Below are 128,499 nucleotides of genomic sequence, written 5' to 3' on the forward strand. Positions count from 1 at the left end.
TTTAAGGGACTAGATCTGATAGATAGAGTGCCTGATGAACTCTGGACGGAGGTTCGTGACACTGTACAGGAGACAGGGACCAAGACCATCCCCATGGAAGAGAAATGCAAAAAAGCAAAATGGCTGTCTGAGGAGGCCTTACAAATAGCTGTGAAAAGAAGAGAAGCGAAAAGCAAAGGAGAAAAGGAAAGATTCAAGCATCTGAATGCAGAGTTCCAAAGAATAGCAAGGAGAGATAAGAAAGCCTTCCTCAGAGATCAATGCAAAGAAATAGAGGAAAATAACAGAATAGGAAAAACAAGAGATCTCTTCAAGAAAATTAGAGATACCTAGGGAACATTTCATGCAAAGATGGGCTCAATAAAGGACAGAAATGGTATGGACCTAACAGAAGCAGAAGATATTAAGAAGAGGTGGCAGGAATACACAGAAGAACTGTACAAAAAAGATCTTCACGACCAAGATAGTCACGATAACGTGATCACTGACCTAGAGCCAGACATCTTGGAATGTGAAGTCAAGTGGGCCTTAGAAAGCATCACTACTAACAAAGCTAGTGGAGGTGATGGAATTCCAGTGGAGCTATTTCAAATCTTGAAAGATGATGCTGTGAAAGTGCTGCACTCAATATGCCAGCAAATTTGGAAAACTCAGCAGTGGCCACAGGACTGGAAGAGGTCAGTCTTCATTCCAATCCCAAAGAAAGGCAATGCCAAAGAATGCTCAAACTACCGCACAATTGCACTCATCTCACACGCTAGTAAAGTCATGCTCAAAATTCTCCAAGCCAGGCTTCAGCAGTATGTGAACCGTGAACTCCCAGATGTTCAAGCAGGTTTTAGAAAAGGCAGAGGCACCAGAGATCAAATTGCCAACATCCGCTGGATCATGGAGAAAGCAAGAGAGTTTCAGAAAAACATCTATTTCTGCTTTATTGACTATGCCAAAGCCTTTGACTGTGTGGATCACAATAAACTGTGGAACATTCTGAAAGAGATGGGAATCCCAGACCACCTGACCTGCCTCTTGAGAAACCTGTATGCAGGTCAGGAAGCAAGAGTCAGAACTGGCTGGTTCCAAACAGGAAAAGGAGTGCGTCAAGGCTGTATATTGTCACCTTGCTTATTTAACTTATATGCAGAGTACATCATGAGGAACACTGGGCTGGAAGAAGCACAAGCTGGAATCAAGATTGCTGGGAGAAATATCAATAACCTCAGATATGCAGATGACACTACCCTTATGGCAGAAAGTGAAGAGGAACTCAAAAGCCTCTTGATGAAAGTGAAAGAGGAGAGTGAAAAGGTTGGCTTGAAGCTCAACATTCAGAAAACAAAGATCATGGCATCTGGTCCCATCACTTCATGGGAAATAGATGGAAAAACAGTGGAAACAGTGTCAGACTTTATTTTTTTGGGCTCCAAAATCACTGCAGATGCTGATTGCAGCCATGAAATTAAAAGACACTTACTCCTTGGAAGGAAAGTTATGACCAACCTTGATAATATATTGAAAAGCAGAGACATTACTTTGCCAACCAAGGTCCGTCTAGTCAAGGCTATGGTTTTTCCCGTGGTCATGTATGGATGTGAGAGTTGGACTGTGAAGAAAGCTGACTGCCGAAGAATTGATGCTTTTGAACTGTGGTGTTGGAGAAGACTCTGGAGAGTCCCTTGTACCGCCAGGAGATCCAACCAGTCCATTCTAAGGGAGATCAATCCTGGGTGTTCATTGGAAGGACTGATGCTAAAGCTGAAGCTGCAATACTTTGGCCACCTCATGTGACGAGTTGACTCACTGGAAAAGACTCTGATGCTGGGAAAGGTTGGGGGCAGGAGGAGAAGGGGACGACGGAGAATGAGATGGCTGGATGGCATCACCGACTCAATGGACATGAGTTTGAGTGAACTCCGGGAGTTGGTGATGGACAGGGAGGCCTGGCGTGCTGTGATTCATGGGGTCACGGAGAGTCGGACACGACTGAGCGACTGAACTGAACTGAACTGTCCCCTTCTCCCAGGGATCTTCCCAACCCGGGGATCAAACCCAGATCTCCTGCATTGCAGGCGGATTCTTTACCATCGGAGCTACCAGGGAAGCCCATGTATATATATTTATTTACATTTATATTTTTTTAATATATGTATCACCTGCCAATGCAGGAGACACAAGAGACACTGTTCAATCCCGGGGTCGGGAAGATCCCCTGGAGGAGGACATGACAACCCACTCCAGTATTCTTGCCTGGAGACTCCCATGGACAGAGGAGCCTGGCAGGCTATAGTCATGGGGTCACAAAGAGTCAGACACAACTGAGCGTGTGTGTGTGTGTGTGTGTGTAATCTTTCTCAGATTCTTTTCCACATGGTTTATCACAGGATATTGAATAGTTGCCAGTGCTATACAGTAGGACCTTGTTGTTTATCCATTCTATATGTAATATATGTATAACATATAATAGTTTGCATCTTATCCTGCAAGGTTTTTGTGACAATGTGGAGATGACCTCAGACTCCTTTACTGCCTGGGCAGTGGTAATCCCATCCCTCTCCCTCTCTCTCTCACACACACACCCCTTAGTGAAGGCGACAAATCACTGCCCCTGTCCCTCTTCCATCCCCAGATCTTCAACCACCCCCAGAATCAGCAATAAAATAACAGCCTGAAAGAGAGTGGGCAGGAACCAGCTGGCACGCAGGGAAGGGGCAGTCCTCGATTCCCTGGAACCAACAGTTCAATAAGATGAGTGTGTCCAAAAGGAAGGGAGCTGCGGGGTCAGGATTCCTGCTGTGATTCCGCCACTGGCTCCTGTGATCTTCGTCAGACCGCTCCTCTCCTGGGCCTCAGTTCCTACAGCTGTTAAATGGGAGGATTGGACTGGGTGGCTGCCTCAAATCCTCACAGATCTAGAGGAGATGTCTTTGTGTTGATTTCAAAGCTTCTAATGCACAGCCAGCTCTGTTCTGGTGTGGAGGGCTGAGTTACAAATCAGTCCTTCCCGAATGAAGGGACTAACTTTCCATCCAGCCGATGAAAGCTCTTGAGAAGGGGAAGAAGGAAGAGGTTGTGTACATTTTGACGTTTCTTATGCAACACTTGTGCTAGGTACATCACAAACGCTACTGCATCAGGCACTCACAACCACCCTCTGGATTGGCGCTACAGTTATCCCCGTTTCACCTACAGATGAGGAGACTGAGGCTGAAAGAGGTAAGAATAACCTTCTTGAGGCCTCCCTGCTGGTGAGTGGTAAAGCTGGGATGTGAGCCCAGTCCCCTCTGAACCCTCCTGAAAGCTCTAATTGTTTCAGGAAGGCTGTCCTCTCTATCTGCTCCTCTCTGCTTCAGAGTCTGGGATTAAGAGGGAAGGTCTACATTTCGATAGTAGTATTTCAGGGATATGTCCACCAGACTCTGCAACTTAGACCCCTGCTTCCAGGTGGCCCCGAGATGAATCCAAGTGTGGGCAACTCAGGACCAGAAGCCTCGGTGCTGGGATCCTGACTCTGGGAGGTCGTCTAACTTATCCTGGGACCTGGGTCTTTCCCTGGCTCCTCCTTGATTTTCCTTTGTGTGAAATGGGAGAGACCATGCTGAGCTCACACAGTTGCGTTAGATGCTTTGGAAACTCTAAGAAGAGCTGGGGAGGTTTCTCCTTATGATGAATCCACTGCCTGCTCAGCGAGTGGCCATATCCCTGGCTTGTATGTGAAACCCGCTAGTGAACCTGGAAGCTGAAAATAGAATCAACTGCACAAGATGGGCCATTTGGAAAGCGGCTTTTCCTGTTTTCATGGTCGGGGACGACGCCCTTTGCCCCATCTCTGTCTCACCACGGCCTTTCTTTCTGCCAAGCCTGGCGGTGACGTCACTGCCACCAGCTGTTTGGGCTCTCTGGCGCCATCTCCTTGACGACAGCCACCCAGCCACAAAGCTGGCATTATTATTTCCTTGGGCAAGGTCATATCGAACGGCTGGGAGGAAGTCGCTTGCAGCCAGATGTTTCTCATTAGGGTAGAACCACCAAGACACAGGCGCTGCCATTACAAGCAGCCAGAATAAGTTTTTATAGCATCAATACATGCACCCTGCTGCTCTGCACTGTTTCATTTTATCCTTGCAACACTGTCGGTAGATGAGGACGACTGTCTTGCTCTTCAGGTTAAGAAAGTAAGGCTCAGGGAAGGGAAGAGGCTTGCCAAGAGCCACACTTTCTTCCTCTCTCTCTCTCTCTCTCTCTCTCTTAGCTTTGAGTTTAGAGATAATTTCAATCTTAGAAAAACTTGCAAACAGAGTACAGAGATTTCCCTGTATAACCTTCACCCAGCTTCCTAAAACACTAACGTTTTACACAACCATAACACAACTGTCAAAAATAAGAAATTACATTGATATGACATGATACACTGCAGACTTTATTTACATTTAATCAGTTTCCCATTAAGGTCATTTTTTTGGCCCAGGAGCCATCCAGGATTCCATGTTGCTCTGTCCATGTCTTTCACGATGCTGACACTTCAGGGAAGTTCCTCCCAGTGATCTGGGATCGTGTGGTGTTTCCGTGATAAAACTGAGGCCGTGCACGTTCGGCAAAAGCACCACACAAATGATGCTGTGCCTTCCTCAGGTTCCAGGAGGTGTGTGTGCCTTAGTCGCTCAGTCGTGTCCGGCTCTTTACGACCCCATGGACTGCAGCCCATCAGGCTCCTCTGTCCATGGGGTTTTCCCAGCAAAAATACTGGAGTGGGTTGCCATTTCCTTCTCCAGGGGGTCTTCCTGACCCAGGGTTGAGCTTGCCTTTCCTGCGTCTTCCTGCATTGGCAGATGGATTCTTTATCATCTGCACCAGTGAAGATGGATTCTTTACCGCACCACCTGGGAAGCCCAGGAGGTGGGTGATGTGAATATGTCTCTTCAGTTGGTGCTGTTAACTCTGTTTTCTCGGGTAAGGTGATATCTGTGAGGATTCTCTGTGATAAAATTGCTACTTTTTATAATTAATAAAAAGCATGGTGATATTTGAAACTATGTAAATACCCCATTTTTCATCAAGTTTTCACCCACTTATTTTCGTACCCATTGATAATTCTTACCCAGAATCTCACAGCGTGCTCTGCCCATTGATGCTGTCCCGTTTTCATCAACCCTTCTCTCTTTATTCATTGGAGTTCTGCTGTGAGGAGAGCTTTCTCTTCTCCTGCATTTATCCAGTTTGTTTATTTAAGTCAGGATGGACTCTGGATATTTGTTTTACCTTGTGGGTTAGAACATATTACATCATTATTTCTTTTGTTACACAAACTGTCCTAGACTTGACCAGGTCGCCCTTTGAACACAGAGGTGTGCCAAGAGTCGAACCCAGGTCTGTCTGGCCCCCAGGTCAGCAGTTCCCCTGGCCCATCACCCGCCCCCTTGCTCACAGCCCTCTTCCCAGCCAGCCCTCACCAGCGGCAGTCCTTGGCCAGTTCCCGGTCAGTGCCTCCATCATCCCCATAGCATGCTGGCTCCCTGTGCCAGTGCTGTCCTCCAGGACAGATGCCTGGCCCCAAGCTGTGCGCTGTGCCCAATGCCAGTCTGTCAAATTAACTCGAGTCGATTTTTTTCTCCATATGGGGAGAGGAGTGAGAAACACTCAGTATCAAGGGAATAGCATGTAATTATTGGGCTCCAGAGGGTAACACATATCAGCATCGTATGGCCCTAGATCTGCCAGCGCAACTCTCTAGGCTTCTTTTCTGTAAATTCAGTGCATTAGATTTAAACATTGAGGATCCCCTCAGCTCTACCCTTCCATAAATGATGAATGTTAATCACCATGCATTGAGCTCTTTGTCTGTGCCAGGCACTGTGTTAAAACTTTACATTCAATCCTCGCAGTAACCACTTGAAACAGGGACCAATTATGGTCCAGTTTCATGGCTGACACAACTGAGGCTTAGAAAGCAGAGGGATTTGTCTGGTCACACGGCAGCTAAGTGGTGGAGCTGGGAGCTGAACCCAAATTTTATTCTACAGCCCAGGCTTTTGAAAACCTTGCCATTGTGCCTTTCCTGAATTCCTGTTATCTGCAGTCACTAAGCTGGCTAAAATGCAGATAAGTACTATATACCCAAGTAAAACATCTTGAATAATTCGTTAGTCTAAGAATAATAAGAGTAAGATTCTAGGGGCACAGAGAGAATCGAGTCATTCTGACTGAGAGGTAGGGGTAAAGGTGTTTTATAAGCAAGATGTACACCCTGCAAAGGCAGAGGAGAAACCTGCGCATGCCAGAAATAAAATGAGACCGCTGTTTGATGCAACACCATTTACAAAGCCCATGTCAATTTCCTTGATGCTGTCTCATAATTCTAATAAGTTTGCTGTCCTTGGAAACTGAGTCTCAAGAGACAAGAACTGATTTTTTCAAAGTCACACGGTAAGCTAGTCACAGAGGAAGAAACTTGGACCTCAAGTTTTCTAGTTGCCAAAAGCTAGTGCTCCTGAAGTGTGTGTGTGTGTGAAACTTACGGAAGGCATCTCAAATCAAGATCTCCCTGCCCAAATTGATCATGCTCAGTACCATGGCCAGATCCCCATGCAGCTAAACCCAGAGTCTGGCTATAGCAGAGTCAAAGACTTCTGGGAAAACTGTCCTAAGGTACCAGGGAGAGCTTCCAAGCATTCTTCCCAGCTGCACACGAATATGTAAAACAGCAACAGCTGTAGGCAAAGATGGATAACTGAGCTAATCAATCTTCTGGACATTTTGCAGATTAAAAGAATCTCGATGTCTTGATCATGATTTGCAGGATGGGGTGGTACACATCAGTTCTGCCTTAAATGTGGTGAATTCCCAATAAGAGAAAAGGCCAGGACCTATGCAGGAGGACCACAAGGAAGTGGCTGTGGGACCTGTTTCCTCAAAGGGATGAAAGTAAAGGACCTTTGTCTCTGCATATGACTTTCCCTCTGTCTGGCGCTATGTTAAAACTTTAACAAGCCCCAGGTCACTGCACAGGTGGCACCCTGTTGAGGACACCCAACCAAGGACAGGCAGAGGCTTGAAATCCAGCCCATGCTCTGCTTGCCAGGGTATAGGCTCCACTTCCCACGCTGAGTCCATTCCAAACAAGGGGTATCTTTTCCTGACTCTCCCAAAGGAACTCTGTGTGCTGGAGCTTCTGAAGAATCTGGAATCCCTTTCCTTCCCCTTCTCGGCCTAGTTCCCAGAGTTTCCCCACCCAGAGTTTAGAGAATGTTCTGGGCCACCATCTCCACAGTCGCTGCACCTCTGAACTTCCAGAGGACCCTGGTCTTACTGATGGCACTAACACAGTTCTATACTCATCCACTAACTTGCCCGTCTCTTCAATTAGACTGAGCTCCTTGAGAATAGGATTTTATTTTAAATCAATGTTCAGTTCAGTTCAGTTCAGTCACTCAGTCGTGTCTGACTCTTTGCGACCCCATGGGCTGCAGCACGCCAGGCCTAGCTGTCCATCACCAACTCCCGGAGTCCACCCAAACCCATGTCCATTGAGTTGGTGATGCCATCTAACCAGCTCATCCTCTGGCGTCCCCTTCTCCTCCTGCCCTCAATCTTTCCCAACATCAGGGTCTTTTCAAATGAGTCAGCTCTTCACATCAGGTGGCCAAAATACTGGAGTTTCAGCTTCAGCATCAGTCCTTCCAATCAACACCCAGGACTGATCTCCTTTAGGATGGACTGGTTGGATCTCCTGGCGGTCAAGGGACTCTCAAGAGTCTTCTCCAACACCAGAGTTCAAAAGCATCAATTCTTCAGTGCTCAGGTTTCTTTATAGTCCAACTCTCACATCCATACATGACCACAGGAAAAACCATAGCCTTGACTAGACAGACCTTTGTTGACAAAGTGATGTCTCTGCTTTTTAATATGCTGTCTAGGTTGGTCATAACTTTCCTTCCAAGGAGTAAGCATCTTTTAATTTCATGGTGGCAATCACCATCGGCAGTGATTTTTGGAGCCCAGAAAAATTAAGTCAGCCACTGTTTCCACTGTTTCCTCATCTATTTGCCATGAAGTGATGGGACCGGATGCCATGATCTTAGTTTTCTGAATGTTGAGCTTTAAGCCAACTTTTTCACTCTCCTCTTTCACTTTCATCAAGAGGCTTTTTAGTTCCTCTTCACTTTATGCCATAAGGGTGGTGTCATCTGCATATCTGAGGTTCTTTAATTCCTCCCGGCAATCTTGATTCCAGCTTGTGCTTCTTCCAGCCCAGCGTTCCTCATGATGTACTCTGCATATAAGTTAAATAAGGAGGGTGACAATATACAGCCTTGACGTACTCCTTTTCCTATTTGGAACCAGTCGGTTGTTCATGTCCAGTTCTAACTGTTGCTTCCTGACCTGCGTACAAGTTTCTCAAGAGGCAGGTCAGGTGGTCTGGGATTCCCATCTCTTTCAGAATTTTCCACAGTTTATTGTGATCCACACAGTCAAAGGCTTTGGCATAGTTGCTAATGTAGTCTTAGCCTAACTTCGCTAGTGTACCTCCTCCTCCTCTTTGGTATACTAAACCGGTCCTTTCATCCTTATTCAGTGGCTTAATGATCTCTGTCTCTTCATACAAAAAGGTGAGGTACAAATTATAAGTAAATGAAGTTCATTCTTTACCCAGGACCAACACCTGTTAATATATCTGCTTCCTTTCCATTTTAACTGGAGGAGATTCAAAACGTAACTGTTAACCAAACTCTGACCCTTACTCTGGATTATAAAACCCTCTCCATTTCAGACAGTTCCTTTGGGGATTCATGGCCCACTGGAGTCTACACAAGTTGCTGCTGCTGCTGCTAAGTCACTTCAGTCGTGTCCGACTTTGTGCGACCCCATACGGCAGCACACCAGGCTCCCCCGTCCCTGGGATTCTCCAGGCAAGAACACTGGAGTGGGTTGCCATTTCCTTCTCCAGTGCATGAAAGTGGAAGTGAAGTCGCTCAGTCGTGTCCAACTCCTAGTGATCCCATGGACTGCAGCCCACCATTCTCCTCCGTCCATGGGATCAGTTCAGTTCAGTTCAGTCGCTCAGTCATGTCCAACTCTCCGCGACCCCATGAATCACAGCACGCCAGGCCTCCCTGTCCATCACCAATTTCCCGAGTTCACTCAAACTCATGTCCATCGAGTCAGTGATGCCATCCAGCCATCTCATTCTCTGTCGTCCCCTTCTCCTCCCGCCCCCAACCTTTCCCAGCATCAGAGTCTTTTCCAGTGAGTCAACTTGTCGCACGAGGTGGCCAAAGTATTGGAGTTTCAGCTTTAGCATGAGTCCTTCCAATGAACACCCAGGATTGATCTCCTTTAGAATGGACTGGTTGGATCTCCTTGCATTCCAAGGGACTCTCAAGAGTCTTCTCCAACACCACAGTTCAAAAGCATCAATTCTTCGGCGATCAGCTTTCTTCACAGTCCAACTCTCACATCCATACATGGGATAACTGCCCCCAAATTATTACCTCAACTAAAATAGAATCTTAACAGACAATCATTAATGTCCCTATCCCTGTCTGGAAGAATCTCATCTCTTGCCAGAAGTAGCTTCTTCAGATGAAACTGGATAATCCCCTGGCCATGGTGATTAGAGATAACAATGACTGATTTGGGAAATATTTGGGGGGAATTAAAAAGGTGAAATATAGCCTGTCAGTTCTGCAAGCTTCTGAAAATAAAGGCAGAAAGGGGAGGACACCAAAAGCATCCGCATAGCAGACTACGCTTGCTTCCTGCCCGTCGGCACATGTGTGAGGGCACACAGCCCTCCGGGCACTGCAGGGGTGAGCTTCATCGGCACCACTCCCCTGGAGGGAATTCAGCGCTGTTCGTTCCAGCGTCTCTCAGAAACATCCCTGTTTACAAGTGACTTGGTGCTGCCCCAAATCACAGTCTATTTGGTTTCTGGTTTAGACTTGCTTTACTTTACAGCCTTCTTTGCAGTTCTTGCGTGCCTTTACCGTATTCACCAGTGTAAGCGCTTCAGTACAGCAGAGTCCCTCATTCATTCGTATTTGTTGAGCACTCTCTGGCGCCAGGACTGGGCTTGTCAATGGCGTTAAAAAATGAAGACAGTCCCAGCCCTCAAACTGAACAGATAATGTGATGATATCCATCATCATTATCTTTATCATCATGTATTCATCATCCCTTTTCTTTATAGTTTTCCTGTATAATGTCTTTTTAAACAACATGTTACATTTTCCATTTTTGGTCATTATATATAAGAAATCGTATGTACTCTATGCCTAGCTTTTTTTGCTTGACATTATGTCTTGAGACTCATCCATATTGATGTAGATAGCTGTAACTCATTCATTTTTGACCACTGTATAAAATTCTGTTCAAAGTATATGGATAGGCCACAATTAATCCATTCTTCTACTGATAGGCAACTGGGATGTTTCCAGTTATTTTGCTACAACAAACGATGCTGCAATGAAGAGTTTGAAACATGGATCCTGGTTCACATACGTAAGTTTCTCTAAACCATATGCCAGGAGTAGAATTGCATGCACATTTTCAAAATATTCTATTTTTTCGCTGTTTTATTTCTGTTTTTAATCATTCTTCCTTATTCTTAATGAGCAAATGTTAAGTGCGCGCACTAAGCCACGTCTGCGGCTGAACGTCTGAAGTTTGTCTTCACTTTTTTAACTTTATATACAACTCGGGGGAAGATTTTTTTTCCACACAAAAATTTCTGCTTTTTAGGTCGTTTTCTTATGAGGGATTTCTGGAAGTGGATTCCTTGAATCAAGGCTGAACTGATTTACATTCAGTGGGCAAGGGGTTTATGGCTGAAATATAGAAAGGAATCCCCATCCTAGTAGCTATCAATCTTTTTAGGATTGTAGATCCTCTAGAGACTATGATTAAGAGCATGGACCTTTTCTCCAGGAAAAAAAAAAAAGCACATACAAACTGTTCCTGTTCACAAGTAAGCATTTCACACTCGTGTTCACAGTTTCAAGAGTTTCTCAGACCCTCCGAATCGTGTATGCTGACATCTCTATTAAACAAGACATACTGTCTTACCCACTGAATACAAAATTTCTTATAGTACTTCACCAAATAAGTTCCGATCAACCATTGCATCTGTCAAGTGCTTTCTGTTTTAAGCCACCATTTACTGAGTGCTTCCAGTATGCCAGCACTGTGCCAGGTACTAGAGACGAAACAGCACGCTCCTGGCTTCAAGGACGCAGGTTACCAAGGAGCACATCACATGACAAGCATTTTTAATAAAATATGTGCAAGAGGAGAGGTCTTCATTAGGCAAACGGGGGTATGTGTTAAGGACTTATCAACCCTCTTTTATCAAGGGGTTGCAAAGAATGAATAAACACTTTCCAGGATGTTATAGATAGAAAAAACAGTACCAGCAAAGGGAAAAAGACATCATATAACCTGGCAAATACAGGAAATTATACATTATTTTAATACGGCTGGTAGTGAGCATAAGGAAGGGTTAAGACGCTTCCTAATCTGGAGCAGAGATTGAAGTGAAGTGAAAGTCACTCAGTCGTGTCTGACTCTGTGATCCCATGGACTATACCGTCCACAGAATTCTCCAGGCCAGAATAGAGTGCATAGCCTTTCCCTTCTCCAGGGGATCTTCCCAACCCAGGGATTGAACCCAGGCCCCCCACATGGCAGGTGGATTCTTTAGCAGCTGAGCCACAAGGGAAACCCAAGAATAGTAGAGTGGGGAGCCCATCCTTTCTCCAGTGGATCTTCCCGACCCAGGAATTGAACTGGAGTCTCCTGCATTGCAGGCGGATTCTTTACCAACTGAGCTATCAGGGATGCCCAATGGATCTCATAGAAAGAAAGAAAGAAAGTGACGTTACTCAGTCGTGTCTGACTCTTTGCAACCCCATGGACTGTAGCCTACCACGCTCCTCCGTCCATGGAATTTTCCAGGCAAGAGTACTGGAGTGCTTTGCCATTTTCTTCTCCAGAGGATCTTCCGGACCCAGGGACTGAACCCAGTCTCCCGTATTGTAGGCAGACACTTTACTGTCTGAGCTACCAGGGAAGTCCAATGGATCTCATAGGGGACAATTATTACACAAGATTATATGTTAATATATGCTTTTTGCTTCAGGGGTGTTTTGTTTGAGAGGGGGAATATTCTTCATGTGGCAGTTTTTTCCCCTAAGTGGAAAACATTCTTTAAAGGAACTTCTTGAAACAGAAATCATGGTCAATAAATGCAGGATACAAAGATTTTCATGAAGCAGTTTGAAAATAAGTGATCTGTGACATATATTAAAAGACTTCCAACAACTGTGACCACATAAAAAAGTAAAACAGCAAATCTACAACAGGTACAAATTATATACATTTATTTTTTTAATAATTTTAAATAACACTCTTGTATAAATTCTTTCTTATATTCAAATCATACACAAATTTAGAAATGCATCATGAAGCCTAGTACAGCATATGTATGAGACATGTTTTTAAGATGTGTGTTAGAATTTTAGTGACATAAATACGGGTTTAATGTTTCAAAAACGCTCCCAGTTGCTTGGGCGGAAATTTAACGTATCACAGAGTGCCTGTGCCCAGCATGAGACGTCGCTTTAAGTCGGTCAGCTCTCAGGCCTGGTCTCACGTTCTAGAGCTGCTGGTGCAGTCACTGCAGATGCACGATAAGAAGGATTCCCAAGGGCCTTTGAAAAAGCCTCATTTGACCACTGACATTCTGGTGACCCATAACCTTTTGAGTTCATGTGGTGTCATTTGACTTCTTCAGGTGAATCAGTGTGTTCTCCCTGCTTCTTCCCTTGGCATAGTCACTGGCTCAAGTTTGAAGGGAAAGCTTATACTAACCTTCTGTCAATCCCCTGCACACACCAAACTCGTTTCAGCTCCCAAACTCTTATCAAGACGATCATAACAGACCAAAGGTTCTTCATCCATGAGGCCAGAGATGCTTCCTTTGCTCTAACGGGTTACCTTGGGTTGCTTTTTACTTTTCAGAAACTTTTGTGGGAACTTTCTTTCCTTGTGATATATAAATTCAACTCCTTCCCACATACCTCAAAATATAAGAACCAGGGAATGTTCATAATCAGAGGTGCTATGTTGACCGTATGTCCTACAAAAAAATACAGGACCAAAGTGAATGATTTAATAACGCAGTCCAAATTAGGGCTGTCAGCAGGAAGGACTGTCGCTTCAGCTCTCTGGCTCCAGAACAGCACAAGAAGAGCTACACGTCCTCCAGGCACTCAGCTGACCACAGTGAGCTGGAGGGTCAGTGAGTGTTGCTTTAACGGTCAAAGTCTCCTGGGAATATTGGGGCTAGAAAGTAGACATACCATGTGATGCTTCCACAAATCCTCTCCCCGCCAAATCTCGCTCCTCCCATTCCATGTCAGCTCTGTTCTCTCTTAAAGTTCAGGTATCCCTACGAGTAACACATTAAGTCCACAGGACCTTAGTATAAATGAGGTTTCGTTTTTCTCATCCTTTTTCTCTATAACTAGAGAAATTCTATTAGTAAGACACCCCTGGGAGCTGGAGGACGGAGGTAGGGAGGGAAGTAAAGGAGGAGAGACATACCTCACAACACTACCGAGGACGCCGGACTGTCAGAAATGCATAAGGGCTTACTACAGTGAGCTAATGAAGATTAAAGTATCATCCAATAGCAGTATCTGCCATTCGTCAATTAGATTCACACTATCTTACCTCATTTGAAAATAAACACATCCCTACTTCTTAGATACTATTAGTCTTTCTAAAGGACGTCTGGGACCCTGGTGCTAAACACCACAGTTCGTGGGGATCACACCTGTAGAGGAATGACTGTTGTGTAATGCATTCCATGCCAGTTTGCTAGTGTGATTTTGGTGGTAGATCACTTCATGATGGATTTCTACTTCAGAGCAAAATTACCTCCACCAGCAGAAGCACAGAGCACTAAAGAATATTATTTAAAATAGATTTTAAGACCTTAATTTATTTCCACCAGGATAAATTAAGAACATGACCTAGGCTCTGTTCATAAATATTTAAAGGTAAACATTCTTTGTGATTCAATTTTTGCAATTCCTTTTAACCTCTGTTTCAAGGAATGTCTACATAGCCAGAATCTGGACTGTTTGGCTTTGGCTCTTAGACCCCAACAAACTGTTTCTTTCTTTATTGTGTTAACTTCTGTCTATTTCCCACTACCTTCAATCCCTGGCTTTGAGGGCGTGATAATCTGGGAAAAAGGCATATGTCACTTTACACAATTCCTTGGAACAGTCTCTATACACATATGTGGCAGCTGCTGGGGAAATCGGGTTTTCTTTCCCTGCTTGGAAAGATCAGTTTCCTAAAAGGAAGCACAGACTGGTATTTTTATTTTCTTATCACCAACACTGGCTTCAGAGAGCAATCCTCCTGTGCTCTTTCTGCAAAGTCCTTTGTGGCTATATAGCCCTGAAGTGTACCCTGTACCTTACAAAAATCAGAAATATTCACAGATGGGATTCTTCCTCCCAGCCTTCCAGTGTCTGCAGATGGGTCATTTCTGCACAAGCATACAACTGAAAAAAACATGTGCTTCTGAGTTAGGAGTCCTGATTCCAAGCCTAATGATAAATGGTTTAACCTTGAACAAGACATTTAACCTCACCGATAAACCGGGAACAACGATTCCGTCCTCAAAGACCCATGGTGAGGAGCAAAGGACAGACGTACAGAAAGACGCCTTGCAAACTGCAAAGGGCTATAGAAACACTACCTAATTTTGATGTGATCTCTACTTTCATGAGCAGTGGCCAGATATCCAGAGCCTCTCCAGTTACTCCAAGTAGATTATCTGCCTGTACACCCTCCAGAGCATCTCCAGCTGCAGAGGGAGGACCAAATTCCAGGGTTTTCTCTGGAGAACTGAGGCAGGGTGATCAACTTGGCAGGGTTTCCTAGGTCTAATTTTTGCTTTTTTTTTCTTCTAACCACTTGACAGTTTGTTCTTCCTCCTAATAAATATCTATATTTGACTTCTGGCTGTTTTTCCTGGCTTTGCTTAATCTACAATCTGTCAATATCATAATTAGAGAAGAGCAAAGGTAGAGATGGCTTCAAAGAAAAACCTGCATCTAAATGCAATGACTAACTACCCACTCAACTACAGAGCTACCCTCTACCCAGAGAAGATACAAGAACTACAGCACTGCAGAGAGATGGCAAACCCCGTGGCGTTTGAGCGGCAGGCTACATTCAAACCTAGGAAGTCTTTGGGTGTGGGGAGAGAGTATAAATATTTCACAGGTGTGATATTTCACAGGGGATCCCAAGTGATATGACAGCTTTTCTTTTGGAGCTGAAACATTTCTTCCTTTGGAAGACTATTTTTACTTAAAAAAAAAAAAAAGCACGTGTTCCACTTTAATCTATGTAAAACACATAGAAGCTAATGTCTAAACAGGTGAGTAGTTTGGAGAATGCAGCCTTGTGTCCCAGCTTAACAATCCTTGTCTTCAAAATCTATTGCTTGAATCTATAGGAAGTCAAAGACGATAGAACTCTACTTTTAGACTGAAGAAGGGAAAAATTAGAAACATCCAACCTCTTATAAATTTCAACAATGTCCAAAGAGGGACTAAAAATGACTGATGCTCACCAGAGTCCCAGCTCTAGCAATATTGCCATCTATTTTACAGTATTTTAACCCCATATTTTCTTTTTACAATGCCATTAACTGCTATACAAATAAATTCTAGATGATAAAATAAGACATGATTTTTTTTACAAATAGATACAAATACAGTGCTGACCAGATATTCTACATTAACTATATACACCTTATTTCTCTAGAGGCAGGAATATTCCTTATTTTTAAACAATTTATCATTTACACTGAGGCCCTAAGGAGAATCATCAGCTTTCTGCTTTCCCAGACATTGCCTTCCTCTCTCTACCATTAGAAGCTTATCCTGTGCTTTAATCTTATTATTGAGCAAAAACTCTGGAAAGAAAAATCAAACCCTTCTAAAGATCTTCTTGGGACTTTACTGTCCCTACTATAGAAGCAATCAAGATTGTGTATTATGACACAGCCCAAATATCAACTTTTCCTCAAGGTTGTCTTTTAGTCCAGTAAAATGAATATCCTTCCTGGCTTTCCTTTATCAGGAATGGAGATAAAGTCTTCTGGCAGTCCCTTCCCCCTCCACATCCATCATCCTGTTTCCAATGATGGTGAACATTCCCCCAGGAATCTGTTTGGAGGTCAAAGTGGATTGGGGCTGCACTGAGAGGCCCAGCCTTCCATCCTCCCATGTGGTTTGGTACAAAAATATACTTTACTTCAAGTCCTTGTTGTCAGTGACTGCTTCGGATCTTCACGGGAAAACGAAGAGGAAGTCTAAGTACATTACACATCTGTACCTGAAAGTTTCCGATGCGCTCTATGCCTTTGCTTTCTCATCTCAGCGACTCTACCCAGGCTATGGCCCAGAGAACGATGCTGTCTTAGTAAGCACTGTGGCCTTAAAGTCCAGGAGGACAGCTCTGGCTCCTCCTCAGGCTTTATAGTTATGCATTGGGGTCGTCAGGGTCAGCTGCCCATTGGGAGCCACTTCATTGCCGTCATCTTCCAACAATCCTGACACATCTGCGTTGGGAATGCTGTCGTGGTAGCTGCTGAAACTGATATTGTCTTCTTTCAGCTCAATGGTCCAGAAGGGGGCATTGAGTTTCCGGTTCTGGTACTCCCGGTACATGTACACGGCCCCCACAAACCCCATCAGCAGCACCACCACAATGATGATGACTGTCAGAATGATGATATTAAACTGGGTCCATGACACGTCAGCTAAGGCTGACGTGCTGTTTTCCGCAGAGCTCACCGAGAAGATAGTCTGCGAGGTTGCAGGGGTAAAGGTACTATTTATAACAGGGGTGGGCACTGATGTGGTCAAAGAGGCATTGGAAACCAAAATGGTAGAACCTTCAGGTGTTGGAACAATAACTTCTGAAAATAAAAACAGAGAATGAAATGTAAAAGACAAAATATCTTGTTTTAAGAAACAATAAAAGAAATACACATGGGAGTGGAAATTGATACGGGATGTTGACATGATACTCTGCTTTAAAGTAATGCAAGTTAAAAAATAATTTTTAAAGAAACATAGTGGAAAGAAGCAGGGCCTAGAGAACTAGATTATTACATCCATGGCTGTTATCCAAAATGTGTGTAACATCCATACTAAAATCTTTGGGAAGATTCTAATGTTGCAGTTTTCCGTCCTCCTGTGCTCTTGAATAGATTCATACAAATTCCTGAAAAGGAAGTAATGTCACCAGGGACTTCTAAATCCCTTTGTTAAAAGTGAAAGGGACAGCTAACACTCGTTTGAACTAAAATAAGTTCAGCATGTCTGATGGCACTTCACAAAGGTAAAATTCTCTTTATTGGGGGCAAAAACAGGAAAAATCGCATTTTTAGTTGCTTCTGAAAAACACAATTTAAATGGCCAGAGTTGACATCAGCTGAGAGAGAAAAGAGCCACTGCCAGCATGGTGATTTTTCCCTTACATAGATTATAGTTATTTTACAACTAAGGTACTACACTTTGTACTTCTAATGCAGCATAGCTCAGTGGAAATAACAAAAGTTTTGGGATTAGAACTGTGTAGCAATAAATAAGTCAGTCAGTCTTCTTAAAACTGAGATTCCTAACCTATGAAACGGGAATAAGGATATCTATTTTACAGAGTCCTTGGGAAGGATTAAATAAAGTGCATAACATTATTACATTTGATGTCCATAGTGCTTGGCACATACTAAGCACTCGATAAAATGATCCCTATTATCATTACAATTCATCACCACAGCCAGGCACATCAATCCACCCTAAAAAGAGGCGCATTTTACATTTCCTAATAGCTAATAAGAAAAGTCATCATAGCCCAGTCAGCTAAATACGGACAAGGTATATGCCTCCAGTGGCAAAGAGAATTGAGTGACAGGTTCTCTGGACTAGGGATAGGGTTCAGTCTGAGGGTTTGAGCCTTGATCACAGCAGGATAAGGGTATCAAGAAAATGGTAGAAGACTAACTCTTGCCACAGGGCAACTGTATCAGCCCAGGATCCGACATCTGTCAGAACATCAGAGGACAGTTTATAGAAGAACATGGTCTGATCTCCATGATCTAAGGACATCTGAATATCCCCAACTCATCCTGAATTTCCAATCAATAATTTTTATCTGAACTCTTACTGAACTTCCCTGTAAGAAACATTTTGCCACATGAGTAACTTTTTTCTTTCAAATTGAAGGAATATTTTTACTATTTCCTCCATCATGTGGGAACACTTAGGCTCAAAGTTAGGACTGAAGCTGGAATAAATTCTTATTTCTCAGCTAACTTCTAGCCAGGTTATAGGTTTCTACTTAAAAAGATCTTTGATAATCACTGGAAGTGATGAGAATACAGGAGGCAAAAGATAAAAGAAATGACAGGACTTTTAAATTATTAAAATGAAAACAGATGAAGAGAAAATGTGAGAACACTGCAAGGACTTCATCATGGTCCTCAAAATTTCTGGAGTTGACTCTGGAGTCTCAGCAGAGCAGCATGAATAGAAGGGAATCTCTTTGGGCAAATCTCTTTCAAAATCTATTGCCCCAAAAACTTCTCTGGTGGGACTGGAAGCTTTTACAAAGCTAAAAGTAGCTGTCCTGAAATTTTCATTGGTAGGTTAAGATACCAAATTTACACCCTGAGGTGAAGTTTTACCTTTCTTGATGCAATTTCCCTCGAGGTCTCGATCGTAACCTTCTAGGCAGTTTTCACACTGAAACCCAGTGGTATTGTGGAGGCAGCTGATGCACTCCCCACTCTCGGGCTTACAAATCTTTGGAGTCTTAACTGGGTCCACGTGGCCATGGCACTGGCACTCCACACAGATGCTGTCAGAATTATAGTAGCCATTGTTACATTCATTGCAGTTCCGGCCTGTGTAACCATCTTTACACTGGACACATTCAGGTTCCGCTTCACCCAGCTCTGAGAGAGAGAGAACACCAACATGGTTTAGTACAATTTCAAGTTGCAATTCAAAATGCAAAACTACTATTAAACCCCCCCCACAAAAAAAACCCAAAACATTTTATACCCCCCACCTATTACCTCCTCTCAAACTTAAGAAACACATGGAATTCAAACTAATAATTTACACCTTATTTATTAATTGTCCAGAAAACCTATTTAGGGCGAGAACAAAAGAAGCATGCTCATCTAAAGAATCTGAGTAATTGAGGCGGAGAGGCACTCACAGCTTTTATTCCTTCCGCCTGCATCACGTAACACAGGGCAAAATGCAGTTTCAACAACAACTTCCTCATCCCTCCTTTGTGTCTCGCGCCACAAATGCATTTACTGCAAACCTTTACTGTTTTTATAACCTCCTTTCACCGACAGCATCTAGAACTTTCTACCTACTGACCACTGACTCACTGATTCCTCCTCTAAAAATGAGTATTTAGAGAAAGGCCTTACGTATGATACAACTGCCTGTAGATGTCACTGCTGAACAAGGGCAGCGAAGACATCCTTTAGAGGCGTCAGGACCCTGATAAAATCCTTCTGCGCATTCTTCACACTGATCCCCTTTGCTGTTATTCTGGCAATTTAAACAAGCACCTAAAAGAAGCAAATCATTTTAAGAAGTTAAAGATTTACTCCAAAAGCACGGTAACTTTAAATAAATAATATGTACCCACAAACCAAAAAAACCTTAAGAGGAAACCAGACAAAGTCACCCAACACAGGTTCCTGAGTTCAGATTCTACGCAATCTTACTTCTACACGGAACAGGCCTACAGTTCTGGTCCCCTACTAGACTGTAAACTCTTTAGGGAAAGGCTGGGTACATGACTAGAGTTGTAATAAGCCCTTGTTGATTGACTGACTACATACCAAAAGCAGGCCAACAATTTGCAAAGGGAAAAAAAAAAACCTAAAGCTCTATTAAAAGAAGAATAGATAAACTGTGCTATTTCCTCAGTTGGGATTCTGTAGCTAAATAAGTAAACTATGCCTATATGTATGAATACACATAAATCCTAAAAACACTGTGCAGAAAAAAGCAAACTGCAGAATAATACATAAAAATGGAGTGCTTAATTATTTTGTACAAATTAACTGATTTAAAAAATTATCATATGTGAACTAGATCGTCAGTCCAGTTTTGATGCATGAGACAGGGTGCTCAGGGCCGGTGCACTGGGATGACCCTGAGGGATGGGATGGGGAGGGAGGCTCAGGATGGGGAACACATGTACGCCCGTGGCGGATTCATGTCAACGTATGGCAAAACCACTACAATACTGTGAAGTAATTAGACTCCAATTAAAATAAATTTTAAAAATAATAAAATAAAAGTGTATAAAATAACCTAAGTCCAAAATTAACCAATAACTTTACCCCCCACAGGAAGAACCTCAAAGCATATGAACTATAATCACTCCTCCCTTGACCTAAATATATGAAAATAGTATATATTAACTCTATCTTTATTTCTCACAATTCCTTCTTATGCCTTGAGTTTTCTTAGTTGCATTTATCTAAAATATACATATTATCCTCATTTAAAAGAGTGATTTATGCTTTGTAATTAATTCTACGTTCAGAGATTTTTCCTCTCAACTCAATAAACATTTTATTACTCTGCAAAAAAAATTAAAAAATAAAAAACTTTTTGGCCAAACTACAAGGAATGTGGGATCTTCGTTCCCCAACCAGGGGTCAGATCTGCATCCCCTGCACTGGCAGCACCGAGTCTGGAGTCTCAACCACTGCACTGCCAGGGAAGGCCCTTGATTAACTGACTGAAGTAAAAATTTAAAAGCCATACTAAACAATACTAAGCAAATGGATACATAATACCCTAGGCAGAGGGATACATTCAAATGCAATAAAAACTAACTACAGACTGAGAGGGTATAGGCAAGTTTTACCCTTTGTTTATCTCTGTAGAGGGACAGAAGAAAATGAGAGTACGGAAGAAAACAAAGAGAAGGTCTCCAGCTGTATTTGAAATTTTCTATTAAGCAAAATACTGAAATGTTAATAATTCTCTAGGTGTGGGTACATGAGTTTTTGTTATACTATGCTCCACGTGGCTTTATATGTTAAAATTCAAAACAAAAATGCAAACAATAAAATAATGAAACGAAAAGGAAGGAGGCAAGCAAAGTTCTGTGTGTCTCAGTAACACCCGTTGGTCCCCTATTAAGAAGGACACGTGATGGGCACTGAAGGAGCATCATGTCTACAAACGGAGTGAAACCAAGCAGCGTAATTTACAGTCAGAGACGCTCAGAGCTACTGCCAGAGAGACGAGCACACTCTGCACAGAGTCTAGGAAGACAGCGAGACGTCTGCGCTGCGCTGACTGAGCTCAGCCAGTCCAGGCGCCCAGTCGTGGCCGACCCTCTGTGACCCCAAGAACCGCAGCACGCCAGGCCTCCCTGTCCATCACCAACCCCCGGAGTTCACTCAAACTCATGTCCAGAGTTGGTGATGCCATCCAGCCATCTTATTCTCTGTCGTCCCCTTCTTCTCCTGCCCCCAGTCCCTCCCAGAATCAGACTCTTTTCCAGTGAGTCAACTCGTCGCATGACGTGGCCAAAGTATTGGAGTTTCAGCTTCAACATCAGTCCTTCCAATAAACACCCAGGACTGATCTCCTTTAGAATGGACTACAGTTCAGTGCTAAAACCATCATAAACAATTTTACTTGATTCCTCTTCCTTACTAGTGAAATATTTACAAAAAAGAAAAGACAGAATGAGATTGTGTAATAAAATGATCTGACAACTGGAATAAGATTTGAAAAACTAAAAGAATGATTAATATACATAAAATTAACACACAGGTCGGAGAGAAGGAACAAGATGGCGGAGGAATAGGACGGTGAGACCACTCTCTCCCCCACAAATTCATCAAAAGAACATTTGAACGCGGAGTAAAGTCCACAAAACAACTTCTGAATGCTGGCGGAGGACATCAGGCACCCAGAAAAGCAGCCCATTGTCTTCGAAAGGAGGTAGGAAAAAACATAAAAAAGAGAGACAAAAGAGGTAAGGACGTAGCTCCGTCCCAGGAAGGGAGGCTTTAAAAAGAGAGACGTTTCCAAACATCAGGAAACACTCTCACTGGCGAATCTGTGGCAAGCCTGGGAACCTCAGAGGGCCACATAACCAGGAGAAAAAAAAAGAAACAATTAAAACCCACAGATTACCCGCCAAACGGTAACTCCCAGCAGAGAAGCAGTGCAGACGCCTGCAGACGCCATTAGCAAGAGGGGGCTGGGCAGGGAGGAGCCGGCTGAACTGTTTAGAGAGAGGACTGGGCTTGAATGCCGCGAGGACAATCTGAGAGAACTGGGGATAGCAAAGCAGACTGGGATAGCTTCCCCACGAAAAGGCGAAAAGCTCTAACCTAAGACTCTGCCAGCCTCACTCACAGAACAAAGGGCTGAACAGAGTGAGCTGGCTGCGGTCGGCCCACCCCCCATCCCCCACCAAGACAGGCAGGGAGGGCAGCCAGAGCCGGAGGGGGCAACCGCAGCCCCAGAAAGGCATCCGATACAAACTGCAGGCAGGCTTCCTTGCTAATCAAGACTTCTTGGGCTCGGGCCGATCAATATCCGCCTGAGAAGGTGTGCCGGTTGTACACCCAGAAAATAAAATCGAGTGGCAGGGACTGGGGAGGCGATAAGTCACAGCAAATGCGCTCACCAAACTCCTGGTCACCTGAGCTGCTCAGACCAGGGAAGGCACAAAACACAGACCCAGCCAAGTCTGCGCCTTTGTGGAGTAACCGAGAACCTGAACTTGAGCCACTCAGACCTGGGAAGTGCATACAACCCAGCGCCGGCCTCGGACAGTTCCTGGCAGAGCAACCTAGAGCCTGTGCAGTGTAGACTGGGAAAACACACGCGCTCTGAGTGGGGACAAACCCATTGTGGCCGAGACGCTGCGAGCACTCCCCACAGACGCCAGAGATATTTGTCTGCAGCGTTCCTTCCTTCCCAGAACAGGACTGAACAAGTGAGCCTTAAAAAGTGTCCACCCGCCCCCTAGTATCAGGGCGGAAATTAGACACTGAAGAGACCAGCAAACAGAAGCTAAAACAGAGGGAACCACCTTGGAAATGACAGATAGAGTAGTCTAGAGGCTACTCCAAGAATAAGACAAAAACCAGAGGCAAGAGGCTTAAGCCCGAATCCTGAGAACACCAGAGAACTCCTGACTCCAGGGAACATTAATCGATAGGAGCTCATCATAAGTCTCCATACCTACACTAAAACCAAGCACCACCCAAGGGTCAACAAGTTCCAGAGCAAGACATACCACGCAAATTCTCCAGCAACACAGGAAAATAGCCCTGAGCTTCAATATACAGGCTGCCCAAAGTCACTCCAAACCCACTGACATCTCATAACTCATTACTGGACACTTCACTGCACTCCAGAGAGAAGAAATCCAGCTCCACCCACCAGAACACCGACAAGCTTCCCTAACCAGGGAACCTTGACAAGTCACCCATCCAACCCCACACACAGCGAGGAAACTACTTAATAAAGAGAACTCCACTAACTGCCAGAAGAGGGAAAGGCCACCCCAAGCAAAGCAATATAAGCAAGATGAAGAGGCAGAGAAATACCCAGCAAGTAAAGGAACAAGATAAATGCCCGCCAACACAAACAAAAGAGGAAGATATAGGGAATCTACCTGATAAAGAATTTCGAATTTTGGTGATGAAAATGATTCAAAATCTTGAAAGCAAAATGGAGTTACAGATAAATAACCTGGAGAAAAGGATTGAGAAGATGGAAGAAAGGTTTAATAAGGAAATAAAGGTTTAGAGGAAATAAAAAAGAGTCAATATACAATGAATAATGCAATAGATGAGATCAGAAACACTCTGGAGGGAACAAACAGTAGAATAACAGAGGCAGAAGACAGGATAAGTGAGCTAGAAGATAGAATTGTAGAAATAAATGAAACAGAGAGGAAAAAAGAAAAACGAATTAAAAGAAATGAGGACAATATTAGAGACCTCTGGGACAATGTTAAACGCTTCAACATTCGAATCATAGGAGTCCCAGAAGAAGAAGACAAAAAGAAAGACCATGAGAGAATACTTAAGGAGATAATAGTTGAAAAATTCCCTAAAATGGGGAAAGAAATAATCACCCAAGTCCAAGAAACCCAGAGAGTCCCCAACAGGATAAACCCAAGGCGAAATACTCCAAGACACATATTAATCAAATTAACAAAGATCAAACACAAAGAACAAATATTAAAAGCAGCAAGGGAAAAGCAGCAAATAACACACAAGGGGATTCCCATAAGGATAACAGCTGATCTTTCAACAGAAACTCTTCAGGCCAGGAGGGAATGGCAAGACATACTTAAACTGATGAAAGAAAATAACCTACAGCCCAGATTACTGCACCCAGCAAGGATCTCATTCAAATAGGAAGGAGAAATCAAAAGCTTTACAGACAAGCAAAAGCTGAGAGAATTCAGAATCACCAAACTAAGCTCTCCAACAAATGCTAAAGGATCTTCTCTAGACAGGAAACACAGAAAGGGTGTATAAACTCGAACCCAAAGCAATAAAGAAAATGGCTAAGGGATCATACTTATCAATAATTACCTTAAACGTAAATGGGTTGAATGCCCCAACCAAAAGACAAAGACTGGCTGAATGGATACAAAAACAAGAACCCCATATATGTTGTCTACAAGAGACCCACCTCAAAACGAGGGACACATACAGACTGAAAGTGAAGGGCTGAAAAAAGATATTCCACGCAAATAGAGACCAAAAGAAAGCAGGAGTAGCAATACTCATATCAGATAAAATAGACTTTAAACAAAGGCTGTGAAAAGAGACAAAGAAGGAAACTACATAATGATCAAAGGATCAATCCAAGAAGAAGATATAACAATTATAAATATTTAAGCACCCAACATAGGAGCACTGCAATATGTAAGACAATTACTAACAAGTATGAAAGGGGAAATTAACAACAATGCAATAATAGTAGGAGATTTTAATACCCCACTTACATCTATGGATAGATCAACTAAACAGAAAATTAACAAGGAAACACAAACTTTAAATGATACAATAGACCAGTTAGACCTAATAGATCTCTATAGGACATTTCACCCCAAAACAATGAATTTCACCTTTTTCTCAAGCACACACGGAACCTTTTCCAGGATAGATCACATCCTGGGCCATAAATCTAGCCTTTGTAAATTAAAAAAATTTGAAATCATTCCAAGCATCTTTTCTGACCACAACGCAGTAAGATTAGATATCAATTACGGGAGAAAACCTATTAAAAATGCCAACATATGGAGGCTGAACAACACGCTGCTGAATAATGAACTAATCATAGAAGAAATCAAAAGAGACATCAAAATATGCATAGAAATGAATGAAAATGAAAACACAACAACCCAAAACCTCTGGGACACTGTAAAAGCAGTGCTAAGGGGGAAGTTCATAGCAATACAGGCACACCTCAAGAAACAAGAAAAAAGTCAACTAAATAACCTAACTCTACCTCTAAAGGAACTAGAAAAGGAAGAAATGAAGAACCCCAGGGTCAGTAGAAGGAAAGAAATCGTAAAAATTAGGGCAGAGATAAATGCAAAAGAAACAAAAGAGACCATAGCAAAAATCAACAAAGCCAAAAGCTGGTTCTTTGAGAAGGTAAATAAAATCGACAAACCACTAGCCAGACTTACCAAGAAACAAAGGGAGAAGAACCAAATAAATAAAATAAGAAATGAAAATGGAGAGATCACAACCGACAACATAGAAATACAAAGGATTATTAGAGAATACTATCAGCAATTATATGGCAATAAAATGAATAACCTGGAAGAAATGGACAAATTCCTAGAAAAGTACAACTTTCCAAAACTGAACCAGGAAGAAATAGAAAATCTGAACAGACCCATCACAAGCACGGAACTAGAGGCTGTAATCAGAAATCTTCCAGCAAACAAAAGCCCAGGTCCAGATGGCTTCACAGCTGAATTCTACCAAAAATTTAGAGAAGAGCTAACACCTATTCTACTCAAACTTTTCCAGAAAATTGCTGAGGAAGGGAAACTTCCAAACTCATTCTATGAGGCCACCATCACCCTAATCCCAAAACCTGGTAAAGACCCCACAAAAAAAGAAAACTACAGGCCAATATCACTGATGAACATAGATGCAAATATCCTTAACAAAATTCTAGGAATCAGAATCCAACAACACATTAAGAAGATCATACATAATGACCAAGTGGGCTTTATCCCTGGAATGCAAGGATTCTTCAATATCCGCAAATCAATCAATGTAATACACCACATTAACAAACTAAAAATAAAAATCATATGATTATCTCAGTAGATGCAGAGAAAGCCTTTGACAAAATTCAACATCCATTTATGATAAAAACCCTCCAGAAAGTGGGAATAGAAGGGACATACCTCAACATAATAAAAGCTATATATGACAAACCCACAGCAAACATTATCCTCAATGGTGAAAAACTGAAAGCATTTCCCCTAAAGTCAGGAACAAGACAAGGGTGCCCACTCTCACCACTACTATTCAACATAGTTCTGGAAGTTTTGGCTACAGCAATCAGAGCAGAAAAAGACATAAAAGGAATACAAATTGGAAAAGAAGTAAAACGTTCACTGTTCGCTGATGACATGATCCTCTACACAGAAAACCCTAAAAACTGTACCAGAAAACTATTAGAGCTAATCAACAGTAAAGTTGCAGGATATAAAATCAACATGCAGAAATCCCTTGCATTCCTATACACTAATAATGAGAAAATAGAAAGAGAAATTAAGGAAACTATTCCATTCACTGTTGCAACGAAAAGAATTAAATACTTAGGAAGATATCTACCTAAGGAAACAAAAGACTTGTACATAGAAAACTATAAAACACTAGTGAAAGTAATCAAAGAGGACACTAATAGATGGAGAAATATACCGTGTTCGTGGATTGGAAGAATAAATATTGTGAAAATGAGTATACTACCCAAAGTAATTTATACATTCAATGCAATCCCTATCAAGCTACCAACGATATTTTTCACAGAACTAGAACAAATAATCTCACAATTTGTATGGAAATACAAAAAACCTCGAATAGCCAAAGCAATCTTGAGGAAGAAGAATGGAACTGGGGGAATCAGCCTGCCGGACTTCAGGCTCTACTACAAAGCCACAGTCATCAAGACAGTATGGTACTGGCATAAAAACAGAAATATAGATCAGTGGAACAAAATAGAAAGCCCAGAGATAAATCCACGCACCTATGGACACCTTATCTTCGACAGAGGAGGCAAGAATATAAAATGGAGAAAAGACAGTCTCTTTAACAAGTGGTGCTGGGAAAACTGGTCAGCCACTTGTAAAAGAATGAAACTAGAACACTTCCTAACACCATACACCAAAATAAACTCAAAATGGATTAGAGAGCTAAATGTAAGACAGATTCTATAAACCTCCTAGAGGAGAACGTAGGCAAAACACTCTCCGACATAAATCACAGCAGGATCCTCCAAGACCCACCTCCCAGAATATTGGAAATAAAAGCAAAAATAAACAAATGGGACCTAATTAAAATCAAAAGCTTCTGCACAGCAAAGGAAACTATAAGCAAGGTGAAAAGACAGCCTTCAGAATGGGAGAAAATAATAGCAAATGAAGCAACTGATAAAGGATTAATCTCCAAAATATACAAGCAGCTCCTGTAGCTCAATTCCAGAAAAATAAATGACCCAATCAAAAAATGGGCCAAAGAACTAAACAGACATTTCTCCAAAGAAGACATAAAGATGGCTAACAAACACATGAAAAAATGCTCAACATCCCTCATAATCAGAGAAATGCAAATCAAAACCACAATGAGATACCATTTCACACCAGTCAGAATGGCTGCTATCCAAAAGTCCACATGCAATAAATGCTGGGGAGGGTGTGGAGAAAAGGGAACCCTCTTACACTGTTGGTGGGAATGCAAACTAGTACAGCCACTATGGAGAACAGTGTGGAGATTCCTCAAAAAACTGGAAATAGAACTGCCATATGATCCAGCAATCGCACTCCTGGGCATACACACCGAGGAAACCAGAATTGAAAGAGACACATGTACTCCAATGTTCATTGCAGCACTGCTTATAATAGCCAGGACATGGAAGCAACCTAGATGTCCATCTGCAGACAAATGGATAAGAAAGCTTTGGTACATATACACAATGGAGTACTACTCAGCCATTAAAAAGAATGCATTTGAACCAGTTCTAATGAGGTGGATGAAACTGGAGCCTATTACACAGAGTGAAGTAAGCCAGAAAGAAAAATACCAATACAGTATACTAACGCATATATATGGAATTTAGAAAGATGAAAATGATAACCCTGTATACGAGACAGCAAAAGAGACACAGATATCTGTGGGAGAGGGTGAGGGTGGGATGATTTGGGAGAATGACATTGAAACATGTATGTTGTCATATGTGAAATGAATCACCAGTTCAGGGTCAGTGCATGTTACAGGATGTTCGGGGCTGGTGTGCGGGGATGACCCAGAGGGAGGATAAAGGGAGGAGGGAGGTGGAAGGGGGATTCAGGAGGGGGAACTCATGTACACCCGGGGTGGATTCATGTCAATGTATGGCAAAACCAAGCAATATAATATTGTAAAATAATTAGCCTCCAACAAAAAAAAAAAAAGAATCTAAAAAGAAAAATAAAGTACAAGTTGATTTGTGTGGAAACAAGGCAAAAAAAAAAACCACACATGTCAAATCTCAATTCTTAAGCAATTACAGCAAAGTTCTTTGAAACTTCAAGAACTTAGAAAGATATTTTAAAAAAATTTATATGAACACTTAACTCTTAAATCACATTTACATGTAAATATCACTTTTAATCATATAATTTTTAAGGTCTGATACTGCGAATGATATATTTCATATATGCAACAAAGCAGTATATCCTCATACAGTGATGGACACTTTAGGTGCTGATCTCTCCTGAATCCTATTATATCCTGATCCCTCTTTAGCTATGTATCTTCATGACAATAAAAATAGCTGAAAAATACACACTAGGAAACTGTACATTCTTGTTGTAAAAATAAAATAATATTAAAGGTAAAAATGTTCTGCAGGTTGGAAAATACAAAACTTACTTTATGTATAAAATCTGTCTAGCTGCTCTCCCCATATTAAAAATGTTCAATGGAAATAATTATATATATATATAATATTTTGCTCCTATAATGTTATTGGACCTACATACTTATTATTTTGGGACTTTCTACTATTCTAGAAATGACCCCAAGCATCTATCTTTCAGTAATATCACAATACAGTTTCACTCTCCTAAACCATTTATTTTAGAGCATTTTACATTTTCTCCAGAAAAATTTTTTATTTTGTTTTATGCCATAAGCTACAATGAGAAGTCAATAAGAAAAAAATAACTCTACACAGTGAGTATATTATCTGAAAAGTAAGGATGAAAACAAGTATAACAATAGAATTCATTGGTTTTTGAAAAATCATCACTCTATGTTGTTTAAAATTAACACGCACCTGGAACACAGCTATAGAAAAAACAAACTTAATAAGGACAGATCAAACCTAAATACACCAGAATGACCTCTACAGATGTGAGGGGCGACTGTCATGGAAGTGGTTTTCCCCTTTAACTTTCAAATTGTTTCTAGTATGCACTTACCACTATTATTTTTACTATCTTCAATTTTTCTGATCATAAAATTAATACATCGTTAAGTATATCACATGCATATTGTAAAATATTTCAAGAACTGAGTTCAATTCAGTCACTCAGTTGTGTCCGACTCTGCAACGCCACGGACTACAGGCCTCCCTGTCCATCACCAACTCCCAGAGCTTGCTCAAACTCAAGTACATCAAGTTGGTGATGCCATCTAACCATCTCATCCTCTGTCATCCCCTTTTCCTCCTGACTTCAATCTTTCCCCAAATCAGGGTCTTTTCCAGTGAGTCAGTTCTTCAAATCAGGTGTCCAAAGTATTGGAGTTTCAGCTTCAGCATCAGTCCTTCCAATGAATATTCAGGACTGATCTCCTTTAGAATGGACTGGTTGGATCTCCTTGCAGTCCAAGGGACTCTCAAGAGTCTTCTCCAGCACCACAGTTCAAAAGCATCAATTATTCAGTGCTCAGCTTTCTTTATGGTCCAACTCTCACATCCATACATGACACTGGAAAAACCATGGCTTTGACTAGACGGACCTTGGTTGGCAAAGTGATGTCTCTGCTTTTTAATACCCTGACTAGGTTGGTCATAGCTTTTCTTCCAAGGAGCAAGTGTCTTTTAATTTCATGGCTGCAATCACCGTCCGCAGTGATTTTGGAGTCCAAGAAAAGAAAGTCTGACACTGTTTCCACTGTTTCCCCATCTATTTGCCATGAAGTGATGGGACCGGATGCCGTGATCTTCATTTTTTGAAAGCTAAGTTTTAGGCCAGCTTTTTCACTCCTCTTTCACTTTCATCAAGAGGCTCTTTAGTTCTTCTTCACTTTCGGCCATAAGAGTGGTGTCATCTGCACATCTCAGGTTACTGGTACTTCTCCTGGCAATTTTGATTCCAGCTTGTACTTCATCCAGCCTGGTATTTTTCATGATTTGCTCTGCATATGTTAAATAAGCAGCCTTGACGTACAGCTTTTCCCAATTTGGAACCAGTCCGTTGTTTCATGTCCGGTTCTAACTGTTGCTTCTCGACCTGCATACAGATTTCTCAGGAGACAGGTAAGGTGGTCTGGTATTCCCATCTCTTGAAGAATTTTCCCATCTCTTGAAGAAGTTTGTTGTGATCCACACAGTCAAAGACTTTAGCATGCAACTTAAAAAACATTTCACATACAAAATTAAAGACTAATTTTTATAATGAAAATAAAGATAACTTTAAAATCCATTTACAGTAGGAACTAATAATATGAATAATATGAACTAATAATATGAATCTGTTTTTCTACCAGCTTACAAATCCTCTTTAGGAAGCAACATAGCATAAGAAAAATGATATGTATTTATCATTATCATGTATTTAATGTCAGATATGAGTTCTATTCTCAGCTGAACCTCTTCAACAAACAGCTTCTCTGAGTGAAATTGAAAGTTGCTCAGTTGTGTCCAACTCTTTGTGACACAATGGACTATACAGTCCATGGAATTCTCCAGGCCAGAATACTGGAGTGGGTAGCTGTTTCCTTCTCCAGGGGATCTTCCCAACGCAGGGATTGAACCCAGGTCTCCTGTATTGCAGGCGGATTCTTTACCAGCTGAGCCACAAGGGAAGCCCAAGAATACTGGAGTGGGTACCCTATCCCTTCTCCAGGGGATCTTCTTGACCCAGCCATTGAACCAGGGTCTCCTGCAGTACAGGTGGATTCTTTACCAGCTACCAGGGAAGCTTCTCTGAGTGACCTTCAGCAAATAGCTTCTCTGAGTTTCACTTTTTCAGTCTGTAAAATGGAATAATGACTCCCTGCCCAATGGTTTAATATAATGCAAATATTTCGGAGGGTGAAAAACTACTCCATAGGAAATAGCTTTTTCTCTTTAAGCTTCAAATTCCTCATCTATAAATTAGGAAAGTTGAACCGGATGAGATCTAAATTCCTTCTAAAACCTGAAATTTGAGAGTCTTTCGATTATGATAAATGATATACTATGATTATTAGCTGAAGTGTAGCAGCAGCAGCACCTTTGTTCATTATGCTTTGCCTGGAACCTCCAAAATATAACAATACTGTCTTAAAATTCACATTTTTTTGCTGAAAGATGGCCAAAGGAGAAAAAAAAAAAAAAGGAATGAGTGTTTCCTGAAGATGACCTCATGCTTCCTGGCTAAGCATCAAAAAGGTCTGGTGGGGGTAACCAAGAAAATAACTGGTCAAAGGAAAGAATGTAGGATTCCTTTCCAACCAAACTCAGTGACAAAGCTTTGGAAACATAAATCACCACCTGTAAAAAGCCTTTTCTTTCTTTATTTCACTATCTCTAGTTCACATATAACCTGTCAGAAATGTAGCAAGTTACTTCGCTATTTTTTTTTTTAATGCCTAATCTTCTCCTGGCGTGCTGTGATTCATGGGGTCGCAAAGAGTCGGACATGACTGAGCGACTGAACTGAACTGAACTGAACTGAATCTTCTCTACTGAGCAGAAGGCAAATTGTAACCTGTTAAACAGAAAGGACCGCCTAAGGAAACAAGGCAGCAGATAACAGAATCACAATACGGTCCTAGAGAAAGCCAGAGGCCAAGAAAACGTAGTTATGGAAGGCAGTTTGACTTTTATTCGAAGAGGGATGGGAAGCCTTTGGAGGGTTTGAGCATGGGAATGACATGATCCGGTTTTACATTTTTAAAAAATCATTCTGGTTGTTAATGTGGCGACTGGACTGTGGTAGAGAGAGGCTCAGAGGATCAGGACAAGAGAAGGGGCAGGATGATCAGACGAGAGACAGTGAAAACAGTTCTGAGAGATGACAGTTGCTTAGACAAGGAGGACAGCAATGAAGGTCACGCTGAATGACAGGCTGAACAGAACTTGCTGACAGGCTGGATATTTACAATGCATGCGTACGTGCTAAGTCGCTTCGGTCATGTTCACTGCTTTGTGATCCCATGGACTGAAGCTCTCCAGGCGCCTCTGTCAATTCTCGAGGCAAGAATACTGCAGTGGGTTGCCATGCCCTCCTCCAGGGGAATCTTCCTGACTCAAGAGACTGAACCCGCATCTCTTATGTCTCCAGCATTGGTAAATAGGTTCTTTACCACCAGTGCCACCTGGGAAGCCCCGGATATTTACAAAAAGGTAAAGCAAATGTGACTCGTGTGGTGCCCGTCACCAAATGAAGAACACTAGGGCGAAGTAGGCTTAGCTATAGAGAAAAATAAAGAGTTGTTTTGGATGCATTAGGGCTACAATGCCACATAGAGTGTTCAAGTGAAGATGTCAATTGCACTGTTAGAGCTGTGAGTGTAGCGATCAAGGGAGAAATGTAAGTCTGCTGATCAGAACATCTGCAGATGGCATTTCAATTCAAAGGACTGAATGGAACCATGTAGGCAAAGTATAAATGCAGAAGACAAATGTGTCAGGACAAGCCTCCGAGGCACTCCAGTGCTTAGAGCTGAAAAGAAGGTCGAGCAGAGCTGATCATGGAAAAAAGGGGAAAAAATGGGTGATAGCCTAAAGTGAAGAAGGTCACTGTGTAATGAAGGCGTGGTCAAGTCCGTCAAGCTGCTGAGGTCAAGGTATTCACCATGTGACATTATGAATACATGACGGCACCTTCAGTTCTCAAAAAGTATATAGTACGTGAACAGAAGTGAAGTGAAAGTCGCTCAGTCGTGTCCAACTCTTTGCGACACCGTGGACTACACAGTCCATGGAATCCTCCAGGCCAGAACACCACAGTGGGTAGCCGTTCCCTTCTCCAGGGGATCTTCCCCACCCAGGGATCAAACCCAGGTCTCCCGCATGGCAGGAGGATTCCCTACCAGCTAAGCCACAGGGAAGCCCACGTGAACATAAAGTTTTAGCTCAAAAATAACAGTCCACCCACCTCCATTTTAAGGGAAATATGTGCTGAAGAAAGAAAATCTATAAAAATACAGGAGAACATAAAGAAGAAAAAAAAATCACCCAAAGAAATCTGTTATTAAGATTGTGAATACTTTTCCTTGAATGTCTGTTTGATATAGAGAAGTGCTGGGTTCTGCTTCTTAGAGAGGCTAAACACATGGCACGGGTACCTGGATGTCCTGCTCCTTTCACTCTCTCATGGTCTTGTCCGACTCTTTGGGACCCCAGGGACTGTGGCCCACCAGGCTCCTCTGTCCATGGGATTCTCCAGGCAAGAATACAGAGTGGATTGCCATTTCCTCCTCCAGGGGATCTTTCCGACCCAGGGACTGAACCCGAGTTTCCTGAATTACAAGCAGGTTCTTTACCACTGAGCCACCTGGGAAGTCCATTTGTTGTTGCCTGCAATGAGCCAGGCTCTGTATAAATTGTACTGTATATTATAAAGTGTATACTGTGTAATATAAAGTGTATATATTGCACTGAATCTTCATAACATACCATTAGGCAGTTACTGCTATAATACCAAACTCCTAAGTGAAAAGACTAAGTAATTAGTCCAAGGTAAGTCAAGATTTCATTGTCTGTGCTCTTATAGCGTATTGCCTAGATAACTTGATTTGCTTCATTTTCTGTTGTTAGAAGTTGTCTAATTTCTTAGAATTATAATTGCCACTGTGGTGAGCATCTTTGAACATAAAGTTTTTTATGAATTTTGAATTATTTCCTAAAAATTGATTCTGGGAAAAATAACGACTTGATCAGGGAAGTTATTTTTAAGACTTCTGATACATATTGCTTTGCAAAATATTTTTCTCAATATATTTCATCACAAAATGGTTACTTTAAAAATTAATTCAATCTAAAATATAAGGAAGAGGTGAGATGACGGGCGTGGGGGGAGTAAGGCCTCTGGAAACGCAATAAGTGGCCACCAGAGGGCAGGCGCGTGTACCAGGACACTGCTGGGGAAGAAGTCTTCAACACTTGAGACAGAAGGCAGGACTGCTTTTGTATTCAAGTGGCAGTGTCATATGGAGTATCTATACTCTTTCATGTTAGATTCCACTTTTATTATACTTCCAAACAGAGAAATCATTTATTTCTTATTACTAGCCTTCAGAAATCATAACCATGAAAAGGATTTCTTTTGCCTTAAATTATCTCCTGAGCAAAAAACAGGCTGGGATTTACGTGACATTTAAGAGAGCTACCCCACTGCCACGAGGCAAGTCAGAAATGAGAACCAGCAGGGTAGACTGCTTCCCGGCACCACAAATGAACCAGGGAGCGACAAGCCAGCCCAACACGATGAGGCGCTTCTGTCGTCCGGGACCGAAGCTCACCTTTCCTCCGTGAGCTTTCCCATTCATTTGTTCGTTCGTCCAACAAAAAGTTAGTAAACATTTACTATGGACTAATTTCCAAGCTAAACGGGAAAAAAGGTGAACAAAACTGGTATGAAACTTACAATGTAGTGAACAAACCATATATGACTCAGTCACAAATAAAGTATAGTATTACAAACTGTGATACGCGCTATGAAAAAACACAAATGTATATGAGAGTGTATAATTGGGAAAACTGTCATTTAGCTTGGAGCATAAACTGCTTTCTAGTGAAAGTAACATTTAACTGAAGGCCTGAAAGAAGGATATGGTTTAATAAGGCACAGGGGCCAGGAGTTGGGGTACAGGTCTGTTAGAAAGACCATTCCAGGCAGAGGAAAGATTATGTGCGAGACCCTTGGGACAGGGGAACATAACATAGTTTAGAAATAGAAGCCAGTGTGACTGGATCACAAACAGCAAAGAGAAAGAACAGCACAAGATATAACTGGCAAGCAGGCGGGGACTAGATCGTGTAATTGAAAAAAATAAAACACAATTTCTTCTAAATCAATTTGTTTTTCCATAGACTAGAGTATTAGAATGAAGAATAAGATTTCAACACAGATTTTTTTCCAGAGTACTTTCTGTTAAAATATTCTGCTACTTTAATCTCATAAAAACACTTGTTACTTGTCAGACTGATATGTTCTGATTTTTGTTGTTGGGGGGAAAAAGATTTCCAAGGAAGTGTCTCTAATCCTTGCATTTAGGAAAACTGAAGGCCAGAGAAGTTAACTGTCTCAAGTCTTTAACAGTTCACGTTTGCCTAGATATGGTTTTCTTTGCTCCTATGCTGCCTAGGATTTGCTGAGTCATTTGAGTCTGTGAGTTGGTCTCTCATTAATTTGGAAACTCCTGGCCATTACCTTTTCAGATATTTGCTCTATCCCAGTGTCTCTCTCCTCTCTTTCTGGCCTCCAAGTGCACTCATGTGAGGCCCTCTGCCGAACCCTATCTGTCTTTCCTGCTCTGCTCTTGCCTTTGCATTTTTTCCCTCTGTGCTGCACTTCGGATATTTCAAACCGAACTGCATTTGAATCTACTAACCTTGTCTTCACGTGTACAATAGTATATGACCATGTCTTCACAGTATATACTGTAGGCTGCTATTAAGTCCATGCACTAAGATATTAATTTCAGATGTTGTATTTTTCAATTCTACATTGTTCTTGTGATTTTTTTTTGGATTCCAAATCTCTTTAAATTTTGCTTCTTTTCACCTATTTTGTCTGTTTTCTCCTCTATTTTCTTAAAAGATTAACTTTGGTTATTTTAAATTCACTTCAGGATAACTCTAATACCTGGGTCATCTGAGGATCTGCTTCCATTGCTTTTCTCTTTATTATTGGCCACATTTTCCTACCTCGGAACTGTCCTCAGTTTTAGTTGCCAGACGCAGTGTACAAAAGAACCACAGATGACTCCTCTTCCCTCTGTTAGGCAGATGTAGTGAGAGGATCACCCCAGTTCAGTCAGAAGTTGAGACAGGTTGAGGATGAACGGCAATTTTATTATGAGTCAGTTCACCTATGGCTCATCACTACTTCTTGGTCACAGCCTTCTAAGGCTTTTGATTGAGAACCCAGCAGGTATGTGTCTCCTCAGCCATGAAAGACTGCAATAGATCCAGAACGTGAGTAATGGATGTGAGCCTAAATCCCACGGAATCTACCTTTTGAATCCAGCAATGTCTTCAGAGAGATGGTCATATGTTGTTGCAGGCCCTTTCTTTCTAAAAAGATTTTGTCTCCTAAGCACCATAAGACTGAGAAATTTCTTCTACCTTTTGGGCCAGCCTTCCATCTCCTGCACAGTCATTTAACATCCTGTGGGAAAACCGGCCTTGTGTTTAGGGCTCCTCTAGTTTCCAATTCACAATGGAAGCCCAAGATGACTGCCAAAAGTTTTTCTTGTATCTTTCCTCAAGAAGAATCCTTTTACTTGGACCAAGCCCACTCCTTAGTCTGTGCCCAGAATCAGCAAATGTCCCTTGAAAGGAAAATGGCTGGTGAACATCAGCTTGCTTAGGAAGAGTTCTACCCTTTCTGGAATTTTAATTCATACAGTTTTCATTGCTGCCATGGATTGCCAACCAGTATGATGTTTGAAATTTATATATATACATATATATAGTTGTTGGAAAAGAAGTTTGGCTTGCTATGACATATTACATCCTACTTAGAAGAGAAAGATCCTTACAAACTCTTTGGGAAGAATTAACTCAGAGAAGAAGGACTTCAAAATGAAAAGCACAATGGTCTAATTACATAAAAAGGTAAGGAAAGTGTGTACCTGTGAGGACATCACAACTGGCAGACCGATTATTGCACTGGCAGGGTAAGCAGCCATTCTTATTAAAGTCATAATATCCATCTTGGCATCTATCACATGAAGAACCAGTGACACCCACTTTGCACTGACATTTCCCAGAGCTGCAAATAAAAGCAAAGACAATGAACAAAATAAGTCAGTTTGAAGGTTTTCTTGCCTAACATTTCATCATAGATGATCTTAATGCAGAAATAGTGTCGGCTAGATTCCAGTTACTCTACATACTGAGTGATTTTTATTTTGAATTATAAGTTGAGCAGCTTCCTGACTATATTAATTCAATCAGCATGGTAATAGCACTAATAATTCCTGACAATGTAATCCTCTGCACTCGGGTAGTTTAGAATAAACTATAAAGGAACCATGGAGAGCTCAAGTGCCTGGCCCTTCAGCATCTCTGTTGACTAAAAGCACTGGGATACAGTTCTGGCACTGCTGCTACATCTCATTCCCAAGTCATCCACAGTTGCCCCAGCACCCAAACTGCCTATCTGAAGAAGAGAAGAAAAACCACCCAGGTCTCACTCAGTGTAGCTTTTGGTTGAAAAATATGAAAATAAGGACTCTAATGAATGTGCTAGAAACTCAATATGAGTTTCTACTTTAGGCTAACGCTGTATTAACACAATTCTGGCAATTAACCGGCATTCACAACTAAGTGAATATGACTGTAATGAGGACCTCTGTTCTTGCCTGGAGAATCCCCGGGACAGGGGCGCCTGGTGGCCTTCCGTCTATGGGTCACACAGAGTCAGACACGACTGAAGTGACTTAGCAGCAGCAGCATTCATTTCCAAATTAAACCCAAATAAACATGCTTGATTGTCAACTCCAAAAAAAGGACTAAAAATCTAAAGTAAGAAAAATATTTTATTTAGTGTCCCGTTTCTTCTTAACCTATTTCCTTTTCTTAGATGTCCATTACATCAGTGATATCAACTCTCTCCAGTCAGTGAAACTAAAACTTTTGTTTTAATTTTCAACTCTTCTCTCCTGACTCCATGCTCTTCCAATCACTCATTCAAATTCAATATATCACCAGTTTTGGTCAGATTTTCTTCCACATTTTCTCTTGTTATTTATTCTATAGTCATCTCGCTTACAGTACTCTTCCTCTTCTTCAACTCAAAAACACACTTGTACTTTTAGGTTCATCTTTTCCCATGACTTTCCTGACCGGTCAGCAGAGCTCTTTTGGCCTCCTGACAGAACATTCTCTCTATACTGTACATTTTATTCCTAATTATGGATTTTTCTACATTATTTCATATATGTAACTCTAGTTAGACTGTTAAAGGCCTAAAGCAAAGGTCGTATCATGCAGCTTCTTTTCAAGTTATCATCAAGATGTAGAGTCGAACAGAACTGAGCAACTAACACTTTCAAGACAAGCATGAGCAGAGGAATAGCGCGCTGTAACGGTCTTCATTCCCTACATCTTACTTGGTATTTCAGGGACCCTATCCCAGCCATCTTGCTATCCTCAGAGTCTAGTATAGCACCTTGCATGTTGTAGACAATTAATATATGCTTGATAAATAAATGCTCAATACACAAACTGAGTTTTAGAGTTAAGCACTAGGAGAGAAAAAGAAAGATGAAAGGCTGCACTAATTACTAGGACTCTCAAAACAGCTAAAGTACTTTTCCCTTTTTTCCAACAGTGTGACTCTTCTTTACATGCTCATTCTGGACATCAAAGTTTAGAATTCATATCAGTAGAGTTCTGGCACCAGTCATATTGGATGGGAGTCAATATAATGTAGAACTGCATCTCAATATAATTATTTTAGAGACTCAGCTCCTAATAAAGAGTCCCTACGGGGATGTTCTGGAGAAGGCAATGGCAAGTCACTCCAGTACTCTTGCCTGGAAAATCCCATGGATGGAGGAGCCTGGTGGGCTGCAGTCCGTGGGGTCGCTAAGGGTCGGGCACGACTAAGTGACTTCACTTTCACTTTTCACTTTCACACATTGGAGAAGGAAATGGCAACCCACTCCAGTGTTCTTGCCTGGAAAATCCCAGGGACGGGGGAGCCTGGTGGGCTTCCGTCTATGGGGTCACACAGAGTCGGACACGACTGAAGTGACTTAGCAGCAGCAGCAGCAGCATGGGGATGTTCATTCTACTTCAGGAGCCCAGGCTAAAATTGTTAATACTTACACAGCTCTTACACATGTCAGTTAAAGTAATCCCCTACTGCTTCCCATACTCCTATTTCTGTAATAAAAATACAAGTTTTAAATTTGAGCATTATTGGAACTTTGGGTCGAAATTTGCAGAATAGGACTAAAGCAACTTTCAGTTGTGTAGATTCTACTTGTAGTATACAAAGCTAAGTTTTTTTTTTTTTAATTCATATGTGCCTCTCTGTTTATCAGCATGCTCTGGGCTAAATAACGAGGCTTTTGCCTTCTATCGTAAAAAAACTATTTTGAGCAGTTATAGTTGAAATTCACTTCTCTCTCCCACTTAACCCATGGTTCTTTGCAATATCCCAGGGTATGCCAAAAAGGAGCAGAAAAATAGTTCTACATGGTATATTTTTAGGGCTTTACTCAAAGCCAGTCAAGAAAGGAAAGAAAGCCATGCTTATGTAAATAATAAATACTTAACATATCTTAAAGCCTTATATCCTGAGAAGTTACCTATCAAACTCTGTATTTCTATCTTAAAGCTGCCTAATATATTGGGTTATGCAATTTCTTGACTAACAATTTTACAGAAAATGTAAAATGGAAACATCTGAAGGAAGTGGTGATGATGATAAAAACAGTAAGCAATCGTTTATTTAGGGCCTATGTCAATAAATACACACTCTTTCTAACCCTCAAAGCAACTCTACACCGCGGCGGTTATAACCCTCATTTTACTACTGAGGGAATTCAAAGGGTTAAAGTTACTGTCCACACCTAATAAAGGCAAATTTACTTATACAAAGCCAGACTTTCACACTATGCTACCTACCCTCTCCTCAGTTTAACTCTAAATTTGTACAATAAATTTGCCTGCCAAATAATCTGATACCCACTTGGGTATCAAGCTTCATTCTGTAGATTCCAAGCACCACAATTCGCCATTTATTTAGGTTCTGACCCCAGTGAGCTGGTTCTGCCTTGCCCAGAATAAACCCAGTCTCTCTTCTCATTGCCAGTAAGTTTCAAATCTCCCTTAGCAAATCTGAGTTTTTCCTGCTTGAAGACACTGCAGCCAAGCAGAGTCCCGAGGTTCTCAGAGACACAGCCGAGATTTTGACGTATTTGTTGTTATTCAGTCATGCAGTCATATCCGACTCTCTGTGACCACACGGACTAGAGCACGTCATTCCCTGTTCTTCACTATCTCCCGGAATTTGCTCAGACTCATGTCCACTGTATCAGTGACACTATCAACCACCTCATCCTCTGTCACCCTCTTCTCCTCTTGCCCTCAGTCTAGCCCAGCATCAGGGTGTTTTCCAAGGAGTCGGCTCTTTGCATCAGGTGTCCAAAGTATTGGAGCTTCAGCTTTAGCATCAGTCCTTCTAATGAACATCCAGGACTAATCTCCTTTAGGATGGACTGGTTGGATCTCCCTGCTGTCCAAGGGACTCTCAAGAGCCTTCTCCAGCACTACAGTTTGAAAGCATCGATTCTTTGGTGCTCAGCCTTCTTTATGGTCCAACTCTCACATCCATACATGACTACTGGAAAAACCATAGCTTTGACTACACAGACCTTTGTCAGCAAAGTAATGTCTCTGCTTTGCAATACACTATCTAGGTTTGTCATAGCTTTTCTTCCAAGGAGCAAGCATCTTTTAATATGGCTGCAGCCAGCGTCCACAGTGATTTTAGTTAATCTTAATTAAAGTCTATATCGATCATACTAGAGAAGATGATTATTCTTTTTAAAACTGCAACAGAAATTTATATTTCCAAGCATGTCTCTCAAGTAATTCTGCAAAAAAGAAAACAACTGGGAAAAAAAAAAACACCCTACCTACATACATATATACAGTCTTATGTAAGAGTACCCTGAGGTACTTAAATATCTAGCAAAGTAAACCTGTATTCATCAATTATGAAGTTCAGGATTATTTTATGACTCAACAAGAAGGAACCAGTCAACTGCTAAGTCTCACTATACTGTCAGAAAATTATAAAGGATATAATGTATCTTTTGGAGATTGGCTAATAATACTTCATTAGCCAGTTTCCAAGCCTTTAAAGTGTTAATCAAAATATGTTTGCTCCCCATTTCTCTATAGGTATTAGATTATTTGGTAAAGAGAAGGATAAACAGCTACTTAATGACAGTGTCTGCCCAATTCACCATCTATAAGAAAAAGGTATTACCTTGGAATACCCAGTCACCTAATAATATCTCATAAGCATAATATAGTCAATGTTTCCAAACTAGTTGCTATTCCTTTAAGTGAACTTTCCCTTCATAATTCTGCTCTAGGCACTCAGAAGGCTGATTTAAGCAGGCATCTTTCTCCCTCGAGTATATACTCCTCAGCTCTTGATTTTTTTTTAAAAAGTGACTTTATGAATCTTGATAAGGCAATTGACTAGTCTAGATACCATGCATCACTTTTCTTAGGTAGATTTTAAAACAGCAAGAGAGGAGATGCTTTTTTCTCTCTCTTTTTTAAAAAATATAGAATAAAGTAGGGAAATTTGGTTGTGAGCCTGCAACTAGCAGTGCCTTTCCATCATGTTACTCATGGCCCATGGCCAACTTCTGCATGTATAAGAATTAAATCACTCAGCAAATATAAAGCTTTCCCTGTATGACTTCTTTTATAGAATAAAGCCTTTACAACACCCCCTTTCATGGTCTCCCTCTGTTAAAGACTGTTGAATGCTTTCTGAAGCAAAGGTCAATGACATAAATGCAATGAAATTTTAAAAAAAGCAAAAGCAAAAAAAAAAAAAAAGGCCTGTTAAAAGACCACTTATGCTTATCCACAGATTTAAAATGAAGGAAGCAGATTCATATCTTCATATCTGGAGCATAAGGGCACAGAACTGGATTTTGAAAAGCTAGAAATCTATACTACTGACATCAGTGAACCAAGAATTTAAGCTGGAGTTTCCTCGTCTGGCATCACTTCTTATAGACATGAGCTGCTTTCTAGGAAAGAACTAATTGGGGTTTCTCAAGTGGTGCTAGTGGTAAAGAACCCGCAGGCCAAAGTAGGAGACGTCAGAGACATGAGTTTGAACCTTGGGTCAGGAAGACCCCCTGGAGGAGAAAATGGCAACCCAATCCAGTATTCTTGTCTGGAGAATTCCATGGACAGAGGCACCTGGTGGGCTACAGTCCACAAGGATGCAGAGTCAGACACAACTAAAGCAACTTAGCACCATCGGCACAAAGAACTAACGAAGTATGGATAGCTGTATCAGATAGGTGAACGTGGACTCATTCATAAAGGAAGCACAAACCCTGTGGAACTAAGCTACACTGAGTATAACTAAGAATATACTGCTGCTGCTGCTGCTGCTAAGTCACTTCAGTCGTGTCCAACTCTGTGCGACCCCATAGACGGCAGCCCACCAGGCTCTGCCATCCCTGGGATTCTCCAGGCAAGAACACTGGAGTGGGTTGCCATTTCCTTCTCCAATGCATGAAAGTGAAAAGTGAAAGTGAAGTCGCTCAGTTGTGTCCGACTCTTCGCAACCCCATAGACAGCAGCCCACCAGGCTCCGCCGTCCCCGAGATTCTCCAGGCAACAGTACTGGAGTGGGGTGCCATCGCCTTCTCCAAAGTATATACTATGCATTCTTAAATTATTCCAGACAGAATGATCAAATTTTCTTATGGTGTCAGTGTTTAGCATACATTTTTATCACATTCACAGGTGTGAACAGCTATTATAAGCACTGAAAAAAACCTCCCTCAAAATGTAAACAAAGAATGCATTTTCCGACATGAAGTGTTCATTTTTTCAAAAGAAAATTCAACGATGCATCATCTCAAGATATAGTACGTATTTATGTCACACAAGTACTAGCCAAAATATCATTTTAGGGGTTCTTTTTGTTTAAGGTGAGTGGGTGGAGAATCTTCAGAATTTCCATTATTTTACTAGGGTGGGAAGGGTGGGACGCAGGAAGGGAGGTATCAGACTCTATGGAAAATTCATAGCCTGAGGAGATAGCGAGAGCTTGGTTCAAATTCCAGCTCTGCTAGTAACTAGCTACGACTGAGTCCTTCTTCTGTCCTGGATTCAGTCTTCTCACTTGTAAAATGAAGATAATTAGACCAAACTCTGTAGAGTTACTGTGAGGATTAAAGATCACGTATGCAGGGTACTTAGCACAGTGTTTGGCGCATAATCAATTCTTTAAAAACTGAACGGATGATGAAGATGAAGACAACAGGTCCTAAATCTCTCATTTGCTTCTGTGAACTGTAGAGAAAATCAGTTAGAATTGCGAGTAGGCAAGGACAGACAAGTTAATTTACTTTTAAAATTCTGTTAACAAACCTAGAAAAATGGCAAGACTCTATGGGTAAATACTAGTTTGGAGCCAAAATGTGGCTCGGAAAAGAGAGGACATTATGAACACATGGTAGAAACAGTTTTGGGAAAGAAAATTTAAAAATTGAGAATCAGCAAAATCCTATATTAGGTGGGACCAAAGCCAGAGAGACCTGATATGCTTTTGTACCAGCCAGCTAAAATGATCTCATTTTTTCTAAATTGCCAAATGTCTTGATGTTTTTTATATTATCAAAAACATTATCTATTTTCTTCCTAAGATTTATAAGTTATAACTTACATGATGGCATACCTTTAGACATCATGTTATCAATAAACAGTCATAGAGTCACTATAAAGATACAGTTCTAATTAGGGAAAATTAATTTATTCAGAAGCCTTGCTTTTTCTCCTTCTTCCTTTTTCAAACAGCTTACATGTTGGCACTCTGACATGGAAAGAACAAGAAACAAAAACAGATAAATAATTAAATGTATTAATTTTCTTCTTCTGCCTCTTTCAATAACTAAAAGCAATCGAGTTTAGAAAGTGACTTAAACTGTTAGTCAAAATAGAATCTGAAATTAAGAGGAAATTTCTTACTGTAAGCTCTCCCAATATATTAAAAGTAGTATTAAAAGGCAGCTAGTGAAAGTTTTTCTAACCGGAAAAAGCTTCTACATGGGAGAAGAAACAAAATGAAAAGTTAATTAACAATCCTTAATTTCATGTTTGACTCCTGGTTTGTAAAGGTAATAAAAAAACAGTCTCTCCTTTTTATGAAAGAAACTCAATAATTTGGCAAAAGACAATTTGCATTTAGTGTTCCTTTGTCTTTCTACAATCATGGAAAAGACTATTATGCAATGACCAAAGCTTCTTTTCTGGAAGAAAGAAAAAAGATAGCTTTATTGTTGAAAACATTGGGCTATTATGCTAAACACTCCTTGTTTTTTTGAGGGCAAATAGTCTAAAATATGTTTAGAGGAAATTCATATTCAGGCAGAAATTCTTAATACTCAAAAAGGGCATTGCCTAAGTGTAAAAATATTTCTGATAGCTGATCTTACCAAAATCAAATTTAAAAGTTTATTTGAAAAGTCAGAAGTAAAACTTAATGGCAAAAAAAATAAAAGTATCATATTTCCAGAGCCACAACTTGGGAAAGCAAACTAAGAAAGTTATTTCTTATTTCCTTCATTTTTTTTTTAATGGAAGAAATACAGCCATAGGAATTCTCAAACCCACACAATTACTCCATTATTTGGTAGAGATTTCTGCATTTCAAAAGCCATTTTGAAAAGAGAAAAAGCATGAAGTCCCAGTGTCACGTTCTTGAAAAGATTATGCTTCTCACATATGTTAACATTTGTAGTCTTTTGTAACCATTGTAAAAGGTTTGCTTAGTAAAAGGACAATTATTAATACTTAATTTGTGTACATGCTGTGTTCTAAAAATTAACTTGTAGTTCTTAGAATTTAGAAGTCATTTTCTCACAGAAATGACAGCATAAGTGGTGGTTTAGTTTCCAGATGAGCAAACAAAAACCTGTTTAGCTCAAAATGTTGATATTAACAGTACTGAGGACCAAGTCCTTCATACCTAACTAAGCCTTTGAGTTCTGAACCCTCTAAGGAGTGGAGTGGTCAGGGGACAATATCAATCTTAATTCCTATTACAGGGTTATAAATAAAGTGCATAGAGCAATATTTATCTATGCATTACTTAATTTTGTTCTTACAATATTATGTTCATTAGCCTCAGTTTTGTCAGTTTCTTGCTGTCTGATTATTGGGCAAGTTAAATTTCCACATCTGAATAATAATAATCCTCATTTCAAAAATTGTCTCAGTTTACGTATTTAAGTGTCTTCCAAATTTTAGTAGCTCCTTATATGGTAAAATAATAATATTCTCAATACCCCCAATTGTTAGAAAATAGTAATATGAATGACTCAATTTTCAAGGTCACACAGCCAGAGGGTAATCAGAATTACAGCCTAAGTCTTCCGCCTACAATGTTTTTCTCTTTTTCTCCTATATTCTAGGTTACTTCTATGTACATATGAAAGCAATTCAGAAGGATTTAATGTGCTCATCTTCATAGACTTGCAAAATTCCTAAAAGAAGCTTTTTATGTTGATCTTCTGCTGGCTCAATCATCAGTCATTTAAATATCTCCAATTGAATGAGACTTTAAAATAATTGCCCAAGAAATGAGATATTGCTTCCAGTCTGTCTCAGTACAATTCCAAGATTTGGGAGCTCCAGTTTCCTACTTGTATCTAGCATTATTTGCAAATGCCCCGATTTCAGCCAGTTTCCTTGCAAAGCTTTCTTTTACCCCCTAGCAAGTTTATTGATATAACTTTGGAAAGTACTTCAATTTTCATTTTTAAAGTATTAAATTTTTTATTCATTCAAAAGTAGACAAATTTAAAAATAATACAACTTAAAGAACAACACATTAAAAACTTTGATAGGGAGACACTTGAAGCCCCTTATGTAGCCCTCCTCAACTGCATCCCCTTCTCTTACCCCAGAAGCAATTAAGTTTTAATCATTCTCTAGCTTTTTAAGAGTTTTAATATCTCTGTGCGTGTGTGCGTGCTAAGTCACTTCAGTCATGTCTGTCTCTTTGTGACCCTTTAGGCTGTAGCCCGCCAGGCTCCTCTGTCCATGGGATTCTCCAGGCAGGAATACTGTAGTGGGCTGCCATGTCCTCCTCCAGGGGATCGAACCCACATCTCTTATGTCTCCTGTATTTGCAGGTGGGTTCTTTACCACTAGGGCCATCTGGGAAACCCTACCATCTCTGTATGTATTACTAAATCATTTATCACATAGTTTTGCCTGCTCTTAAACTTTGTTAATAAAAATAATTATGTACTCTGCAATTCACTTTTTTCTTGATCCATAGACTATTATGTTTTGAAATTCATCACAGTAAACTGGTATAGCTATAGTCATTCATTTTTCTCTGCTGTACTGTATTTCATCACATAAATATAATCCTATTTATTTATTCATTCTTCTAAACATATGGGCTATTTTCATTTATTATGGATACCAAAGGCTTCTGTGAAACTTCTTACATATCCCTTCTGTACACAAGAGCATGCATTTCTCTAGGGTACTTACCAAGGAATGGTACTGCAAGGTCATTGAGTTTGTGCATGATCAACTTTACTAGGCAATACCTGTTTTCCAAAAATAAGTACTAGCTCTCAACGGAAATGCTATTTTGCTTAACCTCAATATTCTGACTCTGCTAAAAAGGCCTCTTTAATGGACACAGTCTTCATATAAACAAAGAATAGAGGTTAGAATGCCTTGGTTTTCTCCTACATGGGGCTTCCCTGGTGGCTCAGAGGTTAAAGCGTCTACCTGCAATGCAGGAGACCTGGGTTTGATCCCTGGGTTGGGAAGATCCCCTGGAGAAGGAAATGGCAACCCACTTGCCTGGAGAATCCCATGGACGGAGGAGCCTGGTGGGCTACAGTCCACGAGGTCACAAAGACTCGGACACGACTGAGCGACTTCACTTTCTTTCACTTTTCTCCTACATATTAGGTTTTAGGGGGCAATATTGTCCACTAGATCAATGGTGCTCAAATCTAAGCATACATCTGGAAGGCTGCTCGGCCCTATCCCAGGATTTCGGATTCAATAGGTCTAGGGTTGGCCCCAGGAATTTTCATTTCTAATTCCTAAGTTATGCTGATACTGGTCTGGAGACCCTACTTAGAGAACCCCTGCACTAGGTTAATAAGATTATTCTTATTTTACTACCTGTTAATACTTGTAATACTCCTAGCCCTGACTGGTGAAGCTGCGTAATCTCCACTTCTAGGCTTAGTGCTGAACCCTTTATTTGGTATCATTTCCAACAATAAGCAATCAACCTCAGTGATCGGCCTGTCATTAAGTTCCATTCGCTTACTGGTTCAGTTAACCTCAGTCCTCTATATTTTCAATGACTGAATTACAATTATTATCTGAATAGCTGAGTTACAACTAATTTCTCAACGCTTGGCTCCAGGTCCTAGTTGCTCTGTCTGCCTACTTTTCGCCTCAGTGGCTAGGTCCGTGACACTTGTTTTCAGATCTCCAACATGTCAAATGCCTGCCAGCAAGTCAGGTGGACACAGCTTTGATATCCATTAATGTGCTAATTTCTGCCTTTCAAATGAGTCTCTATAGACGTGGATTCTCTACAGATGCTCTCATTATTTCAAATTGTCTCCTTCTATGCAATATCTGGGCTTCCCAGGAGGTGGCTCAGTGGTAAAGAATCAGCCTGTCAGTGCAGGAGACAGATGAGATGTGAGATCCCTGGGTCAGAAAGATCCCCTGGAGTAGGAAATGGCAACCTGCTTTGGTGTTCTTGCCTGGAAAATTCTATGGACAGAGGATCCTGGTGGGCTACAGTCCATGGGGTCTCAAAGACTCAGACACGATTGTGCGACAGAGCACACACGCACACATGAAATATTTATCTTCACAGTGCCCAGATATGACTGCTATTAATAGATTGATGTCTCTATGGGCCAGTTCCTAGGAGGATGAGTCATGCTAAGCCACACCCAGATCTGCACTTATACAGAGACACTGCCATATCTAATCTTGCTCATTCTACTTCAGGGGACATTTCTATACAGTGGGGAAAGCCTTGAAGATAGACAGACCTAGACTCAAATCTAAGCTCTGCCACTTCTTATTAGTTATGCCATACGGCTGAGAAACTTAGCCTCTAAGAGCAAGATAGCTAAACTGTTCTGAGAAATCAGAGACATTACATGTGTAAAGCATCAACACAGAGGTTTAACAGTGTTGGTTAGGTGTTCATTTCCTTCTGATCCTCCTACTGAATTATGTAATTCCTTAGGTGAACAGCTTAGTCAAGAAAGCTAAAACTATTTCCCTGCACAAACCTTTCAAACATCTATAGGATACGTTTTATTGGACATCCTATTTAACTGCAGAACTCTTTTAAAAAAATCAACTCAAGACCAAGAAAAATAAAAATTAAAGAGGTGGCGTTGCAGTGTGGTGCACATGTTAGGAGTGGGCAGAAGAGATGACGGGATTCTGTTGTGGATGACATCAGCCGCATTTTCTTCACTGCTTTTGGCAGTGTGAGAAGGACAGCTATGTTCTTCCTATACAGTATTCAGAAAACTTCTTCAACTTGATGGTATCTCAGACCTCTTCGAGAAACTACTGAATGTTGCCACCCACTTCAGTATTCTCAACTGGGAAATTCCATGGACAGAGGAATCTGGTGGGCTACACACAGTCCATGGGGGCACAAAGAGTTGGACCCGTCTGAGCGACTGAACACAGTAATGTCAGTAGTATTTTCCAAGTTGTGTTGTGTGCGAGTTTCATCTCAGAAAGAAGTCAAAGTACAGCCCAGAAAAATACTACGTGTTTGTAAGACTTTTTAAACTTTTTAAGTGTAGTAAAATGTCCTATCAGAGAGATGTTGAACTAGAGATTAAATACGTGGATTTTTTTTCTTCTTTGCAAGAGAAGTTTGCAACTGCTTTGCCATTTGGGCAGGGGTTATTTGCTCGAAAATAACATTCTAGAGGAGATCAATCCTGGGTGTTCATTGGAGGGACTGATACTAAAGCTGAAACTGCAATACTTTGGCCACCTCACGCGACGAGTTGACTCACTGGAAAAGACTCTGATGCTGGGAAAGGTTGGGGGCGGGAGGAGAAGGGGACGACAGAGAATGAGATGGCTGGATGGCATCACCAACTCTATGGACATGAGTTTGAGTGAACTCCGGGAGTTGGTGATGGAGAGGGAGGCCTGGCGTGCTGTGATTCATGGGGTCGCAGAGAGTCGGACACGACTGAGCGACTGAAATGAACTGAACTGAACTGAACCTTCAAGCAGATCCTACTTGTGGGAGAAGAATCATTTAAGTTACGGTTCCCTTAGTAAGTTTAGAGTGAACAAGTCCCCGTGTCTGAGAGAGGTGTTTAACAAGACCTTTTGATTGGGGAAGGAGGGAGGTTTGGGATTTGTTAGGTAGAAGATGGTACAAAATGTCCTCAACCAGTACGCTTGGAACTGGCTTGTACACTGGATGGAACTACACATATAGACTAAAGGAGTCAATTGTTAAATTTCTGTCACTTTAGAGCCCCAGTTTAGAGCATTGTTGAAGGAACTTGGAACCAAGGGAGTGGGTTCATCTTCCCTCAGAAAACTGTTGCTGCCAGTTATCCTGGACCAGGAGAGCCAACCCCCAGCAGTGATCGAGCATCACCGATCACATCAGGCTGTGCAGGGCCAGGCCTCCAGCCCAACATTCAATATATGAGTGAGAACCAACAGTGTCAGGGAGCTGATCAGAATCACGGCTCCCCGATACTCAGCATTCAAGGAGGACGAACTACTGGAAAGTTTCCCTAGAACTACTGGAAAGTCAGTAATTAATTGTCGGGAAATGGACTGACTCAAAAAGAGGGCACTGGGTTTGTGCTACCGAGGCATGTGAGTGTCAGAGTAATTACCTGGAAGAACAAAAGAGGCATGCCTACATTTGAACCCTGTTTGTGGAAAGCTTGTCAGTTATATAAGCACTTAGCTTCCCCGTGTCTATTATATTTGCTACCGCCACAGGGTTCTCGAAAAAGATGAACAGTTTTTAAAACTCTTCAAAGGTAAAGGGCCCTTGGGTTTATTTTTAGCAACAGAGAAAGAACATGGGTATGGGGACACTGCTTGACACTCCGCAGCAAGGCCTGTGGGGAATAAAACCCCAGGGGATGCGGTGGGTGGTGGCAGCTACGGAAGCAGAGGGCAGCAGACTCAGCTCCGGCAGCGGGCAACAAAGGAAGTGCAGCGAGCACACGGCGAGGGGGTGGGCCAGAGAAGGAGCCCTGGGACTGGGCATGACCCTAAATTCCACTGAGAAACACCAACCGCCTTTCGATTTGTGCACAGGCATTAAAGCAAAAAGTCATAAACTTTCCAGACAGCCACGCACAGAAACATTGCTCTCCTCGGGCAGATCACCACTCTCACTACTCTCCTTTCTCCCGCCAGTCGCCCCAGTCTCCCGAGCTGTCGCTCTGCCTTGGCTCTCCGCCTGCTTATATCCACCCATCCTGGCATGCGCGGCTGACCTTTCATTTGCTTAAAAAGTGCTTTGTGAATAAAATCCAAATCGTGCGTCTGTCCCATCTGGGACCTGACCCCAGAGGGGCTTGCCAGATGTATCACCTCTGCCCCCTCTCCCCCTTCACCTTACATCCTGTGTAAGCACAGCGCTGAGATGTTAATCTTGCTGCTTCCTGCTCTGTAGCACTCTTTTGCACCTTTTCCACTTCCGTATGTCTAAATCCTTTCCTTCCTTCAAAACTGAGGTCAAAAGCTATCTCCTCGATGAAATCATCTCTGATTTTTCCAGCTATAAGTGACAACTCCCAGTTTCTTAATCTCCTTAACATTTTATCTTCCTATTTTATGATGTGGGTCAGTTTTTACTTTGTACTATTAGTCGATAAGTCGTGTCCGACTCTTTGAGACCCCATGGACAGTAACCTGCCAGGTTCCTCTGTCCATGGGATTCTCCAGGCAAGAGTATCAGAGTGGGTTGCCATTACCTTCTCCAAGGAATCTTCCCAACCCAGGGATTGAACCTGCATCTCTTGAGTCTCCTGCCTCGGCAGGCAGATTCTTACCACTGAGCCACCAGGGAAGCCTATGTTTCTTTATAACCTTACAAGGCCAGAAGCTCCTTTTGTTTTCCCATTGTCTTATTTACTTCCCACAAGGTCTATTAAAGTACCCTGTACATAATTTGTAAAACAAATAAACACTTTGGTACCAAATGGTTCATACATTTATATAAACTTGATTATTTGTATTAATATTATTAGCATATATATAAAACTATAGATTTGGGGGAGTTTCTCAGAAGAAGCAAAATAATAGTCTTTTAGTATTATAAATAATAAAACTTAAAGTTTTTCTTTAAAAAATTTCCAAAATTTTTTAAAAATTTTTTAAAAATTTAGGTCACTGACCTAAAAGTGACCTAATAAAATGAAACAAGTAGTAGAGTCTGCAATACGGTTTAGGGAAAATTACACGTTTGATCAACAGCCACTGCATCAATTCACTGTGACACCTTATGTTGATGTTCACAAGGGTCACCAATAGCTGGGAGGAAGAAGCATTTAAAATTTTTTTCCATCTGTTTGACTACAGATGATATTTAGTTAATAATTAGAAGACCAGGAGAGCAGACCATGCTCTGCATTGAAAGGAGGATTTAAGACAAAAATGCACTGAATAGCACACAGCTTTCCAAACTGTAACAGACAAGCATTATTTACACTAAAACCTCAATGCACTCAGTGCCTTCTGAATAAGCCCCTGTCTGGCCATTTATTAACATTCAAATTTTAGTCTTATCTGTTTTACCATGAACTTTACATGATTTATTTTCTAAGACATAAACCATTTGGCACTGTAGAAACATTTACTGAAACAAATGAACCATGACAGGATCAAGGCTGACATCAGTTACCTGCTTCTGACCAAGATGGCTACCTTCTAAAATTCTACCTTCAAGGAAAGAAACACTGAAGTATAACAAAAAAGGTAATGTAAACTAAAGATTGGTATAATTTCAAGAAAAAATAATCGGGGTAAAGAATAAAGTTATTTTTAAATAAAATTAAAGCTATGAAGCTTCGTTTTCCTTACAATACGCTAGTTTATAAGGTCTCTTGAGCTTGGCACACAATATATGCACAACTGTCTACCAGACATCTCTCTCTGAACGTCCCATGGAAAACGAACACGCCAAAGCCCAAGATGAGAAAGAGACACGGGAGTCATCTCTCTCTCTCTCCATAATTAAAATCAGCCACCCAGTTCTGTAGATTCTTCTTTTTACACTGGCTCCCTCCTCTCCAGCACCACTGCCAATGCCGATGGCTTAGATCAGCCTTTTAACTTTTCTTGCTTGAACAGTTACACAATAGCCTTCTCCCAGATCGCTCTGCCTGAGCTCACTCTCTATCCAGCAGACTTCTGAAAGAGTAAACGTTCTAAAGAGCAAATCCAGTGTTACCACACACTCAGTATTCTTCAGTGGACACGCTAATTTACATAGCGTTATCAAGCCCTTCGTGGTCTGGCCCTGTTTCTTCTTCAATTACCCATTCATCACGTACCTACTGTGTCTACTTCGTACCAGGCACTACTCTAGGTACCAGACCTACAATAGTAAACAAACAGACAAAAGTCTCCTCTTTTCAAGCGTTCCTCTCTGCCTCAAGTGTTTCCGGCCTTCAAGAAACAGTGAGCCTCCTGCAGTCTACTCAAGATGGCTTGTTCTTTCACATAAACTTCTACTCATCATTCAAATTTTAATTTAAATGTAATCTCCTCTCTCAAGACCTCCTGAATCTCCTGTGTACTTTATAAATGCTATTTTGTTTATATTTCTATCTTTCCATTTCAAGCTCCATGAGCACAGGAATAATATCTTTTGATATACAGTTGGCAAATGCAATCTCTATTAAGTGAAATGTGTGGATAAAATGACAAAGGTTTCCTCAATTTTAAATTATTTCTGGTGATCAAATAACTTTTCTATGTCCCAGAATATAGGAAAAGTAATAAATAAGAGTTTACACAAGCAACTGTTACTCCTGATTATTACACAACAGGTGATTTTCAGAGCCCCATATGAATATGAGTCTTGGAGATTTTGTCATCTATTTGACATTTATTTCAGCATAAGTTTATCTCATGAGTAAAGTTTTGTCTTCTGCCCTGCGGCATATTCCCATAATTAAAAATGCAAAGTAGTAAATATTTCAACACACACCATACAGCAGCAACCACAGGTTTTATGGAAAAGGATATTACACAACAGAACTTCATTATCTTACAGTTTTAAAGTGATGCACCTTGTACACTAAACTTCTATGGATATATTAAAAAAATCTCAAATCTGTATATGACCATCTACATATAAGTCAACCCTGACAACGTTCTAAGGCTATATTAACAGTCAGGCTCTCACTAGGCATACTCCTTTATTGAGATAAAATGCTATCTGATTTCTCCATTTATGAAATTCAATATATCTAAATGTAAGTCAGGAAAATATTAGAAATGCATTCCAAAAGCAGAAATGAAAAGATATTGTTGACTAACTCTTTCCCAGTTAAACAGGTTGGAACAGCAGTGGTGATGTGAGGGGCGGCCATCTGTCAGTACATAAAGGACCTTGTGTTTGCACACAAAGACATTGCTCAACCCACATCTGGTTCCTGCAGCCAAACTCTACCCTCACTGGGGCAACTCCCAGTGAAATATATGGGCATAAAGAACAGGCGAATGAATTTTTTAAAAGCCAGCTGTTGATTCATGAACACTAGATACATGAGGGAATCAGGACAGAATCGAGTGCACTTTTCTCCTTTCATTTCTTTTTATAAAGAGAACAAGCAGGCCATTGGTATTTGCATTGGTATTGAAAACTTTCCTGGTGGCTCAGACAGTAAAGTGTCTGCCTATAATGTGGGAGACCAGGGTTCAATCCCTGCGTTGGGAAGATCCCCTGGAGGAGGAAATGGCAACCCACTCCAGTATTCTTGCTTGGAGAATCCCATGGATGGAGGATCCTGGTGGGCTACAGTCCGTGGGGTCGCAAAGAGTGGGACATCACTGAGCGACTTCACTTCACTTCTAGGAAATCAGATTTCTCATCCTGTATAACCTTAGGAAATTCTCCTGAATTCACATGTTTTTTTCCTCCTGATAAGGTATTCTCCTGTCTCTTGCCTTCCCAAACCATAACCTGTAAGGCACAACTCAGTTCCTAGCTCAACTGGGAATCCTTTCTCCTTATTATTTCTGCTTGTTTCCTACTTTAATCTGTTCTATTTAGAAATTTATCATATATTTATAAACTTCCCCTAATGTTCTCAATGTCTCCTAAGCTAAAACTGGGATTACTCTTTCCCGACAGAGTTATTTATATAGCATGAATTATAAAATCAGAAGAAATTCCTATAGGGACTTCCCTGGTCATCCAAGGGTTAAGAATTCACCCTGCAATGTGCGGGATGTGGGTTTGATCCGTGATTGGGGAACTAAGATCCCACACACCGCAGAGCAACTAAGCCTGAGCCACAACTGAGCCCACACGCTCCGGAGCCCACGTGCGAAAACTAGGGAGTCTGTGTGCCACAACAAAAGGTCCCACGTGATGCGACAAAGGTCCCACATGCCACAACTGAGACCCAATGCAGCCAAATGAATAAATACGTTTTAAAAAGACATTCCTATAAAACATCAAGTAGTGGGCACGACTTCATCAAAGTTTCTCATACACTCATCCACTGTGCTCAATATTTGAGATTTTGAAAATGGCTGTACCAACATAGTAGATAGGAATATACACTCTAGATTCAGATTGCATACATTTCATTTCCAACTCTTATTTACTGGCTACTATGAAAAATACCCTGATGCTGGGAATGATTGAAGGCAGGAGGAGAAGGGGACGACAGAGGATGAAGATGATTGGATGGCTTCACTGACTCAATGGACATGAGCTTCAGTAAGCTCTGGGAGTTGGTGATGGACAGGGAAGCCTGGCGTGCTGCAGTCCATGGGGTCGCAAGGAGTCTGACATGACTAAGCGACTGAACTGAACTGATGCCATAAGTTAGGCAAAGAACCTAACTCGTAGCTCTTTTCCTGTAGAAATGAGAAGAATAATAATAGTGCCTAACCGATATGGTCGCTGTGAGGATTTCATGAACTACCCATGCAAAGGGCCCAGGATCACACCTAGTGTGTCTGAAATTAATTTTCACTACTATTATTTTAAACTGAAATTTTTAAAAAGCATAATGGGTTTCTTCATGGAAATGGAAGAAGATAAGCTCAACTTCTTTCTCTTTCACAGCGAACAATTTCTTCTTCCGACTGCCAACAGAAACAGATGCTTCAATCCCTGCTCACGTGCAAACTCGGTGACTTAATTCTCCTCTTTTGTGAGCCAACAATTCTATTCCTCACTTAAAAAAAACAAAGCATATTCAACAACTGGAGTGGGACTGAGCTGAATTGATGTGCCAGTTACAGCGTAAATGGATGTACACACACAACTCACAAAAATGCTTCATGTTATACTTATTAGTCCTACTTTACAGATGAAAACACTGAGGTGAGGTGAAATATAAGATTATACAGTTATTAAGTGGCTAAATCAAGAATGGACTCAAAGTCTACCGATTTCAGACTCCATCTCCTTTCTGCCAAATATCACACTGCTTGCCTACAATTCCTTTTCCCCTTCAGTCACCCACATACACCTTACAGCAGATCAGAACACAGAGGTGCTTCCTCAGAGATCACCCATGTGGTCTTGCTGAAGTACACAGTCCTGCAACTTCCTGTTTCTGTTCCTCCAGTCTCATGCCCCTGTAACTTCCTTTCTGGTGGTCAGACATGCGATGCTTAGAGCTGGATTTAGAGCTCCCATGCCTTCCTTCTAATGACTTACAGGTTTTCAAATGACTTCTGTGATGCAGTACTTGCTCTGACAAATTACCTGACATTCTGAAATAATAATGTTTTAAAATTTTAAATCAAGTATTACTCTGCACTAACTCATAGAAAAGAATTATGGATTTATCTAAAAACTTTAATAAGCTTATTCTTGGGGACAAAAACAATCAAGAAATAGGACAAGTAAAAGAAATAAAGATTGGAAGGAGGATGGAGGAAAACTTATTGGAACAGACGTCAAGAAACAGAGAGGCCAGTGCATTTTAAAAATTTATTTATTTATTTTAATTGGAGGATGAATACTTTACAACACTGTGATTCTTTTTGCCATACACTGTCATGACTTGGCCAATGCATCATTAGGATTACCTACAGATACTAGAAAACCATCCAGAACTGTGACAGGTATAGTGTCAGGGAGGTATCAGTGAGCCAGAAGGGACGGCATTCTAGGAGCAGCAGTGAGAGACAAGGAAGACACTCCACCTCCAGGTCTAGAGACAAGAGAAGCAGGAGAGTGAGAACAGCCATTGTTTGTAAGGGCTGCAGGAGAAGCAAGGTCTTTCCTAAGAAGACTAAGGTAAAGGGTATGGAAAATCAACATACTTTGCCATTATGCAGATAATGAAAAATTATGTGCTACTCATTTCTAAAAGACCTATAAGGATGACAGAACCTGTCAAGTACACATAGAAGACAGTTCGCGTAGAAGAGGTAAGAATGATGTCTTCTACCTGCCTAGCATCATCCATCAATGAAAATCAGATATTCTGCATAAATGCTAACAAGGAACCCATTTTCCAATATTTTAAATGAAAAAAATTACAATGCATTACATGTTAACAGAAAACTACCGACCAACTTCCTAAATTGCAATTAAAACACAGAAAAGCACCCATACGGCTTCCCCTGTGGCTCAGTGGTAAAGAAACCGCCTACCAATGCAAGAGACATGGGTTGAAGCCCTGGGTTGGAGAAGGAAATGGCAACCCAATCCAGAATTCTTGCCTGGAGAATTCCATGGACAAGAGAAGCCTGGTGGGCTACAGTCCATAGGGTCACAAAGAGTTGGACATGACTGAGCACCCAACACTCATTTTCACTGGAAGGGCCTAGAAGTTATTGCTTCCAGAAATCAGGCTACATTCTCAATACTTTTGCTCTATGAAATTTAGAGAAACTACTGGTGGCTCAGACAAAGAATCTGCTGGCAATGTGGGAGACCTGGGTTGGATCTGTGGGTCGGGAAGATCCCCTGGAGGAGGCCATGGCAACCCACTCCAGTATTTTTGCCTGGAGAATCCCATGGACAGAGGAGCCTGGTGGGCTGCAGTCCATGGGGTTGCAAAGAGTTGGACACAACTGAGCTCAGTTAAGCACTGCACATTATAAAGCAAAACTGATTACCAAGTACTTTGAAGAACTAAATTAATAAATTAGAAGCTTTTTTAAAAAATAATTCTATTGTAGTATAATTAATTTACAGTGCTGTGTTAGTAGAAGCTTTTAAATCTAGACATTAAATATAATGTGGACCCCCAAGTCAAAATGATAACAAAGAATATGAAATGTCTGATGACTCTATGGCCCCTCTCCCCTTTATTTACACCAGTCTGGTCCCTGAGAGCAGGGGCCGTCTTCTGAGTGTGATAAAATAAAGTTAATTTTACCTTCAACCTCTGCTGCTTACCTGTTGCAGACTGTGCTGAAGGCTCCATGTGGATTACAGTCACAGGGCAGACAGTGCCCGGAAGTACCATTCAGGTAAAAACCCTCCTTGCAGGTTTCACAGTGAAGACCCTGGTAACCTGGCTGACACTCACACTGCCCTGTGGTCTGGTTGCAGAGATTCGCATCCAGGCTTCCGACCACAGAGCAGTTACACACATATTCTGCAAAGAGAAGAGAGAAAAAGATATTATCAATCAAGAGTTAATGCTTTCTTAATAAAATCAACTCTTTTACTTTTCTTGGTAAACATTCATGACAACTTTGTTAGGATGGGTAGAATAAATTCTAGTACAAATTCACTTTTTATCCTATTTAGTTTGTTTAAATCGGGAATTATGGGCTTCCCTGGTGGCTCAGTGGTAAAGAACCTGCCTGCCAATGCAGGAGACACAGGTTTGATCCCTGGGTCAGGAAGATCTCCTGGAGAAGGAAATGGCAATCCGCTCCAGTATTTTTGCCTGGAGAATTCCATGGACAGAGGAGACCAGCAGGCTACAGTTCATGGGGCAGCAAAGAGATGGACACGATCTTGCGACTGAGCACAGCACAAATTGGGAATTATATACAGTAAAGTACTTGGAAGGAAAGTTATGACCAACCTTGATAGTATACTGAAAAGCAGAGACATTACTTTGCCAACAAAGGTCTGTCTAGTCAAGGCTATGGTTTTTCCCGTGGTCGTATATGGATGTGAGAGTTGGACTGTGAAGAAAGCTGATCGCCGAAGAATTGATGCTTTTGAACTGTGGTGTTGGAGAAGACTCTTGAGAGTCCCTTGGACTGCAAGAAGATCCAACCAGTCCATTCTAAAGGAGATCAATCCTGGGTGTTCATTGGAAGCACTGATGCTAAAGCTGAAACTGCAATACTTTGGCCACCTCATGCGACGAGTTGACTCACTGGAAAAGACTCTGATGCTGGGAAAGGTTGGGGGCGGGAGGAGAAGGGGACAGCCGAGAATGAGATGGCTGGATGGCATCACCGACTCTGTGGACATGAGTTTGAGTGAACCCCGGGAGTTGGTGATGGAGAGGGAGGCCTGGCGTGCTGTGATTCATGGGGTCGCGGAGAGTCAGACACGACTGAGCGACTGAACTGAACTGAACTGAAAGTACATAAACTAATTATAAAACTAACATTCTCAATTTCCTTTTCAATACTCTTCATCTTCTAACCCTCCTACCCTATACTCCAAAGTGTGAATGGATCTATATACCATTAGTTTTACTCAATTAGATCTCTCCAAAGGCAGGGCCTATGCTTATCTACATGGAACTGAGATCGCATACTGGAAATGACAACATGTTAAATAATAAACAGTTCCATTGTACGGTAGCAAAAGCCTATGGCTCAGATGGTTGACTAGTAACTTAAACAGGTCAGACAGGATTATGCTACAGCTGGAACCATGAACAAAATATTCTTCCCAGGAAGAAATTAATGGAGAATTTAAACTTTAATATGAGGAAATGATGAACAATAAATCCCAGATGAGAGTGTCTATAGGGGCATCCTGGTCAGTGGGTTAAAATCAAATCACAATTTGAAATATTTTCCAAATTAAAAGATTTAGAAAATAAACACTGTCTTTAGGTATATTTCAAACAGTTTTTGAATGAAAATATTTAGAAGTAGTAGGCTTTAGCTTCTTAATGCAGATTGATTTAAAGGTCAGTTAGGATTTACTTCTGCTCTTACTTATATTCATTGTCTTTGGGATGGTTTTGGTAACTGTTTCCTGTACAATGTTATGGACCTCCATCCACGGAAACAGTGACAGATTCTATTTTCTTGGGCTCCAAAATCACTGCAGATGGTGATTGCAGACATGAAATTAAAGACACTTGCTCCTTGGAAGGAAAGCTATGACAAACCTAGACAGCATATTAGAAAGCAGAGACATCACTTTGCCAACAAAGGTCCATATAGTCAAAGCTATGGTTTTCCAGTAGTCATGTATGGATGTGAGAGTTGGACCATAAGGAAGGTTCAGTGCTGAAGAACTGATCTTTCAAATTGTGGTGCTGGAGAAGCCTCTAGAGAGTCCCTTGGACTGCAAGGAGATCAAACCAGTCAATCCAAAAGGATATGAACAATGAATATTCATTGGAAGGACTGATGCTGAAGCTCCAATACTTTGGCCACCTGATGCAAAGCACTGACTCACTGGAAAAGACTCTGATGCTGGGAAAGATTGAGGGCGAGAGGAGAAGGGGACAACAGAGGATGAGATGGTTCCATGGCATCACCGACTTGATGGACATCAATTTGAGCAAGCACGGGGAATGATGGATAGGGAAGCCTGGCATGCTGCAGTGCATGGGGTCGCAATGAGTCGGACACGACTGAGCAAATGAACTGAACTTAGTTAACCTCCCTGTGCCTTCTTTTTCTCATCTGTAAACAGGGCATAATTAAGTATTTATAACACTCAGACCCAACACATAAACTGGAAGTGGTCTGGAGTGCCGAAATCGTAACTACAATAGCTGGAAGAAATGGATTACTATCGCTGTTCACTCGATCAGTTGTGTCCAGCTCTTTGCAACCTCATGAACTGTACCACGCCAGGCTTCCCTGTCCTGCATTACCTCCTGGAGTTTGCTCAAATTCACGTCCATTGAGTCGACGATGCCATCCAACCATCTCATCCTCTGTCCATATACACAGACTATAGCTTTGTGACGAGATCTGAAAGCTGCGTTTGGGTTTATTACCATGGCAGTTTTGGACAATGTCCATGAAGCAGAATTAGTGTCCTGCCATTGAGGAGTTCAAGTTGTAAGTCAGCAAGATGGGGAAGAAGATGGTATCCTTCATATCCTGGGCTCCACACACTATCAATAAAGATGTTTACAAATACAATGAAAACAGAAGGGCACAGCTCATGGTTTCAGGGAGAAGTAAGGCAGCATTATTGATTATAAACCCTGGTACTGATCATCCTAACAGTAATAAAGTGAGTGAGTAAGTGAAAGTCGCTCAGTCATTTCCAACTCTCTGCGACGCCATGGACTATATAGTCCATGGAACTCTCCAGGCCAGAATACTGGAGTGGGTAGCCTTTCCCTTCTCCAGGGGATCTTCCCAACCCAGGGACTGAACCCAGGTCTGCCGCATTGCAGGTGGATTCTTTACCAGCTGAGCCACCAGGGAAGCCCAGCAGCAGTATGGCGAACTGCAAATATTTCAACGAGAGAGATCACCCTAGTGCCGGTATACAGTTCTATTGCCATGAGGCGGTATTTCAAGACAAAAACACACTATCCCATTAACATTCCTCCCCAAATTTAAAGGGAAGGAAGCTGAAGTGAAGCACCCCAAGTGCCAGAAAAACATATGCATCTTTTCTGTTTGGAGCTCAGAATTCGAGGCCCTTTCTCAATGTTTAATCTCAAATGAAACGACCCAAATTAAATGAATAGTATGATCAATAGTAACAAATACAAAGGACCACAAATATTCACTAAATGGTGTAGGATAACGTGTTAGCTTGTACGTAAACTCTCAGAGCCCTCACAGTTCTAAACATTCATACAGAACCAGATAGGAGCTAATGCAGAAACAATGCAATTTACAGGAGACTGGCAATGTGAAAAAAGAAAAAAAAGGCATGTCAATTGATAAAGCAGTGGGAAGGCCCTATAGTCAAAGATAAGAGATGAAGTGCCGCCTTTTTAGTGAGGCAGACTCTCAGACACTGGAACAGCACAGAGGAGTGTGACTGATGGTGACTCACTAGTGTGTACATTACTGGGAGAGAAAAAACATGAAGGGGACTCTAAAAGCTCATCACAGACAAGTCTGAGTGAATTGCCAAAAGACTCATTTGGCTCCCTGAGAGTATATACGGAGAAATAAACGCAACATCATTTGAATAGCAGGTTTCCTTTCAAAGCCCTATAATTCTTAGCAAAGCTGTACAGAGATAATAAGAGAAGAGTAACATATATATTAGCAGGGAGACATTTTATTTTTGTTGCACTTCTGAATAACAATGAAATATGGTGACTTGAACCCCAAAGAAGAATAAGAAACTCAAATCTGGACTTCAAACTGTTTAAAAATAGAAATAGGAAGAGAGAAGAGACAATAAATGGGCACTTTTCTCTGAGACCTTAAACTTATGGTATGCTTTTGATGTAAAAGTACCCAAAGCAATCATTACATTTAAATTAAACACTGCACTTTTTCAAACATCCCTTATCAAGGCCAAGAGATTAAAATTTTAGCACTAAAGAAAAAATTAAAAATGAGTCATTTTGTTTAGAAGTCCCCTCTTTGTGCACAAACACCTGTCCTGATAAAAGATTATCTCCTTGAACATAATAAAGACTTTTCCAGGCTTTTCATACTCCTGGTAAGCTTCTCTTTGCATCCAACTTTTAACCAACTCATGTCCTTAGCTCAGAAAAAAGTCCATGATATCATCTACAGAATTTTAATAGTGCTTTGATATCTGCAGCCACTTTAATGGGAGTTTTAGACAAATATTAATTGTAATAATATGGCCTAATTAATGTGTCCTCTGCTTCTCTGTGCCTGTTTTTGAAGCCCTTTTTGAGGGCTATTAACTAGGATGTCTGGAGATTAAGGCAGTTTGATACATTAATAATAGTGTGTTAGTCTTTTACAGTTAAAAAAGAACTATAAAAGAAGTGAAAGATTTAAATAAAAAAGTGAAAATACTACATCCTCAGTCAATTCATGATGCAAATCTCATAAAGAAATGTTGATAGCAGCACTGTTGCTGAACTAAAATGATTATAAAACAAGTACTGCACTTAAGCATAGATACTGAAAAAATACTTGAAAAATACAACTAACACAGCGCACTCACAGGAACCCAGTTCAGAAATATACCTGAAATTCTATCTATAGCCTCTTGCAAAACTGTGGAAATATCTTCACCAAACTCAATCTCTAATTCATCCCTTCAACAAGGATTTCACTCTTGCTTTTTAAATCTTCAGATACTGAAAGAATATAAAAAATATACCTATTAAGAATACCAAAGAGAGAAAGAAAGTAAACTGCTTTGGGATATTTCAAAACTTTTCATTTTTCCCCATATTCAGATGATATACCAAATGTACTATAATATTGGCAGCATCTTCCGCTCAATCTCAAAGAAGCAAAAACTAGAAGTATTTAAAACTATTTAAAAAGTATTAAAAAATCAGAACTTAATCTTACAATAAAAATTTAAAACATTAAGACTTCAAGCTTAGTAAGTTTAAAGTTATCTGAAATTTTACACCTAAGTAAAAAATAAATACACTTTTGTGTCTCCTTCAGGAAAATATAATTATTTTGTAAGGCACTATCTGTAGGTCATTTATAATTACGGAGAAATTTAGTGTCTCAGGCTTATTATTAGATGGGAATAAGCTGATTCCAGGACATAAACTACTTGGGGAGCTTTATGAACTGAGGTCATATGACAAGAGTCATGTCAGCATTCATCATCCTGGAGCAATTGTCACCATTTCCTGCTTTGTACCCTAAAGTCAAAGAAAAAACACATCTTCCCAACTTCCCAGGGAATAATCTCCTAGTCCTCCGTCTTCTCATTTTCCTTCTTTTTTCTATTAAGTGTATTCTAATGTTTAAAGGTACTTCTATTCTCTACACACACAATGCAATCGTAACAACATCTACTGAATGGAATCAAAGAGCAAACTGCAAAAAAGTGACAATATCAATTGCTGCGAAGGATGCAGACCAATTGAAACTTTCAAAAATTATTGCTGGGAACACAAAAATAGTACAGAGACCCTGGAAAATAGTTTGATAATTTCTTATAAATTAAATATAGCTTCATCATATGATTCAGCAATTCCACTCCTAGGTATTTATCCAAAAATGAAAACCTATGTTCAACAAAAACTTATATTAAAATCTTTATGATAAATTAATTAAGGTGGTGCAGTAGTAAAGAATCCACCTGCCAATGCAGGAGATGCAAGAGACAAAGGTTGGATCCTGTGGTCAGGAAGATCCCCTGGAGTAGGAAATGGCAACCCACTCCGGCATTCTTGCCTGGAAAATTCCACGGACAGAGGACCCTGGCAGGCTACAGTCCATTGGGTCGCAGAGTCAGACACGACTGAGACTAAGCATAATTACACATTCATCATCACCCAATCTGGAAACAACCCAGTGTCCGTCAGCTACTGAACTGGATAAACTGTGGCGCTTCCTTGTGAGGAATACTACTCAGCAATTGAAAAGGAGGAAGCCTTGACGTGCAAGGATGTGACGGACTTCAATGCATTATGCTAAATGAAGAAAGTCAGACTCAAAAGCTACTTCTTATATGATTCCATTTACAAGATGTTCTGGAAAAGGCAAAACTGCCAACAACAGAGAAAAGATTAGAGGTTTTCCAGGAATGAGAGGTCAGAGGAAGGACTGACTACAAAGGAACAGCTCGAGGCAATTTTGAGGATGTAAGAAATTGTTTTGTACCTTGAGTTTTGCATTTGTCAAAACTAACAGAACTAAGTACCAAATGAGTAAATTTTATTGGATGTAAATTTAAAAAAAAATTTTTTTAAGAGCAACGAGACTTTTGTAGACCAAATTCTTACATCTTTCAAGGGGGAAGCTTTGGTGTACCATAAGCAACGATTTTAGCTGAACTGTGGCACTAAAGTCAACATAGGACCCAACTAATAACTCAGTCTTTTTCAAAGCTAATGTTATAATTAAAACAGCAAGAACTGATTAAAGCTTCAGTTGATTACTACATTAGGAACATTACTGGATTGTGGAACATTTTCTGATTTAAACTGCTGTTTAACTAAAAGAAGGTAGGATTTTCCTTTTTCCTCTCTTTTTCTTTTTTCTTTTGGCTTCATCTTAAGTTTTTATTGTAATTGCTTCTGTGTAGAATGAGGGAGAAGAGAAAAAAATGGAAAGATAAAAATATATAGGATTCCCATCCCCTTTTCATACACAATTGTTTATTTTACTTTGAAATTCATCATTTAAAACCTTAGTCTATTTAAACAAAGACCAGGAAAACAACTCTGAATCTATTCAACAAAAAACTTCACCCTTTTTCACAAACCTACGATAGCATCCACAAAAACAACATCTTTCCTGATTTTTAAACAAAAGAAGAGGAAAAATAATCATCAGAAACAAGAATAAGAATACTTAATTCAAACCTCACCTGCACATTGAAAGAACAGAAAATAACAATAACGAAAACAAATTATAGTGTATTGACTATAGACCTGATTTTCTAAATGTATAGGAAATCATACGATAACTATGTTATTTCAAAATGTAGTTTTTATTAGGCCCATATTTCATCTTTGTAGGTTTAAAGTAATCTCGGAAAGGCCTCGTTCTCAGGAAAAGGAATTATCAACATACAGCTCTTATTTTTATAAAAGGTCTTACTCTAGCATAGCACTGATACTCAAATTACATCTCACATTTATGTTATGCCAGCATAGGGTCACAAATCTTTGCTGGGAAACTTAATATTAAAATTGATGAGTTTTTGAGTTAAACCAGGCTTTGTAGAAATGTGGAAAGTTTTAAAGCCACCACTTTTAAAGAAAGCTTTACCTTTTAAACTAAAAATATATCCGTCAAAATTCCCAATCACAATTCACTATTGCAAAACATCTCTTCCACTTTATGGCAGACATATGAAAAATGAAAGGGTAGTACGATGTAGGTTTTGTAGAAATTTTTCTGTCTCATGCTTTAAGGGCCATGTTGTTAGTGCCTGTCCCTGGCTCACTGCCAGTTTTCCACAATTCAAAGACAATTCATCTAATTAATGAGACAAGACAGCAGGTTCTGGGAAAGGCTGTAACAACTACCTTCTACTATGAATGGTAACAAAGATGATATTAATATTGCCAGTTACTGAGCATGTGCTGCACGTATATCAAACATGCCATCAGGAACTTACACATATGACTTCCTTGAGTCTTCACAATCCTGTGAGGAAGGTTTTTTGAATGAGGAAATTGAGCCTGAGACAGATGAAACAAATCATTACCACTAACCAGTACCGGAGAAAAGACTGGAGCTCAAACTAAATAACTCCAAAGTACACGTCTTTTCACTTTGAGAAGCTTCTGCTATGAAAATGAGTAGCAAAAACACTAGACAGATGCAAGACATCTGAAAACCAGAATCTGCTGCTACTTAACCAGCCCTGTGACCTTCAGTAAGTCTAACTGCTCTGCTTCTCAGTGTCTCAATCTATAAAGTACGGATAATTCTTGCCATCTATATGAAATACTTAGGTACAAAGTAAAATAATGTATGTATGGTTTTGTGTTTTTACTATAAAACACTGGTGAAAGAAACCAAAAAGACCTAAATACATGGAGAGACATACCGTAACAATTAGATCTACAGAGTCAATGAAACCTGATCAAAATCTCAGCAGGATTTTTTGGTTGATGCTCAAAAGCTGACTCTAAATATGATAAAGCAAAGAAACGTGAATAGCCAGAGACAAAGCTGCTGCTGCTGCTGCTGCTGCTAAGTCACTTCAGTCGTGTCCGACTCTGTGTGACCCCATAGACGGAAGCCCACCAGGCTCCCCCTTCCCTGGGATTCTCCAGGCAAGAACACTGGAGTGGGTTGCCATTTCCTTCTCCAATGTGTGAAAGTGAAAAGTGAAAGTGAAGTCGCTCAGTCGTGTCCGACCCTTAGCGACCCCACGGACTGCAGCCTACCAGGCTCCTCCATCCATGGGATTTTCTAGGCAAGAGTACTGGAGTGGCTTGCCATTGCCTTGCTGAGGAGTGTCAATAACTGATCTCAAGACCATCTAAAGCTGCGGTGATCAAGACAATGCGTTATCAGTGAGAGAAACACAGAGACCAATGCAACGGAGCAGAGTCCAACGACAGACCTTCACAAACATCAACTAACTTTTGACAAAGTGCAGAGTCAATTCCATAGAGAACAAAAATAGTGTTTTTCAACAAATGGGGTTGGAACTGTTGGAGAGTCATATGCAAAACACCGAACCCTGAGTTAACCTCACACCTTGTAAAAAGTCAAAACACAGCATAGCTCTACAAGTAAAATGTAAAACTATAATACCTCTAGAAGAAAACGAAAAAATCTGACTCACCTTGGGTTAGGCAAAAACTTTTAGACACACACCAAAAGCAAACATCTTTTCAAGTGCTTATTTGCCACACATATATCTTCTTTGGTGAAGGGTCTGTCCCAACCTTTCCCCTATTTTTAAATCACATTGTTTACTTTTCGAGTTTTGAGAGTTTTTTGTATATTCTTGATTCAAGTCCTTTGACAGAAACGTGATTTGGCAGATATTCTTCCAGTCGATGGCTGAGTTTTCATTCTCTTTAGTAGTATTCCAAAGAGCAAAAGTCTTAAGTCCAATTTATAAATTTTTATGGATTTTTGCTTGGGGTGTGTGTCTAGAGGTTTTATCAATCTGCTTTCCGTATGAGAAAATAACAAGTCAAATGACTGTCAAACAACAGGGTGGAGGGAAACAACTGCTCCAGCTACAAAAATAATTCTCAACTGGTGACTTAGAGTACTGCGTTTGCTTTGGGCTGGAGAGTCAATATACCACTCAAAGTCAAACAAGCATGCTCATGATTTGGTATTTGGGATCTGTTTATTTAAGTGCATTCTCATAGCTAAGAGAATACTGCTAATTTGTATTTCCAGTATCTCTCTAAAAGAGCTGTACTGATTTAGAAGTCAAAGGTCATGGATATGGACCATGCTAAATTGCTACCTAGGCAAAAAATTTTCTTTTTGTGTCACTATTTCCCCATTTGTTTGCATTTTTCAAGGCTTTAAAAAAAATCAGCACTAATTTTGCCATTTAATAAGAGTAAATCATTTACTTTTTAAAAGTGCATTTTATTCCTTCAGGCCACCATCAAATTCAAAATGAAAATGCACTGAAAGAATTAACCAAATACTGCCTATATGGCTTGGAAGAATGACTATTCTATCAAACTCTGAATTTTGGTGAGCTTTATTATTTACAGCATTTTCACAGCTTCCTTGAGTTTAAGGGAAAATGAGGAGCGGGGAAGCAAGCAAACACAGTAAACAAACTTGAACAAACAAACTTGAAATCTAGCTCCAGGCCATAGTAGGAAGAGATCAGTCCGTGAGATGAAGGGATCTGGGTTCAGGTATTATAATCATTGCTTATTAACTATACGATATTAAATTTCATACCCTCTTTGTAAAGACTTTTCATAAAACTGGGATAATGATACCTAACTTACAAGAGTGTTTTAAAATAGATCGCCAGTCCAGGTTCCATGCATGAGACAGGGTATCAGGGCTGATGCACTGGGATGACCCTGAGGCATGGGATGGGGAGGGGGGCGGGAGGGGGGCTCAGGACAGGGAACACACGTACACCCATGGCTGATTCACGTCAATGTATGGCAAAAACCACTACAATATTGTAAAGTAATTAGCCTCCAATTAAAATAAATTAATTAATTTAAAAAATAAAAATAAGAGGAGACAAGGCAAAGAAAATACCTATGACAGGGCCTTCTCTTCCCCATACAATATTTTTTTATAAGTAATCTTTTTAGCAAAACAGCATTCTTAGATGGCTTCTGAGGTTCAGACTAGATTTGTCTGAGTGTTTCTATTTACAGAGCGCAGCCCAGCAACTTAAAGGCTAGGACTGTTTGCTCAGCATAACACTGTAAAATGAGTTCAGAGAGGAGCAGTGCATGGACAGCAAGAGGAAAGAAAGGTCAGCTTACAGTGCTACCCTAAGGTGCCCAGTGATGGCACCTGGGAACTGTTTCCTAAGTTCCGAAAAAGGGAAGGTCGGTCTCACATATTACAGTTTAATATTCACTCTGAGCCAAGTTTCAACCATATTATTAAATAGATGGTTTGTGGATTATTAGAAATATTTGATGATAACATTAGGCCATACCATCCTGAGAAAGCACCTGGGGTACATAGGGAAGCAAGAGTAGAGAGGAAATCTAACTGTGGTTGCAACAGACTAATAGGAAGTAATAGAAGGAGAAAATATATACCGAAAGGGTTTCCTGCAGCTCTGAGCTCCAGACTCAGGAGTTCGCACTGCATCCCACATGGTAGGAGCCTCCCAATAAGGTCCCATGCCACCTGTTTCAGAATCCCACTCATATTCTGATTCCCTGGGTCCCATCCTAGGCCTCCTGACTAGAAATCTCCATTTCTATCTGGGGGAGGCAGGGACTCAGAGATATGCATTTTTTTTTACAGGCTTCAGAAATGGTTCTGATGTCCCCAAAAGGTTTGCTTCGGGTGAAAAAGAATATGGAAAATTCTTGAGCAGAGTAATGATGTGGCCAGAATCAGGCTTCAGAGGTAGAAACAACAGGACTGCCCCGGTGGCACAGTGGGTGGGAGGCCGCCTGCCACAGGGGACACGGCTCCATCCCCAGTCTGGGACGACCTCACTCGCCTCGGGCTCCTGAAGTCCTGCACAGCAACTGCTGAGTCTGCGCTCTGCCCTTCAAACCGCAGCTCCTGAGCCCCTGTGTCCCAGCTCCTGAAGCCCAGGCACCAAGAGCCCACGCTCCACAAGAGAAGCTGCTGCAGTGAGAGACCCAAGCACTGCAAGGAAGAGCAGCCCCTGCTCGCCACAACTGGGGAGAGTCTGACAAAGCCAGCTCAACCAAAAATAAGTAAGTAAAAGACACAAACGATGAAAACAAAATAGCAACAGCAATAAGAACAACAGTAACTATCTCTTCTGCTATCCATTATTTACTTATTTATTTCCTTGTTACATAGCAGGCCCTGATTTGTGTACTTTACACACACTGACATGGAAAACTTTCAAGGAATCAGTAAGTCAGTCCAGGTAATATAAGGGACAAGATAAGGAAATGAAGGGTCCTCGAGGTCAGATGGCCTTAAGGAGTCCAGCTGGGACTAGATTATCCTTAGCAGCAGTGTGAAGGAAGGATTTGAGACGGGAGAGATGATAGATTTACAGATAAATACTGTAACAGTCTAACAGGAAAATCTGAATTCAGGCAGTATCACGAGTAAAACTTGCTTTTGCAAACATACAGATACCTGTATGTATATTATACAGTGAAATTAAGTCTGCTTGCTTTCGGAATCAACAAACATGGCAAGGCAGAAAATATACCTGTCTGCAGCTATCTGCAGGGCTAAAAGTTTAAATGGTTTGGAGTTAAGAGCCAAGTGAAAATAGCTGAGCCTTGAGTTATTCCAAAAGACATTTGAAAGAACTTTTTTCTTTTGAAGCTGGATGTAGGCTATCTTACTCTGTGTTCCCTATCTAATCCTCTTACTCCTCCAAACATGTTGACAAATTCTTCCCACTCTCCTGCCACACTTCACTATTATCAAACACTTATACAGTATAAACATTGTTTCACACTGCAAGCTGTGAAGTTCTTTGCCTTATCATCATGACTAAGCATTTGGGTAACACTTCAGATTCAAAAATAAGGGCACAAGAGAGAAGAAATTCCTGTTGCAATATCACAGCTCACTCCAGCTCTTCCTATACACACCGGTAAGTGGAATCCAATTATCTCTCCTCTTGAAAACACACACATAAACACTCACAGAATCCTCAAAAGAAAACTGAAATGGTCAGCAGTCACAATTCTATCAATAAAACATGGACTGGAAGGCTCCTTTTTCTTTTTTCTTAAATGAGAATCTGGGAGCACCAAGATGTCAAGGACCTTGTTCAACTTTGCAAACAATACAAAACACAACCTTCTAACTTCCTCTAATCATTGCTAAAGCACTGCTGGAAATTAACCACCTCAGAAATTCTCAGGGACCGGTGGTCAATAATAAATCAACAAAGAAATGATTTGGCTTCCTCCTCCACTCCTAAAGTACTAGTCTCAGCGAAGCAAGCAATGTTAGCTAAAATATCTAAGGGAAACAGACACCAGCAAAGTGAAATTTACCTTCACACCGCTGGACTTGACCTATTCTTCCTACTTCACTTCTGATTTCACATATCCCATTTGCTACTTTCTGTGCCATTAGAAGATGTCACCATACTGTTGGTAGAATTGTAAACTGGTGCAACCGCTATGGAAAACAGTATAGACATTCCTCAAAAAATTAAAAGTATCATTATCATATAAGCCAGTAATCCCACTTCTGAGTGTATACCCCAAAAAAGTGAAAGAATTAATTAAAAATTAATTAGAATTAATTAATAATTAAAAATATAGGTGGGTGGAAGCTATCATCATGTAGTGTGTGAACTTCTTAATTTATCATAGAAGCTAGGAAACATCAAGTGCTGGGACTTAAGGATCTGATTATCTGGTCTACTTCCCTTTTTACAGATAACTGAAGCTAAGAGGAGTAAACTAAATTCCCATGTAAACCTTGAAGCCAAACAGATTAGACGAAACATGCACTGTAATACGTAGCTGGGAGCTGGTACAAAAGTGGGGATGAAATGAAACAGGGCAGCACAGTGCCTGACACACAGTTCTGCTTCCCTTGGAGCACCTGGGACAGTTCATCTAATAGCCAGAGCCCTGTCTGTGTTGACAATGGTAAACGGAGTGACAATTTGAAAAGAAACAAGTGGATTTTTAAAAAATTATTTAATTAGGATCTAAATATCTAATTCAGGTCAACTCCTAAGAAATACTGTAGTCAAGCTAACTATCCACTGAAATCATTGTTTTATTCATGTTTTCTGTAGAGAATGGCTACAGATTACATTTCCATACTATTAATAAGGGGCTACTCCTGGAACAACCAAATCTCTCATACACTCCTGATGGGAACATAAACGTGTACAACGTCGTCAGAGAACCATATGGAGATAGCTAGAAAGATAACGATGCACAACCGCCTACTGCTGCCTTGCAACTCCAAGTGTGGTCCCCGGATCTGCATCACCTGGGAACCTGTGAGAAATGCAGGTTCTCAGGCCCACCTCACACTAACTGAGCCAGAACCTACGCTGTAACAAGACACCCAGGTGATTTCCATGCACATTAACTGCAATGCATTGTCCCAGAGAAAGTCTCCTCTTTGTGAAGAGACATGGGCAAAATTCACTGTAGCTTTATTTGAAACAGTAAAGAAACGCATTATTTGAAACAGCTATCAGTAAGAAAATCAATACACTGTGGTATATTCATACAGTAGGAAACTACACAACAACTTAAACAATCTAGAATTACATGAACCAGCAACATAAATCTCAAAAAAAAAAAATGCTGAGTGAAAAAAGCAGGGGAAGATGTCATTATGCAAAGTTTAAACCATAAAACCACACACGGCATTGTGTGTGTGCATGCATGCATGTGCACACACAGGACCAAATTCAGAGTAGCGACTACACTTGAGGGAAAGAAGAAAACTGGATAAAAGAGGAACACTGGAGACTTCAGTCATAGCTAGTATTTTATTTCAAACAAAACAAAAAATTGAAGCAAATGTGGGAGATAGTTCAGATATTACAAAGCCGAAAGGTAGGTACAGAGGGGATGTTCACTGTCTTACTTTCTACACTTTTCGGGAAGCTTGATGTATTTCATAATTTTTTACAAGACACACTCCCCAGTGATTAATATTCCTCATTATTAACACTGTCTTACTCGACCTTGTACTGTAGTTACTAATCTACCTGTCCTATTTGGGTTCTAGAAAAACAGGTTTCTCATCTGATCCATCTCTGAGTGCATAGTCACCCCTCCCCAACACACACATCCATGGCTCTCTGGGCTTCAGACACCAGGTTAGGAGATGCGGACGTCAGATTTAAGGTAAGTCATGGTCACCCAAGGCAATAAACGGATAAGCAGAATCTTTGCCCGGGGTGGCTAAGACTATGGCCTCAAGATAAGAACTAAATGCAAAGTCCTATAAGTCAAAGCAAGCAAGCAGCACGGTACTGGAAGCAGGACTGAGCCAGGTGCACTGAGAGAGCACAAAAGAAAGAGAAGCACATCTAAGGGAGTGAATTTACTACTTCATTCAGCAAATATTAATATATAGTGACTTACTCTGTGCCAGACACAGCATTAAATGCTGGGATGCAACAGTCAATACAACAAAGCAAAACGCATGTCCTTGTGGCCCTCACCTCTTAGCAGGGGGAGACATACAATAAGCAACTTAAATATCTAGTATGTTAGAAGGTAGCTAAATAGTGAGAAGGAAAAGCAATACGGGAAAGAAAAAACACAGCGGCTGTGCACGAGGAGAGGAAGGGCTGTACATGCGAGTACTGAAGAATCCAGGTTTCCATAGGCTGGACAACAGAAGCGCACAGGGTTTTCCTTTTGCCTGTTCTTCCCACATGCTCCGGGCAAGGCATGCAGGTCGAAAAGGTTCAGAGCACTACTCTGTTGAATAATTAAATGAGTAACAAATGAATGTATATGACTAGCAGATGAAAAGAAAAACAGCAAGGACATGAAAACAGACTGATGTGGTTACAGAAAAGATCCTTGGCAAAGCACGTAATTTATTAATTCCATTATCAACAAAGTAGCTTTGAATCAGAAATGAGTAGTGTAATTTCTAGATGCTAAAGACACGACGATGTGGAAAAAGACATGGTTCCTGCTCTCATGAAGCTTAAGGCCTCACAGCAGGGACAAAAACAAAGGAGCGGTATAGTACGGCAAGTACTGAGGTGGACAAGGCCACAGCGGACGCAGACACGTGGTGCGTGTTTTCACAGGGGAACGCGCCCATGTTAGACTTCCCACAGGGAGAAATCGAGACTGGGACACGAGGAATGAGAAGGTATGGCCACGCTAAGCAAGGAAGACCATCCCGAACGGCAATGGGTAGCATGTGTAGTGACCCGGGAGGAAACCAGGGCAGAGCACCAAGAAAAGTTCATTTTAGCCCTGACCCGGAATAGGAAGCAGGCATAGTGATAGGTTAAGGGCTTTCTTAAGGGAACTGGGTAGCCATGGAAAGTTTTATACAAAAAAGCATGTCATGATCATACCTTCATTTTAGAAATATAACTCTGACTGTATGTAGAGAATGGGTTGGGAAAGAATGAAGGCAAAGAGACCTTTTAGTAACCTGCTAAAATAAAATAATCCAGTTGACAGATAGCCAGAAAAGTCAATGCCGAGAGCATGTGCACGCTGTTATAATCAGAGAAAATTTATCACTGCTTGGGCCAGATGGTATGCTCACGTTCTCAAAACCTATTTCTCTATTGCAGCAAAAACAAATCACATGTGCCAATGAATTATCAATGTCCCTTACCCAGAAGGTAGGAAAACGGCATTGAATCCTAGACCCTAATAGAACAGGACTATAAAAATGTGATCAGAGTTGTGCCTGGTAATAACCTTAAAGTCATAATGCTCTTCCCTAAGAGAGCTCGTTCACGGCACACCCTGTCAGTATCTGATAACAATTTGCATCCTTTCCCTTCCCCATTTTTTCACCCATTTTAACAGCTTCTGAGACCTAGAGATTCATGCCTGACTGTATAAGACACAAGCGCAGCTTTTCAGCTGAGTAAACAAAGAGACAATGAGGGCAATGTGGCAAACAAGGCTGCCCACTCAGATATTTTCCAAAGTAGGAGTTCATGCTGGGAATCCCTCAGTTGGAAAGCCCAGGGGAATAAACATTCCAGATCTATAACTGAACCAATATCAAAGACCTGTTTCATCAGCACAACCATTTCTGCTAATTGTTGAGTCGGCAGTTCGTAAAATTTTGGGGAAATTATGAGGTCCAAGGGCTTAAAAATTAAAGAATGGGAATTTAGAGGTTAGTACACTGGGGCATTTTGTAATCAAAATTGGCACCACTCAAAACGGAAGTTATCCATGTGTTAGAGTAAATTCTGAAAGACTAAGGTTTTGTATCACCCATGTAGCAGATGTAAAATGTTTGACTTGAGTGATGCAGTGTTTGGGCAGCTTCTCTATCCTTTTTTCTCATTCAAAATGAGCAGTACATTCCTAACCAGGTCTGCTGAGACACCCAGGGTGCTAGTGAATGGAGCACAGACTCTTCAGTGACCAAGCAACCCATATCCTGGAATTTGAAAAGAACTTTTTATAATGAAATGTTCTTCTTTCAATAGACCGTTTGCTTGAGTTGTTTTCATAGTTGCAACTGACCCTCTGCTGGAGACCAAAACTTCCCCTGTATTAGCCCTCAAGTCACTCCACCAGCTAAAAGTTAGGCTAGGAGAGAGAAGGGGGAAGTTACTTTAAAATTCTAAGTTGACAAAAGATAAATTAGGTGATCGAAAGGAAGAATATCCTTGTACAAAAATAATGTGGGCCACAGACATTTAAAAAGGAATATAAATAGGAAAGTTTCTTGAACTCAGCAGATACTTATGAACTTCCCTGGTGGTACAGTGGATGAGAATCCTCCTGCCAGTGCAGGGTACACAGGTTCTGCCCCTGGCCTGGGAAGATCCCACAGGCCTCAGAGCAACTAAGCCCGTGTGCCACAACTACCCAGCCGGCGCTCTGTAGCGAGAAGCGCATGCTCGGCAGCGAGAAGCGCATGCTCCGCAGTGAAGAGACGTCCTCGCCCTCGGCAGCTAGAGAAAGCCCGTGTGCACAACAAGGACCCAGCAAGACCCAAACTGAAATTTCTGTACCTTTTTCCACCCAATGAAGAGAGTCCTTATACTGTTAGCTTTCAGTTAACAGTTGGGCTATATGAAGTGTTTAGCAATGTCAGAAATGATAACAAAAAATGACCAGTTTTCATTACTACTCCCCCAAACTGATCACGTCTGGAGGTTTAGCTCTAAAATAGGAAAGGCGAGTCCGCTGGCAGTCCAGTGGTTAGGACTGGTGCTTTCACCGCAGGAGGAACTAAGATCCCACAAGCCACGGCAGTATGGCCAAAAAAAGGGGAAGATTCCTCTCCCCAATCATAAAGCATTTTGATGATATTAAAAAATTATTCATATTTTCATTTAGATACTTAAGAAAAATAGAAGTTTTACATTTTAGAAATACTGTCTGAAATATTCATAGACAAAATGATGTGATTGTTAGGATTTGTTTCAAAACAAAATAGGAGAGGGGTAAACGGATGGGGGATGGATGAGGCAGGATTGGCCTGGATGATTCTCCAGGTGTGTGACATAGGTGTGAAAGAGGTCATTACACTGTTCTGTCATCTTTTATTTTCAAAATATGACATAATAAAAGTCTACAGTGTCTTTATAATACTTTCACAGGCATATTTTCTTTGATGTTTGTGATGCCAAGGTCACTCACTGACCCCCTCTTGTTCAAGAGGTCAGATTTCAAACATGCATGCCAGGCGAAAGCTCTTCACCAAGATTAATTTGAGTAAGGTAGATTGATTCAAACACAGTTTAACAAAATTTCCTGAATGTTTGGAAAAATATGAGTTGCTATTCCAAAAACAATTTTAACAACTAACACTTAGGGAATTCTTTCCTTATGCTCCCACTGTTTTAACATTACCTCATAACAGAACTCAATTCTATGAAGCAGGCTGACAGACTGAGGGTAAGTGATAGAACCAGGATTTGAATCCAGACAATATGACTTTAGAGCCTGCATATTTAACTCCTAATGGCTGGATCCTTTGAGGCTCACCTAGTTTGGGTAGTGTTCGAAAGAAAATATGGGAAGAAAACTACTTTCAGGCTTGAAAATATATATGCATTTTGTCAGAGAGGGTTCCCACATGGCTCAGTGGTAAAGAATCCACCTGTCAATGCAAGAGATGCCAGAGACTCAGGGTCGATCCCTGAGTGGGGAAGATTCCCTGCAGAAGGAAATAGCAACCCATTCCAGTATTCTTGCCTGGAGAATCCCACGGACAGAGGAGCCTGACTGGCTAAAGTCTATGAGATCACAAAAAGTCTGACATGACTGAGTGACTCAGCAGGCATGCACACCTTGTCAGAGGAAGCTAAATATATGATGGGGGGATAAAGGAAAAACTGAGGAGCTAGGTAAACAGAATGCTGAATTGTATCTATTTATCATTCATTATTACACAAATACCTCTTAGTAGAACTTTAATATTCCCATCATAACAACAAAATGGTATGAAATATGTTAACTCACCTTATCATGATAAATGTTTTACAGTATAAATGTGCATCAAACCATCACATTCTGTACCTTAAACTTATATGATATTATACATTCAGTTCAGTTCAGTCGCTCAGTCGTGTCCGACTCTTTGCGACCCCATGAATCACAGCACACCAGGCCTCCCTGTCCTTCAGTATCCTATCATTTTGCCTTTTCGTACTGTTCATGGGGTTCTCAAGGCAAGTATACTGAAGTGGTTTGCCATTCCCTTCTCCAGTGGACCACATTCTGTCAGACCTCTCCACCATGACCCGCCCATCTTGGGTGGCCCCACATGGCATGACTTAGTTTCACTGAGTTAGACAAATTAATTATATCTTAATAAATCTGGGGGGGAAATCTCTCTCTTATCCTTGATTTCCTCATGCACACTTTTAAGGTTTGAGATAAGGATAGAAAATGAAAATTTAAGTAAAGGAATCTAATCCCTAAGTCTCCTAGAGCATGTGTGTACAAGTCTATCCCTCCAGCAGACTGTAAACACCCAAGTCATTCACCATTCTGTTCTCAGTGCCACAGTGCCCGGCACACAGGAAACACTTGGGTTTGTGCAGTCTAACACCAGATCCCTTAAGAGGTCGAGCACCAATTGCTGGCTTCATTTGTCAGGGCTCTAATCTCAGTCATCTAAGTCTGTGTGTTATACCAACAAGCAAAACAGCTTTCAAATGTTTGCTTAATGAGAGAGGATAGAAAGCCAATTCATGTCTCCCTCCTATTATTACATTATCTTAGCATTTAAACCCTTTAATCCAAAATTAATGCTGGGAAAGATTTAGAGAAGCAGTCAGTGGCCTCTAATTATCTTTGCTGGGGGTCACTTTCGGGAGTCTCCTGCAGTTTCCAGACTGACGTAAAACTCAAACCCCGCCATGTCACTTCAGGGCTTACGGTTCCTCGTTGCTTTCAGAATCAGCTCTGAGCATGACATATAAAGTACTGCCCGATCTGGCAAGTGCCAGCTGGTCCAGCCTCAGATCCCACCATCCCCTGCTCCAGTCGCACCTGCGCTCCCCTCTCCTATGAGCCACCCAGCATCCCACGTGGCTCAGCAGGCCTCGCACCTGCTTTCTTACTGCCACACTTTTTCCCTCCTCCACCTGGCTAATTCCTATTTGTTCTCAAGACTCCACTCAGAGAAGAGTTCCTCCAGAAAGGACATTGTCTTTCATGCCCACACCCTTCAAGTCTGAGTGAGGAGTCCCGTCTTTGCTCCTGATGTATGTGCATACCACTGTGGGGGAACTCATCCACGGATTGTCTGATTTTCTGGATCAGGACAGAAAACAAACCCATTTCACTTTCTCTGGCATGTATCCAGCCCAGCACTAGGCATACAGCAGGTGACTAACAGTGATCTGATAAATGAATAAAAGAACTTTATTTTGTTGACACAGAGAGTCCAGTGTAAACTTATTGACAAAGCATACCCTTTCCTCTATTACTTAAATAAAAGTGAATGTAAAGTCTTAAGCTGAACCATCTAATGAAACATAGTTGAAAGGCCAGTTTTAGCATGACAAGAACCCCCACCTAGGGGAAAAAAAAAAAAAAAAGGTGAAAAGGATCTGAAATCTTGTCTGATTAACAATAGAAAGAGAGAGAAGGGAGAGAGGAAAGAGAAAGAAAGAAGAGAAAGAAGTAAAGAAAGGAAAGAGGAAGGTGCCACTTCAGACTGATTAAGCAATAAGGAAAAACAAAGTAACAGCTTGTGACACTTGTGGCTTTATTTCCTGAAGACTTCTTAATCACTGACTTTAAGTTGTTTATTTCTAAATGAGTGATCTATTATCAACCAAAAGAAATATAGCAAAGAGAAATGTTTACTTCCCGATCAATTGTTTAAAAAAGGACTACTGTTAACAAGAAAGATCATATGCTAAGAAAAAGAATTCTCTGAAACTAATTTTAAATAAAACTTTTTTTTGCTAAAAATGTCTGGCATCCATCTCTAATTTCTCAATAGAAGTTTAATTCACAAGTGAAACAATGATAAAGGCACAGAAAAGTACTTCACTAGGTTCCAAAGCTTTTGTAGTAACTCAGTATCATTATTTGTTACTTTCTCTATTTCTGACAATCTTGTGTTTCACCTGTCCTACCAGCTGAAATGGCCCTTGGTTGGGTGTATGCTGTTTGTCCTTAAATGCCATCCGGATTAACGTATAATATTACTCATCTGACTCATAACAGATATCTGCGTCTTCTTTTCTGGAAATGATCCACTGTACAGATCAATAAAGCTAACAAAAAAATCAAAGTGAAATTAACATAAACAGTAATAGGTGAGGATGTGCTTTGATCTCTCAAATAAAATACATACTTCCTACTACAAAAAAGAATCCAGAGCACCACCAAAGAGGATGGTACACAGGTCTACGGTGTGCACACAAACAATGACTATAAAGCAGGAAAGAGTGAAGGCGGCGGGAAAAGATGCATTAAAACTAACAGGGGTTATGGGAAATTCCCTGGGGGTCCACGGGTTAGGACGCTGTGCTTCCACTGCAGGAGGCCCAGGGTTTGATCCCCAGTCGGGGGACTAAGATCCTGCCTGCAACGCTGTGGCCAAACAAACAAATAAAAACTAACACGGGTTGGGAGGATGAAATAGAGCATAACCTACTTTTAGCAAATTGTTCTGCCATAATAGAAAGAACTTCCAAAAAAGAGGGATCTGGGCTTGAATTCCAGCTAACTAGTATTTCCGAGCTGTGTGACTATTGAGCAAACAACAACCTCATCTCAGACTCAGGCTCTTTGTAAAATGGGGTATTACTGCTAAACTGGAATTGAAAGGATTAGCAGTAGTGAAGAATTAAAACGATTATAAGCAGTATTCCAGTAAGTAAATAGGTATTCAAAATATAAAAATGAAATGAACAGCAAATATTTAGAAGGTTGACCCCATTCAGTTCCCCATTACTTCATGGCAAAAAAAAAAAAAAAATGGTGGAAGTAGTGACAGATTTCCTCTCCTTGGGCTCTAAGATCACTGCGGATGGTGACTGCAGCCATGAAATCAGAAGACGATTGCTTCTTGGCAGGAAAGCTGTGACAAACCTAGATAGCGTGTTGGAAAGCAGAGACATTACTCTGCCGATAAAGATATGTATAGTCAAGGCTATGGTCTTCCCAGTGGTCACATTCAAGGGTTTTATGACAGTGTCATTTCCAGAAATAAAGAATTTTTATTTAGGAATATTCATTTATTCTTTAAGTATTTTCTGAGGTCCCAACATATATTAGGGATGAATCTAGGTGCTGGGAGACAGTGGTTTAAAAAAAAGAGAGACAGAGAGACAAAGACAAAAATCCCTGCCCTTCTGGAACTTCCATTCTAGCGGTGGTGGGCAAGGAGGATTTATGCCTTAATTCAGCTCAACTCTTTATTGTGTGGATCACAATAAACTGTGGAAAATTCTGAAAGAGATGGGAATACCAGACCACCTGACCTGCCTCTTGAGAAACCTGTATGCAGGTCAGGAAGCAACAGTCAGAACTGTACATGGAACAACAGACTGGTTCCAAATAGGAAAAGGAGTATGTCAAGGCTGTATATTGTCACCTTGCTTATTTAACTTATATGCAGAGTACATCATGAGGAACGCTGGGCTGGAAGAAGCACAAGCCGGAATCAAGATTGCTGGGAGAAATATCAATAACCTCAGATATGCTGATGACACTACCCTTATGGCAGGAAGTGAAGAGGAACTCAAAAGCCTCTTGATGAAAGTGAAAGAGGAGAGTGAAAAGGTTGGCTTGAAGCTCAACATTCAGAAAACAAAGATCATGGCATCTGGTCCCATCACTTCATGGCAAATAGATGGAAAAACAGTGGACACAGTGTCAGACTTTATTTTTTTGGGCTCCAAAATCACTGCAGATGCTGATTGCAGCCATGAAACTAAAAGACGCTTACTCCTTGGAAGGAAAGTTATGACCAACCTTGATAATATATTAAAAAGCAGAGACATTACTTTGCCAACAAAGGTCCGTCTAGTCAAGGCTATGGTTTTTCCCTTGGTCATGTATGGATGTGAGAGTTGGACTGTGAAGAAAGCTGATCGCCGAAGAATTGATGCTTTTGAACTGCGGTGTTGGAGAAGACTCTTGAGAGTCCCTTGTACTGCAAGGAGATCCAACCAGTCCATTCTAAGGGAGATGGATCCTGGGTGTTCATTGGAAGGACTGATGCTAAAGCTGAAACTGCAATACTTTGGCCACCTCATGTGACAGGTTGACTCACTGGAAAAGACTCTGATGCTGGGAAAGGTTGGGGGCGGGAGGAGAAGGGGACAACAGAGAATGAGATGGCTGGATGGCATCACCGACTCTGTGGACATGGGTTTGAGCGAACTCCGGGAGTTGGTGATGGACAGGGAGGCCTGGCGTGCTGTGATTCATGGGGTCGCGGAGAGTCGGACACGACTGAGCGACTGAACTGAATGAACTGAATGCCGAACACTACCTCAGGGGCGTCTTGGAGAGTACAAACATCACTAAGACAGAGCCACTAAGGAATAAGGTGCAGAGGAGTCAATTACATGAGCAAGCAATACTTAAAATAAGACTCCTTAAAAAGCGAGTAATCAAAGCAATACATACAGTAATACTAGGATATATAAGGTAAAACAGTGTAGGAGGTTGCATGCTTCTCAAGGACTAGCAAGTTTACTAAGTGAGAGAAGGGATGGGTGGACCTCTGTCTTTTTTTTTTTTTTTTGGCAGCCTGTGCTTGTGCTTAGTTGCTCAGTCGTGTCCAACTCTCTGCGACCCCCTGGACTGCAGCCCGCCAGGCTCCTCTGTCCATGGGATTCTCCAGGCAAGAACACTGGAGTGGGTTGCCATGCCCTCCTCCAGGCAGCCTAGTATCATAGTATAATTGCTACTAATTCCTTCCTATTTGGGGGAAATTCTCCCATTTCCAGTTTTTAAGGCTTTCTATTCCACCACAAAGGTTCTCAATGCCAGATTATTGTTTTCCCTGGGCATTATCTCTAGCTCCATGTCCTGAATTTGGTTCCCCTGGAGATTCTGTGAACTTAATCTTTACTAAAAGTCCTTTTCTGATTAAATCAACGAGCATGCACTTCTGTTTTAAGGCCTGTATTAAAACTGAAGAGAAGGGCCACTCCAGGCTGGGGGAACAGCAGCAGCAAAGTAACAAGAGGCCAGTTAGCTTGGCGATTAAGAGAGGGGGCTTCGAGGCTGCACAGATCTAAATTCAAATCAAGGCTCTACATTTACCAGCTGTGAGGCCTTGCTCAATGTATTTCAACTCTCAAAGCCGCCACTCTTGCTTAGTAAAATGGAGATAATTAGACAAGGTCATTATAATTCATTTGAAGCTCTTTAGTCCCTGACACAGAGGAGACCCTCCAAAGGTGGCTGTCTTGTTAGTGATGATGAGGACGACAGTAAGCATGGCATTGGGGAAACAGAAGCGACTCGAGTCTGTTGGAGCTCAGAGCACACGGTGAGGGTGGCGGGAGATGAGGCCAGAGACAGACTGTGGAGACGGCTTAAGACACGTTGGGGCCAAGCGTCAACGGGCTGGGGTCACTCAGGCTGAACGCAGAGGAGAGTCACACCGAAGTATGAATATCATCGTAAATTGCTAAGCGGAAGACTGACAGCACCAGGCTTTGCACTGTCTACATGTTCGCCACAACTACATAGTTGGACTTGACCACAGTGTAACACTTGAGCACTCGCAGCATGAAACAACACACGTCATTACTCTTGAGTCCTGATGCCATACAAACTGAAGCTATTTCTTTTCTGGAAGGTAACGGCCCTACAGTGTTGTGTTGGCTTCTGGCGCACGACAGCGTGAATCAGCTGTAAGCGCACATGCATCCCCCCCTCGAGCCTCCTCCCACCCTCCGCAGCCCACCGCTCTGGGGAGTCACGGAGAGCAGATTGAGTTCCGGGTGCCGTACAGCAGCTTCCCACCAGCTAGCTATTTTATGCCCGGTGCTGGATATATGTCAGTGCTGCTCTCTCAGCTCATCCCACCCTTTCCTCCCCCCGCTGTGTCCAGTGTCCGTTCTCTACATCTGTGTCTCCGATCCTGCTCCAGTGCAGCTGGACCATTTTTCTAGATTCCATATATATATACATGTATGCATTACTATGCCATACTGGTTTTTCTCTTTCCCACTTATGAAGCTATTTGATTCTAAATCAAATCCTCCAACACTCTGTACATCATCCATCAATATATTTGCAACTGGTTCAGAAACGGCTGGTTCTAAACTTGAAATAATAGCTTCTCCTTGTCTCATCTGAGAGACAACCTACCCTCCGGCGATGAGGGAAGTTTATAAAATGGGATGGGGGACTGCGGAAGTCACAGTTCGGAGTCTGAGATTCTTCCATGACTTTCATGTCATCAAATATCACCTGCTACTTTCTACAACACATTGTTTGGCATCAGCATCTTGATCTAGAGTCCATATGAAGTTGAAGATAAAAGGTTTCATTGTCAAGCTGACAACAATCAATACTATCATTTTGCAGTGTGTGGTGTGTCTTGCCAAATGCTAATAAGCATTACATTGTCTCTGTCCCAATCCTTCTGGCGCTGAGTAGACCATCTCATAGGTACTGCTCAGGTTTGCTTTACATCCACATTGAGTCTGCCACTTGCTTTCATCTCATTTCTACCATCATCCCCTCGGCTGCCTCCACTCCACACCCATATCTACCTCTGAGAAACATTTTTTGATCTACTTTTGATTCTCACAGCAGTTACTGCAATCAAACCTGAATCAAACTGTGTAACTCAGAACAAGTGCTGAGGGGACAATGCATGGGCGTGCTGGGGGGCCGGGGAGGTGACAAAAATGGAGCCCAGAATGCGCTCTGTAACCAGGGAAGTCTTTATTTCACTTTCTGCTTCTCCCATCTGCTTTGGCAGTGCAGCACAGTTTAGTCGAAAGGGAAAAAAAAACAAACAGACAAGTCAGACAAAGCTGGGTCTGAATTCTAGGTCAGTACTCCAGAACCCTATTAGGTTGGTACTATCATACCCATGTTACAGACAACGGCATAGAAGCCAATGGTGTAGATATGTGACTTACACTGTATTTGTGCATGTAACAGGCTGCATTTTACAGTTAGAGAAACTAAGGCACAGACCCATTTACAAAAAACAAAAACGTGCTCGGGAACTTGCAAAGTGAGTGGAAAGACAGACTGGAATGATCTCTTCTGACTGCTACTCCCGATTAGCTGGACCATTCAGCCCTGCCTTTGTGGACAAGTTGAAGCAACAAACTAACTTAAAAACTAAAACCAGTTGAACAGGATGGGTTTGCAGGCAATACACCCACAATTCAGTATAATAATACCCAACAGCTAGTTTGCTGTGTGGTTTTGGTACACTTTATAACTATTCATTAACCCACACAACATCAAGGAATGGTGGGTCTATGTTGTTAACGCAGTTCATATAGAACAGATAACTCAAAATACACGGTAGACTTATAAGGAATATGAAGTCACACGAGAAATCTACATCAAAAAAAAAAAAAAGCCCAAAGCCTTCCTCTATCCAATCCTCAACACAGATGCAAAACCGAGTAAGTATGTTGGAATACGAAGCATTCTGTCTTTCCCTTCATTGTTATCATTAATAACCCTTCCCAACTGCCATTTCATCTCCGTACACGATGGATAGGACTGAAGAGAATGGAAAAGCTACTCAGTTCATGCAATTTCCTTCAGAGAAGACAACTTTCCCTAGAATGTTTAAAGGCATTTCTAAAGGAATTTCACTTTAAAAGATCATTTCCAAAAAGGAACTAGAGGTAGAGAACATGCTGTTCTCCTTATGATTAACTCCTAACCTCTTCTTTTTGCTCACATACATCAAATAAAAACTATAGATTTTTAAAAATAAAAATCTAATAAGATCTCTGGTAATATGTCAGTTTCTAAGCATGCAAGACTGAAACAAAAGTTTCCAAAATCAGTTATCTAAAGAGTCTAAAATTTACTAAAGAAAGGTTACTGAACATTCTCCAGTCAGGCTGAAAACATACCTACCCCTGATCATTTGCCCTGTGACAGGGCAGGATCCATTCCTTTTTCCAACTGAATAAATTTCCCCTTTCCTCAGTGCTGTCTCCCTGGCAAGGATATCATATAGAGCAGCTGCTGTATTACCAGTATAAAAGCAATCCCATCTGAGCTGACTGAAAAGCATATGCACAGACTGAAACCAAACTTTTGGGAGCTCTGGATCTCTAGAGGAAGAGATAACCGAAGATCTCCTGTTGGGAAAGGCTGTGGACAATGTCATGAATTCAGATTCTGCACAACTTAAACAAGAGCTATTTCCATAAGCTGCTTTAATTAAAGTTTGTGCTTTAAATTTCCTAGACAGAGTGAAATGGATAAAGAATCAGCTGTTTTCAGACTTTGTTAAGATTTCAGCTAAACTCTCCCTGAAGGTACCAAACCTTAGCTGTGTCATCACTACCCGGATTTGTCAGGTGCCAGGAACAGTCTCCTTTCTTCAGAAACACAACTCACTGAGACCAAGTAAACGGCTCTGAGGCAGATCAAAGCCGATGAACCCACCACAGGAGGTACAGTTCAGGGGCCCGGGGTGACGTCTGGACGGAAGACTCATCAAGCGTGTTGTAACTGTTTACTCATTTTTATATTTTATTCATTTATTTCTATTACTATAAAACTGGGTACATGGATTAAAAAAAATAAACCTGGAAAATCCAGAAGAATACAAAGAGCTGAAAATGCCCCACACCCCCATTACTCAGCTTCAGCCACCCAATTACTCTGGTATATTTCTCTCCTCCTATGCCTACTGCTTTTAACATAACATGGATGTGAGAGCTGGACTGTGAAGAAAGCTGACCGCCGAAGAATTGACGCTTTTGAACGCTGGTGCTGGAGAAGACTCTTGAGAGTCCCCTGGACTGCAAGGAGATCCAACCAGTCCATTCTAAAGGAGCTCAATCCTGGGTGTTCATTGGAGGGACTGATGCTAAAGCTGAAACTCCAATACTTTGGCCACCTCATGCAACGAGTTGACTCACTGGAAAAGACTCTGATGCTGGGAAAGGTTGGGGGCGGGAGGAGACGGGGACGACAGAGAATGAGATGGCCGGATGGCATCACCGACTCTATGGACATGAGTTTGAGTGAACTCCAGGAGTTGGTGACGGAGAGGGAGGCCTGGCGTGCTGTGAGTCATAGGGTCGCAAAGAGTCAGACACGACTGAGCGACTGAACTGAACTGAAGCATTTTAATAGATGCATAATGCTTTGGAGATTACCATAACTTATTTATTATAGAATTTTAGAGTAGGAAAATTCCTATTTCAAAAGTTTCTACTGAGAAAACAAATCTAATATATAAATCAGATGAGAGAGGAGCTGATTAATTAATTCTGTCATTCAAAATAATCAAACATTTGTTTCTCAACCAAATTAAACCTTTTACATTGCTATTTAGCCCAAATCCATCTACCTAACAACAACAACTCATATTACTCATAAACAAAATAAGAAATCCACTTCTTATTTAACATACTGGAGGTTTGTTTTTCTTTTGGAGGCAGGTAACTTCTGCTATGATAATTGTCTTTTCTGTATTGTTCCTCAGGAGAAGCGGAGTGAAAGCTGGGCAATAAAGAAGACACAGAACAAAAAGAAAATCTCTTCCTTCACTTTTTGAAAAAAGAATTAATACCATATCCTGAATATTGCATAAACTATGACATTTTCTTACAAGTGGGCTTAATAATCTAAGTTAAACAGACTTTAAAAGCAGATTCATAGGGAAAAAGTCAAAGTCACAGAGAAAGACAGGTTTTGTTCTGAGTGCAAAGTGTTCAACCTTGTGCACCCTGCTACCAGGACATCTTCAAGGACCTTTTGTTTCCTGGCAAAGACTTCTTAGAAGAATTAGGCTTTGAGGAGGCACCGAAGGGGGACAAAGTGGGAATCTGTTCAGTAGAGACGATAATTTGGTTCCTTAAAGAACACGAAAGAATGGACGAGGCTAAGAAGAAGAGACAGGAGAAAGTGGGACGGACAGAGGAGCTTCAAGTGAAAAAAAATATGAGCAAGGAGAACAGAAGAAAGATTTTATCTTAGTGAAGAAAAAGTAACAGGAAAAGATTTTTCTGACAATGATATTTATTGTGGAACAGTGGCATTACTGGAGGGATTACTTTGACACACATTTATCACATGTACTTAAATAGATACAGGTAAAAAGATTTGAGTAAACCTTTACTGTGATCCAAACACATATGTATCCAGACATAATTTTTATCTTTTTCATGACAATTAAAAAAAAAATCTCCCCTCAAAGTTACTAATGCAGTTAGGGTAGTTGTTTTTAGTGAAAAGCAGAGAAACTAAAACACATACTTGAGAAAAATGCTAAAGTGACTACAGAAGAGATACCTGAAACATAATCGCAACATTATTATGGATGTTTATATTATATCTAAAGAGAGCACACAAAAATAAAGATCAAGGCAAAAAGCATGAATTGAAGCTATTTTTAACTAAAACTATCATCTAACACTGTCTTTCTCCCAAACAAGATCTTACACTTCTATTCTCCTCTGATCTATTAAGTGCCCTAGAGCAGTAATCTCTCTACCCATAATTTACCCATCAGTAAAAACAGTACCGTGATATTTTTCTTCCATTCTGTTTATAAGGGTGCCAAGATGTCTGGAAGTTAATATATACATGTTTAGAAATTCTGAGATGAAAAGTAATGCTCACTTTAATTTTATGGGTCTTTAAAAAAAATCAAGATAAAAAGACATAATCAGATTATTTCAGTGTGTAAATTTTCAACTAGCCAGAAGGCTTCCTGGAGACAGAATTCAGTAGATTTGAAACCAATGCTCTAGAGTTTAACCGTGCTGTTCCAGAAACTAATCACGCTAAGGAATTTCTGCAGAAATCTAGGCATTTGGATCAGGAATAAGATATAATAAACTTGAGAAGTTCCTGGGCCTAGCCCTAAAGACTACAGACAATCCTCTCTATCACAGACCATATTAGAATCTAATCAAAGGAAGAACTGGAGCTCCAATTGTAAAACATTGTAAAACAGAAGATTTGAGCTGAATAAATATCACATAAGAGAACGAAGAGAGTAAATGCTGAAGAACATTGGAAAAGTTTTCAGACTAGTATTCAAGGACAAATGTTTTTAGCAAAACGGTTTCCTTCTCTCATCTTCTATGTAACTCTTTCTTTAAATGCCAATAGTATGGATTCTGGAACCAGAAAGGCTGGGTTTGAATGCAGACTCCCTTGCAGCTGGGCTTCTCTGAGCCTCAGTTTCCTTATCTATAAAATGAAGATCATAATAACACCTAACTCGATTCTACCTAACTGTCATGAGGACTGAGTAAAGTAATACATGCAAGGCCCTTCAAACAGTCTCTGCAGCATAGCAAGTACTGTGTGTGTGTGTGAGTACTATTTCAGGGGTCCACAGTCACTCAGAGCTGAGGTAACGACCAGAAGACCCAAAAGCCCACAGTTTTTCTGTTATTCATCTGGCAGCAAAACCTGACCTGAACAAACACAAGGTCATTTATAGCCTTTTTAAAAACCCATTCAGTGTGAATATACACACATTTTTGGGCAAATACCGTGATGTGTTTGATTCACAGGATGCTATCCTAGACTTCACTGGGGTGTACTTATTAACTTCCTAAAATCGGAAAAATTCTAAACTCCGAAACACACTCAGCCCCACAGGTTTTCAATAAAAGGTTATGAACATACATTATCTTTGAAGTCTGAACAATTTCTGTGTCCTTAAAATGAATGGTATCTTCTTGAATAACCGTAAGCAAATTAACACCCTGAACTTAACTGTACAGAATTTCAGGATGAAGAAAACATTTCCCAGTACAGACAGGAGGGCCCTGATTTCTAGAATGTTCCTTTCAAATAAAATCCATCCATAATATTTTATTTACACACCACAGCAGTCAGAGCTTTCAAACTCTAGAGTTTGCTTGGGGAGAAAAAAAGCCTCATCTCTTAACTTAGATCACAAATAAATGATTAAGACTTCTTGGGGGGCAGTCATGTGCCCTGAGTCATGGGTACCAAATCATCACAGAACTGTAGAGCTGGAAGAGACCCTTGAGAACTAATCTAAACCACAATCTCTTCCCTTCCAAACTGTTTTATCATCCCTAAATGTACTCTCTCCTGTGAGGTAAGAACAACCTGCCCTAACGTGCCCTTGGACTCTGTCTATAGGAACGCCCTGCAGGTGACCATGAAGAAACTAGGTGGGGTACACTGACAGACTGCAGATCCAAAATGAGGGCTTGAATCTAACACAGTAAATCTTACATGCTTGGCAACTGTCTCAGTTTATACTTTAGAGGATAACAAAGAGTTTCTAAGTCCAGAATGAAGAAACACTCATCCAGTACGTGTTTAAAAAAAAAAAAAAAAGACTTAAGTATCTTAATGGACTCAATGAGTCAACAACGTAATGTGGCTGCCAGAAAAGCTACTGTGATCAGGAGCTAACTGCATCAACAGTAGTACAGCATCCAGAAAGGAGGAGGCAACTGCCCTCTCTACCACGAGCTGGTCAGAGCACATCGGGGGTGGCATGCTCAGCTCTGTGTGCCACACTCTGGGAGAGACACAGAAAAGCTGAAGAACCCCCTAAGAGGGGCAACCAGCAGAGTCTAAGGGAATCTGAAACCATTTCACATAAAGAACAGTTGAGGGAGCTGAAGTTATTTAGTCCAGACTCCGAGGGAACACGATCACTGCCCGCAGATCCCTGAACTGTCAGGGTACAGAGAGAGCTGACTTGTTCTGCGTGGCCCCAAAGGGCAGAGTCAGAACCGGCTGGTGTTAACCACAGAGAGAAATATTTCAGCCAAGTCTATGGAAGCATTTCTTGCAATGTAGAGCCACATTAGGAGGTACTGGCTTCTAAAGCCCTATCTAGCCCTGAAGGTCCATAATGTTAAAAATCAAACATTTATCATCACTTCGGCAAGCCACTCCAGTACTCTTGCCTAGAAAATCCCATGGATGGAGGAACCTGGTGGGCTGCAGTCCGTGGGGTTGCTCAGGGTCGGACACGACTGAGCGACTTCACTTTCACTTTTCACTTTCACACACTGGAGAAGGAAATGGCAACCCACTCCAGTGTTCTTGCCTGGAGAATCCCAGGGAAGGGGGAGCCTGGTGGGTTTCCGTCTATGGGGTCACACAGAGTCGGACACGACTGACGTGACTTAGCAGCAGCAGCAGCAGTCTCTTACTATCGATAACTATTATACTCTAGTAGCACAGCCTCTCCCTTCACCCTTCCTAAAACGTCCTACTGAGCCAACCAATCAGTCAAATGTTTTGCCAGGACTGTGGGAGGAAAATGCTTGCTTGCTGGGCAATTAGTTTCAGTTTGCAGATCAGTGTCCCTGTAAACAAAAGAGGGCCCTTACTAAGGGGTAGACAAGAGCTCTCAACTAGATCTTCATGGAAGAAATTCTTATTAATTCAAAGAGCAGCCAGAAGACCCATCTAGACACATAATATATTACCAATGGTGTTCAGTTTTATACGAACATTAAAATAAAACACCCTGTACTCATCTTCCCAAAAGCCAGAGGATCCACTTTTGCCAACCTAACTCAACTTCAGTTAGAACCAGGTCTTTCAAATCTCTTTCCTCTGTCAAGGAGATGCATTTACTGTTTAAAGTAGACTAGAATCCATGTTCAGATAGAAAGACCATACTCAATTACACTATTGTAAAGCTAAAATTGCCCAGTAAAGCAGTAAGCCCATAAAGGCAATTCAGCTGCTGAGAACTAGACAGAGGCAGTCCACAGTGAATTCACAGAAAACTACAAGCTACAAAAAATTTAAAACACAGCAGAGCTACCAAAATTGAGCATCTTAAAATTTCTGTTGCCCAAAGACCATCATAGACATAGGTATATGGTAGTCCATGGAAGTTACTAAAGGCCTTGAACAGTTCCAATGGCAAATATTACTCAATCCAGCTTTGCTTTACTTACAATAGATTTGGAGTCTACAAAACTCCAGACAAGGTATTAGAGAATATAATATGATGGACTAATAATATGATGGACTAAACAAGAACACATTCTTCTCTGTGTTTTTTAAAGTTAAGCCAAGACGCAATCTAAGTATCCATAAACAAGAGATTGGTTAAATAGATTATGATATATTCTTATGATGAAAAATGCAACTGCTGAAAAGAATAAGGTACACTTTAGGTACTGAAATGAAAAAAAAGACCATGATACACAGTTAAGCGGATATAGCAAGATGCAAAACACTATGGCTTGCAGTATATATACATAATTAATATATTTAATATATATAACTTATATATTATTTCATCTTGAGCTTTTAAAAACTATTTTTAATAATCCTGTGTTAAGGAACTTCCCTAGTGGTCCAGGGGCTAAGGCTCTGCGCTCCCAATGCAGGGGCCACGGGTTCAATCCCTGGTGAGGGAACTCATCCTGCATGCCACAACTTGCCTCTGAGAAAAGATCAAACTGCTCATAGTAGTAACATTTAAGGACTGACTGGAACTGGGAAGTAGTAAAGTGGGTGGGGGGAACTTTCACTCTTTACTTGTGGACTTCTGGTTCTTTGTAATGTTTGCAGGGAAAGGTTATCTTTTGTGGACAAATGCTATGAGTTCCCCACATGAGGAACCTGGAATAGGCAAATTCACAGAGACAGGAAGTAGAATGGTGGTTGCTAGGAATAAGGTGGATGGCTGGCCATTGAGGAGTTATTGTTTAATGGATACAGTTTCAGTTGGAGAAAATAAAAAGAGAGTCCTGAAGATGGATGGTAGTGATGGTTATACAATTTGAATGTGCTTAATGCCACTAAACTGTACACTTAAAAATGGTTAAAATGGTAAACTTTATGTTATGTATATTTTATCACAAAGAAAAAGCAACAGAAAAGGAAAAAAGGATACCTATGTGATTTTAAAATAACAATGCAAAATTATTAAGGTAAGATAACATCAATTACACAGACTTATGATATACTAACCTTTCAAAAGAAGGAATCTTCCTACATAAACACTGCTGTGTGCTTCAAACTTTGGAAAATCTAATTTATCCTTTTCTATTACATTTTACCTGGAGGAGGAAATGGCAATTCACTCCAGTATTCCTGCCTGAAAAATCCCATGGACAGAGGAGCCTGGCAAGCTACAGCCCATAAGGTCGCAAGGAGTCAGACATGACTGACCACACATACTACCATTACATTTTACTAAAACAAATAAAAATCATCACAAGTCTCTATTAGGTTTCTCAAATGCTTTCTATCCCATTTAAAAAAAAAAAAACTATCATAATGATAGCTAACATACATACAGAGCTAATTTACTCTGCACCCAGAACTATTGTTCTAAGCATTATAAATGCACTAACTTAGTCAATTTTCACAGGATTTCACAGCAAATTTCATAGGATTCACAGCAATCCTATGAGCAAAACACTATTATTATCTTCATTTCTCAGATGAAGAGAGGTTAACTGACCTGCCCAAATTACACAGTTAATAAAAGGTAGCAGAGCTAGGATTCAAACTAAGAATGGACTCGAGTCCGTACTCTAAACCACTATAATTCCTGCCTCTCAATATCATGTCAGTCTCTCTATACAGGAGGCCAAAAAAGGTTACAGTCAAAATCCAGCTAGTTAGCACACTCCTTGAAGCTGGAAGAAATACCAACTTGGCTTTTTATGGGTGAATAATCTGCATTCCTACTTATGTCAATGGCAAGCTCCAATCCAAGACTGGACTGTATTAAGTCTCATAATCATGTGGGAAAACTCTCTACAAATTCAATTATAGTTCAAAGTCCATACCTGACTCTACAGTAAATCGCTGAGCCTAAGAATTAGGTCAGAGATCCATTAATATAAATCCAGCTCAAGGCAAAATGGTTTGGACAAATCAAACCCCAACTAAAAGCAAAAGAATTCAGAAACTTGTCTAACATCTTGACAAGGCAGGTTTTATTTGTTTAGTTCCAGGCCCATTTTAGATCTCTAGAGGAAAAGAACAGAAGTTGTCTCTAACTTTTCTTGAAGACTTTCAATCAGCAGGAAGAAGAGCTTTATTTTTTACCAGGACTCAGACAGAAATTGGCTTTTATCAACATCAGCAAAACTGAACATTCCCCTTAAGGAGGAAAAAATGGGCCTCCCTGCTTAAATTGTGTATTTGCCCAAACATACTGACTTGTAACTGAGGAAGGAAAAAAAAAATGGTGCTAGGAAGCGATTTAACCTAGTTTATAAATGTGCTCAGCCTAGATACATACCTGTCCCAAATGACTACTGAATCCATTCATTTGCAGGGAAAACATGGATTACAATTTCTTTTTTCTTTTGGCCTCAAGTGGTCTGTACTACTGTTTGTAAACAAAATCCTCTCAATATTTTTTCCACCTGTCACATGTACATCTGATATTTACATGAACAAGGAAAGTGGAGCCTTAGGAGGAATCCCTTCAGTTTCTGACCTATTGGTCGCAGGAGGTACTGTGCTGGTTTTCCAACTTCCCCAGATCACCCAGGCGGAGGGGCAGGGTGAGCGAACCGAACCCAAAAGTTTGCGCCCATTCAGCGCGTCTGACAAAGGCCAGAGAGCGCTGTTTGGAAGGAGGTGCGATGCTTTTCACGCAGCAGTCGGTCCCCTCCCAAGGAAGCACAGCCCAAGTGGGGGACAAAAGACTTTCCAGATGGGGGGGTGGGGAGGGGGTGGGGCAGGCTATCTAGAGCTTGGACCTCCCCTTGGAAGTCGAAATCTGGGGAACCTTTGGCAGCCAGAAATGCTCCATTGCAGCCAAGAAGCCCAACGCTCTGAAGGACGGGCAGCCGCGGGGAGGGTCCGGCGGCCGAGGAGGCGCGGGGACTCACCTGGGGGAGGCGGAGAGGGGGCTTCGGTGGCAGGTGGGGAGGGCGGGACGCTGCTGCTGCTGCTGCTGCCGCCGCCGCCGGGGAGAGCCGAGGCCGGGATCCGGGGAGCGGCGGGCGCCCGCACCGTGGTCGCTACAGGGGTGGTCGGCGCCGGGCCAGTGGTCGTCGAGAGCGTGGTCGGCGCGGGTCTGGCTGTCACCCGGGGGGCGGTCGCAGTCCGCTCCGGCGCAGGCGGTGTGACCCGCGAGGGGACGGTCCGGGCGGGCGCGGCGGCGGGGGTCGCGGCGGCGGGAGGAGGGCTGGTCTCCGGGGGCCGGGCTGAGGAAGGCGCAGCCTGGGGCCGGTGGAGGGCGGCGCGCGGGGCGCCGGTCCTCGGGGCCTGGGCGGCGGGAGCCGTGGCCCTAGGGGGCGGGCGGCTGGGCTCGGCCCCCAGCCCCGGGCCCGGCGCCGCGCCCGCCCGCCCCGCGGCCCCGCCGCCGCCGGTGACATTCCCCGCCGAGGCGGCTGCGGCGGCGGCGGCGGCGGCGCACAACAGGGCGAGGCCGCCCAGGCTCGGCAGGCTCCTCATGGCGCGCTCGGCTTCGCCATTCATTCATTCAGTCAGTCAGCCGGCCGGTCAGTCATCTTCCCCTCGCCGCACTCGGACCAGGGGAGCCGCCGCAGCCGCCGCCGCCACCGCGCGCACCATCGCCGCCTCCCTCTGACAGGCGGCCGGCCCCGCGGGCGGGCCCCGGAGCCGAGGGAGCGGCCGGGCCGAGCGCGGACGGCCCGCCCTCCCTGACTGGCAGCCTGGCCGGGCCTATGGGAGGCCACGCCGCCTCACGTGACCTGCCCGCTTCCCGGCCTCTTTGTGGCCCCACGAGCCAATCAGAGGGCGCTGAGGAGAGGGGGCGGTGCGAAGGCGGGAGGTGGGTGGAGCGAGCGCCGCTCCAGCCGGTCAGACTAGCGGCAGCCCCGGCTTTGTCTGCCTTAGAAGCGGGGCGCGGGCCCCGGGCCCCGGGCGCCCGGGAGCAGACAAAGGATGCGCCCGGCGCGGCAGACGCCGGGCCAAGTCGTCTGCTCCACTGGGCGGCGAGCGCGACCCCGGGACGGGGACTCGGCTCTTGGGAGCTTCCCCGCTCTCTTAAACAATGGGGCGCCAGCGCCTCTCCCGGGCTCGGGTGGGGACGGAGCTGGAACCCCGCGATGGGCGAGGGTGGCTGCAGCGAAGATGTAGAGCGCAGCACCTCCTCTGCTGCCCGAGAGCGCCCGACCTCAGCCCTGCGAGGTCTTCGCTGCATTCCCATTTCAGAGATGGGGAAGCTGAGGCCCTTGTTGAGGCCCTTACCGAGCCAAGACCCACGCCCTCACCAGGCACCTGCTTTGGGCCAGGCGCTGTACCTGGCAGGACGGGGGTTCTAGAGACCCGTCAGGAGTCGAAAGTGCAAGCTTCCTGCGTGAGTGTGACAGGTTCACAAGCACACTTCGGAGAGTGAGGTCGGATAGGGTTGACCCTCAGCTTCAAGCTTCCTGCTGAGTGGTTTTGTGGCCTGAGTGTAGTTTTCTCACCTCTAAAATGGGGTTGATGGCAGCTAACATCCCCACCGCCCACCCCTCTCTCACAGAGCTGATGTGAGAATTAAGTAATGCCCTGAAAGGGCTTAACGCAGTGCCTGGCCCACAGTAAACCCTCATTAATGCTCCTACACTCAGCGTACTGTGTTAGGACAAGCCCCACGCCGCAGACCTGCGTGTCCTCAGAGCCACCTGCCTATTGCAGGGCTGGGGGGGGTCTGACCACAGAGCTTGACCCTGGGTGACACTAAACCCTGTGCAAAGCTGGAATTCCGATGCGCAGCCTCGCACTATCACCCAGGATTCAGAGCTCGCTCAGGCGCTGCAGCTGGGCAGGGCGCGTTGTCATCTGACAGGGCTTAATCCCAGCCCCACCGCCAACCCATTCCTGGCCTCCCCTGCGTGATGCTTCCTTTGTGCATGGCTTCCCATTAGTCACCGGCCTCCAACCAGAACTGGGCGATCACATTTGCGTGCGAACCTGTGTATCTGTTATTTGAAAATGCACTTGTTTACCTGAATGAGGAGTGGGTGGGGAGAGGGCATGTATGTGCTTGTATAATGAAATATAAACATGTTTGTGAGTCTGTGTATATGAGTGTATGTTTGTATGATCTTATGAGTATGGGAGCTGGTATCTATTTTTGCATATTGTATGTTTTTAAATATCTGCACGTGGACTGGTGTGTGTTTTCTGTGTATTTTCTGTGTTTTTACATTTGTACCTATGTGTGGTTCAGATGGTAAAGAATCTACCTGCAGTGCAGGAGACCTGGGTTCCATCACCGGGTTGGGAAGACCCCCTGGAGGAGGAAATGGCAACCAACTCCAATATTCTTGCCTGGAGAATTCCATGGACAGGGGAGCCTGGTGGTCTACCATCCATGGGATGACAAAGGGTTGGACTGGACTTAGCAATTAAACAACAGCAACATGAATGTATCTTAATAGGTCCCTCTGTGTATGTAAGGGGAGGGGTGAAATCAGAGGGGTGTGTGTGGGTTCTGGTTTCAGACCAATATTTAGGAAGTGCAAATCAAGATTCTGTTTTTACTTCTCTTGGGGATAAGGGAGGGGATAGGTCAAGCCCCTCTCCCATAGTCTTTTGCTGAATTTTTCTAGCCCTGCAAACCCCAGCCCAAATACCATATCCTCTAAGAGAATTTTCTGGATCTCTGAGTGGGAATGAATCTCTCTCTCCCTATTTTCCCACTGCCCTTTGTTTGTTCATTGATTATAGCCCTGATCTATCAATCTATCTATCCCCTGCCTCTTCCTGGAAGGATTAAGGATGGCTTTCAGAAATGTATACAACAGGATAAACTGACCTGCCCCCGTGGCTTTATTATTTCTCACAGGCCTGCATCAGTGGAAATACTAGAACCTGGGATTTCTGTGTGTTTCTCCTCTATTAGGCTGCTCTCTGTTCTCAGTGCTTAGCAGGGGGAACCCATGTGAGCACTAATCCATGCTGGTTAGTTTGAATTACATCACAAAGAGATGCCCTGGGTGCCCTGGGAAGAGTTTGTATCTTTAAAGTCAGACAGAGCCAGGTCATGACTCTACCAGCTCTGTGACCTTGGAGGAAAAACCTTTGACCTCTCCGAGCCTCAGTTTCCTCATCTATAAAATGGAACCAGTGAATTCTGCCTCAATTAAGCTGAGGCCTGAAGGGAATGTTTTTACAGAGCCTGGCGTGCAGAAGGTGCTCAGTGTCATTTATACCACTGCTAACGTTGAGCCTTGTTGGCTGACTGAAGGACCACAACCAGAAACAACTTATCCATCGGGTGACATGACCTGACAGCCACCCTACCAGATATCCCAAGTGATAGCTGAAAAATTCTGGGTTGGCCCTGAGCTGTGCTATATCAGAGATTCTCTGGCACTACAAGAGAAAAGCTGATACAGCTTCTTTGCCAGGAGAATCACAGAGAAAAGACTAGAAGGCTTTGCCAAAGTAATCCAGGCTAGCTCCCTGCCTCAGACAGGGGTCACCGCCACTGCAGGTTCTAAAATGAGTTAATGACCCTGTTGACATATATAGTAAGTGTTGCACTTTCTGGAAAGGTGATGTAAGTGTCTTGATGTAGATTCACTCCCCACTGAATACTTAAATTTCTTGTTCTGCCTTTATCTCTAAACTGCAAGATGACTTTTTTTGGTTTCTTAGAAATAATATTTTACGTTTGTGTTTAAAAATTAGGAGCATTCCAAATACCAATGTCAGAGACAGGTGTCATATCTCTTTTAATCATAAAAAGTCATTGTAATGGTGGCTATGAAGACATTATAGAAATATTAATAACCGACCATTGAGCTCTTATTGTGTGCTACATGTTATCCTAAAAGCTACATATGTCTTCTTTTGTTTAATCCTAAGAAAGACCCCAGGAAGTAGGTATTAATACCATGGTTGTTTTGTTGTTGTTCAGGCACTAAGTCATCTCTGACTCTTTGCAATGCCACGGAGTGCAGCACGCCAGGCTGCCCTGTCCTTCACTATCTCCTGCAGTTTGCTCAGATTCATGTCCATTGAGTCAGTGATGCTGTCTAACCATCTATTAATATCCCCACTTTACAGATAAGAAAACTAGACCATAGAAATGTTAAACAGCTTGCCCAAGGTTACTTAGTGATAGAGCCAGATATCAAACTAAGGCTGGCTCACTCTAGCCGGCACCCTTAACAACTCTGCTCTAAATGGAAAATACTGATGATATGTTAAGAAAAGAGAAGATAAAAATCATGGCTATGACTCTCTGTGTAACACAATGTTGTTTGGTACTTTTCCTGTGGCTCCAGAACTGCAGCTAAGGCCCAGGGCTCTAAAGTGAGCTAGCTGTCAACCCATCCTTGGCATCCGGGGCCACTGGACTTAATCGGGGGGAGGGATACACAGAGCAGCAGAGGGCAGGGAGAGCTGACCCCTCCTTGGATCCTCAGCACCTAGCACAGTGGCAAATAAAAAGAAATGGCTCAAGAATTTTCTGTTGAGCTAAATGAGGCCTTGTGATGTGGCAGACACCATTCCAGGAGTTTTGCATGTGTAACCCATTTATTCCCCAAAGGTAGGGTTATCACCTGTGCTTGAAAGAAGGCAAAAGAGAGCCACAGGGAGGTTAAGGACTTGCCCAACACCTGTGTGTGCGTGTGTGTGCGTGTATGTGTGTACACGCACTAAGCTGCTTTAGTTGTGTCTGACTGTATGTGACCCCTTGGACTGCAGCCTGCCAGGCTCCTCTGTCCATGGGATTCTCCAGGCAAGAACACTGGAGTGGATTGCCATGCCCTCCTCCAAGGGATCTTCCCGCCCCAGGGATCGAGCCCGCATCCTTATGTTTCCTGCACTGGCAGGCAGGTGCCTTACCATTAGTGCCACCTGGGAAGCCCCTGCCCAACACCTGCCCAGCTCCAAAAACCCTAGACTCCAAAGCCATCCTTGTGTCCACTGACCCTTGCACATAGAAGGTGGTCAGTGAACACATACTGAAAGAAAGAATAGGTATACACTAACTCTAACCTTCCTGCTAGAGCAGCATTTTAGAAAAGAGAAGCTTTGGGAGTAAGAAAAGAAGGCATAATAATACAATCAGCAAAAATAACTTCATCTCTCAGATTCCGATGAAACATAGAAACTTTCCCCTTTCTGGTTTCATTGAAGCAGCAGTGCTGACATGGGCTATTTCTAATCCTGCCAGAGCCTAGGCACCTATCAGATGTGGCCAGATGCAAAGTTCGGCATCATCTGCAGACAACTTTAGTGATTGGGGCAACTATTAACAAAGTCTGCTCAGCAAAGGACCCTAGCAACTCACGGAAAGGAAAATACAAATGGCTGCTGCTGCTGCTAAGTCGCTTCAGTCGTGTCAGACTCTGTGTGACCCCATGGACTGCAGTCTACCAGGCTCCTCCATCCATGGGATCTTCCAGGCAAGAGTACTGGAGTGGGTCGCCATTGCCTTCTCCGATACAAATGGCTAAGATACATGAAATATTGTGTATTCAACTTAAGTAATCAAAGGTTTGTGAACTGAGACAGTAATTTACTTTTTTTTTTAGCCTATCGATTTGGTAAGAATTTTTTAAAAATGGTAATACTTGTTGCTGGCTAGGGAATGCCTCACGGAATTGATGAGAATGTGAAGTGTTTGTCCTCTAACTTGTTACTTTCGCTTTTAAGAATCAGCCCTAGGGAAAATAAACAATGACGTAAATAAAGCTTTATATACAAAAACGTTCATCAGAGTGTTATGGATAATACTGAAAATTAGAAAAGTCTGAACAGATCACAGGGAATTCCCTGGTGATCCAGTAGTTAGGACTCCAAGTTCTCATTGCTAAAGGCCCTGGTTTAATCCCTGGTCAGGGAACCAAGATCCCACAGACCATGTGGCTCAGCCAAAAAATAAACAAACAGATAACAATAGGGAGGGATTAAACGCTTTGTGCTCTGTGCCATCCCTGTGGTGCAACCCTATACGTCTTTAAAAAACAATATTCATGAAGGAAATTCTTGCAATATAAAATTATGGAAAAATAGGTTACATACCTCCTAGAATAGCCAAAAATCCAAAATGCTGACAATATTAAATGTGGGAGAGAATTTGGAGCAAGAGAACTCATTCACTGCTGGTGGGAAGGCAAAATGTAACAGCCATTTTGGAAGACACTTTGGTGGTTTCTTACAAAACTAATCATACTCTTACCATATGATCCAGCAAGCGTGTCCTTTGGTATTTACTCAAAGGAGTTGAACACTTTTGTTTATCCCAAAACCTGCACAAGGATGTTTACAGAAACTTTATTCATAACTGCCAAAACTTGGAAGCAGCCACGATGCCCTTCTGTAGGTGAATGAATAAACCAGGTCCCTATCTGGACAACAGAATATTATTCAGCACTCAAAGGAAATGAGCTGTCAAGTCATGGAAAGACATGGAGGAAACAAATACATATTACAGAGTGGAAGACGCCAGTCCGAAAAGTTCATACACTGTATGATATTCTGGGAAAGGCAAAACTGTGGAGACAGTTAAAAGACTAGTGGTAGCCAGGGTGTGGCCGGGGAACGAGGGATGAGTGGGTGGAGCGCAGAGCATTTTTAGGGCAAACAAAAATGCCCTGAATGATGCTACAATGATGGACGCGCGGCATTATGCGTCTGTCGAAACCCACAGAACGCACACCACCAAGACTGAACCACAACAGGCTGAAGGAGTGTGACATGTCACAGTAGAGCCGTTCAGTGTAACAAGGCACCGCTCTGGTGGGGGAGTTAACAGTGAGGGGGGCTTTGCGTGTGTGTGCCCAGTTCTGTGCGACTCTCTGCAACTCCATGGAACATACCCTGCCAGGTTCCTCTGTCCGAGAAATGTTTCAGGCAAGAATACTGGAGTGGGTTCCCATGCCCTCCGCCAGGGGATCTTCCCAACCCAGGGATCGAACCCGCATCTTGCATTGGCAGGCAGTTTCTTTACCACTGCATGTGCGGGGCAGGGGGTGTACGGGAAATCTCTATACCTTTTGCTCAGTTTCGCTGTGAACCAAAAACTCCAATAAAAAATAGCTTTATTAAATAGTTTACATGATTATTTAGACTATGATTTCAATTACGTAAATATATGAATATATTCTTATATGATTACATTCACATATTGTTTTACATAGTATAAATAATACATGAATATATACTAATTCTATATTCTATCTATATGAATATAACGTTTTATATAGACATAACAGTCTAAAACTGAATTTAAGAAAATATTAACATTTTTAGTCTCTGAATGATTGCATTATGGATATTTACATTGTTTCTTCATCCTTTAACACATTTTTCCTTTTCTTTTTTTAAATACACACATTACTTAAATAATCAGGAATAACCCACAATAGAATTCATTTGGATCTGGGGATATGTCTGCCAGCCATAGCCTAGATCTGCCTTCACGTTATCTCTTTTTAAGTTGATGAGGAGGAGAAAACTTTAAGTTGTAAATTCAGATTAATGGCAAAGTGCCTTCCCCAATGAAATTAAATGCTGAAATCCTGCCTCAAAGTCCTTCTGATGCTAAAATAAGCTCAGAAAAGCACTTGCTGTCCTTCTCAGCGATGCACTGAAGGACGTCATTCACAGTGGGCACCAAGTCAAACCTTCACTCGTCATCACCGCCGGCTGCAGAGCAAAGAATCTGAACCATTTGGGGGAGGAATGGGGTCAGAGCTCCACAAATAAGTCTTCCCCTTAGCCTGCTATGATTACAATGCAGGGGATTACTGACAGGCGCGGAGCACACACAGCTTCCACAGTCATTGTCTCGCCTGAGCTCTGGACCTCTCTGGAGAGAAGGTGGTGGGGACGGTAGTAGTGTATTATACCGCTAATAGTTATCATAGTAGCATACGAATCGTAGTACTAACATTTACTGAACACTTATTATATGCCAGACGTCATGCTGAAACTCTTCATGTACATTTTTCCTTTTAACCTTATACTGTGAGACAGACGTGATTATCCCCACTTTCTAGGTCAATATAGTTACAGTCAAAGTGTCAGTTGCTCAGTTGTGTCTGACTCTTTTCCACCCATGGACTGTGGCCCGCCAGGCTTCTCTGTCCATGAGATTCTCCAGGCAGGAGTACTAGAATCCTGGAGTGGATTGCCATTCCCTTCTCCGAGGGATCTTCAAGACCCACCCCCAGGGATCAAACCTGGGTCTCTCTCATCGTAGGCAGACTCTGTACCATCTAAGCCACCAGGGAAGCCCACAGGTCAGTATACTGCTGCTTAAAAAAGTCAAATGACTTACCCAAGATCACCAAACTAGTAAATGGAAGAAAGTGAAAGTGAAGTTGCTCAGTCGTGTCCGATTCTTTGCGACCCCATGGACTGTAGCCCACCAGGCTCCTCCATCCATGGTATTTTCCAGGCAGGAGTACTGGAGTGGGTTGCTGTTTCCTTCTCCAGGAGATCTTCCCAACCCAGGGATTGAACCCAGGTCTCCCGCACTGTAGACAGATGCTTTACATCTGAGCCACCAAGAAAGTCCAGATAGTAAATGGAAGAACTAGGGTTCATAACCAGTTTCTCAGTCCTCAAGTCCAAAGTGATTTCCACAACAGTTTATTGAGCTTCCTCAACTTTACTTTTGGTTTCTGTTGTTAGGAGAGAAACAAGCGCAGCAGTAAAGGGTGCCAGGCTCAGTTCTGGTCTTCCTAGCTGTATAACTTTGGAAAACTCATGCTAGCTCCATGCTTCAACATCGTCTCTTGTAGAATGAGGATCATAATGTCTATCTCCCAAGTCAAGGTTGAACAAAGCAGTGTATACAAGTGTTGAGCCGAGGCCTGCCCCACAGTAAACACTCAAAAGACACTGGAACATATCTGACTTTCCTAAACCTTGTCTTTTCACATAGTGGGTCAAGACCAAGTGAATACAATGACCTTGGGGGTTAATGCCCAGAGCTTCTAGGCTCTCAGTGGATTTATACTCCCCATGACCTTGGCCTTCTTGAAGAGCTTCCTTCACTGGAGTGGCACCTGTCACTGGATTGGTGTTTAGGGCGGGGAGGGTGGCAGGAGTGGGCACTTGATTCCTCAGGTACTTTTAAGAAACCCAGGCCTTTGGGACTAAGATGCTCTCTGTTGAACTATTTGGAGGTGGCCATGTGGACTTCATGCTGATTTCTAAGGGCTGGAAAATAAGGAAACCCAGTTCTTGGGCGAGCAAATGTTTCCCTGAAGAAGCCACAGAACGAGTAAATATCAAAGCTGGAAGAGGCCTTAAGAATCCGCCCCGCCAACCCTGAACTCGCAACAACGGTCCACCGATAACCCGGAGAAGGAGAGGGCCTGAACCGGATCCCAGGCTCCACGTCAGTGACACAGCCGGGGTCAGATCCAAACCCCCTGAGTCTCAGGCCACTGTCAGACCCGCATCATTCCCTACAGAGCAGGAAGCTGGGAGCCGGCGAGGGGCCAACAGTCTGCAGGTGGGAGCCCAGGCCCTTCCCACCCACAGCACCGCCCTTCTGGTGTCTGGTCCAGGGCCTTTTCTGTCACCAGGCTCCCTCACCAGGAACTTTCCTCCTGGAATCAAAAAATGCTGCCAGCTCTCTACCGATGGCCAAAGTAGTCTTTTAAATGATAACAATAATCAAGGTCTGCTCTCAGGCAGTAGTTGAGACCTCAAAATGGCAAAATCTTCCAAATCAGGCCACATTAAACTAAAGGAGCTAGAAACAACATCTTTCCCATTCCATCAGGCCTAAATCAGAACAGCTCCGAAGAGGATCCTGGGAGACTGGGCCAGCTCTCAGGCCTGCGGCTCTGATTTTCTTCCTCAGTCACTGCACTTTCTTGTGATCCTTGGGGTTTATTGGATGTATGCGTCAATGCAGCCTGGAATTTGGAATTGATTGCAATCCTTAGCCACATACAGACACCTCTTTAGAGAGAGGAACTTTGGAATCTTGGCTGTCTGGTCTCATGTTGGGGAATTAGATTATGAATCAGTCAAGCTGGGTTCCCCACTCAGAGTCTATCTCCCTTCAGGGTGAAAGGGTCTAGCAGGAAAAGTACATAGTCTAGGGCCTGGCTACACTACTTCGAGCCAATGTTATTAGGGCAAGAATCCACCTCTTTAAGCTTTAGTTTTGACATCTGTAAAGTGAGTATATAATGCCTGGTTTATACATTCTGCTTCTAGGAGGATTAAATCGGTCATTCATTCAGTAGAAATGTATTAAATACTGATTAAGAGATATCCTAGTGAATAAGATTTTTAAAAAGGGCAAGTACTTTGCCCTTGTGGTGCTTACAATATATCGAGTGAGATAGCCAATTAACACATGTTATTGAACATGTAAGTAAGCAAGGTGTTTACAGCCTATGATAAACAGTACGAAGGAGAAGAAAGGGTTCTGCGACAAAGAGAAACTGGGAAACATTTCCTTAGGGTGGTCAAGGAACACCTCAGGATGTAGCATTCAGTCTGAAATCAAAGGCAGCAGCTAGTTCTGCAAAAACTGCAAGGAGCAGCGAGTGCAAAGTCATGAGGTGGGAAATGGTCTGAGGGAGGCAGAACAGGCAGAGGGTACTCAGTGAGGAGAGCATAGCAAGTGGTCCAGAATGCGGTGGGCGATGGAAGCGCAGAGCTCTGTAGCCACGTGGGGCTTCCCCCACGGCTCAACAGAGAAGAATACACCTGCAGTGCAGGAGCCGAAGCAGATGCGGTCCGATCCCTGGGTCGGGAAGATCCCCTGGAGGAGGGCATGGCAGCCCCCTCTAGTGTTCTTGGCTGGAGAATCTCATGGGCAGAGGAGCCTGGCGGGCTACAGTCCATAGGGTCGCAAAGTCAGACACAACTGAAAAAGAGACTTAGCAAGCACACACAGCCATGTAAGTAGATGGGATGGGATTTTCTTCTAAGAGGAATTTGAAGTCCCGGGAGCCCTTTAAGGAGGGGATAGAGGTGAAATCAGAAGCAACACGGGCAAGAGCACAGTGAGAAGACTGAGTGGTCCAGGGGTAAGAAGGCGGCAGCCGCACTGGCCTGACGGCGATTCACGCTTGATTTTAGATATGGGATGTCAAGACTCGCCATTAGACTGGGCGTGGGGGAGGGAAGAGAGCAAACAAGAACGATTCCAGGAAGTGAGAGGGAGCTTCAAGAGGGAAGGGATATACGTACGCCTATGGCTGATTCAGACATGAGTTTGCGTGAACTCCGGGAGTTGGTGATGGGCAGGGAGGCGTGGCGTGCTGTGATTCATGGGGTCGCGGAGAGTCGGACACGACTGAGCGACTGAACTGACTGACTGCTGACGGCTGATTCACGCTGCTGTACGGCAGAAACCAGCACACACTGTAAAGCAATTATCCTCCAATGAAAAGCAAGTTTTTCAGAAAAGAATAAAGAAGTGAGCAAGTGAGGTTAAAAAAAGAGATGATTCCCAGATGGGCGATCAATGGACTCAGTCACTGAACAAACGTCCATGAAGCACGGAGATCGGCCTGGCCCTGCGCCTGTTGTGGATGAAGAGCACGCTTAGGCAGGCAGGGAGGCCGGAAAACAGGCAAATGTAGGCATTTACATGAGTTTGGAAGATGTTAGGGAACATCTAACTCTGCTAAGGGAAAAGGCTCCAAGAGGCCTTCCTGGAGGAGGGGAATTTGAGCTGAGCCTCGGAGAAGGACCAGGACCGAGGTGGAGGACTGTGGACTCAACGGAAGACAGCTCTGAAGTTAGCACAGCAGCACAGTGACGGTGAGGGGCGTCTGTGAAGCCTTAACAGCAAGCTCTGAGGCGTATGCACTCCGTCCTATCTGGTCTGCAGCCCCGTGGATTGCAGCCTGCCAGGTTCTTCTGTCCAAGGAAGTTTTCAGGCAAGAATACTGCAGTGGGTTGCCACGCCCTCTTCCAGAGGACCCTCCCAACCCAGGAACTGAACCCAGGTTTCCTGCACTGGTAGACTTTTTACCGCTGAGCCACCAGGTCTTCCCTTAACAGTGTGCTAGGAACTGTTGTAGGTGCAAGATAAGGGAATTGCCTGGTGGTCCAATGGTTAGGACTCAAAGCTTTTCACTGCCAAGGTTCCGGGTTTAATCCCTGGTTAGGGAACTAAGATCCCACACGCCGAGTGGCACGATAAAAATGATAATAAAAAGTACCAGTTACCTTATTTAATCCTCGCATGAGAACTCTGTGGGGGGGTACTATTATAATCACCTCCACTTCATTGTGGCACAGTGAAGGCTGCTTCCATCACTTGCCCAAGGCCACACCGTCCCACAGCAAGCTCCAGTGTCACGCAGTTTGGCTCCAGCGACCGTGTCCCAACCGTCACACGACTGCCTCTCCCTGGGAGAGTCGCGCAGGTTAAGGAGTTGCCAAGTGCATCGAGTAAAGGACATGGGAAGGAGGAAGCCAACGGCCGGGGAGACAAATAGCATGAAAGTATTCTGCAGCCTAATATGCACCATCCTGCAGCGGAAGATCACCACTATGGTAAAACGGTTTGGGAGACCAGGGTTTCTCAGCAGTGTCTCTGGATTATTGGTCTTGGGGGACAGTGGCTGCTTGTGGGCGGGGGTTGCCCCAACAGAGGGGAACTCTCTGGGGTGGGTACTACACCTGACCCCGAGTCGGGAAGCAGCAGGTTCGGGCTCCAGTCCCGGGTCTGTCCCTGGCTCACCCCATGCTTTCAACTGGGTCTTTCCTCAGCCCATCTTCAGTGTCCCCATCTGGAAGGGGGGAGGAGGGGACAGATGGGGGTTCCCAGGGCTTGCCCAGCCGCTGCTGTCACTATTGGTGCCCTCCTTCTTGACACAAAAGGGATGTCTGCTTGGAGCCCTTGACTGAAGCAAAAATGCCACCTCGGATGCGAGTGGCACTTCCAGAAAGCAGGACCCATGCTAGATGAGAAGCCCATGGCTTATGTCTCCTGAGTCCACAGATCTCTGAGTTAAACCCTTCTCGTCACTCCCGTCCCAGCCAGGACGATGGTTTCTACTCCCCCCCCCACAAATCCAGCCATTCCTACCCCTTTCCATCTCCCAGGGGGGCTGAGAAGCAGTGACAGCCTCTTAGACAGTACACTTCTGAGGACGCAGCCAGAAGATGCTTTTATATCCTAGTTGGTCTTGCTTTGTTTTCTGTGAAGCAAATTCTTGGGACCTTTTTGCACGTGCTGCTCCAGACTACATCTGTGCTACTGTTTTGGGTCCACTGCCCTGGAATAAGGGCTTCCCGGGTGGCACTAGTGGTAAAGAACCCTCCTGCCAAGGCAGGAGACATAAGAGATGCAGGGTCAATTCCTGGATCAGGAAGATCCCATGGAGGAGGGCATGGCCATCCACTCTAGTATTCTTGCCTGAAGAATCCCATGGACAGAGGAGCCTGATGAGCTATCGTCCATAGGCTCTCAAAGAGTTGGACACAACTGAGCAACTAACACTCACACTCACTCACCCTAGAAAGGGCTTCCCTGGTGGCTCAGTGGTAAAGAATCTGCCTGCCAGTGCAAGAGACTCAGGTTTGATCCCTGGGTTGGGAAGATCTCCTGGAGAAGGGAATGACAACCTACTCCAGTATTCTTGCCTGGAGAATCCCACAGACAGAGGAGCCTGGAGGGCTGCAGTCCAGAGGGTCACAAAGAGTCAGACACGACTGAAGTCACTTAGCGTGGACACACACCCTGGGATAAAAAGTGCTCATCTGGATGCAGACAGAGTATTCCTCCCCATGTCTTCTGAGAACAGATTCACGGACCCGCAAGAGAAGCTTTTCCATAAAAGCAGTACAACCCCAAGCCATCCTGCTGACACAGAATTCTGTCAACTGTAAAGTACTTTTATACATTGTTAATTCACATACTATTTTTTGCACCTCATAAAATTTCTGAACTAGTTTGGACAGGGGTAAGATTGCAAGATAAAATACAAGATGCTAGTCAATTTTGAATTTCTGATAAACCATGAATAATAAATGGTTTCTTTTTTATAGTAAGTATATCCCACATATTGCATAGGACATATTATTCACTGTTTATCTGAAATTGAGATTTTTGTTAAGTCTAACAATGCTGGACAGGGATTTTTATTTTTCACTTTTATTTGCATTTATGTTTTGAGGCATTTCTTCCTGGGCCATAAGTTTTTGCTTCTTCAGTTTCTTCTGGGGTATCTTTTCCTTTTGTGCAACCTCCTCTTCTGGTTCTTTTCCAGTCAAGATCGTCTCAATGTGTCAAGGAGAGTTCAGGTGCGGGTTGATCGGACCGCGAGCTCTGTTAGTCCTGCGCCTGCATCTCGGGGGCTTTGTTCAGCTGGATGAGCTCAATGATCAGAGAATCTACGTCTACGCCCTTAAGATCAGCATTACTCCCTGCATCTTGGAGCAGGTGCAGCAAAAATTACGCACTCTTTTTGGGGCACCAACCCGGCGTCCAGCCCCTACTGCTTGGCCTCTGTCTACCTTTGCTACTTTCTAGCAACTTCCTTCAGGTACTTGGTGGCTTTTCCGGTATGCAGGCCCTTAATGGCCTGGGCAATTTCATGAGTGTTCTTAAAGTGTACATGAAGTTTCGAACCTCCTGATCTGCATGATTTTGTGGGGTTTTCTGGGTCACGTGAATAGCGCACCATGATTTAGAGGTCTGCTTACCAAAAAAATGTGGACAGGGAATATTAACCCCTTTTTTTGGGACTGGGACTTAGAGGACATGAAAGAATTTATCCAGACTCTCCGAGAGCACCGACTGTGCCTTCTTCATGTGTTAAATTTTAGTGTTTGCTTATTCTGTAAACAAGAGAGGTGTATTCCCTTAAAGCCAGTGCATCAGTTCTTTGCAGTGATCTGAAAGATTTTTGTATCCTGAAGTCTTATTCCTCTGAGAGTCTACGCTCTGCGATCGTAGAGGTATGTGCACTGCGCCCCTATGTTCATAGCAGTAGTATTCACAATAGCCAAGACAGGAAGACAGCATAAATGTCCATGGACAGAGGAACGGACAAAGAAGATGTGGTACATACATACAATGGAATACTACTCAGCCATGAAAAAGAACAAAATACTGCCGTTTGCAGCAACACAGATGCAACTCGCGATTACCACACTAAGGGAAGCAAGTCAGAGGAAGACAAATCCCATGCTATCACTTAAATGGGGACTCTAAAAATAAAGTGAACTTACCTAAAAAACAGTAACAAACTCATAGACCTAGAGAACAGACCAGGGTGCCGGGGGAGGGAGTAGGGAGAGGGATGAATTGGGAGTTTGGGGTTAGCAGATGCAAACTTTACATGTAGAATGGACAGACAACAAGGTCCTATTGTATAGCACAGGGCACTAGATCCAATCTCCTGGGATAAACCATAACAGAAAAGAACACTGAAAAAGAAAGTGCATATATGTGTGTGTGTGTGTAACTGAGTCACTTGGCCGTAGAGCAGAAATTAGCACAACACTGTAGATCAATTATGCTGCTGTGCTTAATCATTCAGTTGTGTCTGACTTTTTGTGACCCCATGGATTGCAGCCCACCAGGCTCCTCTGTCTGTGGGGATTCTCAGGCAAGAATACTGGAGTGGGTTGCCATGCCCTCCTCCAGGGGATCTTCCCAACCCAGGGATCGAACCCAGGTCTCCCACATTGCAAGCAGATTCTTTACCATCTGAGCCACCAGGGAAGACCAAGAATACTGGATGGGTAGCCTGTCCCTTCTCCAGGGGATCTGCTGGATTCAGGAATCAAACTGGGGTCTTCTGCATCGCAGGCAGATTCTTTACTGCTGAGCTACCAGGGAAGCCCAAATCAGTTATACTTCAGTTGAAAGAAAAAGTCCCTTGCCTGCCCTCTGATGAGCAGCCTGGTCAGGGGTGACGGTGGGACAACCTCCAGGGTGATTCTGGACCAGATTCAGCTCATCTCTCTCCTAACCGACATCCTGGGCTCTGCCCAGTGACAGCTCCCATACCGATACTCTGCCCAGCCAGAGCTGTGACTAGACCCAGACACGCCAAGAAGACTTGAGCTTCCGATGATGGAGGTCAGGGGTCTTGATTCCCTGCCAGGCTGTCCACCAAGAAAGGCGTCCTGCTGAAGAACTGGAGGCTGGCACCAGCCCTGACCACACGTCTGAGGTTCACTCCTGGAATGCTAGGGTGCCAAGAGAGGCCCTTAAAAGCATCTAAGTCTCATCCAAATAGTCTCGTTTTTCCAGAAATACACACCAAGGCTCAGAGAAGGAAAGAACTTAGTCAAGCTCACACAGTAAGCTGGCAACAGGCCCAGGCCTGGAACTCATGTTTTCCCAGGTTCTGCATTCCTGATTCAGACGATCAGGTTTCAGTGCAAAGCAAACAGCAGGTGGGAGGGACGTGGTTAGTCACCGTTGCGCTGGCACTGTGGGTCGCCAAGCTTTAACCCTGGCGCACAATTAGCATCTTAATCCAGCCTGTCACTCCCCGAAGGCCCTGCCGGCCACCGGCTGAGGATTAGAAATAAATTCCTATCCGCCAAGGCCCTGAAATGGGAGACGAAATGGCTCACAAAGATGGTCTGATCTAGTTCCCTCAGCCATGCAAAGTCCCCAGCATCCATCCTGGGACCAGTTCCAAGAACCTGTGAGCCCAGTGAGCTTGCAGGTTGGCAGTCAGGCCCCAGGGAGGCAGAGGGAGGTGAATGGGCCGAGAAGGGATGGACCAAGGGTAAGGCTGCCGCGTGAGCAGCAGCTTATCTTTCACCTACTGACAGCTGCGCTCAAAAGTGTTCTTTGTGTTGCTGTCCAGTCACTAAGCTGTATCTGACTCTCGCGACCCCAGGGACTGCAGCACGCCAGGCTTCCCTGTCCTTCACTGTCTCCCGGAGTTTGCTCAGAGTCGTGTCCGTTGAGTTGATGATGCCATCTAACCATCTAATCCTCTGCCACCCTCTTCTTCATCTGTCTTCAAACTTTCCCAGCATCAGGGTCTTTTCCAGTGAGTTGGCTCTTTGCATCAGGTGGCCAAAGAACGGGAGCTTCAGCTTCAGCATCAGTCCTTCCAATGAATAGTCAAAAGGGTTCAAAAGTATTCTTTACATCCATCTCAAGTCTGTCTCTGTGAGCTTCTGCTCAAGGGGTCCAATCTGTTCCTTCTGCAGACTTGGGGAGAAGAGGAAACCCAATTCACCCGGTAAATGAAGCTGCTGAGTTAGACAGGAAGCCTGATCTGCAAGTGCCCACCCAGGGCCCTCTCCCCTGGCTTACCCCACTTAGGAGAAGGAGAAAGCCGGATAAGGAAGAGCGAGGGCTACTCCGTCTGGGGCTCTTGGGTGGATCCCCCTGTTGCTGTCAGGCCTGAGCAGAGAACAGAAGGGCCTTTGACCCTGCCCTCGTGGAGCCGATGTTCTGATTAGGGAGTTAGACAGTCTGCGGCTAAATAAACGAAGAAGATAGTTTGAGAAGGTGATAGTCGCTCAGTCATGTCTGACTCTGTGACCTCATGGACTGTAGCCTGCCAGGCTTCTCTGTCCATGGGATTTCCCAGGCAAGAATGCTGGGGTGGGTTGCCATTCCCTTCTCCAAAGTGACAGTGCTAAGAAGAAAACAGAGGCTGACGATGGGATAGGAAAGGACCGGGGGCAGCATGACCACTTGGAAAAGGTGCCCGTTGAACTGAAGGCTGAAGGGGGACACAGAGGGGGCCGTGGGAAGATCCGAGGAGAGCGAGCAGTGCACACAGGCCTCTGGGGCAGGAACAAGCTTAGTGCGCTCCAGGAAGAGAAAAGCCAGGACGGGCAGGACGTCATGAATGAGGGGGAGGGGGGCAGAGAGAAAATCGGAGAGGTGATTGTGATCTGAGCCACAGTGTATTGCACTGGAGTGAAGATTAAATCATGGAGGACTTCCCTGGAGGTCCAGGGGTTAAGAATCTGCCTGCCAATGCAGGGGACACGGGTTCGATCCCTGGGTCGGGAAAATCCTACATGCTGAGGGGCAATTAAGACCGTGACCCTCAACTGCTGAAGCCTGTGCACCCTGCAGCCCGCGACAAGGAAAGCCGCGGCAATGAGAAGCCCAGGCACCGCAGCTGGAGAGTCGCCCCTGTCTCTGCGACTAGACAAGCCAGCAAGCAGCAATGAAGACCCAGCACAGGCAAAAAAATAAATAAAATTTTTCTAAAACAGATTAAATCAGGGTGCTGAGTCCACCGCCAGAGTACGAGAGCCTCGACACAGTAGGAATCACAGCACCGTTGTGAGAACTGTGCAGTGTGGCTGGGGTGGGGGTCCCCAGGCAACTCCACCGGGACCTGCGGCCGTGTTTTCAAATCCAGCAGGAAACTTCCCAATTTCTGTCTAAGCCCAACAACCCAGAGAGGGCCTGGTCTGCAACTGTCCTGGGGGCACTGCGTTCCTTCGGGAGCCCCACAGGTCAGAGGCAGCAGAGAAGGAAGCTTAGTTTTAAAAGCTTTCGTGAAAGGCTGGGCTCTGAGTTTCAACCTTTTCCTGGGGCGCCTTCCTTTGCTTCGGCGTCTTCACCGGGACTCTTCACCTCCTTTCCCCATCAGGTCTGCTCTCAGATCCACAGATGATGAAATCATTCACCCTGGGGTGTAAATGGCACTGTGCCCTCTCCTGTGTTTTATCAAGAGTCAAAGTCCCAAGCGAAAGGAATGCATTTGCAGTTGTGTAATTGCAGACCTCAGTTCTCCAGGTGGGGGTGGAGTGCCTGTTGAGTTAGCAGGCCGATGGCAGGGCCCTGCCTGGAGCGTGGGCTCCTCACTCCAGGGCACATGTCTTGCTCCCTCCACCATGTTGCCTTGTTCTGGGAAGATATTGATTCCCGCTCAACACAGGCCTTTGACTCTTAGAAATTCACGGGAGATTCCAGAGAGCGCCCGGTTCTGTGCTAACTGCTGAGGTACGATTCTAGCAGAGGTAGTTGTGATGGGGAGTGGTCCTAAATAGCTTGATGGTCTGAGGGCCATCACCAACCCTATGGACATGAATTTGGACAAACTCCGGGAGACAGTCCGTGGGGTCACAAAGAGTCAGATACAACTTAGTGACTGAATGACAACAACAAAAAACTGAGGACTGGGATATCAGTGGAGGATGTTCTCATGGAAAAGAAAAGTCCAGCCCCCTCCAGAAAATTCTGCCTGGCTCAGCAAACTGTCCTGTTACCTATTGGCACTGAATCTGTATTTCTTTTCCATTTCAGACCAGGAAGGACACATGGGCAATCTCCATGCACTGGCTTTATCAGAACGATCTAACCTTCAGGAAAGGCCGAGAAACTCCATTCCCGCCTTTGAGCTCTCAATCTGCTTCCAGGAATTTATCCCAAAGAAGTACTTCTAAAGATTGCCTAAAAATCTTGTTTTAATAAAGGTTGATTGTATATATAATAGCAGGTAGAGCTACACAGGCACCAAATGACAGCTGGATGAACAAACTCTGGCCCATCCACTGGAAGGAATACTATGAGAAAGACAAATATAAATCTTGTCCAGACATAGAAAAGTATACATGAAGGAACATCCAGTGAAAATGCTTGAAATTCAAACTGTATAAGTCTATCAGATTGTTCTCTTTTTTTTTAATCCTCCTCACTGTGCTCTAGAAAGGCCACCTCCTGGGCTCCGGATGTGACACTGCCTAATGTGCTAGTTTCTTTTTTAATATTTATTTTTAAAATTTATTTGGCTGCACCAGGTCTTCACTGCAATATTCTTCTCTTTTAATTGTGGCATGCAAAGTCTTGGCTGTGGCATGGGGGATCTAGTTCCCTGACCAGGGATCGAATGCAGGTCCCCTTTATTGGGAGCTTGGAGGTATAGCCACTGGACCACCAGGGAAGTCCCTAGTTTCTTCTTGTTAATGACTGAATTCAGAGAGACATTTCCCCATGTGAACTGGGCCTCACAGCAAAGGTTTTCTTCCAGGATGAATAAAAAACAGCCACTTCCAATCTCAATGTACACTTGGCTCTTTGAATCTGCAAGTTCCCCATCCTCGGATATGGAGGTGACTGGAGGCCTGTAGATGAAAACTGGAAGAGCTGAAGAAAATTTTTTAAAAATTAAAATAAAGCCTGTCTTCTTTTTTATGGGTATTTGTGTCCTTAGAAAAGACCCTGATGCTGGGAAAGATTGAAGACAGGAGGAAAGGGGGATGACAGAGGATGAGATGGTTGAAAGGCATCACCGACTCAATGGACATGAGTTTGAGCAAGCTCCGGGAGTTGATGATGGACAGGGAAGCCTGGCGTGCTGCAGTCCATGGGGTCACAAAGAACTGGACATGACAGATAGACTGAACCGAACTGTGTCCTTAGATAATGGATTGATAAATAAAATAATCCCTGTGAAAAATGTTTTCTAACTTTTAAGTATGTTTCAATATAAAATTTTGATTCCCTTTCTTGAAAAAGTAAACCATCATTTAATAATTGCTAATTGCTCGATCCTGCTTTAGGTGGCTGGGATGGAAAAGTGAGTGTTTGCTATCTGGGAGTCAGAAGAGTGGGGACGGAATCTTGATCTGGTCTCTCCCTTCTCAATTACTCTGGGAGCTGGGATGCAAAGAAGGAATAGCACGTGCTCACATGCAAAGAATGGGAGATCACTTTCTCAGGCAAGCTTGTCCTGGACCAGGGGGAACTGCCCCTCAGGCTCAAGTGAGCTGTCCTCCCGAACACTGCCCTGCGCGCCCAAGTAAGAGCCTTAACTGTCTCAGCTGAGTTGGCCACAAACAGCAAACGCCACTGCAGCTCATCTAACAAGAACAAGTACTGTCATCTCCATCGTTAGTGTCACAGTGGTTACTTGAGGACAGTGTGCCGGGCCTCGTGGTAAGGCCTTCCCATGCACTACTTTTGTGGTTTAAAATTTTCCTCTGTTTTATTTTCGGCTGTGCTGGGTCTTTGTGGCTGTTCGGGCTTCTCTCTAGTTGCAGTGAGGGGGCTTCTCATCTCAGTGGCTTCTCTTGCTGCGGAGCACGGGCTTCAGAGCTCAGGCTCAGCTGTTGTGGCGCATGGGCTTAGCTGCTCTGTGGCACATGGGATCTTCCAGGAACCAGGGACAAAACCCATGTTTCCCGCATTGGTCGGTGGATTCTTTACCACGGAGGCACCAGAGAAAGTGAAAGTCGCTCAGTCGCGTCTGACTCTCTGCGACCCTGTGGACTATACAGTCCGTGGAACCCTCCAGGCCTCAGTACCGGAGTGGGCAGCCTTTCCCTCCTCCAGGGGATCTTCCCAACCCAGGGAGCGAACCCAGGCCTCCCGCACTGTGGGCGGATTCTCTACCAGCTGAGCCACAAGGGAAGCCCAAGAATACTGGAGCGGGTAGCCTATCCCTTCTCCAGGGGATCTTCCTGACCCAGGCATTGAACCAGGGTTTCCTGCATTGCAGGCAGATTCTTTACCAACTGAGCTATCATGGAAGCCCTGAGCCACCAGGGAAGCTCACATTATTTCTTTTTACCTATAACTTTGAAAAGGAGGCAATTCCTCCCTGGTAAAAATGAAGTAATCAGGCTTTAGAAAAGTTGAGAAATGTGTCCCCAGGCCACAGACTTGGTAAGAGATGAAGATGGTTCTCAAAGCTAGACAGACTGTGAAGCTGGAGGCCTCCATCGCCAGATCCTACCCTCTTGATTTTGAAGCTCCTTCTGGGCTTCAGCAAGAAGCCAGCAAACTGGACAGTGGAGGCTCCATCCTCTGTGGGCCTCCACCGGCCTTCCTACTTCAAAGCAATTTCCAGAAATTGGGCTTGAGGTAACGGCTGACATTCCCAAGAGCAGAACCGTGGAGCTAGATTCCCAGCAGCCACAAGAGCTGGCAAGAAGCAAAACTGCTCTCATGGCCTCAGGAAACATCTGCAAGTCCTCAAGGAGGCAAGACCCATGACTTTATCGCCTTTCCAGGGGAGATAGTGGAACGGGCCCATCTCCAGTGATTGGACAAACGCTCTGCTTTCACTTTCCAGGCTGGGTTTCTCCAAATGGAACAATTCACTTGCAACTACGTTTTTAGGACAGGGCACTTGGGAGCAGACCCCGTACTTGGCAGTGGGGTCACAGTCCTGTAATCAAAGCTACCACCTTCCTTCCAGAGCTCCCAGGCAACGATGGGAAGGCGACAAGCAATATTTGCAATTCTAGGTGACTGGTCAAGAGAAGGGAGGAGTGGAAAGGAGGAAAGTGTGAACTCCGAAGCTGGAACGGTATGTTTCCTCACATCCTGGTTGTGTGACTTCAGGCAAATTTCCTAACCTTGCTAGGTTGTTTCTTCATCTGAAAGAAATGTGAACAATGGTATTTGTATTGCATAATTCCTGGGAGGATAAAAGGGACAAAGTACATCAATACTTAAGATTGCCTAGCACACAGTGGGGGCTCACTGAATGATGATGACTAATATTAATATTATGAATATTATTGTAAAGACTCTAGGAGTGGCAACTGTAAGTGGTGTTTTTAAGCAGAAAACAACAGAAGGGATTTTTAAGCTGGGTTTTGACATGTAAGTAGGAGTTTGTTGAATGACTGGTGGGCAGGAAGGGTTTTCCAGTTAGAAACAACAGTCAGGGCAGCTTTGTGAAGGAGCATAGGATGTTCAGGCAGCATGAGAGGACTAGTTAGGAACCACTGAAATATTCCCATTCAGAGATAAGCAAACTGGCTGGGGCAAGATGACACTCTGAAGTCCCCTTTCTACTGTCCTCAAATAAAGGACCCTAATTGACTTCATGTAAATTCATAAACCAGCGTTCTAACAATCCGTGCTATCTGAAGTGGAGTGGCCTCCATGCCTCTGGCTGGCCAGTCTACAGAGAATTAATGAAGCTGAGGACTGCCTCCACGCGTCTGAGCGTCTGGTCCACCTTCTCTGGAATTACATAGGCTTGGGAGCCAATTTCCTCACTGTACAACCTTGGCAATCCACTTGTCTCTCTACCCTCTAAGTTTTGTTATCTGAAAAAAATATTATTTTTCCTATTATTCAGTGGGAATAATGATACACTATGTAGAAACCCTTACACACCATCTCAGCTTCGGACATACAGAAGGTGCCCTGCTTCCAAGAGAAAGGGGCTGCTCTAACACAAGAACTTATTATAGGATCGGGCAGGACGGACATACTCCTGGGGAATTCTCGCTATCTCCACCATTACAGACAGAGATGAAGACTTTCACCGAAATGGTATATTTTATTTTTTTAAAGATTTTTTTTGATGTGGACCATTTGAAAAGTCTTTATTAAATTTGTTACAATATTGTTTCTGTTTTCTGTTTTGGTTTTTTGGCCAAGGGGCATGTAGAATCTTAGCTTCCTGACCAGGGATTGAACCTGCACCGTCTGCATTGGAAAGTAAAGTCTTAACCACTGGACTGCCAGGGAAGCCCTCAAATGGTATATTTTAGATATTGTTCTGCAAGTTTCTTCAAAGAATAATACATCAAAGTCAATAGAGATCGTCCTCATTCTTTTTTTAGTTCAGATCTAATTCACATCCCATAAACTTCACTCTTTTTTTAAATTTTTTATTTTTAATTGGAGGGTAATTGCTATACAATGGTGTGCTGGTTTCTGCCATAAAACAACATGAATCAGCCGTAAGTTTACACATATCGCCTCCTTCTTAAGCTTCCCTCCAACCTCCCCTGCAAGGTGCTTTTGGTCCTGCCCCATGACATGTGAGATCTGAGTTCCCTGACCAGGGATCGAACCTGTGCCACCTGCGGTGGAAGCCCAGAGTCCTAACCACTGGACCACCAGGGAATTCCCAAGTTTACTCTTTCAAAGTGTACAATTCAATGGGTTTTCCTACATTCACAAGATTGTACAACCATCATTACTATCTAATTCCAAGACAATTTTATCATCCCCCAAAGAAACCCGTGCCCATTTGCAATCATTCCCGTTCTCCCCTCTCACCACCCCCAGTAACTACTTAGCCTTTTTCTGTCTCTATGGATTGCCTGGTCTGGATATTTCGTATAAACGGAATCATCTGAGGCCTTCTGTGCCGGACTTCTTTCACTTAGCATACTGTTTCCAAGACTCCTCTACATTGTAGCACGGATCAGAACTTCACTCCTTTCTGTGGTTGAATGAGAGCCCCAGGTATGGATGAAATATCACATTCTGTTTAACTGTTGCTGTTGTTCAGTCACCCAGTCGTGTCCAACTCTTGGCAATCCCATAGACTACATTTTGTTTATCTATTCATTATTTGATGGACAGTTGGACTGTTTCTACTTTTTGTCTATTATGAATAATCCCCATTCTTTTTAATGCATAGTATTCTACTGATTGGATGTAACAGAGTTTATTTAAGCACTTATTACTTAAGAATACTTCTGGTCTTGGAACTTCTCTGGTGGCCTAATGGTTAAGACTCTGCTCTTCCAATGCAGGGGGCATGGGTTCAGTCCCTGGTGGGGGAACTAAGATCTTGCATGTTACACAGCATGGCAATAAAGAAATTTAAAAAAAAATAATAGGTCTGGTCGTTCCCATTTTTGGCTAGTACAAAATGGTAATGCAAAAAAAATGTCATCACAACATCCTTCTGGTCTTCCATAAGAGGTAGTCAAAACTTACCTCATTTCCTAAGGAAATTATTCAACTGAAGCAAAAGGTTACATTGACAAAAATACTGATTGAAGCAACTTTTACAGTAATGCAAGATGGAGCTTCTTAAAGAGTCCATAATAAGGAGCTATTTTGACAAATTCTTTTATCTGATGAAATAGTATGCAGTCAGCAAAAATAATATGAAGACAATGGAGTCCCAACTGAATTGCTAATGATGACCTTCAGTTAAAATAAGTACAACAAAACGCAGAATGGCATCACTTGCCCACACTGGTTCTCAAGACATGGGACTGGGAAGCATACCCAAGCCCTCTGGCCTCAAGGGTCCCATTTCTGCCACATCAGCGAGATGAACAGGACCTGGGCTTCTTCTGTTAGGAGCAGGCTGGGGACCACTGCTATCTCACACTGCTGCTGCTGCTGTGAGAGGCCCACTCACGGAGGAGGGGGCTTCCCTGCAAGCAACAAGGGGACAGCAGTCACACTGCCTCCCTGGACACGAGGTCCCTGCTCCTTAGGCTGTCAGAGGCAGGGCAGAGCTGGCTACACAGGCGCGATGAGAGTCCTGGAGGCAGGTGGTCTTGGGGCTCTGGAGCAGTCATCTGTGAAGGCAGCGGGCGAGACTGAGGGCAACACGGACCCTCTGAACTCCACCTGTGCCGCGCTGGAGTCTTGCGTTCAGTGTCTGAGACAAAGGTGGCTTTGTGCTGCCTGATAGTGCGCTGCCCAGAGGAGTGGCTGCACATACCTTCAACTGCAGCAACCGTGTGTGCATCCAACCCAACCAACCATGTGACTCTTAATGTATGCTTTCCACGGTCATAATCACGCATCCTACAATCATCGCCATTAAGAATACACAATGGAGCTACAGAACAGACTCCAGCGGGGAGGAGCAGTGGGGGAGGGATGGCTTGGGAGCTTGGGATCAGCAGATTCAAACTACTATATATAGAATGGGTAAGCAACAAGGTCCTACTGTATGGCACAGGGAACTCGACTCAGTATCCAGTGATAAACCATAAAGGAAAAGACTATGAAAAAGAATATATACATAGGTATTGGATTGGCCAAAAGGTCCATTCGGGTTTTTCCACAACATGTTATGGAAAAACCCAGTCTAACCAATACACCTCAATACAGCCCAATGTAACTGAATCATAGAAATTAAGACAACAGTGTAAGTCAACTTTACTTCAGTGAAATAATTTTTTTAAAAAAAGAATACACAATGATGCAAAACCAATGATGAATATGCAGCCTTCAAAATATTCATGGGAAAAAGTTAGCCCCTATAGAGGATGCTGGCAGTATGTGTGTAGCTGTGGCCTTTTTTTAATTTATTTTTTAATTGGCGGAAAATCGCTTTACAATGCTGTGACGGTCTCTGCTGTACTACAACAGAAATCAGCCGTAATTATACATGTCCCCACCCCGCTAGATCATCAGAGTGCCTGGCTGGGCTCCCTGCGTTACACAGCAACTTCTCTCCAGCTACCTACTTGCACAGGGTAGTGTATACGGGTCTCTGCGACTTTCTCCATTCATCCCACTCTCTCCCGTCCCCGCTGTGTTCACAAGCCTGTTCTCTAAGTCTCCATTCCGTCCCTGTAAACGTTATTTTGAGTTCTCTCAACACACTTAGATTATATTGATTATCTCTGATATCTTAGGTTATAAGTAATAATAAATAACAACAGATCACAGGTGTTATTTCTAAACATCCTAAGCTTAAAATATGCTAAACATATAATTTTTGAGAAGTCAAAGTTTATGCGAAGGAATAGAAAAGACCATACTTTATGGTATTCTGTAAAATGCATCGTAGCTTCCAATCAGCTCCATGAACTGTGAACTGACCTCCAAACTGTCCTCAATCTTTTTTTTGGAGGGGGGAGTTGAAGTTGTGTTTGTTAGGATCACAGCTAAGCTGCTACAGCAAAGAGACTCTCGAGTGCTCTAAACGTGATGAAATTCATTTCTCTTAAAAACAGATCAGACAGGGCTTCCCTGGTGGCTCTGCGGCAAAGAGTCCACCGGCCAAGGCAGGGGACGCGTGCTCAGTCCCTGAGCTGGGAAGAGCCCACATGCCCCAGACAACTAACCTGTGCGCCATAGCTATGGAGCCTACACTGTGGAGCCCAAGCGCTGCAAGTACTGAGCCCATGGGCTGCAGTGACACAAGCCCGTGCGCCCTCGAGCCCGAGCTCCATGAGAGCAGCCACCGCAAGGAGAAGCCCACGCACCACAATTAGAGCAGCCCCTGCTCACCCCAACTGAAGAAAAGCCCGCACAGTAATGAAGGCCCAGCACAACCGAAAATAAAGACATAAAATTATAAAAAAAAACAAACAGGTGAGGCCAGCTGGGTTGACAAGGTGACTCTGCTATGAATAGTACAGGGTTCCCTGTTCCTCCGCTCCCCGAGGGGGTCATCATTTGCTTAATCAGAGCTGGGTTGCTACTCTTGGGAAGGAGGAAGGAGCCAATGTCTAAAGTGAGGAGCTTACGATGGAGATGACTCAGAAAACCTGCGCATCTCCTCCTTTTATATCCCACTGGTCTGCACTGAATCACGGCCACACCCAGGTGCAAGGCTCAGAAATGGAGGCTCTGCTCTGCCCAGGAAGAGGGAGAGAAGGGATTTGGGGAAAGAAATAGTGATCAGCTAGAGAGCTTTTTTAAATTAAAAAAACCCTATAACAATGGAATTATATCATAATCCCATAACACAGCTGCTGATGTTTCTCCATGGTTTCTTTCAGAGTTGATATGTACACATCTTTTTGCAAAGTTGTGAAAATAGTGTCTATACAATTTTACACTCTACCGGAATAAAACAACACGATTAAAATAAATTATATACTATTTTTCACCTGAAACATAGGCAAAGATTCTTCTTAAACCACGGTAGCCAACAATGGGGAAACAGTGGAGAAAGAGTCACACTCTCAAATGTCATTGATGAGAATGTAAATGTGTGCAGTTTTTCTGGAGGGCAGTTTGGTGCTCCATCTCAAAGGCTGTCTAATTAAGGTGTTACTTAAAACATTGAATCAGATGTTGTTGTTCAGTCATTAAGCCATATCTGACTCTTTGCAACGCCATGGACTGCAGCACTCCAGGCTTCCCTGTCCTTTACTATCTCCTGGAGTTTGGTTAAATTTATGTTCATGGAGTTCATGATGCTATCTAACCATCTCATCCTCTGCCACTCTCTTCTCCTTTTGCCGTCAATCTTTCCCAGCATCAGGGTCTTTTCCAGTGAGTCAGCTCTTAGCATCAGGTGGCCAAAGTACAGGAGCTTCGGCTTCAACATCAGTCCTTCCAATGAATAGTCAGTGTTGATTTCCTTTAGGATTGACAGGTTTGATCCTTTGCAGTCCAAGGGACTCTCAAGGATCTCCAGCACCACAGTTTTTTTTAAATTTTTTTATTTTTTTTAATCTTTCTGGATTTAATATTAAATTTTTTCTTTTTTTTCAAAAACAATTTTAGGAATCTTTGCTTAAAAACAACCTTATCTTAAAATGGAGTAACTTTGGTTCAGCACCACAATTTGAAAGCATCAATTCTTAAGACATAGAGAATCCTAACACTATCAGAGCAGGATGGATCCTCAGCAACAACTCCCTCACATTTCTAAAAACAATATGATCGCTAACAACTTATTCCATGTTGAGGTGACTACAAAACAAAATGTGTCTGGAGGACTCAAAATAACATAAAACACACACACACACACTCCCCCCACACTCCCAGCACAAGCAGTGCTGACAGGGAAATACGCACTGGGAAGACAAAGATTGACACCAGCAGAGGTGTGAGATGAGAACTTCACTCGTCCATTTAAAGACTGTGGTCGAGACGCTCCAGGTGGCCCAGTGGCTAAGACTCCACGCTCCCAATGTGGAAGGCCTGGGTTCGATTCCTGGTCAGGGAATGGGATCCCACATGCTGCAACTGAAAGATGCCACAGCAAAGGCTGAAGATCTGATGAGCCCCAACTGAGTCCCAGCACAGCCAAATAAACCAATAATATTTAAAAATAAAACAAAGAGCTATTTGTGAGTACCTGCTATATGACATTTTCAACACACCAATTACTGGAGCCTGGCAGGCTACAGTAATCGATAGGGATTACTAGTAATCAATAGGGAACAGATAGGGTGCTTCCTCCTCTGGTCGTACAGTGTCTGAAGACCACTAATACTGCCGAACATTTCATGCAAAGATGAGCTCGATAAAGGACAGAGATGGTATGGACCTAACAGAAGCAGAAGATATTAAGAAGAGGTGGCAGGAATACACAGAAGAACTGTACAAAAAAGATCTTCACAATGAAGATAATCACAATGGCGTGATCACTCACCTGGAGCCAGACATCTTGGAATGTGAAGTCAAGTGGGCCTTAGAGAGCATCACTATGAACAAAGCTAGTGGAGGTGATGGAATTCCAGTTGAGCTATTTCAAATCCTGAAAGATGATGCTGTGAAAGTGCTGCACTCAATATGTCAGCAGATTTGGAAAACTCAGCAGTGGCCACAGGACTGGAAAAGGTCAGTCTTCATTCCAATCCCAAAGAAAGGCAATGCCAAAGAATGCTCAAACTACCGCACAATTGCACTCATCTCACATGCTAGTAAAGTCATGCTCAAAATTCTCCAAGCCAGGCTTCAGCAATATGTGAACCGTGAACTTCCAAATGTTCCAGCAGGTTTTAGAAAAGGCAGAGACACCAGAGATCAAATTGCCAACATCCGCTGGATCATGGAGAAAGCAAGAAGAGTTACAGAAAACCATCTATTTCTGCTTCATTGACTATGCCAAGGCCTTTGACTGTGTGGATCACAATAAACTGTGGAAAATTCTTAAAGACATGGGAATCCCAGACCACCTGACCTGCCTCTTGAGAAACCTGTATGCAGGTCAGGAAGCAACAGTTAGAACTGGTCATGGAACAACAGACTGGTTCCAAATAGGAAAAGGAGTACGTCAAGGCTGTATATTGTCACCCTGCGTATTTAACTTATATGCAGAGTACATCATGAGGAACGCTGGGCTGGAAGAAGCACAAGCTGGAATCAAGATTGCCGGGAGAAATTAAATAACCTCAGATATGCAGATGACACTACCCTTATGGCAGAAAGTGAAGAGGAACTAAAAAACCTCTTGATGAAAGTGAAAGAGGAGAGTGAAAAGTTTGGCTTGAAGCTCAACATTCAGAAAACGAAGATCATGGCATCTGGTCCCATCACTTCATGGGAAATAGATAGGGAAACAGTGGAAACCGTGTCAGACTTTATTTTTTTGGGCTCCAAAATCACTGCGGATGCTGATTGCAGCCATGAAATTAAAAGACGCTTACTCCTTGGAAGGAAAGTTATGACCAACCTTGATAGTATATTAAAAAGCAGAGACATTACTTTGCCAACCAAGGTCCGTCTAGTCAAGGCTATGGTTTTTCCCGTGGTCATGTATGGATGTGAGAGTTGGACTGTGAAGAAAGCTGATCGCCGAAGAATTGATGCTTTTGAACTGTGGTGTTGGAGAAGACTCTTGAGAGTCCCTTGGACTGCAAGGAGATCCAACCAGTCCATTCTAGAGATCAATCCTGGGTGTTCATTGGAAGGACTGATACTGAAGCTGAAACTCCAATACTTTGGCCACCTCATGCGACGAGTTGACTCACTGGAAAAGACTCTGATGCTGGGAGCGATTGGGGGTAGGAGGAGACAGGGACGACAGAGAATGAGATGGCTGGATGGCATCACCGACTCGGTGGACATGAGTTTGAGTGAACTCCGGGAGTTGGTGATGGACAGGGAGGCCTGGCGTGCTGTGATTCATGGGGTTGCGGAGAGTTGGACACGACTGAGCGACTGAACTGAACTGAACTGAATATTGGTTCAGTTCAGGGTCTGCTATACACTATACGCTTCCATAGCCACCGGTCTGCCATGTTACTGCAATCGTATTAACCCCCACTTACTGAGTTAGGCCCCAACAGCTATGCATGGTAACTAGGCATGATTTGTAATCTTACTGCAATACTATGAGATAGCTACGGCAAACCCCACTTTACAGATAAGACAACTGAGAATCAGAGAGATTAAGTGAACTCCCAGGATGACACAGATGATTAGGAGCAGGGCTGCTTTCCAACGCACGGCTCTCCTCCCTAAGCCTGGAGTCCTGTATCCAACTCTCTAGAGCTTCACCCTCCGACACCCATTCATTCCAAAGCCTAAACAAAAGCCCAGGACTCGAGAGGTTCGTACCTAACCAGACTTACTGAACTTCCTGTGGCCCAGGAGTCTTCTGTTGCATTTTTTTTTTAATTCACTATCTTGAAATTAGTTGTCAGAATCTTCTGCTCTTAATAAGATCTTTACATACTTCGTAACTGAATGTGTGCTCAGTCATGTCCAACTCATTGCAACCCCATGGACTATACAGCCCGCCAGCCTCCTCTGTCTGTGGAATTTTCCAGGCAAGAATACTGGAGTGGGTTGCCATTTCCTACTCCAGGGGATCTTCCCAATCCAGGAATCGAACCCATATCTCCTGCATTTGCAGGCAGATTCTTTATCATTGCACCACCTGGCAAGTCTGTATATAATTCGTATCTATGCCAAAGTTTAGGACCACTGCCTGGAAACCTATGCTTCCTGCCTGGAAACCTATGTTTTAACCTTCCAAGGAAAGGAATTATCCCCAGGCCCTAGTGGCTCAGACGGTAAAGAACCTGCCTGTAAGGCAGGAGACCTGGGTTCGATCCCTGGGTAGGGACAATCCCCTGGAGAAGGGAATGGCAAACCACTCCAGTATTCTTGCCTGGAGAATTCCACAGAGGAGCCTGGCAGGCCACAGTCCATGGGGTTGCAAAGAGTCGGATACAACTGAGCAACTAACACTTTCACTTTCAAGTGCCAAAAAGAAAAAAAAAATTGTATATGAAGAGTTCAAATGTAACTGGGAGTGGGCATGGGAGTCAGGGGCTTCCCAGGTGGCCCGAGTGGTAAAGAACGCACCTGACAATGCGGGAGATGGAAGAGACTCAGGTTCGATCCCTGGGTTGGGAAGATCTCTTGGAGGAGGGCATGGCAACTCACTCCAGTATTCTTGCCTGGAGAATTCCATGGACAGAGGAGCCTGGTGGACTACAGTCCATGGGGTCACAAAAAGAGTTGGACACGACTGAAGTGACTCAGCATGCATGCATGGGGGTTTGGGGGACAGAGTGGTCATAAAACTGTCTAGAAAAGAAATTTGAGAATAGTCCTAAGTACTGAGAAGCAGCAGAAACAATACAGATCTGGAAAGTGTGTTTCAGGTAAATGGAACCATCAGAACAAAGACTCCAAAGGACGGAAAACCCCGGTACCCTCAAAATACAGCCTGGAGGCCGGTGGGATTGGTTGACTTTGGCTTGTGTAGAATGCTTTGTATTTAAGTTTTCCCATCACTCAGAACAGGGTGATGTCAGTCACTCACATTCACAAAATATTAACTCCAATGGATATCGTTCCTAAGAATTTGTCAAAAGATGTCTAAAAGTTCTTTGTTTTCCTGGCTTCTGCATCAGCAAACTCCTTTCCACTTTTCCGTAGTTTCTATCACCTGCAGTGTTCTCTTATGATGTTCAGAATGTGATTTTCAAATCTAGACTACCCGTTCAGAGAATATTAAGTGGTATTTGTTGTTGATTTTGTTGTCACTAAGTCATGTCCCACTGTTTGTGACCCCATGGTCGATAGCCCGCCAGGCTCCTCTGTCCTCCTCTGGTTTTAAATAAGATCAAAGAAAGATAGGGTCCCTATTAAGGTTGTAAACTAACACTAGGTTTTCTCTGCATCTCTCTGAAAATCCATTCTGGAGAAATTATTTAAACAAAATGGAAAGACGGAGTTAAGGAACTTATAAAACATAAGAAGGCTGTGGGGAGACAGAAGTCTGTCTGGACCTGGTGTGAGCAGCTGGGAGTGCGGAGTGGGCACCTCCAGCCTGGAGGAAAGACTGATGGGGGAGCAGAGAAAGGATAAGCCAGAGGAAAGGCCTTTGAGGTTGAACATTGCTTTCCTTAGGGGTCATCTTGGGATAAACACTGCCTGCCCCCTCCCACTGGAAACCTACAGCACAGGGAGCTTATGAGGCCAGCAGAAAGACTCAGTGAGGAGAAAACTGGAACCAGACATTATACGTCCCAGAGAGACTGCCTCCGCCCAGTCTTAACTATGTAAGGACAAGCCCCGTAGCAGAGGATCAATCCTGCCTAAGAGGTGGGATCAGATGAGAGGGAGCGGGACTGGTTTGGCGGGTCCCGGGGTTCTGTGATCTGAGGCTTGTCCCCTCCTCTCTTCTTAAACCCACACGGACAGACATAGACTGCAGCCTGCTCTTCAGCCTTTGCCCCTAAAAGCACTGCTGTACAAAGGAGCTGCTGCCCCAGGCGACCAGGAGCTTCTAGACCAAACTAATGAGCCACCTGAGAAAGGCGACCTCGGTAAAAGGAGGACAAAATCTACCATCTGAAACGAGATGATGGGGCAGACTGGCCAAGAGTGAGCTTGGAAAATATGCGCAGGAAAACAAGGCCTTGAAAGCATAAAGCAAGAAAAGGAGATGAGTTTTTACAACTTTAATGATGCATAATTAGCACAGACACATGTTCAAAGTATTCCACTTGGTGAGGTCTGGCATAAATGTCTGTGACACCATCACTGTCAACGCACAGTGAGAGGCCTCCATCCCCACAGAGTTCCCTCCCGCCCCTCGCACTCCACTCTTCCCTCTACTTGCATCCCCAGACAACTGCTGGTCAGCCTTCTGTCTCTCCAGGTGAGTTTTCCACAGAGAACTTTGTGTAAATAGAATCATACAGTTTACATTCTTTTCGTGTTTTGCTTATTTCACTCAGCATAATAATGTTGAAGTTCATCCACGTTATTATATGTGTGGACTGACTGAGCAGTATTCCAGCGTGTGCATATACCTCAATTTGTTTACCCACTTAAAAACAGCGAAATACATTGGTGACTATAATCCTAAAACTTTGGTGCATTGAGTCCACTTCTAAATCACTAGTCAAATCAAGATTTTCCAGGTCTGTGACTTCTCACAGAATATCTTTCTCTATGTTATCGAGAGCACTGTTTATGCAGCATTTCTTTTAAAAAAAAAAATAATAAAATAATTAAATGCCTTTGCTGCTGAGCTCTAAAATCAGATTTGCAATTGTATGTGATGCTAACTTACTGTTTCGGTATTTTTCTTATGATGGTAAGATGTACATAAGATAATTTGCCATTTAACCACCTTACATCATATAGTTTGGAGGCATTAATCACATTTGCAGTGTTAACTCTTGTCTACTTTCTGATTCTATGAATCTGCTTCTTCTAGGTATTTCACATCAGTGTAATAATACATGCCCTTATCTTACCCAGCTCATGTTTAAGGTCCGCGCATGCTGTAGTAGGGATCAGAGCTTCATCTTCATTGCTGACTATGACCCCATCGTGTCTATGT

General features: G+C 42.8%; 1 protein-coding gene, 1 long non-coding RNA gene and 1 other non-coding gene across 3 annotated transcripts; 1 reads left to right on the forward strand and 2 right to left on the reverse strand.

The window, feature by feature from the left end:
- The first annotated feature begins 3,126 nt into the window (after positions 1 to 3,126).
- On the forward strand, positions 3,127 to 22,099 carry LOC148777513 (uncharacterized). The gene is made up of 3 exons (XR_016037923.1): positions 3,127 to 3,210; positions 10,409 to 10,491; positions 21,912 to 22,099. It is a non-coding gene; the product is annotated as an uncharacterized LOC148777513 (long non-coding RNA).
- MEGF9 (multiple EGF like domains 9) lies at positions 12,352 to 95,041 on the reverse strand. Its single transcript, XM_055427765.2, has 6 exons — positions 94,318 to 95,041; positions 58,186 to 58,387; positions 37,415 to 37,554; positions 19,532 to 19,675; positions 18,770 to 19,039; positions 12,352 to 16,999 (listed from the first exon to the last, which is right to left on the reverse strand). The coding sequence occupies exons 1-6, from the start codon at positions 94,907 to 94,909 to the stop codon at positions 16,548 to 16,550; spliced, it is 1,800 nt and encodes a 599-aa protein (XP_055283740.2). The 5' UTR covers positions 94,910 to 95,041; the 3' UTR covers positions 12,352 to 16,547.
- A 23,034-nt stretch (positions 95,042 to 118,075) lies between these two features.
- TRNAG-UCC (transfer RNA glycine (anticodon UCC)) lies at positions 118,076 to 118,148 on the reverse strand. Its single transcript has one exon. It is a non-coding gene; the product is annotated as a tRNA-Gly (tRNA).
- Between the last annotated feature and the right edge of the window lie 10,351 nt (positions 118,149 to 128,499).

The sequence above is a fragment of the Moschus berezovskii genome, chromosome 7, assembly GCF_049115385.1.
Source record: "Moschus berezovskii isolate FMDL1 chromosome 7, NW_MosBer_1.0, whole genome shotgun sequence".
Classification (NCBI taxonomy): domain Eukaryota; kingdom Metazoa; phylum Chordata; class Mammalia; order Artiodactyla; family Moschidae; genus Moschus; species Moschus berezovskii.

What these genes read in the sequence shown, in the direction of transcription:
- MEGF9 (XM_055427765.2), bottom strand. Translation starts at nt 94,909, where the DNA reads ATGAATGGCGAAGCCGAGCGCGCCATGAGGAGCCTGCCGAGCCTGGGC. An exon ending in TTCAGCACAGTCTGCAACAG is followed by an intron (nt 37,555 to 58,185) that starts GTAAGCAGCAGA and finishes TTTTATTTGCAG; the next exon opens with CTCTGGGAAATGTCAGTGCA. An exon ending in CAGTTGTGATGTCCTCACAG is followed by an intron (nt 19,676 to 37,414) that starts GTACACACTTTC and finishes TGCTTCTTTTAG; the next exon opens with GTGCTTGTTTAAATTGCCAG.